Source organism: Cibotium barometz, chromosome 49 (assembly GCF_041138505.1).
Source record: "Cibotium barometz isolate CiBa-2024 chromosome 49, ASM4113850v1, whole genome shotgun sequence".
Classification (NCBI taxonomy): Eukaryota; Viridiplantae; Streptophyta; class Polypodiopsida; order Cyatheales; family Cibotiaceae; genus Cibotium; species Cibotium barometz.
In genome coordinates, this window is record NC_141094.1 from 20,361,764 (window position 1) to 20,489,348 (window position 127,585).

General features: G+C 43.4%; 3 protein-coding genes across 5 annotated transcripts in view; 1 reads left to right on the top strand and 2 right to left on the bottom strand.

The window, feature by feature from the left end:
* Positions 1-42,049: 42,049 nt before the first annotated feature.
* FRS3 (FAR1-related sequence 3) lies at positions 42,050-97,857 on the top strand. 2 transcript variants are annotated; one of them, XM_086786393.1, is made up of 4 exons: positions 42,050-42,280; positions 64,854-65,024; positions 70,280-70,384; positions 97,383-97,857. In XM_086786393.1, the coding sequence occupies exons 1-4, from the start codon at positions 42,089-42,091 to the stop codon at positions 97,515-97,517; spliced, it is 603 nt and encodes a 200-aa protein (XP_086642519.1). In that variant the 5' UTR covers positions 42,050-42,088; the 3' UTR covers positions 97,518-97,857. The 2 variants fall into 2 exon arrangements, with proteins under 2 accessions (XP_086642519.1, XP_086642520.1); XM_086786394.1 differs by lacking the exon at positions 70,280-70,384.
* On the bottom strand, positions 53,768-54,728 carry LOC147610382 (uncharacterized). The gene is made up of 2 exons (XM_086786395.1): positions 54,117-54,728; positions 53,768-54,048 (listed from the first exon to the last, which is right to left on the bottom strand). The coding sequence occupies exon 1, from the start codon at positions 54,723-54,725 to the stop codon at positions 54,267-54,269; it is 459 nt and encodes a 152-aa protein (XP_086642521.1). The 5' UTR covers positions 54,726-54,728; the 3' UTR covers positions 53,768-54,048; positions 54,117-54,266.
* Positions 97,858-118,233: 20,376 nt separating the features above from the next.
* LOC147610383 (Cyclophilin-like peptidyl-prolyl cis-trans isomerase family protein) overlaps positions 118,234-127,585 on the bottom strand; it is an 87,841-nt gene continuing 78,489 nt past the window's right edge. The window contains exons 10-12 of one of the 2 annotated variants that reach the window (XM_086786396.1): positions 119,110-119,232; positions 118,896-118,945; positions 118,234-118,706 (exon numbers count right to left, since the gene is read on the bottom strand). In XM_086786396.1, the coding sequence (XP_086642522.1) occupies positions 118,583-118,706; positions 118,896-118,945; positions 119,110-119,232 (297 nt within the window). In that variant the 3' untranslated portion in view covers positions 118,234-118,582. Of the gene's footprint in view, positions 118,707-118,895; positions 118,946-119,109; positions 119,233-119,398; positions 119,850-127,585 lie in introns of those variants that run through there. The other variant, XM_086786398.1, reaches the window with a different exon arrangement.

The following is a 127,585-nucleotide window of genomic DNA, read 5'->3' on the forward strand; positions in this document are numbered from 1 at the left end:
GAAGTGCCATTTGCTAATACAATAAGAAGGGAGAGTATCGGAGAAATTCCCTCTTATGTATTTAAAAAAAGAAAGGGAGGAATTTTGTCTATCCTCCATGAACTCCCGCCCGTACAAGGTACACATGCAGCTACTTGGCCTTTGGTATATCCATGCACTTTAAGTCACTCATTAGGAGGGATGACACATGAGTGTCGGTTTTGTGGAGAACAGTTATGGGCAAGTGAAAAGAAGATGAGTTGTGGACAGGTTCTTGGCAAATATTATTGTAAACATGGGCGTGTGTATGTTCCTTCACTTGCTGAACCACCTGAGCCATTAAGGTCTCTTTTGATTGGTAGTGACACTACAAGTAAAAAATTTTGAGAAAACATTAGGGCTTATAATAGTGTGTTGGCTTTTTTATCATTGGGTGCATAAATAGATGACTCTCTCTTTCACAATAGTAGTGTCTATACTTTCAAGGTGCATGGGATTGTTTATCATCGAATTGGGTCCTTGGTCCCCAATAATATGTACAATCCTAAGCCACAGTTTGCACAGTTGTATGTGTTTGATACTGAGCACGAATTACAAATTCGACTAGGTGTCATGAATGGATTGGAATCCACAACCCTAGAAGCACTTCAATCCATGATGCACACTTCTAATCCATTTGCACAAGCTTTTAAGTATGTGGGAAGAATGTTGAGTGACAATCTGAGTTTGGATTTGAAAATGACTATATGTGAGACGAAATCCACATCTAGGCAGTACTCAATGCCAACAGTTTCTGAGATTGCTGGTATCATGATTGGTCAAGGTGATGATCATAATGTTGGTCGTCGTGATATTTTATTGCATACTCGAGAAGGCACATGCAAACACATCTCTAATTTGCATAGGTGCTATATGCCTCTTTTGTACGTCATGTTATTTCCAAGAGGGGAGGATGGATGGCACTTGAGAATCCCTTATGCTGATGCACAAGTGAGTGCATTGAGAAATGGTCATTGTATGACTCAACGACAATACTATGCTTATCGATTGCAAATTCGCCCAGATACAAATGCATGCTTGCTACGTGGTGGAAGATTGTTGCAACAGTTTATGGTTGATGCCTATGCAGTGTTGAAGAGTCACGATTATCTTGGCTACGCCATGATCAAGAAAGTTTACGTTCAGAGGTTTATAGTGGTTTAGCAGACATGCTTCATGTAGAAGGAAGTGGAAGTGGTATTGCAGGAAGGACAGTGGGAAGCAGAATAGTGTTACCTTCCAGTTTTACTGGTGGGCCACGACAAATGTATCAACTTTATCAAGATGCCATGGTAATTGTTCGTTCAAAGGGCAAGCCCGATTTATTCATTACTTTCACCTGTAACCCAAAGTGGCCAGAGGTATTAGATGCTTTACTCCCGGGGCAAAGTGCATGTGACCGGCCTGATTTGACTACTAGAGTATTTCACCAAAAACATTCAGATATGATGAAAAATATCGTGAAGAAGGAGCTCTTTGGTAAGGTGATTGGATATGTGAGTGTCATTGAGTTCCAAAAAAGAGGATTGCCTCATTCACACACGTTATTGATCTTGGATAGTACCCATAAAACTAAGACTGTCCAAGACTATGACAGATAAGTATGTGCCGAATTGCCTGACAAGCAAATGTTTCCTACTCTGCATGATGTCGTGTTGCATTGCAATATCCATGGGCCCTGTGGGCCATTCAATCCAAGTGCAATTTGTATGGATAAAGGGAAATGCACAAGGAACTATCCACGAGCTTTTGCACAAGAGACTACTGTGGATGAGAGTGGTTACCTCGTGTATATGCGTCGAAATGATGGAAGAACTGTGGCATTGAAAAAGTGTAATGTTGATAATAGATGGGTTGTGCCATATAACCCTTATCTTTCAGTCACATATAATGCTCATGTAAATGTGGAAATATGCTCAACAATAGCAGCAGTGAAATATCTTTACAAGTACATATACAAGGGGCATGATAGTGCAACAATAAGATTTAGCACTGTACAAGGTGGGGATGTTAATGCTGCTTGCGTAGTTGATGAGATTCAGAGGTATTTGGATGCACGTTACGTCTCTGCATCGGAGGCATGTTGGTGGAGACTCTTTGAGTATGATTTACACAATGAGAAGCCTGATGTGCAACGGTTGCCGGTACACTTAGATGGGGGTCATAATGTTATCTTCAGAGATGATGATAATATTACAGATGTTTTTCAGAGGAAAAATGTAGGCAAGACTACTATGACTGAATGGTTTACCTGTAATCAACAACATCCTGAAGCAAACAATACATTGTATAGTGATTTCCCTCAACAATGGGTTTGGAACCCTAGGTTGAAGAAATGGACCAAAAGAAAGATTGGAAACACTATAGGGCGCATGTACTTTGTAGCTCCTTTGGCAGGTGAGGCATACTATGTTCGCCTACTTCTTACAATATGTAAAGGATCTAAGTCATTTGAAGATTTGCGTTCGATCAATGGTCACAACTATCCTTCTTTCAAGGCAGCTTGCATTGCCAGAGGGATACTAGAAGATGATTCTGAATGGGTTGCATGTAGGGAGAAAGCATCATCCATGCAAAATGCCTTGCAATTGAGATGTCTTTTGGTACTATATTGCTATTTTGTGAGCCTTCTTGTCCAGGAATATTGTGGAAGAGATTTCGAGAAGAAATGATAGAAGATTTTCTATACCAGTTATTATCGAGAAGCAGGGGTCAATTTATTGGTATTGAACATTTAGCTGAAACTCATGCACTACTACATTTAGAAGAAATTCTTCGTGCTCAGAGACGAACATTGGCAGATTTTGAAGAAATGCCTGAACTAAACAGAACTGATTTGGAAGTCGGGTGAAAATAGATTGCTTTTGGAAGAGAGATCTTTTGATACTGTCGAACAATCTAACCTATCAAGTGCTATGGAGTCAACATTAACAAATAGCCAGCGTGTTGCTTTCGATGCTGTAATGCATGCAATTGCGACAGATGCAGGTGACATTTTTTTCCTAGATGGTCCGGGGGGATTGGGCAAGACCTATTTGTATAATTGCTTGCTTGCGCGAGTACGTGGACAAGGGTATGTTGCTTTGGCCACTGCATCGTCAGGTATTGCTTCTCTACTCTTGGCGAATGGACGTAGATTCAAGATACCTCTGGAGCTAAACAATTCTTCAACTTGCAAAATCCCTGTACATGGACAACTTGCTGAGGTTTTGAGAGTTTGTAGGCTCATTATTTGGGATGAGGCTCCAATGATTCATCGTTATGCTTTTGAAGCATTGTGGATAGGAGCTTACAAGATGTATTATTCTCAGATAAGCCATTTGGTGGAAAGGTTGTATTAATGGGGGGAGATTTTAGTTCCTTTCTATGGAACTCTATCAAAGTTCTAAAGTTAACTGAAAATATGGGTATTCAATCAAGCAATACTAATGGATGCAATGAGTTTAAACAGTGGGTCATGAATATTGGGAATGGAGTGGATTATAGCGATGATAATACGATGGTGACACTACCAAGTAATATGGTCTTGCAAAGATCGACTCTTAAAGACTTGGTACATTGGGTATACTCTGATGAATTGGCTATCACTACGACATATGCTTCATACTTTAGTAAGCGTGCTATTCTTGCTCCAATAAACAGTCAAGTGGATATTGTGAATAAGACAGCTTTGGATGAAATGCCTAGTGAGCCTAAGCAATATTTCAGTGCAGATTCAATTCTTGAAAATGATGAAAATTCATTCTTCCACAGAATTTTTGAACACAATCAACCTTCGGGGCGGATATCCACCTCACTGCTTGGTTTTAAAGTTAGAAGCTCCTGTTATTTTGCTTCGTAACTTGGATCCAAGACATGGACTCTGTAATGGTACACGGATGATATGTAAGGCCTTTCACTCTTAAGTCTTGGAGACTGAAATCATCACTGGTACTAAAGTTGGTGAAAGAGTATTTCTTCCACGGATTACCTTTATATTCAGCGAGACCCAACTACCATTCACCATGAGGCGGAGACAGTTTCCCGTGCGGCTGGCATTTAGCATGTCAATAAACAAATCACAAGGCCAAACCCTAAATGTCTTGGGGTTATATTTGGTGACTCCAGTGTTTACTCATGGGCAATTGTATGTCGTGTTGTCTCACGAGCACGGTCTCCTCATGCTGTGAAGGTGTTACTTGAGGATAACGCTAATGTGGAGTGTTCATTTGATAATCTTCAAAGTTATACACCTACAACAAACAATATTGTTTATAAGGAGATCTTGATGACTTCAGAGTGACAAGTCAGGATTCTTATTTAAGTTCTGCAATTTGATTAATTTTCTTTTGTGATTTCTTTTTTTATACATATTTGTCCATGGTAAAAGTACCTATTTTTGTTGTTTATGTTTTGACAGACATGTCTAAGATTTCTTTTTTTATACATATTTGTCCATGGTAAAAGTACCTATTTTTGTTTATGTTTTGACAGACGTGTCTAAGATTACCTTTACATTGGACATGCCTTTGTCGAGGATAGTAGGTGAGTTATTCTCTATATTTGCATAACTTTTCTTGATTACAAAGTATGGAACATGGCATTCTATACTGATGTCTATCTATACAGAGCCACCGCTATGGTCAACTCCTATTACTGCAGGTCACGTAGCAGGGATTATGATTGATACTTATAGGGATGGGTAAGTATAAGTGTAATTGTTAGGCATTGTATAAATATTTTTTGAACCTATATATAAATAATTGTATAACCTATTTGTTATGCTTTGATTTTAGGATATTGCATGACATTGATACGTTTATGGTAAGAGTTGTCGACGACGAAGGCATCAAGATGTACGGGATCGGTGTTCCTGATGAGGAGTGGGGTGTCTATTTGTTTTGGAGAGAGATGGACAGATGCTTTGCATCATTTGAGGGTATTCAGTACTACCCGATGAGACTGGTTGTTTCTTACATCCATCATGACCATTGGTATTCGTTATGGGTTTTATACTATAGCTCCTCATGTTCCATCCACTCGATGTTCTATTGTATGAGGTAATTTTGATTATGTTTTTCTATTATAAGATTTTATTTATCGATGTATCGTTATGTGCAAGTCCTTTTGAGATTTTATTTATCGATGTGTCGTTATGTGCAGGTCCTTTTGAGATTTGATTTATCGTTGTTTCGTTTGTGCATGTCCTTTGCATTCATAGCATGTGTGGGATGGATCACCGCTTTACAATAGAGAGCGTATTGTGAGGAGACAAATGAATGATCCTTCTCACAAGAGAAGAATTCAATTTGTTGATTCTAACATTACTGACTGAGAATACGTATTTTGTGGTGCATTTTGAGAATATGTAATATTGGTCCTTTTTGCATCTTCGTATGCTACATTACTATGATATTTTTGTTTTCGCTATAAATCTACGAGACATGGATGTTATTTTGAGATATGTATATATGAAGTCACTTGAAATAATGTATTTTGTTTACGTAAAACATGACCTAAATTGGAGAAACTGAGCCTATTTTTCTGGAACTCTACCTGCCGCCGCAGCAACGCGCGGGTCCAATACTAGTACACAGGATTAACTACAACCCCACCTCCCTCCACGTGGACAAAGGAGGTGGGGCTATTTCAAAATAACCACTCCTCCTGCAAGCGTGAGGAGGAGCCAAATCTCACATCCTCCAATGCAATTTTGAATTTAAATCTAAGAAGATCTCATCTCACATCTTTCAATGAAATCTTTGTATACATGCTTGCATACCTATAGATACACACACACATATATATTATGTATGTATGTGTATCTATAGGTATGTAAGCATGTATATATAAATAGTGTGCATGTGCATGTGCATGTGTGTGTGTGTGTGTGTGTGTGTGTGTGTGTGTGTGTGTGTGTGTGAGAGAGAGAGAGAGAGAGAGAGAGATTACATGTAAGATGTATTTATTTGAGAGTGAGCACACCTCACCACTCATCCCTACCATTAAAATTTAATCTAAAATTTAATTAATTAAAATTATATATATGTATGTAAATCTATTTAAGTGTGTGTGTGTGTGTGTGTGTGTGTGAGAGAGAGAGAGAGAGAGAGAGAGAGTTTATATGATGTGAGAGAGTGTGTGTGTGTGTGTGTGCATGAGAGAGAGACAGAAAGAGAGAGAGAGAGAGCCTGAGAATTTCTATGTAGGAAATAGTTTGTGTGGGAGGAGATAGTGTGTGTTTTCATTAGTGCATGTGTGTGAGAGTGTGTAGGGGGAAAGAGTGTGTGTTTGCATTAGTACATGTGCATGTGTGTACATGTGTGTGTGTGTGTGTGTGTGTGTGTGTGTGTGTGGAGGGGAGAGAGAGAGAGAGAGAGAGACACAGAGAGACAGAGACATGGAAGTCTATGTGTGAGAGTGTGTAGGGGGAAAGAGTGTGTGTTTGCATTAGTACATGTACATGTGTGTACGTGTGTGTGTGTGTGTGTGTGTGTGTGTGTGTGTAAGAGAGAGAGAGAGAGAGAGAGAGAGAGAGAGAGAGAGAGTTTCAACATTTGAGAGTGTGTGCATGTGTATGTGAGAGAAAGAGGGTGTGCATGTGTGTGTGTGTGAGAGAGAGAGAGAGACAGAGAGAGAGAGATTACATGTAAGATGCATTTATTTGAGAGTGAGCACACCTCACCACTCATCCCTACCATTAAAATTTAATCTAAAATTTAATTAATTAAAATGATATATATGTATGTAAATCTATTTAAGTGTGTGTGTGTGTGTGTGTGTGTGTGAGAGAGAGAGAGAGAGAGAGAGAGAGAGAGAGAGAGAGAGTTTCTATGTGAGAGTGTGCATGAAGAGAGAGAGAGAGTGTGTGTGTGTGTGTGTGCATGAGAGAAAGAGAGAGAGAGAGAGAGAGAGAGAGAGAGAGAGAGGCTTGTGTGTGTGTGTGTGTGTGTGTAAGAGAGAGAGAGAGAGAGAGAGAGAGAGAGAGAGAGAGGCAAATAATTTCTACATAGGAGATAGTTTGTGTGGGAGGAGAGAGTGTGCGTTTAGATTAGTGTATGTGCGGTGTGTACATGTGTGTGTGTGTGTGTGTGTGTGTGTGTGAGAGAGAGAGAGAGAGAGAGTATATGCATGCATGTGCGTACATCTGCATCTATGTATACTTGGATGGGTGCCTGTAATGGTGTGACAAAATACTTATGGTAATTTCCACTTTAAGAGTGTGTGGTAGTAAGTTAAGATGAAGTCCCAAGTGATGTACTTCATGGATATATTATGAGATGAGTCATTGTAATAGCATTAGGCCTCTTTTGAGCCTGAAGTGCCTGGCCAACCATAGTTTAAGTGAGTGTGAACACTTATGGCCATGTATATAAGTGAATCTCTCATAATACTACAGAGAACTCCCCATTGTGCAATAGAGTCTTGCTCTTGCTAATCTCTCTCTCTCTCTCTCTCTCTCTCTCTCTCTCTCTCTCTCTCTCTCATGCATGCTAATGAGTGTGTGTGAGTGAAGTGAGGTGAGAGGAGGGATGAGTACACGTATTACAACACGACGGTGTGATAATGCTCGTGGGAGGTACGATGGAATTGTTTCTCAAGGAGTTGTAGAGCTTAGAGACCTCCAGGGTTACGAACTCGGCCACCATTGGAAAGATCCTCTTCATGACAGATGTGGTTTACCAGGTAACCTCTTGTTGGATGTGTTTCTAGGGGGGTTTAGGTGAGCCATAACAGAGTGTAGAAGCTTTCGTGAATGTCCTCTCAACTCAATGAAACCACAATGGCATGTAAATGGCCATGAATGATCTCATAAGTATGTAAATAGCTTCAATATTCAATCCAAAGCATCAATGGTACATCCATAGCATGTATTGTCATTCGACACATCATAACTTATGCAATCTACAATCCATAAGCTTGAAATTCCATCCAATGTGCCACAGTAAGCCAAATCTTGTCCAAATGTCCAAAATGAAAGCCTATGCAAGCATTATGGCATCAACAATGCTTCCAATAGCCTCAATGAATTCCCAATGAAGAGAGGGAATGGTCATTTTGTGAGAAATTAGGGTTTCTTGAAGAAATCCCTAAATGCCATTGAATCTTACAAGAAAACAACCAAGGAATCAAGATATGGCAATACCAACTCACCAATGGCCCTCAAGCATCACCAATGCTTGGAGCTGATGAAGATTTACCCTTTCTTTGTGTTGATTTGTGAAGCACTATTCTATGGTTTTGTCCATTTCAAGAGAGCTCCAAAATCTCTAAGATCTTCAAGAAATGCATCAAGAATGTCCTAATTATCCTCCCAATACCATTTCTAAAGTAGAGAAGCCACCAAATCTTGTAAAAGAGCAAGTGTTTGAAGCAAATGAACCCCTACAAGGCTAGAAATCACCACCGATGTCCTAGGAGGTTTGGAAGAAATACAAACACACACAATACTCTCAAATGTGCCATAGGGTTAGTAGATGGTGTGCATGATAGCCCTTGATCACTTTGGAAGCTTGGGAATGGGATTTCTAGGGTTTCTTGATCTCATGGGAAGAGGGATAAAATCAACAAATCCATGCTTCAAAAATAGATCAAAATGGTGCTCTATGTATGCTAAGAGTGTCTCGAACCAAAGTCCCAAGCTTGTGTTTGCAAACGGTTACTATGTGACAAACCCTAACCATGGAAAGCTTGAGGAAAAGCTGAAGAGAAGGTAAAAATGAGATTCTCAAAAATTTAACACTAATCACTCTCACTTAGTTCAAATTTGGTCCACAACTTTTTTAAAAATTTGGTCATGTGCGGTCCAAGAATCATAGTCTAACCAAAAAGGTGCAAAAATCAATGGAACCATGGATCAAAACACAAGATCTCTGATATCAATTGAAATGGAGTGATCATAAAGCTGAGATTTGGGATAATCACCATATGGAGTAATATAATATTAAAAGATAATCTTATACAGTAATGTCATGATGCCTAAGTGATTTAGTCTTTCACCAAAGGATGGAAATAGCCTTCCACAAGCCAAGGTATAAAAGCCATGAGGCTCCAAGAGTCATTCAAATGTCAAAAGATCAAAGATACAAATGAAGATCCATGAGCCCATGCCCATGCCCTTGCTAAAGTTTCTACTTTAGTACACCCAATCATGTATCCAAGAGGCTCCATTAAAGGTAGTAGAGGTACAGCCTTTCTCAACCTCTTCTAACATAGAGTTCAAAATCTATAACTCGCTATGTTGTATTCCAAATTCCCCTCCAATTTGATGCAGCTCTTTCTAGCCAACTTGTGAGTAATCCCAGAGATCCCCTAGTCTCCTTAGTCCCCTGTTATTTAGTCTTCTAGATGTCCTTACATTTAGGAGGGTTAAATTTGTGAGTCCACCAAATGCCAAGGCTGAAGAAGGAGTTTCCATAAGCCCTAGTGCACCCATTCAATTTAATCAAACCCATCACCTCTTCCCAATTCAGGCGTAAAATTTTGCAGAACAGGGAGTTCACAATTTTTAGAGGAGTATATGACACCAACTTATCTTTACAATCCAACCCAACCTCAGATTCCTCCACCACCTCTCTAAGCATCATGGTCCAGATTTCTTCTTGTTGAAGACATTTAGGTAGGCTGATTACCACCCTCACCTTAGCATAAGTAGGCAAGTGAAGAATCCCCGATCCTCCCACCTTTTTAGGGAAGCTAATTTTATCCCAAGCCAACTAAGCATATGCCTTCCTACCAACCCAGCATTGCAGTTTCTCCAAATAAAGTCTCTGATTAGAGCTATAATTTTTTTCCAATGGTACTTTCTAAATTCTACCACCACAGGATAGAGGAACATAATGTAAGCATTAAAAATTGTGTTAACAATGGCCATCCTATCATGAAATGGAACTCTAATCCCTTTTTTTTAAATTTCCCAAGAACCTCTCAATAGCCTAATTGGTCAGCTCCTTATTAGTCACTCCCCCCCCATTTTCCCTTACTAAATGACTTCACACCCTCGTATTTCCATGTTAAAGCTATCCTTCTCATTTAAACTAATGATCTTGGATTGATGTATATTACATGTGAAACCAGAGACATCAGCAAACAAAAAGTTGAACTAATTGCAAAGCATTCCTTAAGAAATATCTAAGCTCAAAAATCATCTTTTGAACTGGATATTGCCTTGTTCTAGAAAATAGGATATATGCATCAAAGAATGATGATTAATGTATATCTCTTCCCCCTCTTTTGCTTCGGTGGTAGCAAGGACTAACTAGTAATTTACAATTTATCACTTCCTTATAAATTTTAAGGGGCAATGGGTCATGCTCATTACAAGTATGGATCATCACTAATTTCATTTCATAAATACTAAATGTGTCGCTCTTTAAATGATTCTAACATTTGCTCTTTAAATGATGCTAACAATCACTCTTAGTACACTAATTAAAGTTCTTCATTAGACATGATTTTTTTGATAACACACAAGTATGGACATAATAAGAGCCAACTCTTGCTAGTGGTGAGAATCTGTTATTAAAAAAGAATTTCTATGAAGAATGGAGAGTTAGAGGGATGACAACACGTAGTGGGGTTATCCTAGGGAGTTAATTCACATGTGTTGGTGCATGCAAGAGTGGTACGTCGGGCGGTGGCTAGTGCGTGTCTCGTGCATACAAGAGTTGATTTATGGTGGGAGATTGGGATCAATTGGAAGAGCCAGGAGATGGTGGATGGGGTGACTGGGAATTGGAAGAGGAGATGAAGAGGCAACGTGAGGGGTAGGAAGGTAAAAGCATTGCAAAAACATGACAGTAAGACTAGATCTCCTCACGGCAATTGTATGCCCAATACAATAAGAAAACTTGCGTAGTGGCAAGGTATGTGTTAACATCCCATCAAAAGTGGTCGGAAGGCAAATTGGCTTGGTCTCCATGTGTAGTGCTATTCTATTCTGTTTCGCAAAGCCGCCTAGCAAGGCTAAGATGGGGAAATGGCTATAGGATGAGATCTTTCATGAGAATGTTGTGTCTCAAGTACTTTATCTGGGAAAAGGCTTCTTTAATGTATTGTTCGTAAAAGGACATACTATTATGTCCGCATGTTTGCGGGGGCCTCGTTGTTCATGGGTACAAAACTAGTGCACGCAATGCCTTTTGACCGTGCTTTTGAGATGTAAATAGAAGTCTTGGGGAAGCATGTTCAATGTGGGCTGAGATAGTGGTGGCTAAGGCGTGCACTGAGGGGATTTGGCTAGTTCTTTAGGTCCAGTATTGTTTGTGTCTAGAGATGATGATAATGGTCACCACTCGAACAAAGTTGTATCTCGTGGAACACATTGGTGGAGACAACAAAAACACTAGAACTGGATTTAGGGGAGTTAGGAAAAATGGAGTTGAAGCTAAAATTTGGGGGTTTGTTGGGGAGCGTGTTTCGGGTGCGGTGACTTTCGACACATAGCTAGGAACTATGGTTTGGAAAATAAAGCGCAAATGGATGGAGAAGAAAGGAAGGATGAGGACTCATAAGGGGGGAGTAAATTTGGGACTATTAGAAAACCTACATATAAAGAGAATAAAGGAAAGGGGAAGATGGTTATGGACGGAGGGGAACTTGAGGATCAAGGGTGGACTAGGATAAGAGATAGATCGAAGGGGGAAATAATCCCAGGCAAGTTAAAGGAGAGGCTAGGAAAAATCAAACTAAAATGGTGGAAAAGGGGGTGGGGGGTCAAATCCTTGGAAGAGCTGAGTCCTTCGGTCTACTCTAATCCATTTGGCCCACCAGAGAGGAAGATAAGTGAGACATCCTCTATGGGGAGGTTTAACTGGTAAGTGGACACAACATGGAGGGACTTACAAAGAGGAGCTGGGGAGCAGAGGGTAGATGTAGGGGGGAAGAGGAGCTGATGGTGGTGAAAATGGTATCAGCCACTCTATTAAAATTATTAAGGAAAGAGTGACTAAGGGGTGCACCTGGAATGCTAAGGGATTGAGGGATAGGAAAAAAAACACAGCTTTTTTGGGGGTTGGTGAAAGGCTGGGACTCGTCTATAATGGCAATCCAAGAACATAATCTTTTTGGTATGAAGGGTGGGAGAATGGAAAGCTTTAGGGATTGGGCAGTGCTGTATGGGGGTGTAAATTCAGGATTTAGTGGAGCCTAACTATTATTAAGAAAGACTTAAAGCCTATCATCATTGCCAATTAGCCTAATGGCAGGATATTAGTTAGAAGAAGAGAAGGTGTGGATAGCTAATATATATGGTGTTCATGAGAGGAGAGATGTGGGAGTGGATTTCTAGATTAGATATTCAGTGTTCATGCATTATGATGGGGGAATTTAATATGGTTGAGAAGCAAATATATAGGTGTGGGGGAAGTACAGTTTCATGATGGGGCAAGAGAAGATGGGGTTGGTTGATGGCTGGGAATTGGGGTCATGGGGTTCTGATCCAGGGTATACTTATTTTAGCCTTCAGTATTTTGGATCGTCCTCTAAACTAGATAGGGTTTTTTTAAGTCATCAAGCTTCTTGGGTTCCTCACACCCTTTCAGCAGAGCTAAAGTGGAAACTTCTTATGTTTTATCAGCTCATATGCCTTTGATGTGGGGGCGGAAGTTAGCTGACTAGGGGGAAGATAAGCTTAAAAAATTAAATGTAAGAAAGTTGAGAGTGAATAATCTTTTGCTTAAGGATGAATTATTCATTTCCCTTATAGAGGAGGCTATTAGTAGAGGAGGTTAGTAGTAGATTAAAGAGTAAAGGGGGAGAGGGAGGAAATTTGCTTAAGGATGAATTATTCATTTCCCTTATAGAGGAGGCTATTAGTAGATTAAAGAGTAAAGGAGGAGAGGGAGGGGTCGTGGAGGAAATTTGCTAATGAAATGCAAGGCAACATTAGAAGGGTCAGTAAGTTAAGGGCTTAGTAGAAGAGATAGGAGAGGAAGTTTTGGGGGGGACCTATTGGAATCCTTACAAAAGAAGAGGTAGAATGGAGCTTGTCGAGAATAGAGATTGATTAGTATGTGGAGTGCTAGGTACATTTGAAAAGTAAAGATGATAAGCTAGCTAAGGAAAGAGAACAGGGGGACATGTGGATATCTTTTAATAACAAGAGGAAACTAGCTAGATATCTATTTGGGTTAGCAAAGATAAAGGAATCAAGGAACTACAAGGACAAGTTAGAGATGAGAGAGGTCAGGAGTTGGGGGATATCAATCAAATTGCTTTGAAATGGATGGAATTCTTGGGTGCCACCTTGAATCTAAAGAAGGATGTTTTCCTAAGAATATTTTAGGGAGAAAACAGACTACTAGACTTGGACAATAAAGACATACAAGATGATAGGGCCAGGTGGCCAGAGAGGGATGTTGAAATTGAAGAATGTTGGGAGGCCCTCCAGGAGAAATCCCCGGGGGATGGGATGGACTATTTCAATAGATTTCTTTATTGACTTTTGGGATTCTCTTAAAGATTGGGTGTGGTCTACATGCAAGAATGTCTTTGCTACTGGATAATGATTTGAGTGAAGGAATTGTGAAATTAATTCCTAAATAGCCTACTTACAATCATTGGAGGCCTATCACTCTGCTTACAGTGATGAACGAGATATTAGCAAAGGTGCTTACACTGAGGATTAGCCCAGCCTTGCACAAGAGGTGATCTCTAGCAAACGCCATGGGTTTATTAAAAGAAGACCTATTCATGATAGTATCTTTTTAGCAATGATAGGCAAAGAATTGGCTTAAAGAACTGGCCTAAAATGTGTAATCTTTCAATTCGATTTAGAGAAAGCTTATGCCAGAGTTCATTGGTCCTTTGTAGCAAGAGTGATGGAGAAACTGGGCTTTGGAAACATGATAACTACATGTATCTATACTTTTACTACTGCTAGAGGTTACTCTAAGTTGTTATTCTAAGTTGTTATTAAATGGGAGATTAGTCGAGGATTTGAGATCTGAAGGTCTGTGAGATAGGGTTGTCCTTTGGCCCTTTGCTTTTTATTGTTGCTTCTCATCCTTTGATAGTGGCTCTAGAAGAAACTGGAGGAAGAGAGATAGTGTCACGGCTAAAGCTAAAAAATGGAGAGCAGCTGATTATTCAATGCTTTGCTGATGGCTCTTTGTTGTTTTTGAAAATTGATAATGAGAATGTCAGGTTGATGGATTTTAAATATTGCTAAGGTTTATTGAATCTAACAAAAAAGTTAAATGTCAGTGCATATAATGTTTCAAAGCTCATAACCTACCCTACTATATGCAACCACACAAAGACACATGGAGAGCTAACGTGAGAACCTCCTCCATAATATTGTGAACCTGAGAGAGAGAGAGAGAGAGAGAGAGAGAGAGAGAGAGAGAGAGAGAACTTGCTCAAGCTCGCCTAAGAAAGTGAGAGCTATGTGATAGGAAGATGCATGCAAACTAACATGCATATGAAATACGTGTAGGAAATTTGGGTAGGCAAAGGATAAGGGCAAAGCATGGAGAGGTGTGTAGAAGTGGTGGGGTGGAGGACGAGGAAACCGAACCAAGTGTTGGAGTGGGCAAGGAGGTGGCATAGTAGGGGGAGGTGTATAGAGGAGCAGGAGGTGTCTAAGTACCTTAGGGAATATTCCCATGATAAAGTTTGGGTGAACATACTACACCCATGATAAAGGACTTATTAATAGAGACCACTTTGCTTTAAGAAAACGTTTATGAAAAGGATAAAAACCAAATTGCAAAAACCTTTGCTTCAAAACCTTTATGAAAAGGATACGAACCAATTTACGATAAGGATACAAACCAATGTCAGATACATATTGTGATCAAAGTATGATTGAGGAACACGTGCAAGTTACAAAATGGCACACACAATAAGTATCCTTATGTTTTTTAACCATCTTAAGTAGAAAACAACCCAAGTATAAAAGCACTTTCTTATTCTCCATATGTATTCTCCTTGATTACAATATCCCAAGTAAAAACTTACAATGCAAAATAAACAAAATTTGCATATATGAGAGTTAATAATTTGTCCTCTTTTCCAAAGACCTTGAAAAGAGAGAGTTGAGAAAGGGCAGAGCCTTCTTTTGCAACTAAAAATGTGATGTAGAAAGGAGGAGTTTTAATTCAAAAATGTCCTAGTCAAATTCTCTACTTTACACCTTCCAAATTATCAAGCTTGGAAAGCCCATGAAGCTATTGAGTTGCAATTGTCAACCTTAAAACTATTATGAAAAAATAAAACCATGTTGCCAAGCATGCTGCCTCAACAATCAATCAATATTTAGAGAAAGTGTGATGGCACAAATGTGAAGAACGTAACCTAGCCCCCATGGGATAAGAATCTTAAGATGCCAAAAAACTAAGACACTTCAATTTATTTGCAATAAGTCCCTGCTTGTTGTTATAATTATATCATGTCTCAAACTTCCCCTCTTAATCATAGTTGTAGTTAATCCATATTCATTCCCATGTATTGCCAAAGATAACCATTCCCATGTATTGCCAAAGATAACACTGAAAAAATTGTCGCTTGGGTATTTAATGAGACATTGATAGTCCATCATGTAAAAAGGATTCAATTCTTACTTACATCATTATTTTTAAGCTAGTCCTTGGCCTCCTCAAATTTAATATATAGTAAGATGTCTTTATCAGCCCATGCTGACACATGATCCTTAATTTATAGTTAAGATCATAGGTTAAAATACTTCAATATTAAACTTTTAGAAATAATACCTTATGGATCTTAGTATAAAGATCTTTAATTACCAAAGTTTACCTTTGGATAATGAATTGGCCTTTGTAATTAAGCATATTTAGTAGAACTCCCAGCTCATTAACTAGAATATTGGAGAGTGGTGTGGCAATTTGTTATCCAAAATGCATGCAAAAAAAAAATTAAAAAGCTAATAATCACTACTAATTATATTAAACATGGGTCAAGCATCTCATCCCAGGACACTTGACTTTAGGGATTGCGTCTCCCTCTTCGCATGCAGGAGAAGCTGCCTGACTTAGAGTTTGCAGATGATAGAGCAGCTTTCCTTTTCGAAGATGTGGGGAATCTCTAGAGATTCATGGCAGTGATCGAGGTTTTTGTCACGCATCAGAAGCAAAGATCAACTGGCACAAGTCGTGTGGCTTTTGGGTAGGCTCTGCACCCACCCCCCAACTTGGCGCCCAGTTGAGGATTTCCATTGGATCCCCAGGGGCACAGTTTGCTATCTTGGTTGTTGCCAGGTGGGCATTGACATCTCTTGTAAGCAACAACTTGCCCCTCTTCTTCTAAGTATTTGGATTAAGCTTTTATATTGGAGTTTTGCGAGGCTCTCCCTGGTAGGTAGAGTGGTAGTGGCGAACCAGGTTCTTCTGGCCACCATGTGGTACATCACTTTGTGCTGGGCCTTCTCTTAGGCATGTATTGGCCGCCAGGTACAACAGTTGATTAGGAACTTCTTATGGGCCGGTAGTGAGATGGGAGGCCAGAGAGGGCCCAGGTGGCATGGAGAGTGATCATTCAGCCACATCATGGAGGGGGGCTAGGCCTCATTGACCCTACAATTTAGAGTCATGCCCTACTGGGCCAACTGATTGTTAGAGGACTCCTTCCCAGTGGTGAGCCTTGGAAGGACTTCCTCTTGGCCCGGATTCCAGCCTGCACCCTGAGTCTAGGGGGCCCTTGGCCATAGAGTACTAGATGGATTTTCATAGAGATACAACCCCGTGATTTTAGTATAGCCTTTGAGGACGGATTTGTAGCTAGCCTACTTCAAGCTTGGGATCACCTCAGGCTAGCCCTTAGGCAGATAGCTCTGGCAGCCTTGGACTTCGCCAACCTTTGGTATGGAACCCCCTAATCCATTTACTGAGTGGCTACATGTTGGGGAGCCCAACCTCATGTATCATGGAGCGCCTTGAGCATAGGACTAGCCAAGTCCCTTGAGCATAGGATTAGCCAAGTCCCTTGAAGATTGAATTGCACACAAATAGTTACCCACAGAGGTGCAGGAGAGAGGCATGACAGGGGTCCGAGGTAGAGACAGGCTCAACATCGACATTAACTCAGCTATCCCTCAGAAGTGGGTGACTCCTATCCCAGATCCGACGCCCATAGTGTGGCTAGGTGTGTTTACCAAATATGATATTCTCGTGGCAATCCACAGAGCAGATGAGGGTAGTGGTTTGCTTACTTTTTCTATTTGATCCCATGGTAGATTAGAGATATATAAGCTTCCCTTAGAGGATTTCAGTGGCTGCACCTTGCAAAGGGTGAGACTGATTGGTTTTCATGCGTGGGAGTGACACATAGACCCACCGTCGAGCAAGGTGGGTCTATGTGAGACTGATTGGTTTTCATGCATGGGAGTGGCACATAGACCCACCGCCGTCGAGCAAGGTGGCCCAATGAGAGATTATGGTGGCGACTATGGTTATGAGAGTGCCAACCTCTCAAGCGCCTATGTGGGGCTTGGGAGAGTGGAGTTGGCATGACCCCACTGATCAGGAGGAGACTCTGGATGCCCCCTTCTTTGCATATATAGCGCAGTTAGGCTACATGATAGAGGGATTCGGGAGAGCAGACTTGGCATGACCCCACTGATGATCGGGAGGAGACTCTCGATGCCCCCTTCTTTGTGTATATAGCGGAGCTACTGGAATGAAGGGATGTAATGCATGAAAAATATGAGTAATCACCATGTAAACATGATGCCTAAGTGTGTTTAGTCTCTCACCAAGAGAATGGAAATAGCCTTCCACAAGCCAAGAGAGAAGCCATGAGCTCCAAGAAACATAAGTTTCCATTTCTAAAAATGATCATCAAAAGTTACAACCATGGTCCAAGTCCCCTCTTTTATACATGGACTTGTCCCATTATTAACCCTATTGAATAAAGTTCCTACTTTATTACAAACCATCCCTTCCCAAAGATTTTGTCCTCAAAATCAATAACATGTACAATCTCAAAGTATGAGACTCTAATGTAATCAATGGGAAGTGGTTAAGAGTTCTCAAGTACATCCAAAGCACATATACAATGAAAATCCGGATGTATACAAGTCCACAAAGCTTCAAGCCCAAAGTGTATGAGTGGGACTGTTATGACAGCCCTTCTAGTCGATGAAGACCCTTGAAAATCCTTCATTTAGACTCCATATATTGGGCTGAAAATGATATGTACACTCAGCCATATGTAGCCCACATCATAATCTTTCATTAGGATACGCCATGAAGCTTGTTGGAGTAGAAAAATAGGCCCAATAGTAGACCTTCCCAAAGCTGTCCAGAAATTACAGCATGTATACTTCTCCTCATATTACCCAATTTGCTCAAGTAAACCATACCACTTGGTCGCGGAAAGTCATCCACAAGTAAGCCATGTTGTTGGACATACTCCAATGATTGCCAAGTAGCCTCATCCATGGGTAATTGCTTCCATTTGACAAGGTATTCATCAATATTCCGATTCCTCAACTCTCTTGTCCTCTTGCCAATAACCCTCTCCGGCTCATAAATGATCTCACCTTCTTCATTCATGGGTGGAAGCTCTTCCATCTCTTGAGGCAAAGATCCCATAAACCTCTTAAGGTTAGATACATGAAACACATTATGGATCCTTGTCGACGAAGGCAAATCCAACTTGTAGGCCAAATCACCAACCCTCTTGATAATCAAGTATGGTCCATAATACCTATGAGCCAATTTTGAGTTGGTTACACCTTTGAGAGTGTTATGCCGACTCTTGGGAAGCTTCAATAGCACATAATCATCCTCTTGAAACTCCACATTCCTTCTATGAACATCCGCATTAGCCTTCATGACATCTTGAGCCTTCTTCATATTGTCCTTGCAAAGTTGAAGAAGTTGTCTCATTCTTTCCAACTCTTCTTTTGCCAATGGATTGACCACTTTGTCTTCATGGAAGGCTATCGATGGCACATGTACTTGATATCCATAGAGAGCCTCAAATGGTGACATGCCAATACTCAAATGCTTGCTTGAATTATGGCAAAATTCAGCAAGATAAAGCCACTTATCCCAAGATGTTTGCATGTCATGACAATAGTGCCTCAAGTACACCTCAAGCCATTTGTTTGTGCACTCCGTTTGCCCATCCGTTTGAGGGTGATAGGCCGTAGATGGAGTGATTTGAGTACCCAAGCTCTCATATAATGACCTCCAAAAAGTCCCCATGAACTTGGTATCTCGATCACAAACTATGTTGAGTGGCAAGCCATGTATCTTGAATACATGTTCCAAAAATTGCTTGGCAATATGAGATGCTCCATAAGTGGTCTTTGAAGCAATGAAATGGGCTGATTTTGTAAGCCTATCAATCACTACAAATATTTGATCCCATTCATGCTTTGTCTTTGGTAGACCCGTGATGAAGTCCATAGAAATGTGAGTCCATTTACCATCCGGAATAGGTAATGGATGAAGTAAACCACTTGGGAGTTGATGGCTATCCTTATTCTTTTGACAAGAAGCACATTCCATCACAAACTTCTTCACATCTCCCCATATACCTTTCCAATAAAAACTCTTGCTCACTTTATCATAGGTTTTGAGTACACCAAGATGGCCCGAAAGTGGTGAAGAATGCATCTCATGAAGCACCTTTGGTATGTAGAATGAGGTAGGAACCAAATACACCTTATCCTTGTACCACAAGAGACCATTGTGAAGCTTGTAATGAGGAAACTCTCCACCATCACCTTGCTGTAATTTGGTATAAATATGGGCAGCACCTTCATTGATGAGGTATTCCTCTTGAATCCCCTTGATCCATTCACTATATACCTCCATGATTGAAGTTGTAGCGCATGCCCACATTCTAGACAATGCATCCGCCACTACATTGTCCTTCCCGGGTGTGTAGGATATCTCAAAATCATATCCTTGAAGTGTGGCCAGCCATCTCTTTTGCTTTGGAGAAAGATTTGGTTGGGAGAGGAAAAATTTCAGCACCCTATGATCACTTCTCACCTTGAAATGAGCACCATAAAGATAGTGATGCCACTTCTTGATGGCATGAAGTATGGCTAGCATCTCTTGCTCATAAACATGAAGCCCCATCTCCTTTTCGGTAAGCTTTCTGCTTTCAAATGCAATGACTCCATGCTCTTGATACAAAACTGCCCCAATTCCTCTACCACTTGCATCCGCCCTCACATAAAATGTCTTTGCAAAATCCGGACATACAAGTATAGGGGCTGAAGTGAGCAACTCCTTGAGCTCATTGAAGCTCTTGTTGGCAATGGAATCCCAAAAGAAAGCCTCCCTCTTGAGCAAGTCGGTAAGAGGTGCCGCAATGGATGCATAATGTTGCATGAATCTTCTATAGAAAGAAGATAATCCCAAAAATCCTCTCAATTGAGTTGTATTGCTTGGTATTGGCCACTCTTTGACACATGCCACTTTCTTAGGATCAGCCCTTATGCCATTCTCACCCACCAAGTGTCCAAGATATTCCACTTCATTGACCATGAATGTATTTGCTCTCCTTTGCATAAAGCTTGTGCTTCCTCAACACTTCAAACACTTGCTTCACATGACATAGATGTTCCCCTTTGCTCTTGCTATAGATCAAGATGTCATCGAAGAACACTAGCACAAACTTGAAAAGAAGGGGAGCCAATATCCGATTCATCAATGCTTGAAAAGTGGCCGGAGCATTTGTAAGACCAAAGGGCATCACCATGAAGTGAAACAATCCCCTTTCCGTCCTAAATGCTGTCTTCTCTTCATCACCTTCCTTCATCCTTATTTGATGATATCCCGATCTCAAATCAATCTTGGTGAAGAACTTTGCCCCTTTGAGCTCATCAAGAAGATCATCAATGCGAGGTATGGGATACCTATTCTTGATTGTGACCTTGTTCAAGTCACGATAATCAATGCACATGCGAAAGGATCCATCCTTCTTCTTCACCAAGAGAACGGGAGATGCAAATGGAGATTGTGAAGGTTGAATAAGACCCATAGCAAGCAAATCTTGCACTTGCTTAGCCACTTCCTCTCTTTCTACCTTAGACAAACGGTAAGGAGGCTTGTTGACAACCTTTGCATTCGGTTCAAGTACTATGGCATGGTCAATCTCCCTCTTAGGTGGTAGACTCTTTGGCACTTGCAAAATATCTTCATACTCCTTAAGAAGAGTTGCCATTTCCTCATCTATGTGATGTCCACTGCCTTCCATCCCCTCTTGGGTAACATGTAACACATAGATAGTGCCAAAAGCCTTAATCTCTTTCTTGAGTCGCCTTGGAGTGATCAAAGAGAGCTTCTTAGGTGCATTTGCAGCAAGTACCACTTGTTGCCCATGATGTAGAAAGCTCATGAAACCTTGTTGAAGGTTCATGTGAATGTCACCAAGTGAAGCCAACCAATCACACCCCATGATAATCTCGATGGGACCCATATCCAAAACCACCAAATCACCTTCCCAAGTGTATGAAGAGGATAAAACCACTTTTGTAGAAGGGCAAACCAAGCTAGTCTTCTCACTTTCCCTATTTGCCACTTGCACTTGGAATGTTGTAGGTGTCTTCTTTGTGTTGAGTTTGAGAGAGTTGATGGATTTAGAGTTGATGAAGCTATGAGTGCTCCCGGAATCCACAAGAATATGTGCAACCCTCCCATTGATGGTCCCCACCAACCTTAGTGTGCTTAGGTTCTTGCAACCCGCCAACAACTCTTGTGAGATAGAGCATATGCAAGCTGAAATTTCTGCATTGGTAGGCATGTCTCCGTCCACAAGGCTTTCCTTAACTCCACCTCCCGGATCAAACGGAAACTCACCATCCTCCGTGATGAAAGAATGGTCTTCAAGTGACTCCTCACGTGCTTCTTCATTGCAATCCTCCCATTCCTCAATGTCATGAGAGTCATCCTTGTTCTCTTCCTCATCCATGAGGATCATAGTGGCCACAATCTTCTTTGATTTGCACACATGCCCGGGTGACCACCTCTCTTTGCACTTGAAACATAGCCCTTTGCTTCTCAACTCCTCAATCTTTGGATCATCCATTCTTTGAGTCTTCTTGAAGGGTTGAAAGGGCTTCTTCTTCATGAAGTCACTACTCTTTTTGGCATCAAATTGATGTATCCCATTCTTTGGCTGTCCACCCCCAAATGATGTAGGAGTTCTTGGATTAGAGGATGGTAATGTAGAGGTAGGACCTTTCCCAAAATTGTAAGAAGTAGTGGTTCGTTTGAGTGTGTCTTTGGTGAAGGTCACGGGCTGAGACCTCTTGTACTTTGGCTGATAGAGTTCGGCTAACCTCATAGCTTCTTTGAGAGAGCTAGGCCTTTGAGCCGACACATCCGCCTTGATGAAGTGTTCAAGCCCATGCACAAACTTTTTCATCTTCATGTCTTCACTCAAGCCTTCCACGTACATTGAAAGCTTCAAAAATCTCTTGATGTAACCTCTCACCATCATCCCCTTTTGAGAAAGCTCATACCATTCTTCATGGTATCAGTCGAGCACTAAATGAAGGCCAAGTTCATCTCCCGCTTCAATCCTTCCCAAGTTGATGGCGTGTTCCCTTGTTTGACCAAGTGCCTCCACCATTGATGAGCATAATCTTCAAGATGTAAGGAGGAAAATTGTACCATATCACGCTCACTTTTTGGGTAAAGTTGGAAATAGGTGTCAAGCTTGGTAGCCCACTCCTCCAACTCTTGCGGAGATGACCCGTCACCTTTGAACTTTGATAGTGAGATTTTGTCTTTGACATCCTTGGAAGATATGTGGGATGGGTTATCATGTTGGGTAGAGGGCTTGAATCTTTGCATCTTCGAGTATGACTCCATAAATTGTGCAAAGTCTTTGTAATCCCTCTTGATGATATTCGACAATTCCATCCACTTCTCGTGAGCATCCCTTTGTCTTTGGGCAAAGGACATTTGATTCCAATCGAGTGCAATCTCCTCATCATTCACAAACACCTCATCCTCTTCCCTTGAATGCATTGCCCTAGAAAAGGTAGGACCCTTTGATGCATTGAGGTGAGACAAACCCGAATGAAAAGAAGGAGGAAACATGTCCTTGACAAGAGGTCTCCGTGCATCCGCCATGAATCCCCGAGTGGATGCTCCCAATGGATCCTCTTGTACGGCCTTCATGGAATCCTCATTCAAGATGCCCTTGCCTTTTCTTTGCTCATAGTCACCATAATTCCCATGCTTTTCTTGTGCTTGAGACTTCCCAAACTTGTCCTCCATCACACCAATCCGTGAGGATAATGTTTCAAAATGAGAATCAAGCTTGGAGTCTAAGGTCTCCAACCGTTGTACAAGCATTTGCATGAGGGTGTCATGGTTAACCGCCGCTTGTGTCCCTTGAGAAATTTGATTATGTACATTGCCCCCATTGTCTTCATTGATGAATGCATCCCTTGCATCCATATTACCTTCCATGTCCTCATCACCAATGATCATTTCTTGCACAACATCCCCACCCTTGCGTGGTCTTCCCTTCAGCATAGTGAAGAAATACAAGATGTTGGTAGAATGCCCAAATGATGTCGGAATTGGACAAAAGAAGGTTCTATGGGTAGGTAATGGTATTTACTATCTTCCCAAATGAACACAGTAAGAATTAGGTGTGGGCAAGTACTCTCTGTTTTAGGGTTTGTGCGGGACAGCTGAAAGTAGTAATTTGGCTCTAAAACGCAAAATATATGTCAGAATTAGGATTTTGACGGCTCTATAGAAAGCTAACGGAAGATAGAACCTACCCCTAAAAGCATTTTGATTCAGTCAAAGTGGAAGTATATTCTGTTTGACTTTGACCAGAAAGTCAACATGACTACTTTGACCGAGATTGTGATATCCGATTAAGGGGTTCTATGGCTCATTTGAAAACTCTCAAGGAGTAGAATAGAGTCGTGTAATCACTCGGACCTAATCCCAAAAACCCTAGGACTGAATTAGGGTTTTGTAAAATCCCAGAAATTCCCAAAATTCGATCCCAAAGCTCAATCCGGCTACAAATGATTGGTGTTTCTCCCCTTGGTAGTTGTGAATAACTCTTCAAGTGTATCCATGGGGTAAATCTCCAATCAATAAGCTTGTTTGGCTCCCTTGTTGGAAAAATTCCGCCAGAGTCTCCTTTGTAATTGGAACCAAATCTCAAATGAAAATGCAACTTCTCAAATCACAATGCAATACTCTTTGTATCCCACAATGTCATGAAAGATCATATGCACTCTTTGTCCATCAAAGCATTTGCAATATCCACACAATATGACGGAAAAGGGGCCCTATTGCCCAAATGCATCCACAAAGTCGATGGTGAGGATTGTTGAGGATGCGCGTTGAAGCTTGCCGATCTCCCGGCCAAGCTCTTCTCACCCCTTCACCGAGTTTTCCTCCAAGGTGAAGGTTGAGGCCATTTCTTCACACCGGTGTACCTAATCCCCCTTTGTATCGCTTTACCAAGCAATCATGGCACAAAGAGTTCAAGCCATTCTCCCCTTGGCCTCTCCAACCAATGCCAAGGTACCCTCACACATTGCTAGATTCTATAGAAACTTGAAGTGGTAGCAATGGTGAGTGTAGGTATAAAATGATGTGGATAATATCAAATGATAGAACAAGTTTGTTGGCTTACAAGTATTGAGCATGACTCATGCCCTTTTACAATTTAGAACTCATCAATAAAGCATGGACTCATGCCTCAATCCATCATCCAAAAGCTCCAACACAAACCAACAATTCACAATGCCCTCAGCATGGCATTTGCATAAGCATTTGTTAACCACAATCAAGGCATTTGCAATTGCATTCCAACAATCCCTTTCACATTATATTGACAAATGCATGCTTCCAAAACTTATGCTCTCTTATGCCCATGTGTAAAACATAGCATTGGCATGGCTATGTATAGCATCCATAGTGTCCATATGGCATCAAGGTGAGCATGAGGGACTCCAAAAACATTGCATAAGCTTGCTATTCCATCAATGGCATGCCAAATGAGACATAATGAAGAAAATCCCCCAAAATGTGATCTATGAATTGGCCAAGCTCATATGGAATCAATTCCTTTCACCATTGCCATCAATAATGCATGGAGAAGCAATATTGGCATGTGAATGGTCAAGCTTTAATGGTTAATTTCTGAAAATTAGGAGAGTTTGAATGTGTCCAACCCTAATCCATTCCCAAGCTCCACCAAATGCTTCAAACTTGCAAGGGATTGATCAAACCACTCACCAATGTCATCAGGAAAGCTTCAATGGTAGAAAATGTTGAAGAAGCCTCTTGTTGAAGAAAAACGTAGCCTCTCTTTGCTCTGAAATTTGCAGCCAAAGAACACCTCCCATGTGCTTGAACATAGCTTGAAAATTGCTCCAAACAAGTGCTAAAAACCCTCTTGAATGGCTTCCATCTCATGAGGTAGTAGAGCTAGGCTTCACCTAGCTCTCCCTCCACACATTTCAGCGCGATTTTGAGGCGTGAGCATGCTGCAGCCCGCCGTTTTCTCTTCTTTGCCTCCTTCATGAGATGATTAGAATAGCAATGATGCCTATGAAGTATGTAAAAGCTTAGCAATGAAAGATATAGTCAATGTGGCAAGGTATACTAGGGTTTCTCACAGCCATGGAAGAATGAACAAAAGCTCTCCAATCTTGAGAAAAAAATTTGCAAGAAGAGGCTCAAATGAAAGATCTCAGTGAGCTCTACAAAAACCCTAAGGTTTGGCATCAAAACGGGTAAAGGAAGAGCATCCCATGGCTATGGAAAGCTTGAGGAAGAAGAAGATGATTACTAAACGTGATTAGCAGAAAAGTTAATTGCAATTAGTCACTTGCCCTAAGTTTTGGCCCGACTGCCCCAAATTTTTGGTCCAGAGGCCCAAAATTTGGTCCAAAAAATAGCAAAATTGGCCAAAATCACTCAAAATTCAAGCAATTTCCATGAAATGCTCACCATCTCCATGAGATTAAGCAAGATTAGAGAAGATTTGTCAAGAATCACTCAAGGATTACAAGAAAATGAGAAAAAAAATGAAAGAAACTCAAATTTTCAAGCAAATTTTCCCAACAACCCATGCATGCCCATGATCAAAATCAAGAGCTCTGATACCAATTGGAATGAAGGGATGTAATGCATGAAAAATATGAGTAATCACCATGTAAACATGATGCCTAAGTGTGTTTAGTCTCTCACCAAGAGAATGGAAATAGCCTTCCACAAGCCAAGAGAGAAGCCATGAGCTCCAAGAAACATAAGTTTCCATTTCTAAAAATGATCATCAAAAGTTACAACCATGGTCCAAGTCCCCTCTTTTATACATGGACTTGTCCCATTATTAACCCTATTGAATAAAGTTCCTACTTTATTACAGCTACGCCACAGGATCCAGATGCCAGAGATTGATGGCACCCAGACAAAGTATCAACACATTGTTGGCAGTCATAGGGCCACTCATAGTGTTTCCTTTTAGATTTTTGGAAGAGGCTTTGGGACAATTTTCAGCCTAGAAAGATCATCATTTTTCTTTGGCTGATGGCACATAGGAGCTTGGTGGTCAGCACTTGGCTAGCATTTGGAGGTTGACCATGCCTACAATGCAGCCACCCTCAAGAGTCTCAACGACATTGTCTTTGGGATTACCCGAAGGCTCAGCGGATTTGGCAATGGATTCTCTGCATCTTCACTATAAAGTGGGCCTCGACCCGGATCATTACATGGGGCGCTCTCTTTTGGGCCACAGAGGCTAAGGTGGTTAGGGCTTATGAGGAGGATGGGGGAGGGCTAGCCCTTCAGGTCTCTCACCATCGTATTTCAATAGTACCAGTCACACAGCCCCACCTATAGACCATTGGTGTCTAGGCTCATGCCAGAGATGGGAGATTTGCAGTAGCATTGCATCCTGGCACATTTAGCGAGCTAGATGCAGCAATGCCATAGAGGATACCCACACTCTGCCTACTAAGTCCATCAGGAGCAATTGTCTTGACATCATTCACACCCTTTTCGGTTAGGGGGAAGTTACAAGGAGGCACCAATCTCGTCAAAAGAGAAGAGAAACGGCAACCAAAGGCTGCTTCATATGGAGTCCATCCAACACTGGATGAATAAGTGTCGTTTAAGATATAGCTTAGACCAATGGAAGATAATGTTCCCATTTGGACTGCTGGTCATGACAATATGACTTGAGAACATCAAAGGCCAACTGGTTATAAATTTTTGTTTGGCCGTCTGTATGCGGATGGAATGCACTAGACAACTGCAACTTAGTTCCAAAGTTTTCAAATAATGCCCTCCAGAAATGTGAGGTAAACTTGGAATCTCATCTGATGTAATGGTGCTAGGCAAAGCACAAATTGGGTACCAATGCTTAAGAAACAAACGAGCTACGTCCTCGGTTGTGGCTGTATGCTTTAAGCTAAAGAGAGACTTCTTAATCTAGTGCCAGTTTATCTTTACCAGGGTGTGTGAGTGTGACTTTCTCTAGAGTAAAAAAATAACTTGATAAAGTGAGCACATGTATGGTATATGTTCTCAAAGGGCCTCACTCTTAAGAAAACCTCCATATCACCTACATTCAAGGATAGTGAAAAATAGATATCACCCATGTTCAGAGGGTACTGAAACGCATGTATGTATACATAGTTTTGGGAATATACATGTTGTTTTCCTATATGCACACATTTTTTTCATGTGAATTACACCTATTGTAAGTTGAATGTTGTCAGTTGAATACACTAGTACCTAATAAATACAACACTGCCTATAAATGTATTTACACTATAAATGGACCTTATTAAAAAATGGTATCTTGTACATGCCCACAATATCATACATTTTTTAAAGGGAAACCCTTAGGTATACATTACTATAGTAAAAGCACATATCCTCAAGAAGTTTCATGTTTGCTATATGCAGCCTCAAAGCCACGCTGATGTAGGACATGTGCTATTAGAAATTGCATAGCCCAACCCAAAATGAGGTAAGAAATCCCAAAACTTGAAACAAAGGGTAGTAGGTGGCATTTAAAACGCATATTGGGTGCATTTATTATGGATAGGACTATCAAAATTGAAAACCAAATACTTAATTTTAGTCTCCATCCAACACATACACAAATTTGTCTTGCCAAAAACTGTTAGAAAAATACATTAAGAAGTAGCTCAAAGCTTAGAAAATGACATCATGTAGCTCAAATATTTTATCTCATTTAAAGCCTTAACTTCCTCATGCATGGTTCTTCCTGCAAGCATAACATAAAACCTTCCCTCCAAGGGATTATTTCCAATGTGGAACATAATTGAAAATGCTCCTCCAAGACATGCAACTTTAAATGAATCTATGGTTTTAATGCGTGCTTGATTAGGAGCACCGTCTCATGAGACATGAGTTATGACTAGCCGTGGTGTTGACTAGAGCGAGCTTCGTTATACATGATACTTGTGTAGCTTCTCTGTCTTACTTTGGCTGCCTGATGAGCTTCCCTTTTCTTTTAGGCTTCTCTTTTTTTTGTCTTCTTTCTTTTGGTGGCTCTAAGGGAATTTTTAGTCAAGGGCCCATAGTAGCATCTGTCAAGATAACATAGAGGATCTTTTTAATACTCTCAACGTGGTCATTTTCTTGGGGATCGTATAGCAAGGACTTAAAATGTACAACCATAAACTCCTTTAGTAGGAAACTCGCACAACTTCATTAACGAAGTGTGTTCCTTTGTTTGCTAACGAGTTTGAGTGGGCACCTAAATCTAGCAATTATGTTTTAAAACAAAATTTAGATGTAGATCTGGCATCAGCGTACCTAGTCACATAAGCCTTAACCCCTTTAGTATATACTATGCGGGCTACTATGATATAGTGAGCTTGTGTGCTTCTTACCACTGCACTAATTGGTCCAACAAAATCGATGCCTAATTTCTCAAAAGGTTATAGAGAAATAATGGGCAAAGGGAATGAATACAAAGGATCTTAATAACCAGATTGCACTTAGCATCTTGGAGAAGACAACCCTCTCTCATGAAGAGGCAAGGTCTTGCCTTCACTAATGGTGAGGAAGGGAATAAATGCAATGGTATTAATCAGTTTGCACTCTTACCCATCTTGCCTTCACTAATGGTGGTAGAAGGGAATAAATGCAATGGTATTAATGAGTTTGTACTCTTACCCATCTTGGAGAAGAAAACCCTCTCTTAAGGAGCGGCTAGGGCCCTCAACCTTGCCTCCATCAATGGTGTCACCTTAATGGAGTCTTACATCTTTCTCCTCATAGCCATAGGTATTGATGCTTTGTAGCACCATAATTCTCTCTCTCTCTCTCTCTCTCTCTCTCTCTCTCTCTCTCTCAGGCTATCTTCAAGCACATGCTACTATGGGGGATTTTTGTAGGTAATTTATGCAAGTATTTGGGTTGTGTAGTCGTCGCAGATTATCAATGCACTACAAGAGAATGGGGGTTTAGCTGTGAAACTTAACCTCATAATTTAAGACAGAAGGAAGTAAGAGAAGTGGTTATCATCTCATGATACAAACGCAATCATCTTATGGTTATACATGTAGCCCAGCCACGTATATAGTTATGTTTTTTGCTGCAAACCCTAGGATAACACCACAAACTCAAGAGCATAACCTTGGGATAATCTCCAAAACCAGAGAGCATAGAGGAATGTTGCAAGAAACATATGACAAACCCATGGGACAACCAAGGCATGTCTTATGCCTTGGGTAGGGTGCCAAACATCGTAGGCAAGCCCCTATTCCTAATCAGCAACCTTTGTGTCCATGGAATAGTAGTCGGCTAGCATAAGCATCACCTAACTATAGTGGTTTTAGTAATGGCAGAAGCAACCCCCTATTCCTAATTAGCAACCTTTGTGTCCATGGAATAGTAGTCGGCCAGCATAAGCATCACCTAACTGTAGTGGTCTTAGTAATGGCAGACGCACACCTTCTCTCACGACTTAGATTTATGCTTACTCTATCGAGTGACAGTCCACCAATAGCACCATACTTTATGAGATAGCTAATGCGTAAAATATCCATGAGAGAGATACATTGGTTGTTGCCCATGATCCAACCACCACCTTGCCACTCGGTCCCTAGGGATGGATTTAGTTCATTTTCCTTTATAAGACAAGGCATACAATTTCAAACACCTTTTTCCAATTTAATTCCTCTTGTCGTAATTATTTGCACTTAAGACACGGCCCTCATACATGTGCAAGATCATTGGTTATCCAACACGAGAATAATTTTTGAAAACCGTGGTATGCCACCTTAGTACATCCATTGGTGCAATATCTAAATGTTCCCTAGGATTTCTCATTTCTCAAAAAACTTGTAAACTATTGGTATGCTTATGAATGTGCCTGATTGGGGCGTGCAAACACATGTTTCCATTAAGAACATACATTCCTATGGAATCTTTTCAAATCTACTCATTAAGAAGTATAACAAAAAAACATTTTTTCCACTATAACTTTCAAAATAGTTATCTCTCACACACAACATGTGGCCCACCACCCCACAACTTCAGACATAACTATTAATCTAACGACAATTATATGTTCTTAGACAAATGTAGCCACATCCTTTCCTTCATGTGAATGCATGCTCCTTCATGCAAAGAACACACATTCCCAAAACCTACCCACATAGCATTAGGTGGATATTCTTAATGGGTCCTATTTCTAGGCTTAACATATCTTTTAATGATAAGTTTAAAGCCATCCTCTTTAGTGCTTAGGAGGCCCTTTGCCCATCCCTCTTTTAGACCCCTCTTAGATATGACAAGGAGAACCTTTTAGACCCCTCTTAGATATGACAAGGAGAACCTTTTATAGCCTCTTATATGGAATGCATCAAGAGGTGGCTCCTATCAGGCCACCTCTTGGTGCCATGGCCCCACCTCACTTGGTGTTAAATCATTAGTTCTAGACCTACTCAAATCGTGGGGCTCTATTTCTGCACCCTCCCTCCCTTAGTGGGGTAGGAGAGGCTTACCTACCTCAGAGGAGAGACATACCTCAAAGGAGGGGCTCCATTTCTGCATTCTCCCTCCTCTGGTGGGGTAGGAGATGCTTACCTTTCTAGAGCAGGGACCTACCTCTTAGCCTTGGCATTGACATTGTCATCCCCCTAGAGTGGCACATCCCTATGGACCCCTCCTAATTTTAATTGGTTCGCTTCCTTCTTATGATGCGATGTTCCTTTGAAGATCTCAAGCATTGATGCCTCCCCCTTTGCCTTTATGCTACGGTATCAAAAGAAACTTCTTCTAATATCAAACCTTATAGAGGAGGAGAGGATGAGGATTGTGGGCTTCCGTGACTTTCGACGATGGCACATTGTGAGCAAACCTCATAGAGGAGGAGTGTATGAGGATTGTGGGCCTACATGATCATTGGCGGCACATTGATCCTTCCTTATGAAGGTAGTTGATGACCCCACTTGGTGAATTTGGCTCTAGGAGAGCCACCCTTTGGTCCACCTCCACTTAAATCCGGGTGAGTGGTACTAGGGAAGAAATAGACCTATTGTCTAAAGGCCCTTATAGAAATAGATGTGGAACTGTGGAACTAAAAAACAAATGGTCAACTTTGTATTGTATGGATTATTATAGATTTATGGATTTTATTTTTAGTCTAAAGATAGAAGGCTTTCATTTGACAATGGTTTTATGAAGCACAAAGCTCTTATTCCATGCCGTAGTTTGGTGTTTTAGGGCCATAAATTTTGATCATAGCCTCCACTATTTGGATTTTGCTAAAGTGTGCACTGCACTAAGACTACACTTTTATTTGCTGCTTTATAGCAATAAGACACGTTAATTTTGCTATCATCATGTGCTAAGGATAATAAAATTCTCTATCTCAAGAATTAGTATCTTTATATATTTCCATTATATTTAATGTCTTTCACTTCTATAAAATTATTACTAAGATGCATATGGATAATCATCTCAATTTAAGAACTCATAAAAAAAGATATAAATTTTGTAAAAATAGAGATGAAAAATTGTATGCAAACTCATTCTTACTAATTGTTTATCATTTTATAATGATAAAAATTAAAATTTGATTATATTGCTACTTTAGAATCCATTTTAAATCAGATATAAATACTAAGAAGAGTTATAACTTACTACACAAGAATGAGAAATCAAAATTTGTGATCACAGTTTCATATTATCTAATTATATTCTAAATAAATATTTTAATCATATTTAGTGACTATTTTACATTTTTTAGCCATTTAAATTTTAATTATATTGCTACTTAAGAATCCATTTTAAATGAAATATAGATACTAAGAAGAGTTATAACTTATTATACAAAAATGAGAAATCAAAATTTGTGATCACAGTTTCATATTATCTAATTATATTCTAAACAAATATTTTAATCATATTTAGTAACTATTTTACATTTTTTAGCCAACACAATGTCTTACAAAAACAATGATTATATATTTATTGATGTTTGTTTGAGAGGCTAAAATTACCACATTATTATATTCTAATGAAGATTGTTTGCATCTATTTGTATTATAAATGCTCATTTAGCATACACACTTGAACATATATATTCATATGATGATTTTTAAAATTTAAAAAATTACTACCATTACATGCTTATGCAAACTATTTTCATGAACATAACATTTACAAGTATGAAATCAATGAGCTCATTATATTTTATATCAAAATATTTGAATGTTCAATATCTTGCACTCCAATCTTATACTAGTAACCTAATAAATGTTCAATTTATCTTGCACTCCTATCATTAAATGTTCAATTATCTTGCAATCCTATCTTATAATAACCTAACAAATGTTCAAAAAAATGATAACACCCTCAAGCAACACAATAAAATGAAAAGAAAAACAGTAGTCAAGAATAGTACACCTTACTTTCTCATTCTCCCAAGTTACAACATGATTGTCACTCTTGCGCTACATATTGGCAATGTGCTTTGCAAATATAAAGTTGGGATGAGGTGATTCTTGTAATAATCATTATCCATCATGGTAGCCTACTACAAGCCATAACCACATATGAGTGGCAACCTAGCCATATCTAGAGTGACCTTCCCATTTTTTTATATAAATTTTGGCTACATGAACATAAGGTATTTTCCACACATTGTAAAATTTCAAGTTCCTGATTAGGCTTAACAACTCTTCCACACTCCTAAGGATTCCAACCATCCAATAATGGGTCATCATGCAGGCTCACAAATGTAGGCTAGTTTTTACAATATACTACTAAATAACTAACAACAAATCACTATGATACCATGCAATAGGTAGCCAATGGTGACCAATTGATTGCTTGCAAAATTGCAACATCATGACCCCTTTCCTAATAAGAGTACCTATAGTGAAGTTTTTCAACTTGCTAACCACCATTGTGACAATAACAACAATCAATAACACCCTTAAGTACAAGATTTCATCCTTTTAATCAAGAACTTTGGGTCATGGAGTTGGTAATTTGTGCAACCATAATGCTTCTTTAGGGCTCTAACTCGTGTTAATTTTCATGCCTACCATTATTTAAGTTATTGTTGCTACCTTTGCATTTATGTCTTTGGTCCTTGCTAGAACACCCTTAAGTACAAGCTTTCATCCTTTTAATGAAGAACTTTGGGACTCGTAGTTGATTTTCATGTCTTACCATTATTTAAGTTATTGTTGCTACCTTTGCATTTGTGTCTTTGGTCCTTGCTAGAGCACTTGAGTGTCTTTCGATTTCTTGTTGAATAACTATTTTTGGATCCAACCTTGGAGTCTCTTTATGTACATGCACATTGCTGAGATATCAGTTAGCTACATATTTTACACAAACCTACTTTAGTAAGCCTAATATAGTGAGTTTTATAAATGAATGAAAAGGGAGAGGTGAGTGAGCGCTATACATCACTGCACTTAGACTATCTGAAATGTTCATTCACCACAAAGCCGTAGAAACCACATCAAAGGGGCATGAGATTACCTTAATAAAATATTTGGGACCAAGGGAAAACACACTAAAAAACAAGCATGAAAATCCATTTCTTTGGCCTGAAAATGGAGTATAACGAATTGATTTTTTAAACCAAATAAGCAGAATGATAGGTATAATGTAATAGTTTGTGAGTGTGGGATCCCATGTTTATAATGAAGATTCAATAAATCATATTTGTAGCCATACTTAATGAACTACCTAATCCTATCTTTGATTGAAGTGGATTAATAAAACTCAAAGAAGCGGTTCTTTCAACAAGAACACTCAAAAGTAGAAGGGAACATACCTAACCCTACCTTTGATTGAATTTACTCTTCTCTAATGAGGAGAAAGATAAGTGGCTCAATAAAACTTATACATTAACCTCAAAGAAGGGGTTCTTTGATAAGAACACTCAAAAGTCAAAAGGAAAGTGTCACTACTTTGGGAAAAAGGACACTTTGAAAAAAGGATTGTTGGAAAAAGAAAAATGACTTCGGTCATGAAGCAAGAATTACATGGAAAAGGTGCCTCATGATGGAGAACACAAATACTAATTCTGAAATGTGTTAAAAAGATTACTAGTCACTCTTTGGCATGTGCATTTTATAGATCCTTAAAGCCAATAACTGTCGTCAAGCATGAGCAAGAAGGAGAAGAGGAGAATGGGGATGGGGATGAGGATGACGATGATGGTAATAACGATGTTGCCAAGGAGAGACACCCACAGGTTCTAAGAAAGGTGGCATAGGCGATGGACCGCAAGGTCCTCCTATTGGAGGGGGATCTACTGCCCCCTCTGCTAAGTCAAATGTTAGAAATTAGAGATATTTCCCACCCATCCCATCTTCAAGACTTCGACAGAGCTCCGCCATGACTCCCATTATTCCCACCCACCAGTGGAAGCTCTTTTATGGTGCGGATGTAGCATGAAATGCCACCACCCCTCTTTCCACCCCTACCATCACCTTGGCCTACCATTCCACCCATGGTTACGCCCCTAGCATTGCCAATGCCACCCTCACCTCCCCGACTCTTTTTTGAACCACCACCACTTCCCACCACCTTGGGATAGGTCCTCAAGGGCCTAAATGTGCCTTTAACTTCCCATGCTCTAACTGTCTATGTTGCCTCATCAATCAACAGCAGCCACCCCTCCACGAAACCCTTGAACACGACAAGATCCCAATATCCCCACCCAAAGGTCAACTAGCATGATCCATTGGATAATACTAAGTATAAGAAAACCATTCAAGCACTTAAATGCTCCTAGAGAGAAGCCCAACCTCATCATAGTAGTCGAGAGAGTTTATCTATGTTTGATTAAAGGCTTTTTTTAGGACAAGATAAAGCAATGGGAGAAGGCCGCATGCCCATGCATGGCCCATCACCCACCATGAGATGATGGGAGAAGTGACCATACCTTCTAAAGCCACACATGTGTTGGGATTAATACTACACCCCAAGTTTCATCCACGTGAGCCCAATTTACTTACCATATCTATGGAGATGGGGCTGGTACCTATTCAAGAAGGATCAAAAGAATAACTCAAAGCTTCAATTTAAATTTTTGTGGTTGGACCCTCCTTAACCCCGTAATGGTCATCAATGAAGCATGGATATTGTGCATTATGCATTGCTTCATACAACAATATGATAGAGTGCCAAATCTTGATGTGGTTGCCACCACTATCTACTTCTTCTACTTCTTTTAATAAGCTGATTATTACCATGTTAGAGGAATTCCCAGAGAGTGGCATAGGTTCTTCAAAGGTCCCCAAGGCCTCTACTTCGACATCAATAAAGTATGAGGTGGAGAGGAATAATAGGAGGCTCAGCAATTACCAAATCTCCTTTATTCTCATCTTGCCTTACCTCTAAACAAGTCTCCAAAACCTTTATTCTCATCTTGCCTTACCTCTAAACAAGTCTCCAAAACATTCATGTTCTTATGAAAACTCTATGAAATACAATTACCGAATCTCCTTTATTCCCATCTTGCCTTACCTATAACAAGTCTCCAAAACACTCATGTTCCTATGAAAACTCTATGAAATAAACTAAAAACTTGTAACATTTTAATGTTGTTGGAGGTCAACATAGTAAGATAGTCAGGTGTTGTAGGTCATTCAGTGCTGTCAATGCTAACAATGTTTGAGCACTAATAAGAGGGGTTCATGAGTGTAATTGATGCACTCAGATGATCAACAATGTTTGAGCAATAATAAGAGGAGTTCATGAGTGTAACAGAATGCACTCAGATGATCAATAATCAAACATTACAAACATTAAATGGAAGAAACTAAGAACCAGACTCATTTTTTTCAATGTATATTTCACACTATTGCAAAGGTTTGACTTTGACGCAAACACTTGGCTACTATGCAAGTGCAATGGCTCCAATGTTGGCGGCTCACGACATTCAAAGTAATGTTTGAGACAACCTTCTATGAAGATCCTACAAAGCCTTTCATCGAACAACATGATACCAAAAGTCACGCTATGACCTCTTGGCACTATTACATCTACTACCAGTGGCTCTTGACCGTGTGCCTGACCATGCCTCAATATTAATTCCAAGGACAAAAACATGATTAAGGAGGGGGATACATTAATCATGTTGGTTAGCAATACTCCGAGGGTGTGACTACACCTTTTTTGCCACATCTTTTGTATCCATGCATTTGTATCTGCACAATGCACATGTTATATATAATTTTAAAGGAAAGATTACAAGATGTGAAAGATTATTTTAGCAATTCATATTTTATTTTATGTAAGGACTCTCATCAAGTGAGTCTAATGCATGATCTTTTGGTTTTTAAACAAAACAATAAATCATAAAAAACTTTAGTACATTTTAAAATACAAATCCCACATGTTTTGAACTTACAATGACAATGAAACAAACTAATCCAAAATTCATTTATAACATGCCACGACTTACAATAACAAAGATACAAATTAATCCAAACCTCACGTCATGAACTTACAATGTAATAAATGAATTTATAGTGACAACGAGCCAAACTTACAATGAAAACCAAACAAACTTACAATGAGAATAAGATAAATGGATTTAAAATCCATTTACAAGTTAAATGATACACATGATAATCATACACTAAAATGAATTTCATTTTTTAAGAATACATGCAATAAGCTAAACCTTTTAAGTTTAGCTATTTTTCACATCTTGTACCTTTTAATGGATGAGGAAATTACACTCCTTAGCATGGAGTGCATACATATCCCACTCGTCATAGGGAGTAGCACCTAAACTTGGAAAGTCTACCATGAATCAGCCATGAAATCTTGGGCCATAAGCTCTAAGAAAGGTAAAGTATATTATATCAAAGATACAAAAGATGGTAAGGTATTAGACATGTAGTCCCAAGGCCCCATGTGCCCCATGTATGAATGACTATAAGCCCCCATGTGCCTAGGCCCATCCCCCCATGTGCATGTGCACCTAAAATCACTACATTACAAACCATTCCCTCCTACAATGGTTTCATTCTCAAAATCAAACGGTGGTCATGCACAAGTAACACATATAAAAGGCTATATACAAAAGCCAAAAATCAAACCATAACTAGGTATAAATAGAAGAGATTAAAGTGCCAAAATGTGAATCAAACCAAAGTCACATGAGCCCTAGGATCAAGTGGAAAGGATAGTGAAGTATCATCGAAGAGGAGGCTAACCATGAAACCACTTGCATCAAAGGGAAATCCAAGCTATGCAAACTCCAAGACAATGGCTCCATGATGACCTCAATCAAATGGAAACTATAGAGAACAATCGTCAATAAAGATGAGGTAAGCTATATATCCTCCCATGTGAAATAGATTGCCATCGTACACATCAGGGACCTTTGAAATTAATATATCCTCCCATGTCAAATAGATAGCCATTGTACACATCAGGGGCCCCTAAAATTAATATAGTAGTAGCTCTTAAAGGAAATGCTCGCAAGCCCATCCTTGTGACTCTAGTGTGAATCTAACATCCAAGGTATCCCATAACTCATGGCTGGAATATTGAGTAGTCTTGGTACAAAAGAATCACTATATAGGCTTAAACCAAGATGTGCATCTGTAAGATATGCCACATAATCAAGTACCATATGTACCAAGTGGCATATATAATGCATCCAAGGACAAACCTTTCATCTTCAAAGAACATACAATCATGTCGACATCCATGGGAGCCAAATGCATAACTCATAATTGGTATGGTGTGAAGAAATGTGAATCGATGTCGTCGACCCTTGTAGCATCACTCGAACCATCCAAGATATGGTCTACTGTATCATCATCTATATGGGCATGATTCGTACCATGTAACATTTTCTCATGTGTAAGATTATCTACAGTGTATGATCATCCAAAGCAAAAGCATGATCAATTGGATGATCATCGTTGAATGTTGATAAGGTAACCACACATGAGAAATAAGTAGTATCATCCACTAACTGAGCAAGTCACCCTCATAGTCTCTAAAGTCATCATCATACACATGGTTTGTCTCCTTAAATGATTCCAATATATGACCCATATCCTCTGATAGGTCAACCACCATAATCATAGGATTTAAGAAAATATCTAAATAAAATACAAAGTACTTAAGATCCATGTGCATAATCCTGCCTGTCAGGACCTTCAAGACCCGGTAGAGGTTACATTCCCTCTTGCTCGGGTTGCAATTGACCTCAATTGCATGGATGGTATGAGATTTTGGTAAGAACCAAAAAAACTTTTATCGCATCCATTTGGCATGTTCAAATATTTGACATAAGTGTCACCAATGCATGTAGTGATTGTCTCATGGTCAATGGATAGATTGTTCTTGTAATTTTTAGCATATGTTTTTTGTTCTTAATTTGTCCTTTCATTTGTGTATTTATTTATTTTCTTAATTATTTTTAAGAAGTATATGAGGTGAAACTTTATTTTCAATAGGTTTAGGCATACCTGGATCAAAAAATACCTTCATGTGCAAAATTACCCTCTTGCTCGGGAGAGAAGTGGTCCTCGTCTTGATTGACTCGTATAAAAGTAAGGCTTTATGCAATCCTTGAACCCTTGATTTAGTCTTTGTATAAGTTTTGAAGAAGAAATGTTGTGCTTGAAACCCTTTATTTAATATACCTTGAAGCATCATCCACGTAGTCTAGAAGGTCAATGTTTGAGTTGTTTTTACTTGCTTTCCCACTATAGTAAAACCCAATTAGATCCAACACATTAACAGCTATCGATTCCAACACTTCCAACACATTTATGGATTTTGTCTTTGAAAACATGCAAAAATCCTACTGAATGAACTTAATTCGATTAGTTTTGGGTAAAATGTGATTCAAGTAAGTGATTGAGGTTCCAAATTCTCTACAAAGGATGGTCTCCTGGGGCCTTTTCTCCATAGTCTTGACAAGATTTAAAATAATAATTGGGTTCCCATATTTCGCTACAAGGTTCTAGAACTGTAGACTCGTAGCCTCATAATAAGTGGGCTCATTCTTATGTTATACGACGTCTGGTTTCAGACTAAGTATTGATGTTTCTTGGGACCAAGACTCTTGGTGTTGAACAATAGAACTAATCTGATTCATCTTTTCTTCATGAACAAAGTGTTCCGTCTCCACATCATTTGCCACTTTATCTTTCCAATTAACACCTCTCTTGAGGTACCTTTTCCTTGCATAATGTATGGACCTCCTTGCAATCAGTGTTAACGTGAAATTGGTGTTCTCACAAACTAGTTTTACATGTCTGAAAAATACATACTAATGCAATTGTCCAATAATGGGGGCTTTTAGATACACTCTAAAACTCGCAAGTGAGAAATGAATTCCAAACAAACATCTCATCGTAAGGCATTCTCTCTACTTTGCTAGCATTTGCATTCCTTTGGTTTTGACTTTTGAGAAGGTAAGGTCAAGCAGCCGTCTCTTTGTAATAAGAAACATATAATATGGCTCCAAGAATTTCCACAGGCCTTAGTTAAAGGTTTAATCCTTCATGAAAGAGCTCCATAAGGCATCACTGGATAGACGCCCGCTAGCAAGGAAAATCTAGATGGGTGCTAGTGGTATCTTTGCATATGTGATTCGAGCCAGTAGTAGCTGCATTCTATGCGTTCTGTTGTCCACAGTACTCTTGGCTCTTAGATTTCCTTATTGCATGTGAATGGAATATGCACAAGTTTAGCTTCTACAAGCCTCTTGATGTTACCGACATGGAGTAACATAAGTGCATGAGATGGATATCAGGTGGTGGGTGCTCGTATTGTATTTGCATGCTTGTTGTTTCTTATTCTAGCCTATAGTTCCATCAGATTCTTTATAAATACCATCTTCTTGTCATTGTACATATGCTTCTAAGCATGGCGCCTAAAATAATTCCACTATGAGATTTCACGAACTCAACGCCTGTTCACTTATCCGCTACGCTTCTGTGTGACGAACCAGATTCCAGTGGTACCACTACTCCCAGAAACCCAACTCCAAATTTCATACTAGGAAGGATTCTTATGCCATCAGAAGGTCCCAACTGCGTTCGTAACGAGAGCAAGCTCACAAGGTTCGTTTAGTATTGTTTGTATACATTGTAGCAAACATGCTTGTATGATATATAAATCGTCGATATTTATTCTTGGCCTTTTTCCCAAGATCTTTGGGAACTGTGGGAAAGAAAAGCCAAGTAGTATGAATTCGTTATTTATAGGATCAATAGTTGTATGGTTTATACACCCTTCTTATTTATATGCTTGCACTTTTTCGAGGGTCTTCTAGAAAGGCAAGAAGTAGCAGAGTCATGATCCTTCTATGAGTAATTGCTCGAAGTTTCATGCTCTGAAAAAAATAAAACTTATTGAGGCATCGATTACAATAGACATAGGAAATGGAGATATCGATGTATCTAACTAGGAACCTCTTGAATAATTTATACATATGGAATGCCTTAAAGGAATGTTTGCATTGGAGAAAGGTGGAACACTAAATCATCTGCATTTTCAAATGGTCATTTCTATGATGGCACCCTCTCTAATAAGTATTGGCAAACTCATTAAAAAAATACATGCAATGGGATTTCTTCAAATTTGAAGGAGGATTAGCTATGTGTAGAGGTGTGTGTCGAATATGTATGCATACTTTTGAAGGTATGGTTGGATACTGCATGAAGGATCTCCACAAAAGCCATTTCAAAATTTTTTTTGCCACAATATTTCGTGTGAAGAAATAAGTCGTGGACGTCAACTTTATGCTCTATATGGTCAAGGAGATCTCAAAAACAACGTATGCCTATCACCAATGAATCTATTTGAGCATGCATGCATCTTCATGGAAAATTACAATCCAAATAAGCTTGATGCAACACTGAAAACACTCTATTTCGAATGGTGTGAACCGGCAAGTACTACCCTGCTGTATCATGGATAATACCAAAAACAGGCAATGCCATGGATTAAAAAAGGGCTTCATCAATTTGGAAGGTGATGAAAATCCCATGGGTACACAAGCAAGAAGGTATTTCTATGGAGCAAATAGAGAGAATGGAAATGATGCAAATGATCGATCAAACAATGAAGGTAATCATGAAGGCAGTTACAGAATCCAATTGTTGTTGATGCTGAGGAAGGTGTTGAAGAAGAAGACTACAACAAAAAGTACTTGTTTGTTCAAGAAAAAACCTCGAAATTCAAAGAGGCAGTAATAAGTGGACAAGACTACGCCCCCCTCTCCCCTGCTTATAAGAAAATATGTAGAACTGCCTAAAGACGATGCTTCCTTTCTCTAGTTCACTCCACATAGACAGTGTCACTATGTTAAATTCTATGCTCCACTTTTACATGTAAAAATGTCCATTGTCCGCGTCTTCTCTTCACTTTGTCTATAGTCTGCTTTCCATGAAAGCTATTCCCTTGCCTATAGTATTTCTATTTTATCTTTTAAATTCGCATCCATGAGAGTATTTTATTCTGAGTAATATGTACGATATAGTATTTCTGTTTTATCTTTTAAATTCGCCTCCATGAGAGTATTTTATTCCGAGTAATATGTATCATAAAACTTCGTACAAAAATTAATATAAAATGCGAGTCATTGCGTAGGTTTTTGGCTTACCTCACCTTTTGGAACGTGGGGAATGGAGAGCGTTGCTTCTTCGTTATCAGCGCGTTGGGAACCCTTGCTCCTGTTGCTCCAAGCACCTTCCAAGGACCCCGTCACCCAGCTTCTCCAGGCGCTCTGGGACTCTCGAAGATCTGGCCTCGACGCCTCCCACAAGGCGCGCTTCCAGCAGCTGCTTCGACTTCCGTCCGTGGTCCAATTGGACGAGGTCAGTGTCCATAGCGTAATTAATAGCTTGTTAAGTTTTTTCTACAAGATCGACGCATCTTTTGCTCTAGCCCTCTGGCTGTTCCACTTGCACTGCAAAGCTTCAATGCCAAAGTTGGCAAAGCTCAATCGAGACCCTACAGCCGTGAATGCAGGCAGATGCCAAGGTTTCTCCTCCACCAAAAGATATATTCCAAGACATGTGACACCTCAAATCACATACAACATGACTAGTTGTGTTGCTATACATTATCTAACGTACTAATTCTCGCTTACCGGGTTTACAACCGTGGGAATTTGTACAGGTCAACAAAACCAAGTGTGCCAGGTCCTCTATTTTGGATAATCTCCCATTCCCAAAGCTTGCACATCATAACTTGTTAGGCATCCTGCGTCCTCCAAAGTCCGTCCACATATGGGAAGTGACCAAAATGGTGGCAAGAACAAATACCTCAATGGAGCTCACTCTGCTGGATGAGGTGATAGGCTTCTTGCATTTGATGCGTGACCTCAAGTTCAGAGACGCTATAGAGAGCCTACAGCACGGGTGGAGTTGGGGACACCCGTGAGAGCCTAAGAGGTTCTTATCTTTTGTCTTCTTCCAAGTTAGCTTTGGTGTTGAGAGAGGGACCTTCACATACCTTCATAGCGAAGATGTCCACCCTTGCTAGGCACCAGCATCCATGCAAGGTCAACCACTACTCCCCCTCCGAATCGTCTTGGAAAGTCTCCCGTGTAAGACACTTGTGTATGCAATCCTATAGACAGGTGACCAACAAATAGGCACATAGGGTAGCAGCAGTAGGGGCAATTCGAGCATAGCGTTGGTGCCACGTGTCCTCCCATGTGGTAATGGGCCCTCAAGAGAGGGAGTCGGCAAGCAATCATGTGGTCCTGAGCTTATCCGCTAAAGGCCGACTTGCTCTCTACAAGCCAACCATGCATTTGACCCCCTATATAAGCATGCACATATTTTCATCACTATCATTTGCATTTTGCTAGTGTTAGAGATAGAGTGACTCTCTGGTGCAAGGGTTGGCCAAGGGGAAATTACGATAGAGCATTGGGCTGCCAATCATGGTCAATATTCACAGTGCCTTTTGTATATAGTTGTAACACCTTTTTCCTGTACATAATACGAATAAGTAGTTTAGGACTATTGTGTGTGCTGTGTGTTTGAATTCCGTTACTCTATTTTCTCTACTCAAAACCCTAGCACATAGGCACAAGAGCTCTACAATTGGTATGAAAGCCTAACCTAGCTTTAGCTACATTTGCGTGTAGGTGGTTTTGTAGTGTAAATAGGGTATGCGTGGACACTATATAGTTGGCCACACCGTTGCGAGTTTAGCTTGAAAGCCTAGGGCTAGCGTAACAAACTAGCAAATTATTTTCTTTTTTGGCACCCGCGTGCATTTACTGCTTGGATAGGGTAGAGCCCTAGGTTCCAAGAGTGCATAAGGTCGGGTTCGGAAAAGTCTCTATTTGGGTTTTTTTTCTCACTGGTTTCGGGCATAGTTGCATAGAAACACAATTCTTACCTTAGGAAACCGTAGTAAACGTGTTTTTGAACCTTTACCATATATATATATGTGTGTGTGTGTGGAGTGCGTGTGTGAGAGGATATCTTGATACAGAGTTCTCCACCCACTATTGGGCACTGATGACGTTAGTGGGGATGTATTAGTATCTAGTCCATACTATGCATAATGGAGTTGATAGTTATATAGTCTTGTGGGTTGACTACCATGAGTATATAACATGGACATTCCTAAAAGGTGAATTTGGGCATGTTCTTGGATTCATCTAGGTATATATATATGTATGTATGTATGTATATAGCATATCAAATTTTTTTGTGGGCTTTATTTCTTTTTTGGAGTTGTTTGATTTTCCACATTGAGAGTAGATTCTAGAGTCCAAGGTTTAGACATTATTATTATTATTCTTTATTATGCAATATGTAGCATTTCTTGGCATTGGCCATAGATCTTGGATGATTTTTAATGTTTCATGCACTGGAATGGTGTTCTACTTTAATTTTAGTGTGTTTGCATCACTTTTAATTTTAGTGTGTTCTACTTTAATTTTAGTGTGTTTGCATCACTTTTAAGTTTTAACCCTTTTTTTTTTTTCAGAAAGGAGACTTCTATTAAGTATGAAATTTTTTTACAAAATGGAGATTTCACACCAAGCAAGGTGGAGATCTCAACCAATTAGGCGCCCTGTGCTGCCAATAGGGTCCCGAATGAGAGGATGTGAAAAAGATACAATGTCCCACTCTCTCATAAACTGGCCGCGCTTCCTCTCCGCAACCCTCGAAGATCCCTGGATTCTGGCTTAGGTAGCCATAATGGTGTGAATAATATCACTCCAAATCCTGCAAAGACACTGAGAAACAAGAACGGGAGTACCCTCAATGGCCTTAGTGCATCTAGCCTTCCAGATATTCCAGGGTGAGATGCTAGCAATAATCTTCCAAGAGCTGTCTAACCTTTGTGCCGGAGGGACAAAGTGTGAAAGTGGCAAATCTTGAAGACAACACTGCCAAACAACTCCTTGCCTAACCATAATGGCCAAGCTCCTATCAGTCCCCTCAAATCTCAGCTGAGGCCCAGACTGTGTCAACCAAATGATAGAACCAAAAGAAATGATAGCATCCCTCTTAATCCTACCAAAGAGGTGTGCAATCGCATACCAAACCCTCTGTGCTTCCCTGCATTCCCTTAAACAATGGTAAACTGACTCCGAAACTCCTGCACATCTAGGGCATGCTGGGCAAGCACTAGTAACAGACCTCCACTGATTGGTGGCAAGACCACCATGAAGAGAAACCCAGATAAAGGAGGAAATCTGTGGCTTCCTATAAGAATGCCACAATCTTCGCCAAAATACCCTCTGAATGTCGAATGTCAGTCGAAATGCCGCAAGATTCCCAATGGGGTCTAAGAGTAGGGACACTCTGAATGTGTCCCAAGATAAGATGTCTGGCATTCCGCACCTATAACTGAAAGAAGGCATGCTTTTCAGTGGGTTATAAGCATTCTTCCACTCCCACTCACTGGGGTCCCAACGCAAATGTATGATAGGGCAGCCACAATACAACCAAAGGCTAACACTCTTTGTGATCATCCCGGGGGCGGGGAGGGGATGGGGGGCGGTCAACAAAGATGTGCTTCCCTAACTTGCCAACAACTCTGGCTAGACAATTCTGGGGGCCCTCAATAAGGTCTTACACGTCACATCTCTCTAGCTGCCATCCATCCTGTACAGAAAAAAAGACCGGTACATCATCCTCCCTAGGCAAGGGGAGACCCATAACCTGAAGAGGAACTCCTGTCCCAAAAAAAACCCCAAACCAAGAATGATGACGGCCTTCCAAGAAGGATCCAGTAATCGAGTGGTTGGGAATGGCTGCATCAATCTGTGCAATCCTCTGGCCAGAGCCTCTCAAATGCCTTGGTGAGGCTCTGAAGCCTCTGCCAAGCCAGCACTGTGGGGCATAGGGTCTCCCAGCTAGCCCAAAGAATATGCACAGAATGGGCTGCCGGTTAACTTCCTCCGCTGAACGCGGGGGGATGTGTACCAAAAAACTCCTTAGGCAGTCCCCAGGCCCGTAGGAGGGACCTAACCAGAGGGGATGAAGGGGAGCGGTGAACTGCATCCGAAAAAATAAAGCGTGAGTTGAGAGTCCAGTCACCTCCGCAAATAGGGACACACTTCGTGATCTGTTGGCACTGGAGCAAACTGTTGTGCAGGGGAGATGTCAACGCCCACCTGATAACCAAGGTATTTGGCAAAGCATCCTCTCTCAATCCAAGTAAAACCAACATCTGTACCCCAATCTGCAAGAGGAGAATCACTGATCCAAAAACCAACTGACCTATGCCAATTGATAGTAGCTCCTGCTGCCAAACAAAAGGCCTCCAAGGCTGTCCGGAAAGCACATAAACAAGCATGTGAAGCCTCAAGGAACAATGCCGTATCATTTGCTAACTCAGAGTCCAAAAACTCTTCCTCCGTGCATAAAGGCAACCTGAGACCCACAATACCAGGGGCAGCCAGAAGAAACCTGCTCATAGCCTCAGCTACAATGAGGTACAGTAAAGGTGTGAGGGGACAGCCATGCCTCGCTGAACGGGAAATCTGAAAACGCTCACCGCGCCCCCCACAGGCTAAAACAGTGCTATGAGCCTCCCTGTATAGGCAAGACACCCCTCTGATCCAGTTTTGGGAAAACCCCATGTGTGACATAGTGCCCTCCAAAAAATCCCAATCCACTCTGTCATAAGCTTTTTCAAAATCAAGCAAAAGAATGGCAAGAGGCTGCTGACTAGACTTTGCCCACTCGATAGCTTCCCATAAAGAAAAGATGTTATCAAATATACTCCTTCCTTGGAGGAACCCATTCTAGGTATCATGGATAGTCCTTTGGAGAATCGGCTGCAACCTTATACTCAAGGCTTTAGCTAAGATTTTATATGCAGATCCAAGGAGGGTGATGGGCCTCCATTGCTTGATGTCAGTCTTGTCCCCACTCTTGGGGATAAGGTGAATCAGCCCCTTCGTGAGGTATGGAGGCATCATACCCGACAACCACATTTCCTGAAGGCCAACAGTGATAGCATATCCAATATGATCCCAAAAAAGAATAAAGAAGGCGGGAGAAAGACCATCATCCCTTGGGCATGAACCACTGGAAAGAGCATGCAGTGCGTCAAGGAATTCATCCTTCGAGAAAGGGGCATCCAGGGAAGAACACATAGCATCTGTAATGAGCCTGGGCATGCACTCCCAAACTTTCTGCCGTGCCACATCTCTCGGAGGAGAGGGCACCTCTGTAGTCAACAAAGACCGATAAAAATCTGAAGCGATACCCCTCACCTTATCAGGCTCAATCTGAACCTCACCCTATGAATCCTGCAAGTACCTCACAGAATCCCTGCTATGGGAAGTCCTGTGTACTGAAAAAAACTCTTTGTTGCATCTGCCACCCATCTGAGGCCAAAAAGCCTCGTTCGCATGAAAGGCGAGCTCAGCCCTCTTGTCCATGGCCAACTGCAGCTCTGCTCTAACTGTGGTCAAGAGGTCTGTAATCCAAGACGCATGTGGATGCTTTTCATGTTCCCTCTCTGAAGAGCAGCAATTCTACGCCTAATAGCTCTCTCCTTGTCCACAGCCTCCTTCTTCTTGGACAAGGCAGTGCTATGATAATGATGGCTGGTCCTCTCAAGAGCTAGCGCAATATTATGACGAGGATCAGGACCGTCACAAGATCTCCATATCTCTTTGATCTCAAGGGAGATGTCAGCATCTAGATATAAAGAGAGTCAGGGATACGGACATGGGGAGAGGCCGAGCGAGCCCCAGGCTCCCTGAGACACAATAGGACGGGGCAATGATCGGATTTGGTGGTGCTAGGCATAATAGCAATGGTGCCTCCTCTGTCCAAGGACCAATCATCCACATAAAACCTGTCCAGACGTGCAAAGATGCTCTCATCCCCGCTCCTGCGGTTATGCCAAGAGAAAGATAAGGAATTTGGCCTTCTCTGGAAGTCATCCTCAGTCCAGCAATCCCTGCCAAAAAAGGAAAGCGTGAACCTCTCCCATGAGGTTCGCTCCAAGGGGTGTAAACCCCCTTCGCGTCCACCCTTCTTGTCAGAAGGTTGCTCAACCATATTAAAATCTCCTCCCACTATCCAATGATCAACCTGGGGAATGACATTTGTAATGGTGTCCCAAAAGGCCACCCTTTCACCTCTCACGTTAGGTGCATAGATATTCAAGATTCCCAATTTCTGACCCTCATGCATGATCAAGATCCATTGTGCTCTAGTAGGGATGATAACACCGTGCCCAATAACATGAGGCATAACAGATGCTGCCACTAAAATGCAAACACCCCCTCTAGTCCCAACTGCCGAGGACCAGAAGGTGTGGCCAGAAAGCATCTCACCAGTTTTGCCACAATGAGATCTATCCAATTTGTGTTCCTGCAACAAAAGTATATCCATAGACCCTCCTGTAACAGCAGGGTGAAGCTGGTCCTTCAGAAGGCGCTTTCTACCACTGGTGGGAAGCCCTCTAGGGCCCTGAACATTCCATGAGACGATTCTCATGGAAGAGAAGAGGGTTTGACCCCCGATCTAAGAAGACCATGGGCAGCCTGAGGACGCCTCTCATAATGCTGGAGGACGGGAAAATCCACGGGGCAAAGTCCATTGACATGCCCTTGTCCGAGGCCCTGCACAGTACCTGCATATGTACAAGAAACCTGTTCGCCCTGCGGGGCATCAAGGGCAATGGCATCATGCTGAAAATCTTGCAATACATGATCCCCACTATGCTGAACATCCTGCATATCGCCCCCTCCAAGTAGAGAGGACTCAACAAAATCATGCTGATCTGAGATATCATCTCTCTGCAAAGATGCATCAGCTAACACATCCCTCTGACCAGAAACATCATCTATTTGTACATGATCCGAGGAGGCCTTCCCATCAATCGCACCAGGGGGGTGGGCGTGAGAGAGAGCTCACCACACCTGGCGGACTGAAGGACGGTGAGGAACCAAGGGAGGTGGCACCTGAGAAGCACGCTTACGAGGCCTCCTGCGACCTCGAGCCCGAGGGCAATCTCGAGCAAAGTGACCCTGTTGGTGACAAACCCGGCACTGATCGGGTTTACCTGCAATCTCCATACGTTGCTTCAAAGGGCCTCAAGGGTCCGGAAGCAAAACATAGTCCTCAAAGAGCTCAATGTTACGGGCAAGAACCATGACCCTGGGGATAGCATCCACTGAGGCAGTGACCACTTGGGCAGAAGATGTCGGCAAGGCGTGGAGGGGGGGCACTTGAAGAACCAGCCCAAAGGCAGACCCAATGGCCTCAACATAGGCCAATATGTGTGAGGAAGACCTGGGGATCTGAGAGTAATCAGGAAACGGTTCCGGTCTTCCTCGACAGGGTCAAAATAGTTGGAGTAGGGAAGAAAGAATATCTTCCTCGGGCACAATGGCAAAGGGCTGCCCTTCAAAACCTCTGAGGCTGCGTCCTCAGAATCAAAATCCACTTGGAAGAAACCTCTTCCAAGCAACCTGACATCTCGAAAGTGTGGAGCGAGGTCAGAGGGTAGAGCCGCCAGGACCCAATCCCAAGCCTGGAGACGGGACGGGTGAGATCTAAAGATTCTGGCAATGAGGGTCGTTTTGGAGTCTTTCTCTATTTTGGCGTAGAGGACCGCGAGCTCGGCTTCGGAAAAAACAATGGTTTGCCTGGCCGAGGGAGAATGATTAGCCATGATGCTAATCGAAGAAAAAGGCCGACTTGAACCCGGATGAGGAGCAATCCGAACCAAGGGGAAGAGGCAGGCAAGGAAGCGGAGGAAAGGAAGAGAGCAGTTTTAACCTTTTTACATATTAGTATGCACAAAAATTGTTTTTTTGGGTATATAATAAGCTAAAATAGGGTTTTTTAACATGCACGTTCCTAAAAGGTGAATTTGGGCATGTTCCTGGATTCATCTGGGTATATAAAATAGGTTTTTTTGACTCCTTTGCAGTATGACATGTTTCTGAAAAATAAAAACCGTACAAAACATTTCTGAAACGTATTTCCTACGAGGCGTTCTTGCAAGTATGGTTTTAGGATACTCGTCATGAATTCACAACTCACTGATTTCCTTCTTAGCATGAAGGTGTCCATGGATAGATAGGGGGTTCACATGGATGAATAGGCGCTTGTTTTGGCAGAAGTGTCCTCCTGTCTAGATAGAGTGGACCGTACACCTCGAGCATCTAATGCTCCGGATTTGGCGTCTACCATGGCTCATGCTTCGGAGCAAGGAGTGGATAAGGGCATATGCTTATATATAGTGTAGCAACTCTAGGGGCACGTTTGTCCCACGGGTTTTCCTCCTAGACATTTGGTGGGAAAAGACACCTAGACTAGGTTTATTATTGTCACTTGTACTTGTCACTTACCATATTATTTTGTGAATATACTTTCAAGTACTTCACACGTGTTCGCTCTGCTGTGTTCATCACCTTTGCAAAACATGTTTGAAGGTGGTCATACACTGCTGATGTAGCATTTTATGCGTGCACACACAAAATCGAAGTTTCAAAAGTTACCAGAATTTGGCGTTTCTTGGCATCGGCTATCTACACATAGCACTATTCTAGTGTTGACAAATCACATCTGTTAGTGCAAAAGAGAGGCTTTTTTCGTACTCTTTCCTGTTTCTTGCACAACAGGTTTGCACAAGACAAGTATAGGTGATTGCATTTGGTGGCAATTTGTGCTCATTGTGCTTGGTAGTGCACAAATATGCATATTTGGGTTACATACATGATATTTATGCCTTTTGTCAATTCTTGTTAGTTGTGCATCTTGCAAAATGGCATAGAATGTGTAGATGTATTCTTGCTCCTTGGTGCAATGAGCAAGAGTTCGACTGAGTGGGAGGAAGAGTGATGTTGCTGACCAGCAAGATAATCAGCACATTAACAAGGATTAACAAGGAGATTAAGGGAAGCACACAAGAGAGTTGTGGGGAAGCATATTTGTATTATCCTTTTTATAGGAGAGGCCCCTTTTACAAGGTGTGTGCATATGCTGCCACACATGCCACATGTCACGGCATGATGCCAAATGTACCTAAGAGGTGTCACCTTTACACATCATAGCTTACATAAGATGTGGCGACAAGGTCTAGATGTGCACTTAATTGAGCTTCACTGCTCCTGAAGATGAGCACCTGGTTGCTCCAAAATGTGTGCTATACTAGCATCTGGAAGTGTGCTATATAGCACCAAGATTGCACAAAGTACAAGAGTGCCTGAGATGCTCTCACTCCACAAGAGTCCCCACAATTCACGCAAGATATGCCATTTGCTCAAGAAAGTGATATATGCAAAGGGCCCAAAACTGTGTTTACCTGTGTGTGAACAAGATGATGGTAGTAGGTAAACCCTTCCTCTTCTCCTAGATGGCTGCATGTGAAAGCTACTCTTCTCTAACCTTGAGGGTGCGCTTGAAGGCTCCCAAACGAGATGTCAAGCCCACCCAAATGGCGAATATATGTTTTGTTGCAGGTTGCTCTGTTGCAGAAGTGGGCTAAATAGAGCAGCGTGTGTAACATGCAACGGAGGTATTCGTAATTAAGGATCCTGTCACAAATGCTCACACCGTCTTCTATATCTTGAGTTTGACGAGTTTAGCAATCCACTTTATGACTTCAAACTTTAAGAGATTTGAGAGAGAGATAGAAACTGTACACCATATGGGGTCCCGAATCACCCACTGAAGGGCCCCCTATCTCGTTACCGGAATAGTATTTGCTTTATTTCTTTGAAGAGACTGACTGCGGATTGACGATAAGCCAAACGCAAGATCTCGGAGGACCAAGAGTCGGGTTGAACTGTACACGGCTGTAGAAGCACCAATGATGACCAATCTCGAGCCTATGCACTCTTACAATGGATGTAAGAAGGCTGCAAATCTGAGGCTGAGAGAGGGGCTGATTGGGACTGTTCTAGGCTATGTGTGAATGCTGAGTTTTACCTTCACCAAGTGGCTGTAGCCAAACAATGCAAACAAGGATGCTAGAAACTGTATGAATGCTTAAAATGCAAGATGATCTGTAGGCTGAATGCTGTAGATGCTGCCTTTTACTGAATGAAGGCTTAATTGCTCAAGCGTTGATGCTTCTATATGCTGATGGATGAAACGCTGATGGATGATGTGCTGAATTCTCCAATCGCTTATGCTCCTTGTGCTGAAGGCTCTAAGCGTTGAGGTCTTCAAGGCTGAATATGAATGAATGAGTTAATGATGAAATGCTCGACTATTTATATGGGCTTTTGATGCAGGTTGGCTGGCTACAAAGCTGGCCGACTGCATCACGTCTAGGATAAATGGATAAATAATGTAAAATAAATGGATAAATAATGTAAAAATGCCAATGAAATACTATAAATTATAGGGAAAATACTGGAATAATATTGAGTAATATTCTAATGCTTTTGCCATGGTCTATGTGGTCTTATATGCCTATGGGATGAATGATATGCAAAATGCAATCAACTCAGGGATGAATGATATGCTCAAATAAACAAAGGAAAATCGAAGGCAAAGAGTATCTACCAATTCAGACCAAGACCCTCAAAATCCTATAAAAATAAAGAAATAATAACAAGCATGTGAGCATGCCTTATTGAAGGATTCAAAAAAATTAATTTGGCAATATTGAGAATCTTTGGCAAGTGGGTTTCCTTAAACTTTTACTTAGAAATAAGTGTTTCTATTCAGATGAGAGAGATTGGCTTGTACTCTCACTAAGCTAGAGTAGGTTATTTCTATACCAAGCCTAGGGGCCATTGAAGAAACATGTGAATAGTAGGGCTTATTAAAGCATGTGAGTGTGAAAGGGCATTTGAGTCCCTTGTGTGAAAATGTGAGACCCCTGCCCCCTCTTTGCACAAACTTTCATGAATCTTTTAACTACTGTGGATAATCTGAAATTCAATGCAGACTCACAGATTTTAGCCATGACCGCAAACCCTAAGGTTTCTACTGACTCTACATGCATGAATGCATCTCTTCAAGTGGGTTAAGGGACTTGGATTGACTGACTGACTGTCTAAGGCTAAGGAATGACCTACGTAGCTCGTGCCTGACTTATCGACTTGGATTGACTGACTGACTGTCTAAGGCTAAGGAATGACCTACGTAGCTCGTGCCTGGACTAAGGATTACAATGGAGTCACGGCGTACGACAAATATCATCCTAAAAGGTACTAATAATGTACAATGTTGCATTGATGATGATGAGCCATCTTGTCACCATGCACTACAGTGCAGAGTGCATGTGACATTCCCTCTTGCTTAGCTTGGTGGCACGTTTATGGCTTCCAAGTAGTCTGCCAACAACTGTGTAATATGCGAAAGCTTCGGAGAAGGATCGGTACTTCAAAACTCAGAAAACAGCACTCTTTTCGCGACGGAATTAACGCACAAACTGAAAGACGATGTGCAGAAAAATAGAGAGAGAAAGGGGAGATGGAGAGGACACAGTATTGGGTCCCAATTACCCTCTGTAGGGCCCCCACCACGGATGGTGTATTTGCTTTATTAGAATGATGTAAATCTGAAAACAAATACAAAGTACTTGACCTTTTCTTGGCTGGAAAAACCTGCCCTTGACCTTCAGTCCTTCACCCCTTAGCTTTAGCAAACCCTTGGCTGTCCTGGCCCTTGAATGCTGGATGCTCTTGGTGAATTATGAGATGAAAACATGGATTATGGGCTGGGGTATTTATACCCTCCAAAGCATCTAGTCGGCCAGTTCTTAAAAGCTCCACGACTGGGTTCCATGCAATAAAATGCTTTCACACTCTATTAAATACTGTCCAGCCTGCGCATGCATTCTGGGACAGCTTCTGGCTGCTGGGCATGCTGCGCATAGGTGTGGGGATTGCCCCTACACCTGGCCGACTGGCTGGGCAGGGTTTCTAACCCTGTCGGCTGCCTGTCCAGCAGCCCTAGGGCTGGCCGACTGCCCTTCCAGCCCAAGCCATGGCTGGTGGGCACAATGTGGGCCCTCCTGGCCCCTTGGGGGTGGTTCTACACCTCCCCCATGCCCAGACTAAGTATGCAAATGCAAATCCTTGCCCTGGGGTAGCCCTATGGGCTGGCCCCATCTCTACATGCAAACTACATGCCTACAGAGGCCTGGCATCCAGTTGCAAACCAGATACTCAGCACATCTGACATCATTCCAGAGGGAGACTCACAGCGCGGACTGGCACTGCTTCATGTGCAGGACAATGCACACCTGACCTCGGACGACTGAGATGGATCCCTGGCTGACTCGTCCCGGACTGGGCTCACATGGGACCAGTTCACCATCCCAGGTCCTGCACCTTCTGTACAGAAATGTCTACGTGGCATCCAAGTGCGGGATGCACGTGACATCCCCTTTTGCTTAACTTGACAGAAGCTGCATAGCCTCCAAATAATCCGTCAATAAAGCCGGATAGTCTTCGAAAAATTCTTTGTCGAGCCATACCGCTTCATGAGTTCCTCGGTCTTGAAACTTCGTGAGAAACTGTCGTAGTCTTCGGCCTGAGCCATGCTTGAAACGGTGCAGAAGGATCTGTTCTGGAACCATTACTTCTGCTTCATCAATGATGTCTGGTTCCGCTTCGTCTTTGACCTCTGAAGGGGGTGGACCTGCATATGGCTTCAACCAATTGACATGAAATACATCGTGCATAGTCCAACTCGGAGGTAGCTTTAACTGCATAGACACCTCATTAATCTTTTTCCGGATGGGGAATGGTCCGAAGCTCCTGAAAGACAACTTTGGGCATCGCTTGCCCACCTGCTTCAATCTTTGCTTCATAATCCGAAGATATACCCAATCTCCTTCCGAAAACTTCATGTCCCTTCGGTCTTTATTGGCTTGTCGAGTGTAGGCCTCTTGCGCTTTAGCCAATCTGTCTTTGACGGACTCTAGTATCTCCTGGTAAGACTCCGTCACTCTGTTCGCCTCCGGTACTGAAGACGACGTCTTGGTTAACAACGACTGGAAAGGCCTTCCAAACGCTGCCTCATATGGAGTCCTGCCAATAGCTGAAGAAAAAGAGTCATTCAACACAGCTTGAACTAAAGGCAAAAACGATTCCCACTTACCTTGCTGATCGTGGACATAACACTTCAGCACATCAAAGGCCAACTGGTTGTATATCTCCGTCTGGCCATCTGTCTGTGGGTGGAATGCACTGGAAAAATTCAACTTAGTACCAAAATTATCAAACAATGCCCTCCAAAAATGACTGGTAAACTTGGCATCTCGGTCTGACACTATGGTCCTAGGAATTCCACCAATCGGGTACCAATGCCGAATGAATAGCTGGGCAACATCCTCGGCGGTCACATTGGCCCTGCAAGGAATAAGCATCACAAATTTGCTGAACCTGTCAACAATAGTCAAACACTGTGTATTACGCTTACTCGGACTGGGAGGCAGATTTGTGACAAAGTCCATCGAAATGTCTTGGAAAGGACCCTCAGGAATTGGCAAAGGCTGTAACAACCCTATCTTCTTTCCACGAGGAGCTTTCATCTTTTGACAAATGTCACAGCGTTGTACATAGGTAAACACATCACGCCTCATCTTTGGCCAATAGTATTGCCGTTCTAATTTCTCCAGAGTCAAATTCATGCCCCTATGACCACCTGTAATGGCATCATGGGCATCATGGAGAAGAGCTGCCCGGAATGATTTCATGACACATAGTCGGCCTTTGTAGTAAAGCCAACCATCGCGTATCAGAAAATGGCATGGTCCTGTGGCATCCAATGCCTGTTCCCACTGAGTACCGAATTCCTCGGAATCCGTGTACGTGTGCTTCATGTCTTCTAGTCCTGTACCAACAAGGTCTAGTCTAGTGGTCTGAATTGTAGATACTTGTCCCTTCCTGCTCAAAGCATCGGCCACTGGATTGGCCTTTCCTGGAAGGTACTCAATCATGCCACCGAACTGCTGGAATATCCGACTCCAGCGGTGTTGTCGATCACTCCACTGTGCACTTGGCATCGTCTGAATCCAGCGCAATGCCTGATGGTCAGTGCGAACCTCGAAGTCACGGCCATACAGGAAATGTTTCCAATGTTTCAAGGCCTGTATAACTGCTAGGAGTTCACGATCATAGACTGAGTAGTTCTTTTCGGCGGGCAGTAACTTACGAGACATGTAAGCTACCGGATGACCATTCTGTTGCAATACACCTCCAATTGCGATGTTACTCGCATCGGTGATCACCTGAAATGGTTCGTCCCACGAGGCAAGGGCTAAACAAGGCGCTTCAGACAAAGCCACCTTGAGGTTCTGGAATGCCTCCAACGCTCGTGGAGTCATTCGAATCTTTTGCCTCCTTGTTTTCACTCCCTTTAGCAGATCGGTGAGGTCTGCCGAGAGATCAGAAAACTTGTCAATGTGGGTGGAATATGCCTGGCATATACCCACAAATGATCTAATGTCATAAGCAGTCTGAGGTACTTCCCAGTTAACAATCTCGGCCACTTTAGCCGGATCAAGTCGAATGCCTTCGGCACTGATTATATATCCCAAGTAATGTACCTGGAACAGATAAAATTCTGACTTCTTTTCATTGATATAGAGCTCGTTGCTTTCCAGCAACTTAAGGACTTTCTCCACATCAATGTCATGCTGCTCAACTGTAGCTGAAAATATGAGTATGTCGTCCAGAAATATGAACACACACACTCCGATCAACTCCCGGAAAATACGCATCATCATGCGGTTAAATGTAGCTGGGGCGTTCGTCAAACCAAATGGCATGACCACAAATTCATAGTGGGCCCGTTCTGTACGGAAAGCTGTCTTGGGGATGTCCCCCTCAACAATCCGAACCTGGTGGTACCCACTCTTTAAATCCAATTTAGAGAACACCTTAGCTCCATTCAGCCTCTCGAGAATATAGTCAATTCGAGGCATCGGGAATCGGCTCTTGATAGTCAGCTTGTTGAGTGCACGATAATCGACACACAACCGAGAAGACCCATCTTTCTTCTTGACAAATAAGATCGGAGCTGCAAATGGCGACACGCTGGGGCGGATGAAGCCAGCTTGCAACAATTCTTGGAGTTGGCGGTCCAACTCCGATTCCATTGCCTTAGAAAGGCGATACGGAAACTTGCTCGGGGGTTCCGAGCCTGGGAGGAGGTCAATCTTGTGATCCTCTGGTCTGGACGGGGGAAGCTGGGGAGGGAGACTGTCCCGAAGAAAAATCTTCTGGAACTTTTCATGGAGAACCGAGTACTTCTCGGAAGCACTGGCCACCGTCTGGGCTGTCTGGACGTAAATCATCGCACACTGTGCGCCTTTCCTGACTGCTCGCTTAGCCTGCAAGTGGCTTATGAGCGGAAAGTTTGGAATACCTGGCTCACACTTAATGGTCACCGGGGTGTTTGACACATTCCGATCAATCTGGAACGTGTGCTTGTCCCACTTGACATCAGGAAGAAACTTGTGAAACCACTGGATACCCAAAATTATGTCTGCTCCTACAAGAGGGGCAACCATAAAGTCACGCACAAACTCTATGCCCTGAATCACTAATTTAGCACCTAGAGCTTCATACTTGACGCTCGTAGTCATACCTGTGCTAAAACCCTCAACTTGTTTGTCCACCGGAGTTAGCTCGAAGCGGGCACGCCTAGCGGCCTCTTCCGTGATCACATCCTCCGTGCTGCCGCTGTCAAACAAGACAACGACTCTCTGGCCACCTATGTAGCCAAAGGACTTGAGCAATTCGTTGCGCTCATACTCCTGGTCATGGGCGCCCTTCTGCTTATCTTCGAGCTTCCGGCTAATAATTGCTCCAACTGAAGCACCGGGGGTTGAAGAACTAGGGGTAGCCACTGGGGTCTGTGTGGGAGCTGTGCTCACCACGGAAGCTGTGGAGGCAGCGGCGGCCTTTGGAGGCTTCTTCGGACAATCCCGAGAAGTATGTCCTTTTGTGTGACAAAAGTAACATCTATCCTCCTTCCTGTACTGAGCAAGCTCCTCAGCACTCAACTTGCCACCTGTCTTGCCTGCCTCCGCTTTCTGGTCTGGAGTAAGCTTAGACGCATTGTTCGAGTTCTTGGAGCCAGAGGCTCCCGGGCTGTGTCCTGGGGAAGACCCCGTCTGGTTCTGGCTTTTGCCCCCCGAGGCGTTAGCCTTGGGAGAAGCCGGCTGGGAAGTCTTGGGCTTGCCACCATTGTGTTTCATTTCTGCACTCTGCGCAAGCGAGAGTGCGTCCTCAAAGGTGGCTGGTCTAAACATACGCACCTCCCATTGGATGTGCGTGTCCAGGCCATACAAAAACTGCCCTTTCTTGTCCGCATCAGATAAGCCTAATTGTAGACACAAGGTCGAAATTATGTGGGGTCTATAGTCAGTACTCCTTGGTATGCATTGTCTGGCAGATGCATTTCAGGGGGGATTTTACTTGTCCACATGGAGTTGGTGATACCTCATGGTCACTTATGCTTGTTGACCCTTATGCTTGTCTATGCTAGACGCTTTCTCTTATGTGTTGTCTACTGGAGATGCCTTATGCTGTTTACCCTTGCAGTGGGATTGTTTCTATAGTGTTGACATTGTCACTTTCTCACATGTGATGTTTACTAGGAGTGCCTTCTACACACTGGCTAGTGTTGGCTTGCTCTCATGGTTTTGACATGTCACATGTATATTATTCATTGTGGGATTATGCATCTTTACACTTGTCATACATGGCACTGATTATGGCATCGTTGAGAGTTTATCCATCCTCTCATAGCATTGGCTGATGGCCGCCCCGAGCCCCCACTTTTTCGGGAGCACTTGGTATTTCTCCCATCGCGGTGCTTCACCTTGCCAGGCGTTAGTACGGGCGTGTCTGTTGGTGCACGGTCCCGGAAGACCAGTGAGGGTAGGTGTTTACCCAGTGAAGGTGGGGAACTACCTGTGATTTGGACTACTACAACAGTTGATTCTTCATTGACAAAAACTTGTTGTATTTCATTGTTCTCACTCCATGTCATGGAGGAATCTGGCCATGAGGCCCATGAACACTTGTACGTACAAATACTCCAAGAAATACAAAGTGTATTGGGAGGGGGGGAGCGGCCCTTTCCGGCCCCAGTGTTGGTGTCAAGTGTTCTTGGTCATTTTCAGTTTTAGTGTTGTTAATAATGTCCATTGTTGGTATTTGTTAAGTGGTCTAAAAAATGTGTATTTTGTCTTCGGATTTGTAGGCCTCCTATAGGGAGCGGTTATTTACAGGGAACGCCTGGAGTTAGGGAACGGGGATGGGGGTTGGGATGGTACACAAAAAATGCATTAATATATTCATCAAATGTTAAGTATTTGTATTGCATTTGAGTACTTTGAAAGAAAGCACACAAAATGACACAATTCATGATTCATATTACAAAAGTAGTGTACTAGCAGCTGTGTACGAAAAAAGTTAAAACTCAATACAACTGTTGAGACTCAAGGCTGAAGCATGGTCTACTGACTCTAGAATGCAGATACTAGAGAATAAACCATGTCTACATAAATATAGCTTGGGTAGTGGGCCCTAAAGGCTGAGCGTTTTTTTCACCAATGATGCCCAATCTCGATGCCAATGCACTCTTCCTAGGGGCTGTAGGAAGGCTGCAAACTGAGGCTGAGAGAAGGGTTGAATTGGGGACTGTTCTATGGCTGTGAGGTGCTGAATATGCAAGTGAATATGCAAGCGATGACTGACTATATATGCAAGCTGAGATGATGTGTTTTCTGCAAGAGAAGGAATGATGAAGAAGCTGCGTTTTCTGCAAGCGATGAGCAGAGAAGTATGCGCTTCAGCTTGGAGATGATCACTTGATGACGATTGCTTGAATGATTTATGATTGAATGAATGAGTGCAACGTTAGGTATTTATATGCATGAGAAGGGCTGGTCGCTTTGCTCAAGAGCAAGTCGGCTGGCTCTTTAATCTTATCATACACGGCTTGATAAAATAGGTGAATAATGCTGATTATAATGCTTTTAATGCTGCCGTGTGGGTTGACTACCATGAGTATATAACATGCACGTTCCTAAAAGGTGAATTTGGGCATGTTCCTGGATTCATCTAGGTATATAAAGGTTATAATGCTATGGCCAAAGGGTAGTGAGGCGGTTCTCATGCACATGAGATGAATATTATGCAATGCAGACCATAACCTAATGCAAACCCTAAGGCTTTTACATTGACTTCTACATGCATGAATGATTCTCTTTGAGTGGGTTAAGGGACTTGACTAACTAATTGACCTTCTATGGCCGAGGAAAGACCTACGTAGCTTGTTTGTGACATGTCCCGGAGTGGGGCTCACAATGGGGCCACAGCGTATGCCAAAATCATACCTAAAGGGTCCTATTGATGTACAATGATGCATTGATGATGAGCCATCTTGTCACCATGCACTACAGTGTAGAGTGCATGTGACATTCCCTCCTACTTAGCTTGGCAACAAGTTCATAGCTTCCAAGTAGTCCGCCAACAACTCGTGAAAGAACTCCTCATCTAGCCAAACTGCTTCATGGGTACCTCGATCTCGAAACTTTGTGTAGAACTGACGGAGTCTTCGACTGGAACCATGCTTCCAACGATGAAGAAGGATCTGCTCAAGCTCAATGATTTCTGCTTCGTCAACCACGTCTTGCTGCTGTTCATTTGAAACATAAAAAACTTCTGGACCAACATATGGTTTTAGCCAAGAAACATGTAAAACATCATGCATTGTCCAACTGTTAGGCAATTTTAAATTCAATAGGACATCACTTAGCTTCTTAACTATAGGAAAGGGTTCAAAACTATAGAAAGCAAGTTTGGGACAATGCTTGCCCATTTGTTTCAATCTCTATTTCATGATACGCAAATAGACCCAAAACTCTTCCTTGAGCGGACATCTCATCTAGACTTATTTGCGTGTCTACTGTAAGCTTCCTGGGATTTGGTCAAGCGGTCTTTAACTAACTCAATGATTTCGGAGAATGATTCCATCGTCTTGTTAGCCTCTAGAGATGGAGACACCATTCACGTCAAAAGAGAAGAGAAACGGCGACCAAAGGCTACCTCATACGAAGTACGTCGGGCACTGGATGAATGAGTATCGTTTAAGATGGCTTGGACCAACAGAAGATAATGTTCCCATTTGGACTGTTGGTCATGACAATATGACTTGAGAACAATGAAGGCCAACTGGTTATAGATTTGTGTCTAGCCGTTTGTCTGTGGGAATGCACTAGGCAACTGCAACTTGGTCCCAAAGTTCTTGAATAATGCCCTCCAAAAATGCGAGCTGAACTTGGAATCCCTGTTTGATGTGATGGTGCTAGGTAAACCACAAATGAGGTACCAATGTTTGAGAAAAAGGTGGGCTACGTCCTCGGCTGTGGCCGTGTGTTGGCATGGGATGAGTATGCAGAACTTACTAAAGCGATCCATGATGGTAAAACACTGAGTGTTGTGAGATCCAGTGGATGTTGGCTATCCAAGTCTTTTCCAGAGATCTTGAGAATGGTAGACTCGTGCATGGTTTGGATGCTGGTCTTTCTACTTAGAGCATCTGCAACTGGGTTATGCTTACCAGGGATGTACTCGATCATTCCTTCAAATTGTTGGAATATTTGACTCCATCTGGCTTGCCGATCACTCCACCGGTCACTTGGCATCGCCACTTAAGTGCTTGGTGGTCTGTTTTGACTCGAAAACCCGTCCATAAAGAAAAGGCTTCCAATGTTTGAGCGCTATGATCACACCCAAAAGCTCTCTGTCATAAACCGAATAATTCCTTTTGGCAACATCCAACTTGCGGCCGTAGTAGGCCACGAGTCTATTGTCTTGCTAAAGAACAATTCTAATAGCTACATTGTTGGCATCGGTAATGATCTCGAAAGGTTCATCTCAAGATGCTAACTTTAGAATAGGCGTTTCTAAGGTTGCTTTCTGGGGTACACGGAATGCATCAAGAGCCTTGTCTATAATTGTGACTTTTTGCTTTCACCCCCTTAAGCAAGTTGGTGAGAGGTGCTACAAGGTTGGAAAACTGGTCAACATGTGTGGTGTAGGCCTGGCAAAGACCCACGAATGAATGGATCCTTGGGTGGTCTTAGGAATGTCCCAATCCAAGATCTCTTCAACCTTTGGGGGTCCAGTCGAATCCTGGAGGAACTGATAATGTAGCCCAAGTATTGAACCTTTGTAATGCCGAAGATAGACTTTTTGGCGTTGATGTAGAGCCCATTATTTCATAAAAGTTGCAAGACTTTCTCCACATCTTTCTCATGCTGCTTCGTAGTGGTTGAAAATATAAGTATGTCATCAAGAAATATGAAAACACAATTACCAGTAAGTACTATGAATATCTTGGACATCATTTTATTGAAGGTTGCCAGTGCGTCGGTAAGCCCAAACGGCATGACTACGAACTCGTAGTGACCACGCTCTATCTGAAAAGTTATTTTTGGAATGTCAGCTTAAAAAATGCGGACCTGATGGTAAGCACTTTTGAGATCGATCTTAGTGAAAAACTTTGCACCGTCTAAACGCTCCAAAATGTACTCAATCTTGGGCATAGGAAACTTATTCTTAATGGTGAGTTTTTTTAATGCGCTGTAATCTACACAAAGGTGTGCAGACTTGTCCTTCTTTTGGACAAATAGGATGGGTGCAACAAATGGTAAGGAAGATGGCTGAACAAATCGGGCTCGAAGGAGCTTAGACGACTGCTTTTCTAGCTTGCCCTCTAAAGTCTTAGAAAGACGATAGGGAAACCTTCTAGGAGGTTTCGCCCCAGGGACCAAATCGATATGATGATCCTCAGGGGACGAGAGGGTGGGAGACTGGGTGGGAGATCGTTCTAAAGCATAATGTCCTGATGTCGAGAAAAGAGATCTGCCAACTGAGGGAGATTGAAGATGAAGATGAGACAACTTCTATCGATGAGGTTGAGCTATCTAAGCATGAACATAAATCTGTGCTCCTTTTGCGTCCTTGCGTGTAGCTCGTTGGGGCTGGAGATGAGAAATCAAAGGAATGCCAAGAATGCTCCTATCCCCACGAATCATGACAGGCTTAGGAAAACCTTTACAGATAGTAAAAATGTCCTGTCCGCGATTGGGAATGGGTTCATACTGGCGAAACCACTAGATTTCTAAGATCATGTCACACCCCAAAAGAGGCGAGACAATGAAATTTTACTGGAATGAGGCCTTTTGAACCTGGAAAGAAAACTGTTGTGTTTTTTGAGAGATGTGGGTGCGGAGACCAAGTTTAAACCCGTCCACATCCAAATGATAGGGCACTAAGGTACAACTCATTTTGGTAGCCAAACAGGGAGAGATGGCATCCTCAGAATTGCCCATGTCAATAAGGACTACAAACTGGTGACCCTTCGCAGAGCCATAAGCTTGGATTAGGCTTTTTTGTGCAGCCTCACCCTCACCCTCCTACTTAGCATCAAATGCCACGGATGGCATGGGATGCATAGAAGGTAAGAATTGAACTGCATTGGTGGTAGTATGCAGTGCTAGTGCTGGAGGAGCGAGATATGAAACTGTGGAAGAAGGCTACTTGGAAGCTTGTCCCGCTTGCCATTTCTGACAATCCTCCTTTTCGTGCCCCAATGTATGACATAAGAAACAACGGTTCTTTGTCTCGTACTTTCTTTGCTCTTCTGGAGGAAGATAGCCTCTAGTGATACTTTCTTTAGCCTTTTAGGGTTTTCTTAGGTGCGGATTCCTTATCCTTCTTACCCCCTGAACTAGCGTCTTTAGAAGATAGAGTACCCTCTCCTAGCTGCGAAGAAGACTACTGCTATTGGGTTTTGGTACTAGACTGTGGTTGTTTTGGCTTGCCTTCGTTCATCTTCATTTCTTCATTTTGAGCAAGAGTCAAAGCCCGGTCCTATGTGCTAGCTTCGAAGTTGCAAACTGTGAACTGAATGTTAGGATCCAATCCACGAATGAATTGATCCATCTTGGCCCGCTCAGATAACCCTAATTGTTGTGCTAAAGTGATAACCTTACCGGAAAACTCAAGCACGGGTGACCCGTTTTGTTTGAGCCCATAGAACTCATCTGCCAAGTTGGTCAAATAATGGGGAGGGAGAAATCTAGTCTTCAGGTCATGGACGAAGGTCTTCAGCCCAAGGAGGCGACAACAAGGACATGTGCGCATGTTCTTCAATGGAGAACAGAGCATTAGAGATCGGAGCAATCCAAGGTTGTGGGAGAAAGTTTTGAAGACAAGATCCAAGTGGTCAAGAGTGCCTCAAGTTTTGGAAGTTGGATGCCGAGGATGGAGCCCACATGCAGTAAAGGGATGCTGTCAATCATCCAAGATTAGTTGGATTCCCATCATCAAGCGTAGCAGGGCGGGATGTCTTATGCACAACATGTGGACATGCTTAATCCTCAGTTTTGGCTATGGATCCCAGGTTTGTGGGACATCCCATAGGCTTAGGTATTTCCTTTTGGAGGTCATGTTGGCTAGGATCTATGTACATCTTGATACATATATACAGAAAACACTGCTACAGCAACATCTCTCTCTTTTCTTTGTTCATCTTTGCATTTTGCACAGTTCTTAAGACAGACAATTCATCCGCATGTGACAGTGGATCTGTGACACATGCTTAATTCAGAATCTAGAATGATGTTGCACCATGCAAGCTTTTGTACTCCAGCACACACCTGCAGGCACAGGCACTTGCACGTACGCACATGCATGCGTACTTTCAGAGCCTTTGCAAAAGAAGCAAAGAACACACGACAAGTACTCTTAGAACAGATAAGTCAGAGTGTGCTTGTGTGATTGAGAAGTTCATCATCTATTGAAGTTCTTGGCATCACAATTTTTGCGCTGGTGTTTCAGGCCTCAAAAAACCAACTTTTTGGCTCTTGTAAGATAATATATATATAGTATATCATTTTTAAACTGCTTAGCTGATGAGAAAATTGTGTGCTTGTATCAAAAACATACAGGTGTCGGAGTGTCTTCTGAAGCTAATCAGAAAGTCTGTGTATGAATCACTCAATCAAACTGATATTCAGGGGCTTTTCCCTCCAGACTTTCATCCTCGGTTACGGAGGCTGCTTGCAGATGAACTGCAAAAATTTCAGGGACATTGGAGGGAGGAGGCAGTGAGGAGCCAGGTACTGCATTCTTATCACAGGTGCTGATATCAGCTGTTTGTAGTCATAAGTACCAAGTTTTGTCATGGGTGTTCTTGTTCTGATTGCAGTGCCATCTTCCTAGTCGCTGAAAACTGAATGTATTTGAGTGTAACCTAGGCAAGAAAGGATAGGTCTGGCCAGGTTTTTGAGGTAAGGTGTGGCACGGGATGAAAAAAGAGAAGGGGGCAAAAGTTGGCTAGATTTTTGCCAGTCATATACATAGGTTTTTAGTAAATGGCAGATTTTGATCATCCAGGATTCTCTTTCCTCCACTTGTGAAGTTCTTCTGTGACAAAGGATGTGAAGATCATGACAGCCACATCAAGCCTACCCTTGCAAGAAACCTTCAGCATTGCGTTAGAAAGTTGTAGGGAAAATGCTGTGTGTGTGTATGAGATATCCAAAGAACCAAGTTTTATTTTAGAGCTGCAAATATGCTCTATTCTTGCAAAGGAGCGTGTTGTTAACACACACACAAGGGTGATGGCTTTGAACAGAGCTTTGGAGGTCCAGAGAAGATGGTTGGTCGGTCTCAAAGAGGGGGAAGGTGTCGGTCAGGGATGGAGAGCGACTGCCATGGAGTCTCTAAGGGGATGAGCCAAATGTGATACAAAATCCAAAAAGAAGTGCAAATCTGTCACAAGAAAACGATGAGGGGTGAAAGAAGCAGGGAAAACAAGTTGCACAAGGAAGGGGAGGAGCCAAAAGAGGGCCGATAGAGAAAAAGAAGAACAGAAGGGAAAGGAGAGGTGGAAGAAAGAGAAGGGGCAAAGGAGAAATAAACTCATGGAGGCTGCAGGCAGACAGGAGGGTAGTACCATCCTCCTCCATGAGAGAACACAGAGCTGTGATAGAGTCCATCTCCTGTGGTCTCTGTCTCCTTGGAGTATGTCCTGGATCTGCAACTGACAGGTGGAAGGTCCAGATTTCTGGGGGCGGGGATGTTTGGCTCTCAGAAGGGATTGTGCTCTCTCTAGTGACTCCGCAGGGGTGTGGGAGTACAGGATTCCATGCTCTGGTATGTGGATGGCATGCATGATCCCTCTGTCCATTTGGGGACTGAGAGGTTATTGGATTCTTTCAATCTGTTGGCAACCTATGCCTCATGTGTCACCATTTGGTTCCCTCATCCGTCTCGACGACCAGTGTTTTATACACTAGGTGGAACCCAGGTGTGAACGGGGATCTTTCCACAGAAGAAAGCGAGAACATCAACCGGCAAGATTTTGGCCTGAAAGATGGCATCTGGGAAAAAGTACCATGGGATTTTCGCCACTAAAGAGAGGAGATAGTGTTTTCACACCCTATTAACAAAGGAGTGGACATATTATTACTTTTGGACAGGTCTACGTGGACAAAACAGGGCGCCTAGCTCCAGCTTGGGGAGCAAGTTTGGGGAAAAGCTTAAAAGTGGGGTATTTTAAGCAAGCAAGGCCACTTTTGGCAAAAAGGGGACATTTTAAGCAACCAAGGCTACTTTTGGCATCATGCTGTGTGTTTGGTATCTGAAGCAAGAGATAGAACCAGCAGCTCTCGGCCAGCCTGTAGTAGGCGACCAACAATAGATAGGAAGAATTCTGCTGTCGGCCAGCCCAAAAGAAAGAGAGAGAAATAGATAGTTGCTGCCCTTTCAGTATGGATAAGAGCCTGCATGAAGAGAAACTCGAGCTGCTGTGCTACTAGCGTCTGCGGGAGCCAGTCGAGAGAGAGAAGAGATAATTAACTGCTGCCGGCCTTTATATTTATGCGCATCCCCATAGAACAGTGAGGTTGCCTCTTCGTAGTCAAGAGGAATTGGTTGACTCTGAGTTAGCTGATGACATAGCCATGTTCTTGGAGGCTTCACAAATATGCTTATGTTCCTTCCGGGTAGCACTAGAGGAGTTCAGTTTGGCAGCAGGGGCACTCATTTATTGGCACAAATCTGTTGGTTTTTTAGGTTAGTCATTCATCGAGAGTTGCTTGGGGTGCAGAGCTTGGTTTTACCTGGATCAGTAGAGGATGCACTGCTAGATATTTGGGATGCTAGGTTAGGATTGATATTTCTCCTACACAGCAGTTTGCTCCGGTACTTATGAGTATCCGGAAGAAGCTTCTTCATTGGAGCTCCAGGAGATTAGATTTAGCTTCCAGAGCTTTGGTGTGGCTGATCAGGTATTGCTGCCTCACCTTGGTTTATTGCCTCTTGTTGGTGCTTCCCTCGTGCGTGCATTGGACAATTGCGGAGATTGATCCGCAATTTTCTCGGGTTGGGTTTGGATGGCACCTCAGACACTCGTGCTAGGGTAGCTTGGCTCACAGTTATTCAGCCCAAACGAGAGGGGGGACTTGAATATTATCGATCCGGATGTTCAGTGCAGGGCGTTGCTCTACAAACTTGTGGTTAGAGGTTTTCTACCAGGCACTGAGCCTTGGAAGGATTTTTTCTTGTATCAGATTTCTAGATGTACACCCCGTGTCGGGAGAGACTGGATGCCGAGCACACGATTTTTGTTCACAGAGGCTGATATTAGGGCACCATCTTCCTCTCTTATTGCAGCCATTGTCAGACAACGGAGAAGCATGAGATCTTTTTTGCGACAAAGGCTTCCTAGGTCTTTGGATGAGGCTGACCGACAACCTATTATGTGGAACGAGCTCATTAGGGATGAGGCCAGTCAGCCACTTGGTGCATCTTGTTATATGCAGTGGTCTGGATGGGAGAGATGTGCATACACAGTTCTTGCTTGGAAGACCTTTAAGAGTTTTCTTGAGGATCGGAGAGCTGCATCCATTCAGCATCTTAGGAGCTCTTGCATTCGTATTGATCAGATTGATGCAGCTATTCCGTATGAGTGGCTCTCTGGGACCTTTCATGGAGACCATCATCCGAGTTGGCTGGGAGTTTTTTCGAGGATAGTCATACCTCTGGAGGTCATTGCTCTCCCGGGCCTGGAGGCTCCAAATTGCATCCTTTACTCTATCATGCTTGGAGGGAGATTGAGGAGATGTAGTATGGAGGAGATCGTCCCAGATACTAGGCTTAGTCCAGTGAGGATTGTTGGTCGTTCGGGGAAGCATTGGTTCATTGACCCTTCTCAGATAGTGACTCATGGCTCTTGGTGTTTGTGGTTATATGGTGGCAGTCCTATTAGATATCTTCAGTGGGATCAAGGAGAGTGGGAGTGGATTGATGCCTTCGATCCTTTGAAAAGCCTTCCTTTTTTCAATTTCACCGTCCGGAATGCCAGGCTTCTTCTCACTCGACAGATGCATAGGATCTCTATTCTCAGGTCTCATTGGGAGAGCTATGATATTTCTCTAGTGATACAGTGCAGATATTGGCATAGACTTTGGCACTCATACAGAAGGAGCCAGATCTTTCATTCCCCACCAATCAGTGGAGATCGGTTTTCGGTGTAGCACCTTCCTGCCCTAGGTGTGCGGTAGATTCTGAGACTGTACAACATTGTTTATGGGGATGTAGCACTGCACAACAGATTTGGGGTTCTATAGCCCAACTTATGGGCAAATTGAGTGGCCGAGCCATGCATGTGACTTGGGGGCCAGTTGCTTGGCTCTCCTAGTCTGGTCCGCAGCTTTTTTATGAGGGCAGTGGTACATATTCTGCTATTTTCATTCGTAGCGGTATTGCCCAGCATGGTTTATTGCAGGATGTCCTTCACTCTGATTATACACCCCCCAGACAGAGGATCGACACCAGTTGGGAGATTGTTGTCAGTATTACAGCATGGCAGATCTGGAGAGCTAGATGCATGGAGGCTATTGAGGGTGTCCAGATTTTTGGGTCTCAGTGCATTAGTACTATATGTGGTGATATCATCCAGTGGGCTCGTATTCAGTGGCCCTTTCGTTTTGCACAGGCAAAGTGCGTGATATTTATGCGTGAGTGGGACCATGGCATCTTCTTTTCCTCTAGTACCACAGTTCTTTCATGGCATCATGATGCTCCTCAGTGGTTGAAATCACCTTACATATTGTGGTGATTCTATTCTTTTCTAGCTAATAGCTGTGATTGTTGTATGTCTTTTTCATACTTAATAGAAGTCTCTTTTTGGAAAAAAAAAAAACAGCCCCTTCCTCATGCTCTTTCATGATTCAGCCCATGCCCCTTGAGAGTCGACCGGCTCTATAATTATGGTCCATGCTTTTCCTTTTTGAACAAAAGTAGCCTTAGTTGCTTAAAATATCCCCTTCTTGCCAAAAGTGGCCTTGCTTGCTTAAAATACCCGAACTGTCGAGTGGAATGCACCCGCCATAATAAAGAGCGACCGAAAAGACAATTATGCAATTATGACCTACAAAATCAAGTAGATAGGCTCACAATCCTCAAGTAGTCAAAAACACTTGGGTGCAAAGGTGTGAATAGTAGAGGAGCTCAACCAAATGCATTTGGAGTAGGGAGTAGAGTTGGCCAAGGTTCAAGCAGCTGGCAAGGCGGGCAAGTGGGCGGTTTTATAAGTCCTCATTGAGGAATTCTGTATGCCTAAACTAATAAACCCTAAGTCTATAGCTGATGTATCTCAAGACCATGCAGTCTCACAAGCTTACTATTAGGTTCCTTTTTCAATTGTTACTGAACTTGGCCTTAACAGACTTAGTGTTTGTATTGGTCTCATAGGCCATTTTGGCTTGGGGCAGAGCGACACCCCCCCCAAACCCCCCCCCAAACCCCCCCGCCCGCGCCCCCGCGCCCCCCCCCTCCCCCCCCCCGCCCGCCCGCCTCCACACCTTGCAACCCCTCTCCTTTCTCTACAACAACTCACTCTTGAGTTGGGTGGGCAATAGGGAAGCTTTTCCTTACCCTGCTAAGCAAGTCTGGACCGTTTTAGTTTGGTTCGTATTTAGTTTTGCATACCACCTGCTATTTTTTAAAGACACTTTGAATCATCACGTGGATGTGTCTTGGGCTTGGTTCAGTTGATGCAGGATAGATCCGTGGTATATCCTTTAAATTGCCAATTTTTATAATAATATTTTCTAATTCCAAGACTTAACTCAGTAAATTACCATGTGTCTGGGCTAAGGTTCATAATTTCTTAGTAGACTAGGCCATGCAGTTGGTTTTTTCATAAAATAGTCCATCATGGATCGAGCTATAGCCCTATGCAAAGGCATTGTTGGCATCTGATTGGATTATGTGAAGGTGTTTGTCAAAATGTTGGCTGAGACTTTGAAGTGGAGGGTCAGGCTGTTTTCAATCTGCTATTTAAATGTTAAGTCGAATTTTGCAGGTGTCTCTGCCACGTTTGCATGCTATGACATGGGAGACGGCTAGCTTGGAATGTGGCACCATTGACCAAGGCAGCAGCAGAAAGTTTGGGGTTGTCAATTTGAAAGTGTGTGATGCAACAAACTCTTAATGGCAATGTTTTTTTTCTAGAGTGCACATATTCTAGTAGTTCATTTATTTTTAAAGGTGTGGTGTGTGGATTGGAAATAGTGGTAGAATGTTGACAATCTTAAGAGATTTCACGGAATGGCCAATTTGGGGAAGTAATCACAAACTGTTTATGCTTCGTGGGGCGAAAAGACATGAAGAGCAGCTCTAGCATTCCCAATTAATACCGTGGATCAAGCACCCTCTTTATGGACCTATTGCTATTCTGCAACAAGCCATGTTAGTAGTAGAAACAAGGGCCAACTTACACAAGGAGCTTCATAAGAAGATTTCTTGTGCTTTCAAAGATAGAAAGAGAAGATCAAGGTTGAAGTTCTACTACTATAAATATAGCGTTCTGTTACAGTCAAAGAATTGAAAATAACAAACCTCCAAGGTTGAACTGGATTCTTGATAAGCCTCGGTTGATGTAATATGATTTGAAAATCTGCAGTTACCACATTGGGTACTAGTTCCTGTTTAACTGCTTTTAGTTTTTTTGGTGGCCTATAATGCTAGGAAACTCCTCCGTCCTTCCTGGAAAGGAAGGGTCCAGGGGTCCAAGTGCAAAGGAACGCCTTTCGCCTCTACTGCATGTGCTCTGACTCGCCGGTCAAAGGGCCCTCAGTGTGTGAATGAGATCCACCCATGTGGCTCAAAAGATGCTGATGAGCTCCCATCGCTGGCTGGTGCCCACTGTCATGGGCTCCCATGGTCGAACCGGGGCAGTGGCCACTGTAACCACGGAGATGCGGAGATGGGTGAGAACCAGTGCTAAGCCACTCTTGTGATCCTCATAAAATAAGGCCTGGCCTGCCTCTGCTATCTAGACAACTACACCCCATGTGACTGTGCGGGCAGCGCTCAAGATCAGATGTGAAGAGTTGGAGGACGCCTTGCCATAATTGCTGGGCTTTGGGCAATCCCAAAGGCAGTTCCGCTGGCTCTCCTTGGGGGGGCTGCACTGGTGGCAACTTGCCGGTCGCACAGCGATGGCCAGGCAAGTGCCAACTACGAGGCTTGTATGGGCCAGTAGCCAAAGAAAAAGTGTGCCAGAAGCTGCTCCATTCCATTGACGGCAGGGGTGTCGTGAATGGATTGCAGTAAAATCCCTCTACCCAGGCGGGTAGTGTAATCGAAGAAATGAATGTTGCCATCGGTGTAGGGGGACCCTGAATCACGGCATTACCACTCTCATGGGTCCCACTGCATGAACAAGCAGGCAGGTCTCCCAAACCCATAGATGCCAAGATGCGACGCCCCTGACCTCGAGAGGAGGGGGATCGATGGACCACTTCCGTCCATGGTGCTCCACAACTCGGATCCTCTCGGGGGGGGGGGGGGGGGGGGGGGGTGTTTATCTCGAGGCTACCACTGGGAGGGAAGCAGTTGGCCCCAAGGGCCAACCTCGAAGGTGCTTATGATGCTTCCATGGGAGAAACCAACATCGGGGGGTTCTTCTAGAGGGAGGAGTCCGTTCGGGGGAATGGCTGTGTAGATATCGAGGGTAATGGTGGAGGTCCCTCTCATGCCAAGAAGGGGAGCCTGCTAAGTGTGCTATGGCAGGCGACCCCATGAGAAATGAGACCGGGCATACACCAAGTGGCCAAAAGGGATGCGAAAGTAGGGGTTCCAAGCAAGGTTCAGTCCATCCTGCTCCTCCTGTGTGGTGGGAGAAACGTGAATCAGGGCTGGACAGAGGAGCTGCCATGTGTGGAAAAGGCTCGCAGAAAATCTATCCTCAAAACAGTGTCCTAAGCCATGCAAAGGAGCCTCAGAGAAGATCCATTTGGCATCCAGGGCCCCCACGAGTGGGAAGCCCTGAAGAGATACGGCTAATCAAGAAATCCTTCCGGGGTTCATCGCCTGGCTGGAGACCACACACATTCAACTTGCCCAAGAGGTCTGTATGAGCACGTTCCGAGCCATCTTGGCCCTTGCAGGGCGTCCATCACCGCCTGACTGGAGGAAGTTTTGGATCAATCTCTGAATCTGTCCAATGCATGATCGGTGAAAAGCCCACCAAGAGGTAATGTACCACATGGTGGCCAATAGAACCTGGTTGGCCACCACCACCATCCTTGCCAGTGAGTCTAGCTGTGCTCTAGTAAAGGAGCTTCCTCCGAATGCTCAGGAGGAGAGGGGCGATCTGCTGCTCTGCGGAAGTATCAAGGCCCAACTGGCAGCCCAAAATACTCCACCTGTCCAGGTATGTCTGCAGGGGGTTTGAAACACACGGCTGTACATGCTGCCACTTGCTCGGGGGTGGGCGGGCGGGATCTCAGCTCTTGATTTTGTGTACTCTAAGTGCTTTTAGTTACATAAGAAGGCACGAAAGAAAGTTGATGTATACATGATTTAGAGGAAGGGAAAAAGCATCCAGCTTCTTACATGGTAATGATATACTGTACCATTGGAACGACCTTTGCTAAGCAATGATGTAGCTGTACATAGATTCATTGGCGTTATAGTACCACTGGATCATTTCTTGCATGAGGTGTTCACTCAAGAAATTGGACACAAAACTAAGTATGAACTCGTCTGATCATCTCGAGTCTGATGGACAGAAAGAAAGTTATATTAAACGTCTTCAAAAGACCTAGTGGGTCTATGAGACCAAAAGTGATACAATAGTGTCCATGTAATCTCATCATAGTACAAAGAAAACAAAGACTAGAGCTATGAGCGGAGAATGTGAAATCTGAGCTATATGATACAAAGTGGGACCATCATCATACAACCTATGGAGCTAACCCCCAGGTAGGAGGAGGGGGCCGTCAAGGATATCAAGCATGCGGTTAGCTTGTAGAAGGCTCTGCAGATCCGCCGGGCGTGGGAAGGTGGCTCTGTGCCTCTCCAAGATCTCCTCAAGCTGGGGCTGATGTCTATGTTGCTGGCGAGGTCCAGGGAGTCTGGGGCATCGGGCTCGCTGTAGTGCTGTGGCTTGGTCTAGAGTCACGTCAGAGTGGGGTCTGGCAGGGGGTCGGGCACTCAAGAATGTGTGGCTCGATGGGGCTGTGGGTATGTCATCCATAGCTGGTGGGGCGTCCTCTCGTGGTGAGAAGAACTGAGTGATGGTCGCCTGGGGTCGGGGTGGGTGTCTCCCATGGGGTCTTGACTCCCTAATCAGTGAGTCTGTGTGGCGATGAAGCTGTAGTAGAAAGAGTCCCAGGCACTGCTGATCTGGGTAATCCACAATCCTAGATAAGGGTCTAAACCCCTCTCTGAAGAGACAGTGGAACCTCCCTCGAATCTCATAATATATGGTGCATCTGTATATGAAGTGATCCTCTGACTCGACCTCTTGCTGGCACATAGTGCATATCCTCTCCTCATGAGGTATCTGCATGGCTCTCCCTGTCTCTATCCTCAGGCAATGCGATGACACCCACAAGTGGCCCATTGCAATCCGCATGGCATGTGACATGTACATGTCAAGAGTATGAAACCCTCCTCTGTAAGCCTCATGAAAGTATCCATGTAGTACTGCCGTTTGTGTGAGATAGTGTTGTGATCCAGGCTGTATCCTGTATGTATAGTCCCAATAAATCATATATGATCACCTGGTTCCTGTCATCCTGAGAGAGCCTGATGAACGGGGAGTCCGGGTCATACTGGAAGGGGGGGGGGATCCGTCCTGAGTCCTTGCCTCGTGAACCAGGTGCATACTTGGCTATACCATGACTCGTGCCCATCTGCTGCTAGCTGTTGGGAGGACTGTAGGTGGAGCCTCGGGAGTCTCCAGGAGGGCATGGCATTGATCGTGTGAATGTATGCGACTGTCTGGAAGAATGCCTCTACTACCATGGGTGCTGCATCAAACGCTGCCAGGATAATATCATTTGGGACTGATGGTTTGCTGCGTATCAGACGGGAGAGCATCATGACCGGAGGCCTCTCTATCCTCGACCATTTGGCCGCTGTAAGATCAAGTGCCGAGAAGGGTGCTCCATACATCAATGCTAGAGTGACGAAGGTCGGAAGGTGTCAAATAGTCACATCTTGGTCCTCGGCTCTTGGAAGTGGGCTTGGAAGCATTGTCTCTCCATGAGAGCAAGAGAGGCATACCCTCGCATCAGTCTAGCCTCTGCAGCATGGCTCATCGAGAAGACCGGTCCTGTAAAAGTTAATCCCAAGTACACATATGAGTATGCAATCTCCACTGGGCTGCCCATGTAGGTGAAACTCAGTGGAGATGTGAAAATAGGGGATGTGTTGAAGACCATAACCTTGGTTTTCCTAAGGTTTACTTTGAGATCCCGCTGTGCACAAAAGTCCTGTAACGTGTCAAGAAGCCTCTAGAGAGCCTCTGGAGAATCTGCAATCAACACAATGTCATCAGGATAAAGTAGTATGGAAACAAGGATGCCTGCTAGTGATACGCCTCCTCCCCCTCCTCTATCAATGAAGGCCGAAATCTTGTCATGTAGAGGCCAAAGAGAGTGGGAGATAGTGGGCATCCTTGCTTCACTTCAATGGTACTAGAGATCTCCTCTGATAATCCTCCAGGGCATCTCACGTGCCCTATGACTGACTCATATAATGCCATGATCCCCCAAATCATGTCTGATGGTACCCCCAAATCCTGGAGTCTCTGCAGTAGTCTGGCTCGACGCGCTGCATCAAATGCTTTGCGGAAATCCACAAAGCTACAGTAAACCCGTTGGTGTTGTGCTCTGGAAGGCAATACGTGACTGTCGGTGAGTAGTGACTCCCAAAGCAACCTCCCGCTGTAGTCGGGCTCTTGTCTCTCTGCACTCCTCATCATACCCGCTGTTCTGGGGCATACACCTAGAACGCTGTCTCTGTCCAGGCTGAGTATGTGGATATGCCTCTCTCGCTGCATCCTGTAAAGTCTTTGTCAGTATATGGGTCAGCTCCTCCAAAGGTCTCCCTGGCTCCTCTGTGTACAGACGTCTATAAATCCCATCTCTGTAGACAGCATCAGTCTCTGAAGTAAAAGTATATCGAGTGTGATCTGCCCCTCATGTCCTCTGAGCTATGGTAAAGTGAAAAGAGATGGTCAATGTCAACAATGCATGATCCACTACTACCCCAATGGGCCGAGATCCAACTATGAAGTCCTCAATGCATGAAACAAAGCTCGGCATAGCCATAACATAATCCACTGTGCTAGCACCATGTCTATGTGGAAAGCAAGTAAATCCAGCTGCTGAGACGGAAACCTCTGCAAGCCATTAAGTATGGCCAACCCATGTGCAGTCCCCATATCTACCAAATATCTCCCATACTCTGTGCACTCCACATCCTGTGAGCGTCTGTCTAATCCCATATCCAGAGTGTCCAGCTCTCTCAGCATCTCCTCTGAGGTATCATAAAAGGCTGTCTGGCGGTTGTCCGTCCGGGCATTAAAGTCCCCTAACAGGATGATGTCTCCATCCCTAGAGAACTCCCATATGTCATCATCTAGCACAGAGAAAGGAGACTACCCTCTAGGTGCTGCATATGTCGGTGTACTAGGAGCAAAATAGCATATGGCAATATACAGATCTGCCTGTGTCGGCCCTCAGTCTCACCCACATATATCTGGCCTGATCATCTCTCTGAACGATGTGTAGAAGCGGTTGCAGCTCCTCCTTGAAAAGAACTGCCACCCCCCTGATCCTCTACTACTGTGTACCGATCTCGTCCCTACTTTGCAAGCTATCTCCCATCTATATCCTGTCACGTGTGGCATCATCTGACCAGGGGCATGGTGAGTCTCCGAGTAGAAGACTATATCTCTATCTCTAAAGCTGTCCTCAAAGGCACCTACATCAAGTCTGAGGGATCCATTGCAGTTCCAGGCTGCGAGCTTTAATTTGGTCCCATAGGTCTCGCACCGTCATGTAGAGCGTCGCTCCAGGATGACCACCCTCCCTTCTCTATAAAATGCTATCTTTCCGTTTTCTCTTGCCGCCCTAATCTCTGGCATGACTTCCTTCATATGTGCAAGATGTGAAAGAGTAAGATCGTCACCAAGAAAAATGCTTGTATTCTTTAAAGTGGGTCGCCTCTTCAAGAACTCCTTCTTCGCCTCAATAGAGGGGAAGCGAAGTATGAGAGCTCTTTCCTTTGATGTTTCCCCGATGCCTCTGCTTTTTTTGCCCACTCTCCAGGCTTTTGCGTGTGCCGGACTGTCAATCCCCATCAACACCATAAGCTCTTTCACCTCCTCTTCAACTTTATCCCCGTCTTTAAGGCCGGTAATCCTCACATGCAAAGCACGTGTACGTCTTCGTTGTTCCTCTTCCAAATTCATGTTAATGATTGTAGGTGTAGGGGTTGTTATCTCCTTACCTTTACCCTTCTTGGCGACCTCTATCCACTTCTCCGCTTCATCCATCTTCCTTTGAGTCTTGGTGATGACTTCCACCCATGAGGAAGTCTTTGCTTCGTGTTGCTTCTCTTCTTCCTTAATTGCCCGTACTTGTTCCTTGATAACCTTGAGCTCTTCTATCATGGATGGCTGAATTTCACCTTCTTCAAGTCCACCATTTGCCTTAGCCTCTGCAAGCTCCCTCTGAAGAGCTGAAATTACGCCTTTGAGCGTGTTGACTTCCCCGTGAAGGTCTTTGACTTCTGCTATGAGGTCCTCCTCCTCCTCTTTCCACCGCTTACCCTCATTGAATACCATTTGGAGAAAGTTGGCTTCTCCTTCCACCATCCCTCCATCTCCGCCTTCCATTCCTTCATGTCCTTTTCCACATTTGTTATCCTCTTGTTTGTGACCATAAAGGTCGCCTTCGTTGGGTTGCGCAAAGGGGAAGCCATGGAAGAAGCGAGAGAGAGAGAGAGAGAGAGAGAGAGAGAGAGAGAGAGAGATTGCAGATCTGAAATTCAGAAAGTGCAGCCAAACCCTAAAACGCAGATCTGCGGCAGAACATCTCCATGAGAGAGAGAGAGAGAGAGAGAGAGTTATGTTGCTGCCTTGGGGGCCTGAGGAAGGGTGCGTGGGAAAAGGGACGTGGAGGGGCTAGCGGATAGGCAGACGGGCCAGCATAGCGGGAGAGAAGGTGGCGGCGAGCAGGGGCGCGAACAACGGCGAGCAGAAGGCGGTGGTGAACAGGGGCAAAGCGAACAGAAGGCAGCGGCAGTAGCGAAGCAAAGAGAGAGAGAGAGAGCGTCAGCAAGTGGGGCAGTAGGCGGGAGAGGGCGAGAGAGAGAGAGAGAGAGAGAGAGAGAGAGAGAGAGAGAGAGAGAGAGAGAAGAGGCGAGGCGACAGCAGACGGGCCAGCCCAGGTGGGCGAATAGCGAAGAGAGAGAGAGAGAGAGAGAGAGAGAGAGAGAGAGAGAGAGAGAGAGGCGACAGCAATGGCGAGCAGGTTCGAAGAGAGAGAGGGAGGCGACAGCAGGTGGCGAGCAGGTTCGAGCGACTAGGCGGCGAGCAGGTTCGAGACAGCAGGCGGCGAACAGGGGCGAGCGAACAGACGGGCCAGCCCAGGTGGGCGAACAGCGGGAGGGGGGGGAGCGCGGGCAGGCAGCGGGAGAAAGAAAGAAAGAAAGAAAGTTATATTAACGTCCACGGGAGGCCGAATCCGGACCTATGGGACAGATCAGGTACATCCATTTACATTCCACTCTGGGTGTCGATGCCAAAGAGGCATAAAACTGAAAAAAAAATAACTCAAAATGAACTCTTAAGACTCTTAAGAGTTTAAATTACAATGGGTTCTATTGCATCTAGTTCGAAATTGAGGTTCAAAATAAAAATAGCTATATTTCATCCATGGATGGATTTGCTCTTGAAGGGGGGGCGCAGGCGGAAGCGAACAGAGGGAGAGAGGGGGGGGGGGGGGCGCAGGCAGGCAGCGGGAGAGAGAGCGAAGGGGGGGGGGGGCGCAGGTGGAAGTGAACAGAGGGAGAGAGGGGGGGGGGGCGCAGGCAGGCAACGGGAGAGAGAGCGAAGGGCAGGCAGCGGGAGGGGGGGGCAGGCAGGCAGCGGGGGAGAGAGAGAGAGAGAGAGAGAGAGAGAGAGAGAGAGAGAGAGAGAGAGAGAGAGAAATGAAAATGAAATGATATATTAACGTCTTCAAAAGGCCAAAATGACCTATGAGACCAAAAAGGTTACAACAATTGGTGGATCTGATACAATGTCTGTGTAAGAAAAGCTAAAAACAACTAACTGAAACTGAAATAACTGTGAGGGGTACTAGGAGCTCCTAATGGATAACATCTGGGAGGAAAACTCTAGCAACAAAGGTAAGCATCATACACATCACTATCCAAAGATGTCTCTCATCGGTCGATGGCGGATATCCTCAATGTCCTCCATGGTGAGTACTCTGACTGGACGTCTCCCATGCCGTGCTAGTATGGTCCTGATCCTCTGTTGTAGTCTCCGCCGGTGTCGAGATGGGCCTCTCATCTTGGGGCGCCTGGACGGCCCCAGCTCTATAGCCCGATCAATCAGTGTACCTCTAGTGCGGCTATACTCTGGGGCTAGCTGCAATGCCTGCTGGCCTGACTGCTCAATCTTTGGTCGAAAGAAGTCTGTAATCTGCCTCTGTAGGTGTGTCTCCCTCTCTGATCCCGTCCCTCTCAAGAGACCCTCTCTATGTCTACGAAGCTCCAGCAAGTATAATCCAAGGCATCTCTGATCCTGGTATCTCATGACTCTAGAAAGTGGTCCGAAACCCTCTCTAAACAGGCAGTGAAAACGGCCTCGTATCTCATAATAGACTGGACAGTGACATATGTAATGTAACTCTGTCTCTGGCTCCATCTGGCATAGCTGACAAATCCTGGCCTCAGCTGGTACTCCTCTGAATCTACCAGTCTCAATCTCTAGCTGGTGTGAGGATGTGTGCATCTGACCAATAACACACCGTACCCCATGAGAAAGATGAGTATCCATGTAGCTGGGTCTAATCACAAACCCATCCTGCGTGAGCTGGAGAAGATGATCTCTATAGAAAGCCATCTTCGTACCAAGCTCCTGTGTCGGCTGTATCCATGTCCTCCTAGTGTCCAGCTGAATCAAGTCCTGCCTGATAAGTCTGGTAATCTCTGCCCGTGTGAGAGAGAGGGAGGGTGCATCCAGGGAGTACTGAAATGGAGGTAGCCTTTCCATACTAAAGCCATGCAACTGGAACCAAGCTGTCATCTGTGCATACCAACATGATCCGTCTCCCTGTGATGCCAACTGTCGTGAAGACTCCAGGGCTAAGCGAGCATATCTGTCTCTAGGGAGAGCCCAAGTGCTATGTATAAAGGAGACTGATCGAGTGAGTGCCTCTACCACCAATGGGGGGGCAGCCATCCTTGCACGGATAATATCATGTGGTACGGAGGCCTTGGCCCTAATCATCCGGGAAATCATAGAAACCAAGGGCCTCTCCATATGTCTCCATCCATCAGTGCTACCAGCTCGGCTGTGGTGATCCACTGAGGGTCCCCATATCTCCACTCCATACAGCATGGCTGAAGGGACCAAAGTGTCAAAGAGCCAGAGCTTTGTTCGAGGTTCCTGAAACTGAACCTGCGAACACATCCTCTCTAGTCTCCCCAATGCTGCATAAGCTCTGGTCAATCTGGTCTCCGCTGCTCTTCTCAAGAAAATAGTGGGCCACTGAAAACCACACCAAGGTAAGTATATGCATCTGTATACTCCACTGTCTCCTGACCATATGTAAAGGTGGTACTGACCTCCTAACCCACTGTGCTGTGGTGTTAAACACCATCACCTTGGTTTTACCAAGGTTAACAGACAATCCACTGTCCTGTGCAAATGTGTGCAATGCATCCAAATGACGCTGCATCCCCTCTGGAGAATCTGAGATCAGCACAATATCATCAGCATACAATATAGGCGGAATCCATGTCCCTGCTAGCTGTGCTCCTCTGTCACCCTCCCGCTCTACATAGTCTGAAACCTCATCCACGTACATCCCAAATAAGGTGGGAGAAAGGGGGCAGCCCTGTTTCACTCCAATAGTGGAGTGAACCATCTCAGATATACCCTTGTCCCACAACTGTCCTGTATAAAGCCACGATTCCCCAAATCAGCTCTGTGGGCACTCCCATCTCCTGTAGTCTGCGCATCAGTCTGGCTCTCGGTACTGTGTCAAAAGCTTTGCGGAAATCCACAAAGCAACAATAAATCCTCCTGCGATATAATCTGCCCTCCTCAATAATAGCTCTGAGTGTCAAGATATGGTCAAGAGTGGAGAAACCTCTCCTGAACCCTGCCTGCCCTGATGCACGTATGCCCTTTCTCTCTGCCCATCTACTCAACTCCTGCTCAAGAATAGATGCATATAATCTAGCCAATGTGTGACCAATCATGATGGTACGATAATTCCCAGGAAGCATGGGATCCCCTGACTTGAAGATAGGCACAATCGTGGACATATTCCAAGTCTCAGGAAAACCCTCACACATGGCTCGGTTAAACATCATAGCAATAAGCTCTGCAAGCATATCTCTGGCATGAATAAAGTGCTCTGCTACCAAACCATCATGATCATATGCTCTCCCAGTCCTCATCCTGTCAATAGCTTTCTTTACCCATCTCAGCAGTAAAGAAAGCACATGTCTCTGGGCATGGCTCCGATGGGTCTGGCAGGGGCGGCTGTCCTACTGCTGTGTACAGGGATGCTGCATACTCACCCCAAATCTCTGTGGAGGTAATGGCTGGTGATGGTGAATGCTCATGAAATAGTCTCCATGCCTCGCCTGAGTCCCGACTCATAAATAACTGATACAAATCCCTCTCTAACTGAGCAAGATAAGCCCTCTTCTTCCGTTGCACTAGGTGCCGGAAGGTAATCCGTGACTGTCTGTGAGTGGTAACACCCATGAGCACCTCTCTCTGTAATCTGATCCTCATCTCTTTGCACTCCTCATCATACCAACTGTTCTGGGGCATGTTCCCATATCGTCTCCGTGTAGGCTGACTATGGGGATATGCCTCTGATGCTGTAGCATGAAGCGTATCTATCAATATTTGAGTGAGCTCATCTAATGGCCGTCGCGGCTCCTCGGCACATAAGCGTCTGTATATCTCATCCGTGTACACGGTGTCAGTCTCCCTCGTAAAGGTATAACGAGTGTGTGTGGAGACCTGTCCCAATGGAGCGGTGCTGAACTGAAATGTGAGAGTGAAGGACAAGATAGCATGATCCACTGCTATTCCAACCGGCCTAGTGCCTACCATAAAATCTTGAAAAGAGGGAATGAGACTGGGCTGAGCCATAACATAGTCCATTGTACTAGCACCATGCCTATGTGGAAAGCAAGTGAAACCGCCCGATGTCGGGAATCTCTGTAGGCCATTCAGGATGGCCAATCCATGTGCAGTCCCCATGTCTATCAAATACCGCCCATACACTGTATGTTCCTCATCCTGTGATAGTCTAGATAGGCCCATATCCCTAACATCAAGCTCCCTCAACATCTCCTCTGAGGTATCATAAAATACTGTCTGGTTATGGGCGGTCCTGGCATTGAAGTCCCCTAGGAGAATGATGTCACCATCCTTGGAGAACTCCCAAATATCATCATCCAAAATAGAAAAGGGAGACTGCCCGCTAGGTGATGCATACACTGATGTACTAGGAGCAAAATAGCATATAGCAATGTAGAGATATCTGCCCGTCTCTGGCCTCAGTCTAACCCACATGTACCTAGCCTGCTCATCTCTGCGGACTATATGTATCAGTGGCTGTAGCTCCTCTCTAAACAATACTGCCACTCCTCCTGAGCCCCGTCCTCTATGCTCTGAACGAGTCTCCTGTCTACAAGCTGTCTCCCATCGGTATCCACTAACATGTGGCATGGACTGTCCAGGAGCCTGATGCGTCTCACAGTAGAAGATGATGTCCCTCCCAGTGAAACTATCCTCAAAAGCCCCTACATCAAGACGTAGAGATCCATTACAATTCCAAGTAGCAACTTTGAGTGTAGTCCCATAGGTCTCGCGCCGTCATGAAGAGCGCCTCTCCATAATCACCACTCTACCATCTCTATAGAAGGCCACTTTCCCTTTCTCTCGGCTGCCCTTATCTCTGGCATAACTTCTTTCATGTGAGCAAGTTGCGAGAGTGTGAGGTCGTCTCCAAGAAATATTCCCGTCTTCTTGAGTGTAGGACGTCTCTTCAAGAAGTCCTTCTTCGCTTCCGTGGAGGGGAAACGAATGATAAGTGCTCTCTCCTTAGAAGATTCGCCACCACTACCTTCTCTCTTCTTTCCCACTCTCCATGCCTTTGTGTGCGTGGCTTCAATGCCCATCATAGAGAAGAGCTCCTTGGTTTCCCCTTCCGCATCATCACGGTCTTTTAGACTGGACACTCGTACATGTAAGGCCCGGGTCTTCCTCCTTTGCTCCTCTTCAAGGGTCATGTTGATGATGGTGGGAGTGGGGATGGGTGGCGACTCTTTACCTTTCCCTTTAGAGAGAGAGAAGAGAGAGAGAGATGATGAAATGAAATGGAAAATGAGAGAGAGAGAGAGAGAGAGAGAGATGATTGTACGACTCAATATAGATTGAATTGATAAAACTCAATGATGTCTGCATGGAGGGGATAAAACTGCTCTCCCTCCTCCAGAATAGCATATGGGGACTTTCTAGGTGGGAATAACATACTGCAATGTGTATACATCTCTCTAGTGTGACTTGCAACCTCACCCACATAAAGCGTGCCTCTGCGTCCTTGTGGACTAAGGTGATCATGGGCTGTAGATGTGTCCTGAATAGTACTGCCACTCCGCCAGACCCGTGTATCCCACCACATGTGCGTGTCTGCTCTCGGTAGGTGGATGCCCACTCATAGCCTGAAATGCGTGGTAGCCCTCTCTCTAGGCTCTGGTGGGTCTCTGTGAAGAAGATAATGTCCCTCTTTGTAAAAACTTCTCTAAGTCCCTCAATGTCCGCGAGCATGTAAATTAGACAATGAGAACATGTTGGCTATCAACCTATAGCCCCATGGATGATTGGCTTAGAGAAAGTCTGAGCTGGTGCTGCGGTTGACTTCTGGAAACAACAAGAGATGTTGCAGTTTGCAAGAGAGAGCGTAAAAAGTGTGCTGGATAGAGCACAATTTTTGGATCAGCTAGAGTCCTGGAAGAAGGCCAATGGGTTTACTTGAGAATTCCTAAAGCTTCTGAGATAATGTCTCCGACATATTCTGGACCTTATATGATCTTGCTTACAGATTGCATCTTCTGGATGGAGTACGTGTGCACCCTATCTTTCATGTTAGTAGAATGAAAGAGATGCTAGGTGTAGGAGATAGTTTGGTTTTTGAACAGGTGTTGGGATATATCGGTGCCTCAGTGTGTGTGAGCAGCCCCTCAAAAGGCTTAGATGTGTGTAAGTGTGTCATAGCGTGTGAACCCACCCTTATATGGATAAGGGTACATTAAATAAGGGTCAAAGGCAATCAATCAAATCCTTGTCGTGCAATCACCTCTCACTTTAGCATCTCTTTCACTCTCTCTCTCTCTCTCTCTCTCCCCTTCCATCATATCGATGGCTACCTCCTTCGAACCACCATAGTTAGCAGGCCGTACAACCAATTGGTATCAGAGCTGGTTTTCACTCTGTGTTAGGGTTTCTGCATCTTCCATTCCTACTTTGCTGTCCTGGCCTGGTGACCCCTCTTGCACGCCACTTTGGTCCTTCCATCTATCACCAACGCTGTTGCACGTATCGGCATCAGTCACTTGCCCAATCCATTACTTTTCTATGAGGTTTTATAAACCTTATCAAAATCATCTTCAGTCTTCAGTCGCACATCGTGAGCACTGTCTACACCTGCGTGCTTCTTAGCCTCTCCGGCAACTCGGGTGCTTGGCTTCTGCGCCTTGACCTTCCTGCTAGTGCATCTGGTCTCCTCGGGCGTGTTCGACTGGAACCTCCGCCAGCCAGCCACTAAGGCTTTTTCTTAAGCCTTAATATATTAAGGCTATTAAGTCTTAGCAATATATTAAGGCTTATTAAAGCCATTGTATAAGGCTTTTTAAAGCCTTCGACTGCAGCTCGCCAGTCCCCGTCAGAGCCCACCGGCCGACTTGTGAACCTGCCTCAGCTCGACCTACAGAGCGACCAACACCTTGGCCTATCATCATCTTCTTCATCATCAAAAGCAGCTGAAAATCCTAACTGCAAAAAAAAACCCTAATTTTTCAGATTGGAGATTTTCAAAATCAAGTACAAAATTGCTTAATTAAAGTCTCCAGCAATCAATAGAAATTGGGAGTTTTCAAATTGAAACCAAATTCATCAAATTGAAGCTCTTGTACAAAAATTGGGGATTTCTTTATATGTATGTATGTGTGTATCTGAGTTGATTGTTGGAAATACTCAGTAAACAGTGTGCTAAGCAAAATGATGTATCTATGTGTGTTTGCCTTCAGCTTTATAAAAGGTTTCCTTTTTTTTTTTCCTATATCCTAGATAGGAACAAGGGGGTTGACTAAGTGCTAGCCTCGCTACCTCAGTCTTACCCTAACTACCATGGCACGGGAGGTGCAGATGATGAGGTAGGGTGGATAGGGTAGGTGGTAGCAACTTCTTTTGCTTTCGGGTCTCACCACCTTCGTTCCGAAGGGGGGATTGTTGGGATATATCGGTGCCTCAGTGTGTGTGAACAGCCCCTCAAAAGGCTTAGATGTGTGTAAGTGTGTCATAGTGTGTGAACCACCCTTATATGGATAAGGATGCATTAAATAAGGGTCAAAGGGTTTGGCATATTGAAAGGGCTATATATGCAAAGGCCTTGTACTTCATTTGATATAATCAATCAATCAAATCCTTGTTGTCGTGCAATCACCTCTCACTTTAGCATCTCTTTCACTCTCTCTCTCTCTCCCCCTTCCATCATAGCCACGGCTACTCCTTCGAACCACCATAGTTAGCAGGGTGTACCAACAAGAATTCAACTATCTATGTTCTCAATGAGCTGGTTGCGGTTGTTGATTGTTAGGAAACAGACCCTTAGAAATAGAACAATTTCTAGGTGGTTGGTTAGATGGCGAGATTGTGCAGATGAAGACAACACTTGGAAGAATGTTACTTCCCTTGGACGCCAATATCCAGATTTTGTCTCCTAGTCTTCCTATTGTTAGGAGGGGAAAGAATGTTATGTCCCGTGTTTGGGACATAATGAGGCTAGTATAGAGGCCAACCGCGTGGTTTACTTAGTGTGAACTGGTTATGGACTATATGGTTGGGTTTGTGGCTCATTTGTGAGAGAGTTCATTTGTGGAACTCCACCTTGGGAGAGGAGCCCCCCAAGGGACCTAGCATCTGGTTAGCCCACCCGCTAGCTGCACCATTGATAGTCGTGAGGATTGGGGTGCATGGTATGGGACACACTGGCTTTGAGGGTGCGCCTTGGTCTCTTGCTCGATATACATGGTTTGGAGCCTATGGTTGGGTGGCATTCACCTATGTTCTCGTGGATGTGTGTACACTGATGGAGATGTCGTATGTAGATTTTAGTGGCTCGGATGTGCTTCTTGAAATCAGTTGTGAGTATCGATCTTGGGTGAACACACATATAAGTGGACTTCTTACTTGGGGTGTTTCAACCAGTGTGCATATGCACTTAAAAACTTGGAGAATCACCCATTTGCTTTCTTCTACACCATGGACATTGCTAGGGCCTTCACAGTACACCACGTGTACTAGATGTGATATGCATATGAGCATTGCCCAAAGTCCATACGGGCATCACCCATAAGTCAAAGTTACTACTCTCAAAGAGTTGTCACACCATGTCATTGGACTCCTTGTGGGCACCCCCCAGAGATCTATACACATGTTCAAAACCATGCCCTTGGACTCCATATGATCCATATGCATACTATCACCATTTTGGGCATCTCCAGAACTCATGTGCATGGATGGGCTTTGGATGCCCAAAAGATCAAGAATGTACAAGCTTTGGGAATGGGGGATTATCCAATATAGAGGACGTAGCATGGTTCAGGCACACCAGACGGTTTCTTGGACACAGAAATGGGCTTTGGAGCTCAAGTGTCAAGTGGAAAGTATGTATGGTGAACTCTTGGGGATTTAGGACAAATCGAACAGGTTTCTACATGGTACTTACATGTATTTCTCATGTGGTGGAACTCAAAGAGATCATCTCCTAAATTTTAGGAGAAGTTGCTATTTTTGTCAATCTCTGATAGAATTTCCGTTTGTGTCATTACCTCTGGAATTCGGTAGAGATCGGGGATTGCCAAAGCACCATTGTGAAATTAGCTATCATCTAGGATATTTTTAGAGTTGAACATCCATCAACTTTCAGTTCCTTGTGAAAGACAATGTGTGCAGGTTGTAAAACCTCTTCGAGCTCATCCACTTCTGGTGGATCCAGAACCGGCTCCATTGGTGTCGGTCCCACATATAGCCTAAACAAGCTCACATAAAAAGCATTATGAATCTTCCAATGATTTGGAAGAACAACCCGGAAAGCAACATCATTGATTTTTTGTAGGATCTAGAAAGGCCCATAGTACTTGTTGGAAGGATTAGGGTACTTTCCCTCTTTTCATAGCCTCTTCCAAGGTGTGCCTTTTCAAATCCTGATTGCCTTCTTTGAAGTTCAATTGCGTTCAACTGCCTTCTATGCTCATGAGCTACCTTTTTATGCTTTGCTTGAGATCGCTCTTATGGCTATCCAAACTTGTTCAAATGGAATGTACAAGTCTTGGACATACTCATTATAATTCACCCCGCTGGGTGTAAGCATGTATTAGGCACCGCCTCGTAAATAACAATCACTTAAAACATTTTATGAAATGGAAACAACACAAAACATAGACAAAGCTGAAAAATGAAATATGCTTAAAGACACCACATTGGGACTGGAACCCGGGCGCCCATCCCCCTCCCCCCCCCCCCCCCCCCCCCCCCCACAAATACCAAGTATATTAGTGGAGTATTTTATTTGTACAATGTTCCACGGGCTATGATTGCCAGATTTTCCATAAACAACAAATACCAAACAGTGTTGTCCATAATGATTCCGTCGATGTAGAGTCTACCAGCAACTCCCCACCTACCGCTGGAGTGAGGCAATCTCGAAACTGGTGTTCCGGGTCCATACACATCACTGGGGTGCCCGTACTAGCGCTTGGATTGCGTCCTCACAATGATGGGAATGCTGAAACCGAAGAACTGGCACCGGTGATCCCTCCCGACTACGAAAGCAAGAAGAAACGGAGTTGTATAGATGAATTTGTGTCGTGTAAACATCAAAGGATTGGTCACGGGCAGCGCCCCAAAAGCATAAACATGCACTATGGATGCATGCAACTGTCCTAAATCAGCACGACCATCAAATCAGACTGTCGAGCAGCATGGGCAGCACACGGAGGTCGAACAACAACAAATCCAGCCACTTGTTGATGAGGTGGCAACCGAATAGCCGAAAAATTGATGTAGAGGGGTGTCACAGGGCGCCTTCCTGATGAGGATCATAGCTATGTGCTCGGTTTGCAAATGATTGAATGTAGCCTCCTCTATGAACAGAAATGACAGAGAGCTTGGCGAAGATGACAATTCTATTTGTAAGAGAGGGAAATGAGTCGTCCATGAATTTTTAGTTGTCCATCCCAAACTTTGGCACATGGGTGGTCACCCCTCACTTACGGGGTGCATGTAATTCCACCGGTCGGTTTGGACTGCTTGGTTGAACACAATGCTAATCAATACACTTAAATACAGTGAGATTTAATGGACAACAAGCTCAATACAAGATGTAATTTGCAAAGCTGACAAGAGATGCGCAATGAGCCGGAATGGTTGGGCTCTCCCTCAAATACAATATATTAATCTTGGAGGAATCAGGTGCATAGTGTCATGGGCATTTTTGACCAGATTTCCATGCTAGTGCGTATGAATACAATATTGCAAACAGTAAGGTTGTCGGTGAAGATCTGCAACTCACACTACTCTCTTAAGTGCCCATGTTCCCTGCCATCTGCTCTCTATTGTTCCACCAACACATGGTAGTAACAATCTTCAAGAGAGCACGTAGGACAAGAGAACACTACATAGGATATGTGAACATGGAGTCTTGCTCCTCTATCCTGCTACTTGCTTCCATAATTAAGTATTAAAGCCTACCAATTGCAAGTAAAGTCGATGACAGCGGAAGTCTTCGCAATGGAAGCGTTTGGAGTGTTGAAACCTTCAATATGTCGCGATCCTTTTCAACAAAAGTCTTCAAAAGGATGAAGGGAACCTTGGGAAAGCTTCCCCTACCGTTCAACTTGAGAAAGAAAGGCTAAAATTAGAGTTTTACAACAAATTTAAGAGTTGTTTTACTGAATTTTAGTCATTGGGAGTGTATAGGAGAGTGAATACTACCTGGAAACACTCTTGGAAGCTTGGAAAACACACTAGCAAGCTTGGATATGGAGTTGGGAAGGAGGAAGTGCAAAAAATACAGCCAAATGGCCTCAGGCCTCATGAAGGGGGGCGCCTACTTCTAGAGAGAGAAGGAAGAGAGATGATGAGATGTCCACCTTGGGTGTCAGGCAGAGAGAACAAGTGACTTGTGGTGCAAGGTGGGATGGACACATGGCTGGTTGCTCTCTTTGAACAAAGGGGACAAGGTTTGGGTGGTGGGCATTGAGCTTTGTCCACCTTGGAACATCAGTGTGTGTGCGAACAGAGGGCTGGTCATATTTTATAAGTGAGTTTGACCGCCCAAAACTTAATAAAGTGTGTACACACTCACTTATAAATTACTGCTAGATTCTAAGACTGGGTTTTGAATGTAGCCTCATCTATGAACAGAAACGATAGAGAGCTTGGTGAAGATGACGATTCTATTTGTAAGAGAGTTAGGCGTCCATGAATTTTCAGTTGTCCATAACAAACTTTGGCACATGGGTGGTCACCCCTCACTTATGGGGTGCATGCAATTCCACTGGTTGTTGTGGAATGCTTGGTTGAATAGAATGCGAATCAATACACTTAAATACACTGAGATTTAATGGACAACAAGCTTAATACAAGATGTAATTTGCTGAATTGACAAGAGACGCACAATGAGCCGGAACGGTTGGCCCCTCCCTCAAATAGACTCTATTAATCTTGGAAGAATCAAGTTCATAGTATCATGGGCATTTTTGACCAGATTTTCATACCATTGTGTATGAATATAATATTGCAAACAATATGGTTGTCGGTGAAGACCTGCAACTCACAATACCCTCTTAAGTGCCCTTGTTCCGTGCCATATGCTCTCTATTGTTCCACCAACACATGGTAGCAACAATTTGCAAGAGAGCATGTAGTATAAGAGAACACTACATAGGATATGTAAACAAGGAGTCCTGCTCCTCCCTTCCCTCCTGCTACTTGCTTCCATAATTAAGCATTAAAGCCTACCAATTGCAAGTAAAGTAGGAGCGAGGAATGGCGGCCTTTGGTCAGGACACGGGCGTCCCCGTCGACACCCCTACTCCCAGTCTTCAGAGTTACTCTCTCTAAGCAGCAACGCACACGTGTCTCGGCTCGCATTGAGGAGCTTCACCGCACGGCAGTGTATGGTAGGACTATTGGATTCGCTCCGTCGAGGATGGAGATTCGAGACCGGATACAATCTACCTTGGTCATCACTGCAGGACAATTGGTGGAGGTCTCTTTGATGGGACGGGGCATTTTTATGTTACAGTTGTTGCAGGTAGTCAATGCTGCGGAGCTGGTTTGCCGATCTCCAGTCACGGTCAGTGACAAGGTCATCATGATGGTACCTTGGTACCTTCGCCATTTGGCAACGACATTCGATTCGATTCATTGCATCCCGTGACACCCAGTGACTCGTCAGTTCCCAAGGCCACCTCCAGAGTTTCGACCCTTGTTAGAGGACATTGGTGGTATGTTTGGCACGCCACTAGTGTCCTCTTTTGCGACAGCTACGGCAGGGCCTAGACCGAAGGTCAGGATAGTTCAGATCAGGGTGGCTGTGCGGGATCCTTCGGCCCTTCCGACAGCCATCGACACAAAAGCTGTCCCAAAGCCTCTTCCAGAAATTTGAAAGGAAGTGCTGTGATAGGCCCTGAAATCGCCAGTGTGTTGCTACTGCCGGTGTGCCATCTATCTCCGACATCTAGATCCTGCGGTCGAGCCGCGCTGTATATGCAAAGAAAGGGGCATCCAAAGTCTCCACCCGATCTGTGGGATCATGCGTCGAGTCCACTCTCCAGGGTCCCACTGCAACCGTCTGAGAGGCCGGCACTCCCAAATCCATACCCCCCGGTTCGCAAACCTATACCCTCTCTCCCCCTGTCCTCCTTCGTGTTGCCCCCGCCTCTCTCTTCTCACTTCTGCCCCCCTTTTCCCTCTCCCTCCCTCCCCTTCTCCTGCGCGTTGCTCCCCTTGGGCGTTTCTTTTCGCCTCCCTCCCACCTTTCTTCCAGTGCACCCCCGCCTTCAGCCTTCTTTCCCGCTGCCAGAGCGCCCTTGTTTTTTTGTTTTCCACCCTGCTACCCTTGCTCGTGTGCACCCTTGCCTCCATTTCGTCCCACTTCCTCCTTTGAGTCCTCCCTCTTGCAGTCCTTCCTCTCCACCTTACCCCACCTCTGTGTCGCCTTTGTCTCTCTTTTTTAGAAGCGGACATCCAGCTCCTCGCTTCGACAGTCACATCTTTGGAGGCCTCCACCTTGGTATGCAAGATTGTGGGTAGCCACCTCGACGTGCGGACAGCTCACGCATTTGCTAGAGGCAAGCCTTCTTGGCGCGCGTGGAAAGATCAATGATATTCATCCCTTGGGACATGGCGACTACTAGGTTGAGTTCTATTTGCTTGTAGTTTTGTAAAGAGTCATGAAGCTAAGCCCCGTCGCATTGCTTATGGCCCAAACCTTTTTTGCAAGGTGGCTTCGACCCTGGCGTTCCACCCTTCGGCTAGAGTCTTAGGCTGTCATGTGACAATCTTAGAAGGAATATATTCCTCTCCTCTTGGTGAATAGTGGTGCTATCGAGAGGGTGACGGAATCCCCTCCACCACCACCGCTTCTGATGAGCAAGCATCACCCCCACCCACTCGCCGCTTCGGTTCTTGCTCAGACTGCTGGGATTCCATCCCTCCCTATTTGTGTAGCCTCTCCAGAGTCAGTGCCTCATGCCATATTGCTTCCTTGCCTCCGGGGGGACCCTATTTTGCAGAGAGTTGATTACTCTGGCCTCCCAAGCCAATGTTTCATTTGGCGACATATGGGACATCTCGCTAGAGCTTGTCCTCACCATCATTCCAGGAGGGCGCCTCTAGTGCCCCCCCTGCCCCCCCCCCCCCCCCCCCCCCCCCCCCCCTATCGTTCCCAATTCAGATCCTCCTCAAGGGGTGGGAGGGATATCGGTCACCGAGCACCAGAGCACCAGGACCTGGCCTCGGTCGATGTCGGTGCAGGAGAGTGGCAGACCGCTGGTCCGAGGCGGAACCGCTAGCAAACTTCCTAAGAAGAGTGACATTGCCAGGTTGGCAAGACACACAAGAATACAGTTGTGTCAGACAACCGTTACGAGCATTCATCTCAATAGCCCCCCGACGGTGAATCCCCCCCTTCCCCCTAGTACACTCTAGGAATCCGTGTCCGTCCCCCCCGTCTAGAGACTGTTACCTTGTTGGGACCCCTCTCCAGACATTTGAGATTCCCGCGAGGCTCTTTGACTCTTCAGAGCCTTCGGCGGGCTCGACCACGTAGCCCCTATGTGGCCCCCCTCCCTCCACCCCCTCTCGCAAGCAAACCCTTCTCCCCCTAGCCTCCCTTCTCATCCCTTGCCCATCCCCCATCATCCCTTGCCCATCCCCCTCTCCCTCTCTCTCTCATAGTCACATGAAACATGGAATGCGAGAATCACATGAAACATGGAATGCGAGAACGAGGCTCGATTTTGGAACGGGGAACAGGGACGTTTGGACTCAAGACAAGAACGGGAACAACACGTCATCATGAGATAGAGTTTAGATAGGAATGAGACATTAATTATTTTGCGAATAAGATAGACAAATAAAGTAAAGAATGCAACAAATCTACAACGTACAAATTGGGAGAAACTTCAAAGAGAACAATTTTCAAAAGAAGTAGCTAGTCATGTTCATAGATTTCTCATGAAGAAAACAAGGGTACAACAGAGGGCTTGGATAACTAATAAAATGAATACAAATAGCTATTAAGCTACTCTAAAAAGGAAAATATCAAATAGAGCTTAGAATATCATCCAAACTCTCATTCGCAGTAGCTGCATCGTGAGCTAGTGAAGCTGGAAGCTCATGGGAATCTGAATCCAAAACTCCCTTCATGGATATGAAGCTCTCATTGTCAAGATTACCACTTGCAACTTGAGCCAAAAGGCGCAAGTTGGCTCCACACACCAAATCATTTGTTCTAGTTATTAACAGCTAAAGACACTCCATAGTTGCTTAATAGGAGAGAAACTTGCATTCTGACTAAGAATGCGGATGGCAAGACATTGAAGATCTTGAGTTGCTGCTCCATAATCCTCCCACCAAAGAGGACCTCCCACGTGTCCTGTCCGCCTGCGCAAATGTAGAACCAAAATGTCCAGCTTTGCTCCTCTACAAGGAGAGCTGGCTTCTAATTTCTCTACGAACCACAGCATCTGGAACTAGTCTCGCAACAAGAATAAGATCCCAACCTTCAGAGACTTCATTATCCCTCTCTTGCCCATTGCCCTAGAACTCCGGATCTAGCACAAATGCGGCTCCGCATGCATATTTGAATGATATTGATTCCGCTTGTCTTGACATAATTTTCGGAGCTGCTCTCGCTTGTGTTCATCTACTTCTAGCTCCTTGATGCACTCCACCATCTTGTTGATGCCTTCATACACCTTGCCAATGCATGGCTTTTTGCTATCCACAATTCGAAGCATGTGGATGATAGGCTTGGTGATGTCGACGACATGCTTCACTTCACTCCATAAGCTGCCATCCATGATATGGCTGTAGCATGCTCTTCCTTGCGCCGTGTGAGAGGTTGGCCAATTGTTCGACTCATCGCTCATCACTATCTGCTTGAGAACATTGTGCACCTTGGTCAACCTCTCCAGCATGAGAAAATTATAGGCGAAGTGGGTTTAGAATATTTGAGCAGGTCCTTGTTTGTATTTGGAGACCTTCTCCTAAACTCGAATAGAATGAATTGGTGCCGTGTAATGAAGCTAACAATCTCTTTACCCTGTGCTATGCACTTAGCAACCCAAGGAAGGGCATCAATGTCCTTCAAGAGATTACTCAATCCATGTGCAATGCATGGAGTGAATGTGATGTGCAGGTACCTTGTCAAAAGCTTTTCACCTACTGCTCGATTTGAGTTCTCTCGATTGTCGATGACTTGGATGACGTTTGCAGCACCAACTTGCTTGATTGCTTCTGTCCATTCCTCCACAATGACATCTAAAGATTTTCCTGTTGGAGAGGCATCATGAGAAGACAAAAAAGAATACAATGTCCTTCAAGAGATTACTCAATCCATGTGCAATGCATGGAGTGAATGTGATGTGCAGGTACCTTGTCAAAAGCTTTTCACCTACTGCTCGTCGATTTGAGTTCTCTCCATTGTTGATGACTTGGATGACGTTTGCAGCACCAACTTGCTTGATTGCTTCTGTCCATTCCTCCACAATGACATCTAAAGATTTCCTGCTGGAGAGGCATCATGAGAAGACAAAAAGAATACATTGCTCCAAGAGTAGGCCATAATGCCATGGATAGAACGAGAACGGCTATCGCTCCATCCATCACTGATGATGGAGACACCATTCTTTTGCCAATCTTCTTTGATATTTTGCATGGTAAGATCAATGGCTTCTTTCTCTTGTAGCAAAAGGGTGGTCGTGAGCCACTCCGAGGAGGGGAGAGTATAGGTAGGCCCAAACTCAGCCAATGAGGCGAACCATTTCCTAGGAGTAGGGAGACCTTGCTACATTGAATGCAATATGGTCATGGTAAAAAAACCTTGCAACAGCTGCATCCACTGCTTCTCTTTTGCGTGGATCCCAAGAGGTAGCAAGAGTGTGTTGGGTGCCTCTTGGGGGTGGTTGATGCACGGAAGAGGAGCCAATTGATGTAAAGAAGTTCATGGGTTGAGAGGGATTGGAAGGAGCTGTAAAGAGTGAAGGATTTACAGCTATAGACCTTGGAGGGGGAGCATGAAAAAGGACATTATTATGCTTGGCTTCAAGCTCCCTTTTTTTTCTCGGCAGGGAGGGCTTCACAAGGCTGTATTTCTTGACCAGCTTCATGAAGAAGATGTCCTCGTACCCGGTTGGCTCCCGCGAATTTGGTAATGTTGCAATAGTGACATTTCCATCTCCTAGCTCTCCCTCCAACACCTTGTTTCAAGGACATCCACTTCATCCTACATGACCAAGAGTTCACCTTCTTAGCTCTTTTGGTACCCTTGGGAGGCATTATGAGAGAGAGAGAGAGAGAGAGAGAGAGAGAGAGAGAGAATGGAAATTTGAGAGAGAAAGAAGAAAAAAAGAAAGTTGTATTAACGTCTTCAAAAGGCCAAAATGACCTTTGAGACCAAAAGGTTACATCATATCCATGAGGTACATCATCCTGGGTACAAAATGGTAATAATGAAAGATAACAAAAATCTAGCACTAAATCTGATCTAGGTACATGAGCAGGGAGCTCTCATATCACCCTAATACATCCCTCATGGGCCGCTGTGACACAGTGGTCAAGGTTGTAAAAACTGAGCCGGCACGAGAAGGTCCTGTGATGATGGGAGATGATGGGCCGGATCCTCCTGTGGTGGCGTGGCTGTGGGCGAGGGCCATGGGGTCTGGGGCGTCGAGCTCTGCATAACTCAGTGGCTCTGTCGAGTGTCACACCTCTCGGCCAAGCTCCTGCACTAGGCTGTGGTCCAGGTATGGTGGGTGGAGAGAGAGAGAGAGTCTAAACTCTAAAGAGTAGAGTGAGTTAGTAGAGAGAGAGAGAGAGATTGCAAGATGTTCCATGTGACTATGCTTTCTCTGCTTCTCCGGAGCATTCCTGCCTCCCTCTGGCCGTGCCTGACCCGGAGCAGAGGCAGCCAGCTAGCTCAGTCCGCCATTTGATCCATCATTTCATGGAGCCAGTAGAGATGACCATCGCTGCCTCTCCGGTGCGGGCTCTCCCTCTAGAGTCCCCAGGCGGGCCCCCCCAGGGTGCTGGGGCAGCAGTTGATTACTTCTTCTTCCGATGCCTCCCCGATTGGCAAACCCCCCTTAAGGATTATTCCACACCCCCTCCCCCCAACCCGGCGGAAGTCCTTGGTTCAGATGGGGGACCTGTACTCATCTTTTCAGTTGGTCCTCAGGGCCGACTAACCCTTTACCCCACAGAGGATTTCAGCAGGGGCTTACTTTAGCGGGTGAGGATTTTTGGTTTTCATGATCATCAGTTGCACAACGACCTGTATGCGGCCAAGGTGGTTCGCAAATAGCTCTTCACGGCTTTGGCCATGGAAAAGTTGTCCATTGACGGGGGTTCATTTATGCATGTTCAGTGGGACCCAGGCGAGTGGGAGTGGCAGGACCTGTTCAGCCTGGAGAGCCCAACCATACCTTTCTCCCATTACACAGGTCGCAGGATTTAGATGCATGAGATATATGGCACCCTGGTGGTAGCAGACCATTGGGCCTCGCAGGGCAACTCGCCCCATTTCCTAGGGGATTTTTGGAAGCAATTGTGGGACAGCTTTTAGCCAAGGAAGATTACACTCTTCCTCTAGCAGTTATCCCACTGCAACCTCGATGTCAGCACTTGGTTCGCTACCAGTGGTAGGCCGGCACATTGTGTGCAGTGCAGCCACCCCCTGGAGTTGCAAAGGCATTGCCTTTGGGTTTACCCCAAAGCACAATAGGTATGGCAGAGGATTCTACAGCACCGGGAGATCCACACCTCGTATCATGACATGGGAGCAATTGCCTAGGTGACTGTGACAAGCCCGACCCTCCACTATGAGGAGACAGTAGGAGGGCAAGCTTTCCGACTATGGCACTGCAGGATTGAAACAATTCCCACTCCCAACCTGTTTGCAGAGGCCTCGTGTCAAGGCACATGTCAGAGATGGGAGATCATCCAAATCTATCCATTTGATATCTGCTGACCCTCGTAGACCTAGGTACACCTGCATCACCCGTTTGCAGCGGGGCCATCAAGGGCGCACTCACCCCCCCTCCCCCCCCAAGCTGAGTCCAGCAACGCTATTTGGACTGATATTATTCACACCCTCTGCTGCTAGTGAGAGAAGCTCCAGGGAGGTTCAGATCGCATTCCTAGGCGGCGAGAGGCTTTCTTACACACATGGCGCTAGGGACCCTTTCTTTCTAATTGGGATGGCGAGATCTTTTGGCACTACAGACTGCCTTTTTGTGCTTGCACACAACCCCCACAACAACAACAACAACAATAACCCCCCCAACCCCCCCCCCCCCCCCCCCCCCCCCCCCCCCCCCCGAAGTTTACGAGGTAGTTCCCTCTGAGAGCAGCCACCCAAGGAGGGACTACCCTCCCCCAGATTGTCTCCACCTCATTTGAGGGTTCTGAGCTTGTACATGTAACCTTTGGCTGTTTGGCCATACTAATAGAAGGATATTTTCTCCCAAAAAAGAAAAAAACTCAGGCCACTCTAATCAGCCTGCTTTTCTAATCTTCTAGGCCCTCTAACCCAAGATTAGTCCAACTAACCCTATGGTTAGCATCATGTATGTAAGACATATGACTGACATGATACATTAATAGAAAGTGTTGAGAAGGCAAAATAAGTGACAGGGCTAATGGCCCTATCAGAGATCTCATGACTTTCTGCTAAGTTCTACTGATCTAATAAAGTTTGTACATCTGAGTACATACAAGACTTGAGTAGTGCCAATACACCAGTGGATTAAAATCAAGGAGGCAAACGTCTTAGATATTGAGTACATGTATCAGCAGCACTTAGGACTGATCTAGGAAACACTTCTTATTTTGTCAGGTTCTTGACACACAGGCTGCAGGCAAGATGGAGTATGATGTGAAATTTCAAGTGTCACGACAAAATTTAGGGGCAATGTTGGAATCTCTGCATTTGATAAAAGATCATCTTGCAAGCATGACACAATCAAAATGAAACATCTTCTTCCTCTCTTCGAGGTTTTGCAGGAGTCTGCTTGTTCTGTCCATACCTACCAAACTAGTTTGTGTGTATAAGAAGTCCAGCAGCAGAGCTGGTTTGTAGTATGTGCAATGGGGTTTGCTTAGACTAAAGGCCCTTAAGCCTTTGTCAAGCTGTGAAAGTAAATACCAAAAAGAGGGGATCACATTTGTAGACCTTTATTTGATGGTTACAAACCCACCCATATGTGTACGGCTGCTGCTAGAATAAGATCATGTTGTACAGAGCTATGTTTGCATACCTTTTCTGTAAGCTCCTACAATTGATAAGCATTTGATATTGAATGTTTTGATATGTGTGATTGGTCCTTATGGCCTGAAACCTTGCGTAGACAAGAAAAATAACATGGTCTTCTATGGGCGGTGAAGTAGGTGGTCATGAGCCAGTGGGTGGTGTATTGATGTCTGAGGTTCATAGATTTATTTCATATGTATTCACATAAAATTTAGTTTGCTATTGAGTAGATTTATTCCATGTGAATGATTTAGTTGTATCATATGTGATAATCATAAAAAGTACATTTGTTAAATGTGAAGTGATATAATTTGTCAAATGCTTGCAACCAGAGCATGAATAAATCTGAATAGTATATCACGGTAAAATACTCATGAATAACCAATAGAAAAAAAAATATCAGCATCTGCGCTTTGGAATTTTTCGCAATTATGCCTTCTCTGCGCATGCGTTGATCGCTGGAGCTAATGGATCCATCATTGTGATGTGGAGGCAATTAAGAAGGTGATGCTGTAAAGTCCTCCATGCAAGCCTTGTTTTAGGAACCTCCACATGCGCGCACCACATTTTTTAAATAGCAATCGCTACAAATCTAAGACTATCTACTTTTTTAATGATTGTTGATTTTTTAAGAAACTTTTATGAAAGCAACCAGAGCTGTATTGAATGCTCCTTTAAAATCAATTACATGACATAAGTGCAACTTTTGGCATTGCACGAATCACTTTCACGTTAAATTGCACTTATGTTTTTCTCTAGTCTAGTGTAGCCATGTATATGGTAGTGATATGTGTGAACACACTTAGAACTAGTTGGGGCACTATTTCCTTCTTTAGGAGGTTTTTTCTTCGTACATGTGGACACCTTCTTATCCACTTATTGAGTGTCTTTATCTTTGTACTTGGCACTCATTTCATTATCGCATTATCTACATCGAGTTTGTCTCTCTCTCTCTCTCTTTCTCTCTCTCTCATGATTGAGTTGATTGTGTGATTGTGTGTGATAGTTGCTCCAAACCCTAGCCACAACATTTGGTATTAAAGCAAATTCTCCTTCTCACCATTGCTTGTCAGAGCACGTTGTTGCTCATGTCCTTTGCGCTATCAACCTGTGTTGTTTGTCGTGGTCCCGTTCTTTGCTCTATCGGTTTCTTGCGACATTGCTATTTAGATCTACTCAACCCGTGGACGGTGACGCTAGTGTCCACTAACCACCGTTACCTACAACAAAACATGTCTATCTTACATGTTGGGGATCATGCTTTTGCTAAATAGGAAAAGACAAAGCCTCTTCACATGGTGGCTACAAGCCAAAGGAAGATTTATCCGAGTCTTTTTCTGGAAAACGATGTCGAGAAAGGAGGCGAGAAGCCTAAGAAGAAAGGCAAGTATAATTATGGTCGGAAGCAAAGGTAATACATTAATGAATGCAGGAAAAGGTTGGAGAAGGAGAAGAAGAAAGAGTCAGGCATGTTTGTGGCTAATGCATCAGTACCTAGTATTGAGAAGGAGCCAGCTAGTTACGCACATGATGATTGGGCTTTCAAGGTGCATTGTAACTGTAATCATTCCATACATGATGAATTCACATGTTTGGTAGTTTGATAGTGGTGCTAGCACAAGCACATTACTTTTGATCAACGTTTGTTTTCCTCCCTTGAGTCTGCTCCTCAAGGAGGTACTGTCACATGTGCAAATGACTACTCACATCTAGTGAAAGAAGTTGGAAGGATTGTGTGCGTGATACTACAAATGGTGGGATAATCACTCCCTCAGTTGTATTGTTTATACCTGGAATCAAGACCTTATTGTCATTTTTGCCATTATTAGAGGAGGTCTAGAAGTTAAATTCGTGGATGACATGTGTACAATTTGTGATCAGAGTAATGGAGACATCACTTTTGTCTTGAGTACATGATCTTTATAGGTTGGATAGGTATGAGAGATTGGCACATGTTGCATGTTCAATTATTGTTACACATGCTATGAGTGACGTGGAGCTATGGCATGCTTCCTTTGGTTTGTTGCATCTTAGAAGGCAAGAAATGAGTTTGAATTGCCACATCTTGTGTGATAAGAGATGGTGTGTTAGATTTACCACACAACTTGGGACCCTTGTCAAATATGTTTGTGAGGGGTACATTTTGGGCCAAATGCAACCAACATCATTTTTGAAAGATGGATTGGGAAGGACTATCCATAAATTACACCTTACACATATAGATGTATGTGGTCCTATAAGGACACTATCTATCAGGGGATACCTCTATTTTGTGACATTCATTGATGACTACTCTAAGCATGCTTGGGTATAAGGGTTGTCCATAAATTACAACCTACACATATAGATGCATGTGGTCCTGTGAGAACATCTATCGAGGGATACCTCTATTTTGTGACATTCATTGATGACTACTCCAAGCATGCTTTGGTGTATTCATTGAAGTGATATTCACAAGCAATTACATGCTTTAGAAACTTTCTCATAATACTATTTGGGCATTCAATTTTTATAGTGTGATGATAACATTGTCATGGTGCAATCAAATTATATATAGAGATCGATGAAAAGGTTTAGTCTTGAGGATTGTAAGCATGTAGCTACACCAATTGAGACACGTTCCAAGCTTAGCATCCAGGATTCTCAAGAGCTTTTGATGAGACCTTACATCAACACGATGTTGATGCTTGATCTTCTATGTAATATAAGAAGATATTTAGTATGGGGTGTTTGACCGAGTAGATTTATGCACAAACTAGGTACTAGGCATTGGTAGGCTGTCAAGCGTGTTTTTCGCTACTTGCAAGGCACTCAATACCTTGGATTGTTCTATCCCACAACCACATGCTTCAATGATTTCGATTAGGCTGGATGTTACAACACCAGGGTGTCCACTAGTGGTTTTTTCTTCTCTCTAGGTGATTCATGCATATCATGGCTCAATAATAAGTATCCCCCACTTTGAGTTGTGAATTTGAGTACTTAGGAACTTTTATAGCGATAGTTGAGTGTGTTTGAATTTGATGCATTACGATTAATTTGGATGTTGGATAATCATCCTCCACTACCATATTCACTTTGACAAGCAAAGTGCATTGGCAGTTATGAGGAACATGATGTTCCATGCTTGCATGAAGCACATCAAGGTGCATTATCATTATGTCAAAAAGAGACTCTCTGTAGGAGAGATCAACTTGGTTTATGTGCCTACACATGACAACACGGCTTGAGAAAAGTTTGAAGCTTTTTTCAAAGCTTGGACTTGTTGCCTTTTGGGGATTGATCAACCATATCCCTATACATGTTCCCATCACCACTCCACGGGGGATTTATAGCCATATATATGGTAGTGGTGTATGAACGTGCTTAGGACCAATCAAGGTACTTTTTTCCTCTTTAGGAGATTTTTTCCTCATGCATGTGAAAACCCTCTTATCCACTTATGGGGTTTCTTTATCTTTTGTAGTTGGCACTCATTTCATTATCATAATCTATATCAAGTTCTATCTCTCTCTCTGTCTCTGTCTCTCTCTCTCTCTCTCTCTCTCTCTCTCTCTTTGTAATAGAAGATATAGTACCAAACTTACTTTACAAATGGCCACATGGCCGCCATGTGATGTACTAGCTTTCCCTCACTAATTACTCCGAACCACAGGTGTAGCTCGGAGTACCCTCATCCAATATATAGCCGTGTCATTCTTCACCAAATGGGTTGATCGCAAGAAGGAAGAGACTTGCCACAATAGTAGCCCTTTTATATGACCTATGTGAGCTGTAATACCCACTTTTGCATCAAATATGAAGGCATTCCTAGTTAACCAGATATGCCATAAACCTGTCTAGCTAAAAAAATGAAAGAAAACTAAATGTTCTGGGTTATCCAGCCCATTCGTCGAAATCTTGCCAAAAGTCCAGTCTTTAACCTTTACGGGCCTATATGTCAACATAATCCATATGCGAGAAAGGAAATCCCACACCTTCTTTGCCACCGGACATGAAATGAAAAGATGCGGGCATGTTTCCAAGCATTCTCTCTCTCTCTCTCTCTCTCTCTCTCTCTCTCATGTGACTGAGTTCACTGTGTGACTCTCTGTGTGTACATGTGTGGCCATAATGCCAAACCCTAGCCCCAACATGAAGTTTAGTGATGGATGGACTTTAAAGGATGATTTCTATGCTTAATTATTGGAGGTTATATTCTCCTTGTGTAACCAAGTGCTTCATGTGCAATTGAGTTATTGGGCACAAAATATTGAAAGTGTTGTTTAATTTTTTGTTATGACTCTAAATTAAGTCTTTTGATTTGGTGAATGGTGTGAGTGAACCTGGGTGAAGTCTAAGGATGTGGGGACATTAAGAGACGTTGAACCTTATGTGAATGCAAGAAGAAGTGGCCTAAGGAGGTTATAGTGAGTGAGAGTTTTGTAAAATCAAAGCTTTGTGCACAAGTTACCTTTTTTGTTAGCCCCTTTTAAGACTTACTTAAATCTAATTCATGTAAGACATTTGATATAGGTTTACTAATATTTTATCTTGTCTCATCACCTTTCTTTGCATGTTCTTACTTTCTTTTCTTCTCTGATTAATACATCTTCTTCTTATTGGCTTATTATTAAAGTTAAAAAATTTCGTGTTAAATCACGATATTTCTTTATGTATTTTATTTTTTCATGGTGAGCTAGTTAATGAGTTCAACATCATTAATTGCCATTCATTTAACCTACACACCACTGCAATGCAAATGGAAAATAGATGGGGAGTGTTGTTTGCCAATGTGTGTGAGTATTGTTGCGGAGAAGCATAAGTCATTCATATAAACCTACATAAAGCATAATGTAAATTGAAAATAGGTGGAAAGTGTTGTTTGCCAAGTAGATAATAATTTACAATGAAGGCAATGTACAACTAAGTATAAGGGGGTTGCATACTTGTCTCGTGACCTCATTGGGTGACCAACATGAGGGGATCCAAGCTCATGGGATTGCCATAAGATAAAAAATGGTATTTTTCCCATAGAAGAGTGTGTCCAAGTTTGGAGTTGGATGAAGGGTGGTTGTTTCTCTTGACTTGGCATGTTTTATGTGCCATGAGGGTGCCTTATAAACCTACATGTTTGAAGTTCACACAATGAAACCTCCCTATGGTTGGAATCTCCCTATGCATGCCTTGATTTAGTGCACAAGTTTTTCTCCTACAAAAAGTGTGTAACGTTATAGCTCAGTAATGTTCAATGTTGTGGAAAGACGTGAGGAGCTCTTATTGCTTTTTGTTTCACTTGGTGTGCTTCTCTCTATGTGTGAATCTTTTGCCACATACATTTTTCCCTCATTCTACATGGCTCCATAATAAGAGACTAAAAACCTATAGAAAGCGATAGTGAAAGTGACCTTCAATCTCATAGCGTGCTAGGCATCAAAGGATCATGAGCTCTTTAGCCTTGTTGTGCATTTTGGTAGCTCTCAATCCCCATGTACATCTCTCCTCACCTCAATGTTGAGCCTATATGACACTTGAAGTTGGGCCCATGGAAATTATTAGTGTATATGATCTTTAAATCCTTCGATAACCTAGCATCTACATAAACCCATATGTTGTAACCACCAAAATTGATCTTGGTTCAAGCTCAAATTGAACAAGATCTCTATCAAGAATCCATACCATGGATAGATGATCCTCTGGAAGGTGTATGTTTCTTCACAACGATTGACTAGAGATCCAACTATCACCAACTAAGGATAAAGAGTGGTGATGAGCATAAAATGGCATTTAGGACCAAGAGGGGTCTGTATCATTACATGGTTGTGCCGTTTGGATTATGATTATAATGTAAGCACCACTTTTTAAGCATTGATGAATGAAGTACTTCATCCCTTTCTCTACAAGTTCGTGTTGGTATTCTTTGATGATATTTTCATGTATAGCCAGGGTGAAGAGAGTAGCATATTTAATAGTATATTAATACTATTATATATAAACACATTCACACACACATACACATGTGTACACATAATCACACATGTACATGTGGAGGTGTGTGTGTGTGTGTGTGAGAGAGAGAGAGAGAGAGAGAGAGAGAGAGAGAGAGAGAGAGAGAGCTTCTATATATGTGAGAGTGTGTACGAGAGAGATAGGTGTGAGAAGAGAGAGAGAGTGCATGTGCACATGTATGTGTGTGAGAGAGGGTTGTGTCTGTGCACATGACAAAGACATAGAGATAGTGCATGTAAGAGAGACACACATAGAGATAGTGCATGTAAGAGAGACACACATAGATGGTGATGAGAGAGTCAAACATAGGCACATGCATGCACATACACATGCATACACACACATACACACGCATACACATGTGCACACAAATAAACACAGGTGTATACAAACACACACACACACACACACACACACACACACACACACACACACACACTGTGGATCAATGATGTTCAATCCCCATTCATGCTTGGGAAGGATAATAGTTTTGTAGGCAACTCTGGCAACTCTGGCCCTAGTATCTGATATGCCATCAAGCCCTTACCACCATAAGAAATTGTGGATCAAATGTCTAATGCGTCTAAGATCATAACACAAACAAGAAGTGGCATACCCAACTATGGCATCCCAGATATCTGGCAGTGTGTCCTCTCTCTAATGAATCCTCTCAAGGTCACTGACCCAAAATCTGATATACTTATGCCAATTTATAAAGGCCTTTGGTGCTGCTAGACATGATTAACATGCCTAAAAAAACATCATTGTATCATCAACCAATTGAGAGTCCAAAAGCTTCTCCTTTGTGTGCAATGGTAGTCTCCTAATACTGTGGAATTGAAGCAAAGGAAAATGCTCAAAGTTTCTACAACAATGAGATACAATAGGGGAGCTAAGAGGCAACCCTACCATATGGAGCGAGAGATCTAGGAGCGCTCAATTTGACTTCCCAAGCATGCACAATGCTTCTTGATAAGGGAAAGAGACACATCCGATCCAATCTTGAGAAAATCTAACTCATATATTTGGGATTAAAAGTATGGAAAAAGTTTCATTACTTAAATTCGATGTCATCAATACCTCTTAACTTACTGCTTTCAGATTGATCAAAGAATTTCATGTGTGGATGCTTTGGACATTGCCATTGATAGTACCTTGATACAAGAATTAAAAAAAGAATGGTTCTCTAATTATTAGGCCCAAGTAGAACACTATCCCAATGTGTGTGTTGAGCAAATTGATTCCACAAGTAAAAGGAAAGCATTATGTATGACATTTTGCTAATAAAATTTGGCATAAATTGTTGGGAAATTTCATTAGATCATTAAACCTCTCTTTGTTTTTGTTAACATGCCCAATTTAACAAAAAACATTACTAGATGAAATGCTTTCACTTTTCATGGATTTTATTTCAAGATGATTGTTCACAGTTTGTGATGGAAGCATGGCTAGTCAAGTATGAGGCCTAACATTAATGAGTGTGAAATGGTGGGCAAGTATATAAGTGAATATTGTAACTAAGGTCATAACATACTTTTACTAATGAAATCATACTTCTTGGAGCTCCATGCTTCTATGGCTATGGTGGTACTCCCTTGAGTGCATGTGGTACTCCATTATGAGTGCAATCTTTCTTTCTTTCCTTTCCCCATCATTACAGTGGTATCACAGGGTCTTTGATCCAAGATTTCTGAAAATGTTCAAAAATTTTTATTTTCTTGGAGTTTCTTGGAAATTTTCTTGATTTTGATTGATTTCTTGATCAAGAAATGGGATATGGGGAGTGTGGAATGCTAGAATTTTCTTTGAATTTTGAATTGATTAAAGTTTTGGGGTCATGGATTGGCTGAGGACCAAATTCTGAGGCGGTCGCTCCAAAATTTAAAAGAAGGGACCAAATTTAGAAAAAAACATTCTGTTAATCTTGATTAACTTTTCTTAATCAACATGTTTAGGTTTTCCCTCTTCCTCATTTTTGATCTTGGAGAGAATAGAGCTTCAATCATAGCCGTTTGATGCCATGAGTTTAGGGCTTTGATCCATCTCCTCCTCCTTAGCTTCCTTTCAAGCTCTTCAATGGAGCCTTTCATGGACATATTCACCACTGTTTTGGCTATGAATCAAGCATATATTAAACTTCAAATTGGAGGCTAATTTCACCACATTCCAACATGAGAAGCTTGTGTAAGTTTAGTGGTGATGTTGCTATGATTCATGTTTTTTTCCTGTGGATTCAGTGCTAAATCGCGCATGATCCACTATGGTAGTGAGCCACGTAGCTGCGTCTTTCCATTGCTATGGTTGCATACTTAAAATTGCTTAAGTCTGACACTGAAGCATTGCAAAGCTTAAGATTAGCAATAAGCACTTCACTCGCTATGTTTACTACGTATTTTTTTGCTACGTTTACATAGCATTTTTCTCGGTGTGATTGCTGCGTTTTCTTGGGGGTGATTGCTACGTTTTTCATGGCCTTGGAGTAAACAAGAGCTTGCCTAAGCTTGGCTAAGAAGAGCCAAGATTAAGCTTAGCAACAAGTGACTAATAAGGGTTGCAAATCTACTGCATTGAAAGAAGAAAGCTTCCAAGAGGAATTATCCATTCAAGAGATGTGGAAGGAGATGCTTACCAAGCTTTGATCATCCTCTTCATGTCTCAACCATCTCAAGTCTCAAGGCTTCAACATTCAAGCAATAATCATGGAGTAAGGTTTCATTTTAAATGTTTGAATGCCATTGCTAAAGAAGAATCATTATTGAGGTATATGGGATGCTTATGGTTGCATTTTAAGTGCTTCGAGAATGCCATTAGTTTGCCTACTTGCATGCTAATTGCAATGATGGGAATGCTCATGAGACTTAGAAGCTCTTGCATGGCCATTACATTGACCATTGAAAGTTTTTTGGGATGCATCATATGAGCCCTTGATTTGGTTAAGCATTAAGCAAGCATCACTCCTTTGGTGTTCATTGAACCAATTGGAGTCTACTTGCCATATGATTGATTGATTGGTTCATTGGGCAAAAGGGGTTGAAGTGATGCAAATTAGTGAGTTGTGCTTGTGAATCACATGATTTTGGATGCTATGTGGATGTTTTTTTTTGTGGTGATTGGTGTGATGGAACTACTTTGGATGAATGGGAAAAAGCATGAGTACATGCTCTTTGTAATGATGAAATGAAATAGCATGAGTCATGCTAAAACATTGTAAGTACTATCTTATCCTTTTGAAGCTACATCCACATACACTTCACTTGTATCCCACTTCAATTCATAGTATCTAGTATGCTTGTGAGGGTACCTCGGGCATTGGTGGAGGAGAGGCCCGGGGAGAGCATGGCATGAACTCTCCTTATCCGTGAGTGCTTTTGGTAAAGCGGCAAGGAGGGGGATTAGGTACTTGGATGTGAAGACTTTGCCCCAACTTGTGCCTAGAATCGGAATAGGTGTACGAGGGTGGGAAGGCTTGGCCGGGAGATCGGCACAACAAGCATAAAGCTCTTCTTCGACAAACAATTGACCATATTGCAAGCATGCCGAGGCTATGGGAGCCATTGGTCACTTGATTGGGTATGCCATGGATGTTTGTTAGTGGTCGAAGCATAAGGGTTACATGAGCAAGCATATGCTTTTTGATGATGATCATTTGGGGCATTATATCATGAGTGGATATGGGGCAAGTGCTTTTGCATTTTGATTGAGATTTGGGCCAAATTGCGGGGAGACTATGGTAAAAATTTTATGATTTTCCTGAACTCTATAGTGGGTAAAGAAGTGCAATTCAGTCCCAACCCGCTCAAGATCTCTCAAGGGTCTTTGGAAGTCTTAAAAGGGTGTCTTAAGGAGGTCCGAACTAGCCAGTGGTTGATAGACACCATCTCAGGGTACAGTGGTGGATAGTTCTATCAGGTTGAAAACCCTAATTCAGTAAAAAATGGGAAGGATTGAATTGAAGGGGTATACATAGCCTAAGAACACTACTAAGGAGATTCCCAATGAGCTAATAAGTTCTCAATTCCGTGACTATATGGATGGTCAACCCTCATAGTTGATTTTCAACAAAATGTCAAAACAGAGAGGTATTGGGGTGCTCAAAGTGGTGATCCCCAGGGTGATAGAAGTGTTCATTTCGTCAAAGTGAACACGGCAAACTAAAGAAATCCAAATTTGCTTACCGTTTGCTGTATTAACCACTTGGTAGCATGGGGAACTGGGGAAGGCCATTGGGATCTAGTGCCCGTGTGGAAGACAACTAAGCTCATGATGATGCCAATGAAGTTGTTCGTGATGATTTGATACAGGTGGGTGATGCTCCATTGAGTGAGAATCCACATTCCAATGTTGAACATGGGCAAAGTTCAAGGGCTATGCAACAAGATAGAGTACCTCTTCATGACATTAGTGGGCGAATAGTCAATGAAGGAATGCTGACGCTCACTAATGGTTGGACAGGATCAAATCTCATTGGGTAACATTACTTTAAATATGTTAAGGATTGCTCTTACCGATGCAATCAAAGATGCTCAAAGGTATGCTAAAAAAGAGGTGCTCTACATTAGTAGAAGTGAGATTGTGTGGTAAGGCAATGAGAATGCAATGTTGATGCATCAAATGGTGGACAAGTTGGATGAAAGGTTTGCAACTCTTGAAGACCGAATTTTAGGTGTATAAAGGGGTGTGGATAGGTTTGATCATGCACCGAATCCACATGCGAATCTTGGTGGTATATGCAAGGCAAGTCCAATATGCCTTCAAGAGACTATCAAAGTGGACATGTCACGGGTTCTAGGTTGGGGAAGCAGCCCATAATTTTGGATCCCATGGAAGGCCCTTCAAGAGGTGTTTACAATGTTAGTGGGAGATGGGATATTCCACACAATACCCTTGGTCATTGGAATCACCAAGAGCCAAAGATGTGAAAGATTACACTTCCCAAGTTCAAAGGGGTGAATAAAACCACCGAGGAATTGGAAGAATGGACTAGCAAGATGGAGATGTACTTTGCATTGTATCCCCGTGAGGAAGAAGACAAAGTACTGTTTGTCGTGTTGCATTTGGAAGATTATGCCCATTCATGGTGGTGGTTTACTCAACATGAAGCCTTGCATTTTGTCACTTGGGAAGCATTCAAAGATGCCATGTTTCAAAACTTCACATCTCCATTGGAACGGGCTAAATTGGTGGGACAATGGTATGACTTGGAGCAAAAGGGAAGTTCCATCAAGGAATATAGCAAAACCAATTTAGGAAGCTTTCCATGTTTGTTGGAGGAATGAATAAATACAACAAAATGGTAAAGTACGTACATGGATTGCAATCCTAACTTAGAGCTGATGTGAAGGCACAAAGACCTCAAACTTTGCAAGATGCCATGTATTATGCGGAGGTTTTTGAATCTAAGTATAAGGGGAATGTTGCAAATAGATGGAATGCGGGAGCAACTAAGCCATCTACTTTCAGCCCAAATGCAGTAAAATGGCCAACTTCTACCTCTTCAGCACCATATGTACCTCGTGCAAGTTTCACTCCAACTTCTACTCCCATACAACGATACCCTGGTGTGCATGGACAGCCAAGGAATGTAAAATGAAGTGGTTCTATAACTAAACGGCCTCTCAAGAGTGATGCCAAATCTTCTTCTCTTCAAGGCAAGGTGATTAAGCAATTGTCACAAGCGAAAATGGAGGAGAAGAGGAAGAAAGGGGTTTGCTTCCTTTGTAATGAGAAATGTAATCCCAAGCATAAAAAGGTTTGCAAGGCAAAGGAGGTGAGAGAGCCAACATGATTCTTGAGGTGGTGAAAGATGAAGAGGTACCATTGGATTATGTGGATAAGGCTGAATTTCAAGATTATGCAAACGAGGTGATAGAAGAGCCTACTTTTGATCCTTCTCTCAAGAGTTTCCTTTTGATCCAAGTGGAGAGGATTGGGTAGAAGTTGAAACAAAAAAGGACAGCCATGCTTTGTGCCATTTCACAAGAAGCTAAAGCGGGATGCAAAGGTTCCAACACTTTGAGGCTTATATGGGAAAGATTAGGGACAGATCCGTTCATATACTTGTTGACTCGGGGAGCACACATAGTTTTGTGAACTCCAAATCAATAAATTCTTTGAAGCTATGCCCAATAGAGATGATGAAGGCTCTTAAAGTGGAAGTTGCAAATGGATAGCATAAGTTGAGCAATAGTTGGGTTGCAACAAGGATTTCTTTGTCTTCCAAATATGCCTATGATGCCCATTTGATTGTGCTTGATATGGGCCCCATTGATGTGGTACTTGGGTGTGATTGGTTGCATGTGCACTTTGGGAAGATTCTCAATGGATTTGAAGCACATGAAAATGTGGTTTATGGATGAGGGCAAAGAGCTATGCTTGGATGGAATTTGCAGCCATGCTTTAACCATGGTATCCATGAAGCAAATGAAGAGGGAGTTGAAGAGTTTATGCCTTGTTTACATGCTATAACTCACTTGTCAAGAAGAGGACAATGGGCTGCAAATACATGATAAAGGGATGGATGCCTTGTTGCAAGAGTACAAAGATGTGTTTGAAGCACCCAAAAATGCTTGCCACCTACTAGAGAAGTTGATCATGCCATAGAGCTTGAGAAGGATGCAAAACTAGTTATAAGCCTCCTTATAGGCTTTTGAAGGTTGAGCGGGACGAGGTGGCAAAGAAAGTGAAAGAGATTTTGGAAATTGGATTCATACAACCAAGTTTATCACCTTTTACCTCACCGGTTTTGTTGGTGAAGAAGAAGGATGGATCTTATAGAATGTGCATTGATTATAGAGATATCAACAAGATCACTATAAAGATTCGATATCCCATTCCAAGGATTGATGATTTACTTGATGAATTGAAAGGAGAAAAATACTTCTCCAAGATAGATCTCAAGTCCGGGTATCATCAAATAAGGATGAAAGATGGTGATGAGTTTAAGATGGCATTCCCTGAAGGGGGTTTACTTCAATTCATGGTTATGCCTTTTGGATTATCAAATGCCTCGGCCACATTTCAAGCTCTCATGAACAAAGTATTGAAGCCATTCCTCTACAAATCAATTTTGGTCTTCTTTGATGACATACTTGTGTATAGCAAGTCAAGGAAAGAGCACTTGATGCATGTGGAGCAAGTGTTGAAGGTATTGAGGGAGCACAAGTTGTTTGCCACACAAAAGCAAGTGCACTTTTATGTCACAAGAAGTGAAATATTTGGGTCACATTGTGAGCAATGATGGTATTAAGATGGATCCCAAGAAGGTGCAATGTGTGAAAGAGTGGCCTACACCATCCAACACTACTCAATTGAGGGGATTTTTGGGACTATCATCCTTCTATCGGAGGTTTATACGCCATTATGCTCACATGATGGTAGCCCCACTTACCGATAGGCTTAAGAAGGAAGCATTTTTTTGGGATGTCGTGGCCGATAAGAGCTCAAGCAAGCACTCATTTCATCTCTCCAATATTGGTTTACCCTGATTTTTCTAAGCCTCACTATACGTGTTGATGCAAGTGGGAGAGGAATTGGTGCCGTGCTATATCAAGAACATGGGGTAATTGCTTATGAGAGTAGAAAGCTTACCGAGAAGGAGAAGGAGCTTCATGTGTATGATGAAGAAATGTTGGCCATTTTGCATGAAGTGGCATCGCTATTTGTATGGTGGGCATTTCAAAGTAAGGACCGATCATCGAGTACTCCAATTTTTCCTCACCCAACAAAACCTTCTGCCCAAGCAAATGAGATGGCTTGCTACCTTGCAAAGTTATGATTTCGAGATCTCTTACACCGCGGGAAAGGATAATGTTGTGGCGGATGCACTTTCTAGGATGTGGGCTTACACTCTACATGCTATTCGAAGGTGCATTATGATTGGATTCATGAGATACAGAGGAGTATTTGGTGGATGACATGACTGGTCCAATGTTTCAGAAATTACAGCAAGGGTTATGTGATGAATATCCACATTTTGAGGTGCGCAATGGATTGCTTTGGTACAAAGGAAAGGTCTATTTGGTTCCTCACTCATCCCTCAAGCTGAAAATCTTACAAGAGATGCACTCTTCACCAATGTGTTGATATTGAGCTTAACTAGTGCTAGGATGAACATTGATGACTTGCCTGGGTGATAGCTTCTACATCTACACCACCACTGGCATGGTTGGTGAGATTATGGGTGATATGCGGCCAATGGGCCGAGAGGCTATATGACAACCATTTTGGATTACTAGAAACTGGCATAGTTATAGTGCCAGCTCATTTAGTCAGGTTCACATTATGAACCGACCCTTGTATGTTGTAGTAGTTGAGTACTCTTATCTTTATGTTATGTTGGTTGAGTAGAGAAGAAGTAAAGAGAACAAATTTAGCTATCCATCTCTCTCTTGTGTCTTGCTCCCTCTTGTGTGTGTGTTTGCTTGCTAAGGTTTGAAGCTCTCTCTCTCCCCCACATTCTCTTTACAATGGCGGGTCATTTGGGAGTGTTCAAGACTTATGATAAGATAAGGAAGAGTTCTTTCAGAAAGGACTTTGGAAGGATGTGCATGACTATGTGCAAAAGTGTTTGCCTTGCCAACAAAACAATGATCCAAATCAATTGCCGAGTGGATTGTTGCAATGATTGCCTATTCCGGAAGGAAAGTGGACCCACATAGCTATGGATTTTATCACCGGGTTGCCCACTACTACTAAGCAAGGGTGGAATAGCATCTATGTGGTGTTGGATAGGCTAACAAAGGCGGCTCATTTCATACCCACAAAGGTGCAATATACAGCTTCTATGGTGGCTCAACAATTTATGGAGCATGTGTTTAGATTGCATGGAATGACAAAGCAAGTGGTGAGTGATAGGGATGCTAAGTTTATGAGCCATTTTTGGAAGAGTGTCTTTGATTCCATGGGAACTACACTCACTCCAAGTACAGCCTATCATCCGCAAAGGGATGGCCAAACCGAGAGGGTGAACAAGTGGCTTGAAGTTTATTTGAGACACTATTGTTATGACACACAATCTTCATGGACAAATGGCTGCACTTAGCTAAATTTTGCCATAGCAATACCTATCACATGAGTATTGGTACGTCTCCATTTGAAGCTATGTATGGGTATAAGGTGCATGTGCCTTCCATTGCATTCAATGAGGAAAAGGTGAATCCTCAAGCCAAAGAGGAGATTAAGAAGATGTGTGCAATAATGCAAAGGTGCAAGGATAACATGGCTAAGGCACAAAACCAAATGAAGAAATATGCCGATGAATCGAGGAAGCATGTGGAGTTCAAGGAAGGGGATTATGTGTTCTTAAGAATCCCTAAGTCAAGGTATGCTTCTTTGCAGGGAGACACCAATACAAAGCCTGCTCATTGCTTTTATGGACCATACAAGGTGTTAAGAAGGATTGGTGAAGTAGCCTATCAATTGTTGTTACCTTCTACCACAAGGATCCACAATGTATTTCATGTGTCACATTTGAAGAAGTATGTGGGCCCTCAATTGGAAGTAATTGATGAATTGCCTCCAATGGATGAAGAGGGAATGATTCAATATGTGGTGGAGAAGATGATTGGAATGAGGGAAAGACACCTTCGTAATAGGTCTATTGTTGAGTACCTTGTGAAGTGGAGAGGCTTGCCTAATGAAGAGGCTTCTTGGCAATCCAAAGGCTTCATGAAAGACCATCCGGAGCTTCTACAAGCACAAGCAATGAATCAAAGTGATAAAGTGTACAACTGTTGGTGTTTTTGGATAGCTATTTGCATGGATTTGGATGATGATATGAAGGATGCCATTGCTGTAAATTTACTATATGGATAGCCATAGTCATTGGTATACTTCACTACTCATCAATCAAGTTCAACAAATGGATATCATAGAGAGCAGTCCATATGTACATCAAATAAGTGGACAGCTCTATGTGGAGTTTTCTTGTGAAAGGCATTTTTGGAATTGCAACAAATTTACTTACACATTCATGTGGGAAGTCAAGAAGGATTCATACGGCCCATACATGGTTTCGAGGATGAAACCTTTGGGTGGGGATGGTTTGTAATTAAAGGGGCTTGAGTTTGTACATATAAGGAGAGGCTCATGGGCATGGTTATGGCCGGTCAAGTATGAGGCCCAACATTAATGAGTGTGAAATGGTGGGCAAGTATATAAGTGAATATTGTAACTAAGGTCATAACACACTTTTACTAATGAAATCATACTTCTTGGAGCTCCATGCTTCTATGTGGCTATGGTGGTACTCCCTTGAGTGCATGTGGTACTCCATCATGAGTGCAATCTTTCTTTATTTCCTTTCCCCATCATTACATTGATATTGGTGGCTATTGATCATTCTCTTAAAGATAACATGAGTGCATGTGGTACTCCATTATGAGTGCAATCTTTCTTTCTTTCCTTTCCCCATCATTGCATTGATATTGGTGGCTATTGATCATTCTCTTAAAGATAACAAAGATGAATCCGTGGCCAAGTTCCTTTATGAGATTATCAATGATCAAATTTGGATGTCCCATTTGATAAAGGTGCTCATTTTTTCAATGTAGCAATTTATCATTTAACCCACAAGTATATTATCATTCATGAAAAATCCACATGTATGATCTAAAAGCTAATCATAAATGAAAATTCGATTGATTGGCATCAAAAGCTCTATTCTCTACCAAACTACTTTCAAAATAGCTATCTAACTTACTTGATTTCCTCTTTTTTTTTTTGTGTTCTTTTGTGCTCGTGTACATGTGTGCTTTTTCATGCCGCGGTCAATAGCCAACAGGTTTTGAACCCATGCACTTCATGCATGGGACTTCAACACCTTACCACTAGGCTGTGTCTCCTTTGGCTTCCACTACTTCTAAGCCATACACCATGGAAATCGAGTAAGTAGCCAAGTTACTCGATTTTGTCTTGGAAGTAGTGGTTTTAATAAAGTTTGAGGTCCCTAGGCTTTAGGTTAGAGTGACTAGTAGGTTGTTTGAAGAAGAATCGTAACATCATAGACTCTAGAAGCTTTTGACTTTGGAAGAAAATCACTTGTGTGGCTTGTGGAGAATGGAGATGGATGGTTTAATGGTGCCAATAGCTTTTGGAGAGAGTGAAATCAAAATTCTAATCTTTGTCTTTAAAAAAAAGAAGAAGTTTGCAGAGCTGAAGATGTGATGGGGGTGGGGCGGCCCTACCAATAAAGTTTGGATGTCATGTTTGTGAAGGGAGAAACGATGACACTAAGCTCTCCAAAAAAATGCTATCGTTCATGGTGGGGAGGGAGAGAAATTTGATCCATGTCTCTTAAGAGCCTTGGGATGATTGATATATATATATATATATCAACAAAACAGTCTCTGATTGAAGCGTGTCCAATTTGGGTGGAGCTGCAAGGCCTACTACCTTGGCTGCTAAAGAGCTCATTATGGCAAGCCTAGCAAGCTCGATTGGAGCGATTTCTAACAAAGAAGGCTTAAGGGGCGAGGAAAATAATGACAAGGGTTCTGAGAAAAAGGAAAGAAGAGAGGGGATATAAAAAAACTGGCGAAAAATAGGAAGGGATGGGAGAAAATAAGGACAAGGGAAACAAAAAGATTAATGAGAAGGACAGCTAGACTAAGGCGGTCAAAGATAAGGAAAAAGACATCAAAAATCTTAGGCAAGTAAAGGGAGAGGCAAGGGGGTATAGATTCTAATAAGCTAACCTTTCGAAAATTCCATCAGATGTCAGAATTAAGGAAGGATATAATAGTCCCCTCTTCTATTGGTAATAGCAAGTCCATAAATGGTGCTATAACAAGAACATGGTTATGAACGAAGATAGAATCAATGCATAAAGAGAAAAGGTCTGTGCTATAAATGCGGGGAGAAGTGGAACAAAGACCACTTCAAGCCTTGTAAGAAGTTTTCATTGAGCATTATAGCAAGTCAAACCATGAGGATGTGGGTGTGGAAACTAAAAAATATGATGATTGCTATGAGATGATGGAAAAAGTGGAAGATCTTAAGCCTAAGGATGAGTTCTTATTTGATCCCGATGGATCATGCATGATGCTACTCTATGCACTCTCTCGTATGATGCCTATGCCAATTGCAAAGATGCTAACACTTCAAGCCTTGAGGCTAAGATCAATGGAAGGGTGGCACATGTATTGGTGGATAGTGGTAGCACACATACCTTTATCAACAAAATTTCATTGTGCTATCTCAAGTTACAACGTATGGCTTTATTTTCATTTCATATGGTACAAGTGGCAAACATCGCAAAGGTGGATTGCACAATGGCTTTCAAGGGTGTGGATGAAATGGATTGACATAGTATTGTGTTGTGATTGGTTGTCCACACTTGCAACATTCTCAATGAACTTATAACAAGGATTCTTGAGTTTCGTGCATGAAGAAAGAAGCATTACCTTGTAAAGATCATGTAGCTCCAAGTTGATGTTAGTCAATACTACCAAACTCACTCGAGGAGCCAAAAGTGTGTTTGAAATTTATGGGTTCTTAAATTTCATATGCTGAAGATCTTGATGATCTAATAGGCTAAACATGAGTCTAGAAGATGGTGGCTTAGGGAATCTACGAATGGCTCAAGAGAGAAGCTATCTAAGGAACCTAAAATATAGTTCAAAGAGCAAGAAAACCAAAGCAACTATAAGGAAACTCTTGTGTGTAGTCAATGCTAGTAGAGTTTGTATTGACTAAAGCTTTACATCGATTTATCATCTTAGACCACTAAAATAAAATGCTAAGAGCATGGTTACTTATGTACATGCAATCCATGAATAGGATTCCAAGAAAATCAAGGTGAACTAAAAATCATGAATGTATGAGTCAAGAAGACTTTAGTATGTCGAACACACCTAAGGTAATGTTTAGAAGGTTAAGAGATTGACCTTGTTTTATGAGTAGACTCACATAAGTCTTAAAGTTAAATTAAGCATGATTAGGGAGAATTCACCAAAAAGCTGTAGAGTATGTAGTATGGGATGGATATGTTGCATATTCAACATGTAGAACAAACACAAAAAGTGAAGAAGTTCAGTTAAACTCTATAAACATGAAAGCACCATGAATAAGTTTTGTTGTGAGATGAAACTTGAGAAGTTGAACATGGGTACTGATAACTTGGCCTCAAGTTTGTCAACAAGGATGATGAATCTTGTTGAGGGGGTGAGAATGTCATGACCCTAAACTGACCGCCTAATAGATTGGCAAGGATTAATGAGTCAACCAAGGCCAATAGCTTAATGCTATGGGGGAAAATATATGGAGTAAAGCTTTGAGATGAAGCAAAGCCTTTGAGGATTAGAAGTCCAAAGAATAGCAACGTACATTGCAGCATGAGTATTGTGTTTCTTGTAATCCTTTCGTGTTTGTTTTTTTTTCAATGTGTCTTTGCAATGATTTTTTTAAAACCAAAAGTCATTTTGGAGTTAACAACTTTACCCAAAAAAATGTTTGCTTGCAAATAGCATTTCGAAGCTCAAAAATTGTAGGCCCCCTTTAAACCCTAGCTCCATCTTCATCTTCATGCATGTTTAGATAATATAGTCCCAAGTTAGTGAAGAAAAACGTCAAAAATAAGAAAATACTATTCTTACACAAGGAGAATCATCCACCCGATGTTCACGGAGAATATTTTTCTTCTCAAATCGAAAAGCTTGCAATTTCAAAATTTACAAGTTTCTCTTCAACATTTACAGGTTTTTTTAAAATCAAAATATAACTAAAATGTTTAAAAGTTTATTGATTTTTAAAATTGCAAAATTATGTTTTACAAGTGAGATGGTGAATTTTGTAGGTGCGTTGCAAAGGTTTGCAGGTTTTCTGTGATCCACCCCTTTTCCATATACTAATAACTCTTACAAGTACCCATGTGTGAACAACTTGCTTGTCCACACCGAATCTATGCTGCAATCTCTTGTTTCCTTGTGCATTTTGAGCATCGAGTTGCACCTTGGCATTCACACTTATAGCTTGCAAGTGATGGTTTTTCCTCTCCTCCCAGACCCAATTCGCTACCGATTCATTTTTGTCTAGTTGAGAGGCTCCGCCCTCTCACTCACTCTCTCTAGGTTGTTGGGAGAGGCGCACCGCTTCCTACTTTTGTATTAGCAAAATCTTCCGAGAGCGACACGACAACCTTGTTGTTGTGTTTCATTATTTATTGCCAGGTTTCTTTTTAACTAATAATAATAATAATATATAGGAGGAGATGGAAGGCTACTAATTATTAATAATAGATTTGGATGCAAATGCTTGATGCTGCTGTTATCATTATTATTATTATTATTTATAAATATGTTTTTCGAGGGTGGTCAACTATAGTGCCTAGGCACAAATGTGCCCGTGCGTAAAACTGGAAAGCCCAAATGCTTTTTGTCGGTCGCTCGCTCGCTCCCTCCCTTGAATGCATATCACACGCGCTGGCTGCACTACTAGTCACACTCTGATATTCCATGTTATAAGCTTAAATTTGCTTGTTTTGCAAAGGCAAACTAGGAACAGCCAGCTTGCACCAAGCTTTAGCATCACTCTCTCTAACTAATAAGGCCTTACTGACCAGTTTGTTGAAATAAGGCCTATCGATTATTATAATGTGTGCATGCAAATAAGGAAGGAATACAGTAGCACTGTTTCAGCGTTAAGCCTAGCTAACAGATAAAAGAGGAGAGCAGCAGGCCAAGGGCAGAACTAATCAACTCAATTGTTTTACTCCCCTCCTTTCCCTGTTGCAATAGCCACATAGAATTATGGCCTCAGGAGGGGGGGGGGGGGGGGGGGGGGGGGGGGGGGGGCGGCAAAACTCAGCTTGTGTTGTTGACAGGTTGTAGGAGGACAAGCCGATCAGCACCAGAGACTAGCTTGGCTGACTCTATTACATCCCCAGTCCTCAGTTGTGAAAGAAGCTCCTTACCATTGGTGACGTATCTGTTCACCCACAACTCACACATTCTTAGATTCATCATGTGGAGTGAGAGGAATAAAATTGCCAAAAACCATGCATTGAATTGCAACACATTTCCAAATTGCAATTGACCAGACCAAAATCATCTGCATCCTACAGAGACAAAGGAGTTCGTTATGTAAAAGCTTTGGGAGCTCTCCCCGTAGTCTTACCCAAAGACAGAGAACTGACCCTCATCAAATGACAGACCGCCCAATCCTGCCTGAGAATTAGCAATTCAAAACTTCCGAGATTTAGAATATATTTGTGTAACACCATATTTTGATACTGCATATATAGCAAAACGGAATAGACACAGAGACCTACACGTGTTTGAATCGAACCAAGAAAGGACTAACAACTAATTGGGTGAGGTAAAATTCTTACACTGCGTCTATCATATAAATAGAAAAAGAACTGAGATGGGGCTGAATAACCCTCTGAAGTCGGATTATGTGCCATTGCTACTGCCCCATACACCGACAGTGGAAGAACTGGAAGTTCGCCATCCTTGCAATGAAGACAGGCCATACAAGTGCGGTCAAAATGTTGATTATGCACAGCTTCAGTCACCACATAAATTATCTCGCATACTGGTGAAAACAACCAGAGAAAACAGAGCAGAAGAACATACCAATTTAAGATTTATAGAACGAGCTTTTTTTGTGTGAATATGATTGCCTTTTCTAAAATGTTAAAATAAATCATAAACCAAGCGACTATGGTGAAGCAGGGCAACTTTAAATTTTGATAAGAAGTTGATCTTTACCAAATCTCCACCAATATTCTATGGAGGCCCCAAAAGTGAGTGCGTGTGCATGTGTGCATATGTGTTTGCCATATTAATCCATGAGTTGTGCAGCTGGTCGTTTGCTTCTAATGATCTGTGATAGGGGCATTGCAAACTATTGAAAAGTGTTTTCCGTGTCTCGTGAAAAAGCAGAGAAGTGAAAAAGAGTTGAAATAGAATGGAAGAGATTCTTGAAAGTTCTTGAAAAGGGGTACTAAATGAGTTCTGCACAAAACCAGACACATGAAGAAGCAGGCAGATGCCAAAAGGATTCTAAAGGCCACAGAGGACTTCCCCAATGTTGCAGCTACTTCTTTCTTGCTGGAGGATCTTAAACCTGCATCATACATAATACTTGGTGATGATTCAAGGTTTACCACATAGCAACAAACCACATGACCAGCTGCAAAAAGTGGCCCAGTTCCCTCCATTCAGTAGGGAATGACCCTTTGGTCACAATTATTATTGTGAAGCATGATCACACAAACAACATAGCTGGAAAGAAAGAACCCAAGGGAAGGAATGAAAGCAAACAAAGTGAGAGGATTGATACAAAAACATGTTCCTGTATGCACAGCCTGCAAAATTTGTTCTAGTTCCCTGTCTAGTTAATGTCAAAAACTTCTAACCAGCTTCTGCAACAGTTCAGAATGTGTCTATCATAAGTCAGTTATACAACTGAGAAATGTCTAAGCACGTCAACTCAAGTTATCATTGTGCAGTCTGTTCATGATAGGCTCATGTCACTTGGAGAAACAAACAATCGTAATGGTTACCTTTTATTTTGGAAGGCAAGGGAAGACTACATAAATGTTGCAACCACACTAGGAGTAGTACAGCTTGCATTTGAAGTATTACAGCTTTGCTTTTGAAGGTCTATGTGCACTTTCACTTCACAAAGGATTGGAGATCAACATCAAAGCCACACAATCACAGCCTATCAACAAAAATTATCATAACGATTGATAGAAAATGGAGCTACTGCTATGATGCAGTTCATAACACCATTTAACTTTAGAAACAAAATGTTTAAAGAATGTGTTTTGAGTGGGGTAAGTTAGGACATCAGAACAAGACACCTGCCCATAAGCTTTAAAGAATCAAGGGAATGGATGCATCACCTTGTACTTTTTACAATGGTCCAAATAAGAAAGCAACATGAGTGGCTTGGCTTTCTTGCATCAGAAAAGCCATCATATTCATCAAGGACTTGTGCGTCTTCTGCTAGGCTTCTTAGCTATCATTTCATGCTACTCTATCTACAGTCAGGCGGCATCACTCCTTGCTGCTCAGCCAGTAATAACACTTCATCACAAATGAGCTTTTTCTAGATCTAGAACACACCGTCCATATAAGTGTAAGCGATAGTACTTGTAACATGCTATGAGATTATAGTGCCAGTTTGATAGCCAGACACCATCTTCATTAGATGATCATATTACTCAGATCATAGATTCTATGGCTTGTATTTTTGTGGAAAGTGCAAGAAATTAACAACGTTAACCTTCAAAGGATGCAAGGAAAGCATAAATACAAGATACACAACTTTGTTGCAACCAATTACTAGCATGTTTCTCTTTTTGGGTGTTTCTCTTGAAAGCCCTTCCAGGAAGATTATATTCCAACATTTTGAAGAGGTAGGGTGGGACCAGAAGGGAGGGGACCTCCCCTCCTTCTACAGAGATGCTCATAGCAAGGTGTTGGCTCATGAAGGAAACCATTTTCAGATATCTAGATCTGTGCGACATGGATTTGGTTGCAGAAGCTATGAGCACTTTTCTTCGTTCTAGACGAGGGATCTCTTTTGGTCTAGAGCTACCATTGAGGAGTCCCAGACATTTAGTGCATGGCATTGCTTTGCAAGCTAGTGGTCTTTGAGGGACGAGTCTTGCAAGAATATCTTTACCTTCCATATTGCCAGCTTGATGCCTCATAGTGGAGGTAGATGATATTGGATCTTTTCAGAGGCAGATTATAGATCACCGTCTTCTCTGCCTTTGTCACAGCATGTAGTATGAGACCTTTTTTGAAGCAAAGAATACTGAGTAATCATGCAGAGGCAGACAAAATAACACATCGTGTGGAATGATTTGATCGCAGATGTCATGGGTTGCCTTTCGGAGCCTCTAGCAATATGTAGTGGTCAAGCTGGGAAAGAAGTCATGCCTCATCAGTTGGATCTCGGAACGCCTTCAAAAGCCTTCAAGAGGATCCGAAAGATGCCTCAGTCCAGCACCTTAGAGGGAGTCACAGATGTATCAAGCAGATTGATGCACCACCCCTCATGCACGAGTTGCTCTGGCACTTTTCATCACAAAACTTGTCTTGCTGGATTGGAATTTTTTTCGTACTGGAGTGCCTGTTCATGTGGTTGCTACTCAGACAAGTCAAGATAGGGTCACCAGTATTTACTCCATTATTCCAAAATGAAGGTCAGTGCATTCAGAGAATCGATACCCTATTCATGGAGCTATTATGGAGCCACTCAAGACTAGTATGATCATGTAACACACAGCAAGGCCTTCTTTATACCTTTATGTTTGACTGAGTTTAAGAAATCCGCTTTAATTCTTGAACAAGGAAATAGAGCTATAGAATAGAAGATGTAGAGTAGACACCAGATGGGGTCCCAACTACCCACTTAAGGGCTCCCTTCTAAAAGCAGGAGTATTTGTTTTTATTACTTTCGAGAACTTTACTAAGCAAACTTTACCAAGAACTTACTGATGAAGGTTAACTGTGGAATGTCAAACACAAGGACGGGATAGCTGAGTCAATGTTGATGCTGAGCCTATCTCTACCCCGGATCCTAATCATCCCCTCTCCTGCAACTCCGGTGGTAACTGTCTATGGGCGATCCAATCTCCAAGAGACCTAGCTGGTCCCATGCTCAAAGCACCCCAAGATACATGTGGCCACCGATTCATTTTTGTCTAGTTGAGAGGCACTGCTTCCTACTTTTGTATTAGCAAAATCTTCCGAGAGCGACACAACCTTGTTGTTGTGTTTCATTATTTATTGCCAGGTTTCTTTTTAACTAATAATATATATATATATATATATATATATATATATATAGGAGGAGATGGAAGGCTACTAATTATTAATAATAGAAGGATCTCTTTTTGGATGCAAATGCTGCTGTTATCATTATTATTATTATTATTTATAAATATGTTTTTCGAGGGGGGTCAACTAAGGCACAAATGTGCCCGTGTGTAAAACTGGAAAGCCCAAATGCTTTTGTCGGTCGGTCGCTCGCTCCCTTGAATGCATCACACGCGCTGGCTGCACTAGTCACACTCTGATATTTCATGTTATAAGCTTAAATTTGACAAACCTGCTTGTTTTGCAAAGGCAAACTAGGAACAGCCAGCTTGCACCAAGCTTTAGCATCACTCTCTCTAACTAAGGCCTTACTGACCAGTTTGTTGAAATAAGGCCTATCGATTATTATAATGTGTGCATGCAAATAAGGAAGGAATACACTAGCACTGTTTCAGCGTTAAGCCTAGCTAACAGATAAAAGAGGAGAGAGAGCAGCAGGCCAAGGGCAGAACTAATTAACTCAATTGTTTTACTCCCCTCCTTTCCCTGTTGCAATAGCCACATAGAATTATGGCCTCGGGGGCGGGGGGGGGGGGGGGGGGGGGGGGGGGGGGGGGGGGGGGGCGGGCGGGGTGGGGAGGCCAAAACTCAGCTTGTGTTGTTGACAGGTTGTAGGAGGACAAGCCGATCAGCACCAAAGACTAGCTTCGCTGACTCTATTACATCCCCAGTCCTCAGTTGTGAAAGAAGCTCCTTACCATTGGTGACGTATCTGTTCACCGACAACTCACACATTCTTAGATTCATCATGTGGAGTGAAAGGAATAAAATTGCCAAAAACCATGCATTGAATTGCAACACATTTCCAAATTGCAATTGACTAAGCAAACTTTACCAAGAACTTACTGATGAAGGTTAACTGTGGAATGTCAAACACAAGGATGGGATAGCTGAGTCAATGTTGATGCTGAGCCTGTCTCTACCCCGGATCCTAATCATCCCCTCTCCTGCAACTCCGGTGGTAACTGTCTATGGGCGATCCAATCTCCAAGAGACCTAGCTGGTCCCATGCTCAAAGCACCCCAAGATACATGTGGCCACTAGGTAAACGGGTCAGGGGTTCCAAACCAAACGATGCCGAAGCCGCTCCTCTGAGGCAACTCGAGCTATCTGTCTGAGGGCAGGCCTAAGATGGTCCCAAGCATGACGCAAACTGGCTACAAATCTGTCCTCAAAAGCTGGGCTAAAACCACGGGCTCGCATCTCTGTTAAGTCATCACATGGTGGCAAGTACCTGGTTCACCACCACCACGCTGCCTGCTAGGGAGAGCCTCGCCGAGATCTAGTAAAGAAGCTTCTTCCGAATAATCAGAAGAAGCGAGGTGAGCTGCTCCTCGGGAGAAATATCAATGCAACCCTGGCAGCCGAGATAACGAATTGGAGTGCCCCTCGGGATCCACTAGAAAGCCTTAACTAGTCGCCAAGTCGGGGCGGGTGCTGAACCTACTCAAAAACCACACGACTTGTGCCACTTGATCTGTGCTCCTGATGCGCGGCAAAAAATCTCGGTCGCCTCTGCGAATCTCTAGAGATTCCCCACATCTCCTGCAAGGAAAGATGATGTGTCGTCTGCAAACTCTAAGTCTAGCAGCTCCTCTTGCGTGAGGAGTGGAAGACGTAATCCTTGAAGCCCGGTCTCCTAGGTGGAGAGAAAACTACTCATAGCCTCGACGACGAATAGAAAGAGGTAAGATGCCAGAGGACAGCCCTGTCTAACTGAGTGGCAGAGGGGAAATCTGTCGCCACCACGGGCTCCCTGAATGAGAACGTGGCTATGTGAGGCTGAGTAAAGTCCTGAGACTCCACGAATCCACTCAGGCTCATTGTGCCCTCCAGAAAGCTCCAATCCACCCTCTCATAAGCTTTCTCAAAGTCTAGGAGTAGCACAATGAGGTCCTGTTGTCGCATCCTAGCCGAAGCTGTTGCCTCCCACAAGGTAAAGATGTTGTCCATAATGCTTCGATCCTGAACAAAGCCAGTCCGAGTGTCATGGATCAAGTCTGGAGAAAAGGCTAGAGTCTCCTCCTGATGGCGTTAGCCAAGATCTTATATGATGTCCCTAGAAGAGTGATGGGTCTCCACTGCTAGATCTCCAATCTGTCACCACCCTCGGGAATCAAGTGAGATCAAGCCCTCTGAGAGCCTCTCTGGCATGGCACCTATGATCATAATCTCATTGAAGGAAGCTCGAAGGCCACCTTCCATGAGGTCCCAATGGCGAAGAAAGGAGACTTGAAGCCCGTCCGTCCTCGGGCATTTGCCCCTCGGAAGTGCCATCAATGCCTCCGCCAACTCCAAAACAGTAAATGGTGTCAATAAGAATGACTGAAGAGAATGGGGAACCACCTCCTCGTATGCCGCCAGACCCTCCCTCGTGTGTCCCAAATATTGGGGCACCTATGAGGAGAGATCGAAAAAAGTCCGTGGCGATGGCTCTCACTTGGGGGGATCTGAAACAATAGCTCCATCCTAGCCACGCAGCCTGCAAATACCATCTCTCCTCCAGTGGGGGCTAGCTATCTTGAAGAAATCTCTTGTGACTCTGTCGCCGGCCTGAGTCCAGAAAGAGGCCCTGGTGTGATACTTGTACTCCACCCTCCTCTCCTCTATGGATCTAATCTCTGTGCGAGTGGCAACAAGCTGACTCTCGATCCACTGGCTATCGGGGGACGTCTTCTGAAGCCGCTGAAGGAGGCAAGACTCCTCAGACTCCTCTCTTGCTCCCGGAAACCCTCCAATCGGCTCTGGGCTGCCTCCTGCCAAGAAACTGCTCATCTCCCCTAAGCCCTCATCCAATGTGCACGCAGCAGAGCCTGAAAAAAAGTCCAACCCTACCCATATCTGCTCTATCTTGCTGCATATCTTGGGGTCCTGAATGAGCCTATCTGGAATCATCGAGCTCACATGCTTGTCGTGCCTCCAATGGGTCCTCTAAAGAAAGAATAACAAGGGCGTGATCAGAAAATGAAGTGCCTGACCAAGATACCAATCATACCCCCTCGGCTGCAAGCCCACTCATCAACATAAAACCTGTCTAGTCTAGAGAGGTTGGGGCCGGTGCTCCTATCCGATCTCGAGAAGCAAAGATTCCTAGGGCTATGCCAAAACTCAGGAAAGATGCCAAGGGTCCTGTTCCCTGAGTGCAAGAATCATCTCCTCCCAGGCTGAATACTCAGCTCCAAAACTGTGGCCATGCCAGCCACCTCCAAGTCTGTCCTCTGCTGCCTCTATCAAGTTAAAGTCACCGCCCAAGCACCAAAAGTTAGCCTGAGGGTCCTGCCGGGACCGAGCTCCAAAAGAGGGCTCTACTTGCAGCAACGTTCAGAGCATCAACATTGAGGAAGCCAACGCTGTCCTCTCCGATCATACTGGTAATCCACTGTGCTTGCCCTGGAACAATGACTCCTGGGCCAGTCACTGCCGACAACAGCTGCTCACTGAGACAGAGATACACACCCCTCCCTGCGTCCCAGAGGGACCGAAGGATGGGGACTAGGAAGTGTGACTCTTGCTGCCTGGAAGAATCTTCCCACATATGCAGGTGCACCCCTCTGAGAGGTGATGCTCCTGGAGGAATAAGATGTCTATGGGTCCCCCTACCATGGCTCTCTGAAGCTCGCCTCGTAGGACGCCTCATCACTGAAAGCACTAAGAACCCTGAATGTTCCATGAAAACAATACGCATGTCAATCCTGGCACTAGCAGAGTTGCCCTCCACTCGAAGAGTCTTGGGCGAGGGTTTAGACGGGGAATAATCACAATCCGTGCGGGGACGAAGGCACGCCAGGTGGGCACTAATCCTGTCCCCCATGTGACGCCACGTTGTACGAGCACGAGCATATGCATACTCCGGACTCCATCGATCACAATGGAGATATCTGTAAGAGGGGGGAAGAGGTACCACGACAGAAATATGCATGAACACAAAAAGTAACACCTCCAGGCTGGAGACTACCATCTCCCCATCTTGTCCTCGATGGGGTCAACCTCCAAGCACCATCCTCGCCAGAGGAGAAAATTGGGTGAGAATGTCGGTGATGTGAAGATCATGGAGATGGTGGGAGAGCTCGACTGCCCGACCCTAGATGGCAGCAGCCGCCAGCTTAGGATTCCACTCTGTCCGCGGGGTTGCACTGAAGGGGAAAGAGAAGATCATCGCACCATTATCTGGCATAGAAGGCCTGGAGTGATGAAAAACCACACATACCCCAACAGGGGTTACTGTCTCCTCAAGTATGTCAGTCCCTTCCCGCAAACATCGGAAGAAACTATAGTCCACGGGCTGTCCCAGGATCCTGGAGGCCCCATCCGGGGACTCTGGCGGGAGAGCCCTCACTGGGGAGGCGGCAATGGTCATCTCCGTTGGCTTAGAAAATCGGTGAATCAAGCGATGAACGGATCCTGCCGGCTGCCTCCACTCTAGGTCAGTGGCTGGTGGGGGGGCGACGGGAATGCTCTGGAGATGCAGATGGGGGGGGGGGGGGGGGAGGGAGGGAGGGTTCGGATGATAGGGCGGGGCGGAGTGAATTGCGGCGGGTAAAGTCAGTGTTGAGGCTAGGAGAGGAGGGGGGGGGAGGCGGCGAGGGAGGGCGGAGGGGTGGAGAAGCTAGGGAGGGGTGTTGTTGTGGGATGAACAGATCCTACCGGTTGCCTCCGCTCCGGGGGTCAAGGGCTGCTGGGGGGTGACGAGAATGCTATGGAGAGGCAAATGGGGGGGGGGAGGGGGGGGGGGGGAGGGAGGGTTTGGATGATAGGGCGGGCGGAGTGAACTGCAGCGGGTAAAGTAGGTGTCGAGGCTAGGAGAGGAGGGGGGGAAGGAGGTGGGGGGAGGCGCCAAGGGAGGGCGGAGGGTGGAGAGGCCGGGGAGGGGTGTTGTGGTGGGAGATCCATTGGAGAGAAAAGCTGAGGGGAGGGGTCTGCCGGCGGTTCAGAGGCCTCTCAAAAAATTGGGGGTCAAGGGGGAAA

Excerpts from the sequence above, each read along its gene's own strand:
- FRS3 (XM_086786393.1), top strand. The coding sequence starts at position 42,089 with ATGGAGAGCGTTGCTTCTTCGTTATCAGCGCGTTGGGAACCCTTGCTC. Across the intron at positions 42,281-64,853 it reads CCGTGGTCCAATTGGACGAG|GTGTCGGAGTGTCTTCTGAA; the intron begins GTCAGTGTCCAT and ends AAAAACATACAG. Across the intron at positions 65,025-70,279 it reads AGGAGGCAGTGAGGAGCCAG|GTGTCTCTGCCACGTTTGCA; the intron begins GTACTGCATTCT and ends CGAATTTTGCAG.
- LOC147610382 (XM_086786395.1), bottom strand. The coding sequence starts at position 54,725 with ATGAAGTTTTCGGAAGGAGATTGGGTATATCTTCGGATTATGAAGCAA.